The sequence below is a fragment of the Augochlora pura genome, chromosome 2, assembly GCF_028453695.1.
Source record: "Augochlora pura isolate Apur16 chromosome 2, APUR_v2.2.1, whole genome shotgun sequence".
Classification (NCBI taxonomy): Eukaryota; Metazoa; Arthropoda; class Insecta; order Hymenoptera; family Halictidae; genus Augochlora; species Augochlora pura.
In genome coordinates, this window is record NC_135773.1 from 17,524,531 (window position 1) to 17,668,709 (window position 144,179).

The following is a 144,179-nucleotide window of genomic DNA, read 5'->3' on the forward strand; positions in this document are numbered from 1 at the left end:
GCGGTCGGCTCCGCGAGTTTTCATATGGATGACGGAAAATCCGTCGTTTGGCTCCGTGAGATTCCATGCGGATGACGGATATATCCGTCGTTTGGCTCCGTGAGATTCCATGCGGATGACGGATATATCCGTCAAAAGGGTTTAATTTAGAAATTATGATTTTTGTACCGAATACCCATAAGATCGAATTCGTGCGCCGTGGTTTTCCCGAACGGAAGCGTAGGTGTACGCCAAGGATCAGAAGCGGCCAGCTTTCCTCGTAAAGCTGTGGTCGGGAAACGTATTCCGCCGCAAACGGCGTTCTTTTTCGGCGCGAGTGCACGACACGTGCGATACATCGGGCTGCTCACGGATCTCCGCGGGTACAGTTATGCTTAACGCCGGCTGGCAAAACATAGTGCCGCGAGTCACGCAGCATCTCGCCGCTGTCAGCCGCGGGAGACTTACTCCGGTAATTAACCGGTAATGAGCTATGGTCGGGCACGGGCCGTGTCGAGTGGATAAATAAAGTCTTGCCGGACGATATCGGGCCACCGCCGATCCACCGCGGTCTAATGGAATATAAATCTCGGTCTGCGGGGGTGGACTCGTCCCTTTCGTCCATGCGAGATAGAAATGTCCCGCGATCGAGACACTCGTCGACGCAGCTGGCCGGCCTGTTTAACACCGAACCTGCCTCGCTCAAATGGCCAGTTACGCATTTTGCCATTGGAAAAATTGTGGGAACATTTTGACGAGACATGATCAAATAAAACACATTGCTATAGCAACTGTAATAAGAAAACCTGTACAAAATCCAAATAAATTGAATCTTCTTACTTGTAAGGAGTGACGTACACCAGACAATTTACTATTTGGTAGGTTAAACGTTAACACTTTCTCGGGTCAATTTGACAGAAAATTTAATTTTTTAACGCTATCGATTGATCTCACGTTTTACATTTCCTAATTGTGATAATTATGTAGATCCATTCTTAAGGTACGATTGAATCAATTTCTTTACTCGAACATACATTACGATAGAACTGGCGAGAGGTTTAAATAAACAAAGTCTTTTTATCATTACAAAATAACACACGTTACTCCGCTTACAACAAAGTAAAGACCGAGGTCTGTTTCTAGGTCAGAAGGTTGAAAGAAAAATAACCATTAATGTTATCACAAAATTTCGAAATAAAAAGAAGAAAATATTATGGAGCTCAAAGAGTTAACTTTCTTCGATCCAATGTTGAAAATCGATTTCAGCGAAGACTCTTTTCTGAAAATGATCGAACCACAATGCTTCCGGTTGACCTATACTTTTCAATGGTCCAACGAACGCGGCCCGTTAATTGCCGAACGTTACGGTTATCCAGAATGCTTGTAGTTCGTGGCGCAAAGTAGCTAACTAGATCTTCCTCATCGGAACAGCATCCTGGTCTGATAAGGGTTTCGTTAGATAGCGTGTCGATCCGTGTTATCAGGCCCGGGTTGCCGTTTACCGTTGTCAAAGCCGACTACACCGGCCAATACTGTAGTCGTACAAGACGACCGGTGCCATTCCGAGATAATCCACGCGTTGGTGGTCCGGGTTCCGAACGCGGAAACGATTCCTTCGACGTCGCATGAGTGTCGTTCCCCACGGGCACCGATGTCATTCGCGATAACGAGGAAACACCTCGGGAACCGCCATTTCCACGTCGATCGAAAATCGGTGTCAATTACCCAGAAACTGTATATATCGTTCTATGATAAGTCATGCGATATTCGTATACCGATCGACGTGCGTTTTACGATGCATCGGAAATTCATTTATTATCACCTGTGGTTCTTTATGCATTTCTGGCATTTTCATGTTTGTTAACCCCTCCAGTGATACTGTCACGTATGTGTACGCTTAGTTTTCTCATAATTATGATTATTCTAAGTGAAAAGAAAATGAGAATCGGTAAGAATCACTGTTCGCTACAGAATCCCTCAGCAATGCCGAGAAAACGTCATCGAATGAAATGAAATGGATGATAAATAAAAAAAGAAACAATTCAATAGATTGTTCCTTACTATAAAAATTCATTCCTGAAGTAGGTTAAATACGGCAGAATTTTTCCGCTTATCAATCCCTTGCAGTACTTTATCGAATCAGACTCGTGATGTAGATTTCTATTAATATCTTGTTAAGTATGATTATTATCTTGTTGTCACCCCGCGTATCTTGCTGAAGATTTTTCTGCTTCCCTGTCCAAAAAGAAAAAAAAATTATCTTGTTGTTTTAAGTCGGAATAGAAGTCTGTCCCCTTGCAATCAATATTTAATCATTTTAATAAATGTAGACATATAATAAATAGATATTTCCTTGTTCTCCTGACAAATTATTACAATCGAAAAGGTGCTTGTCATTGTAACTATGAAGACAATGACAAAGGGTTATAAAGCTCACTAAAGACAGCCATTCATGCATATCTAATAATTGAGAATAATGCACCAAAGTGCACAACTTTTTAATGAGAACGTCAATATTTATATTATTTTGGAATGCAATGACTTCTAATGTAGCAAAGATTTGTCCTATACATAATGTAATGTAATGTAATGTAATGTAATATATGTTATGCTATAATATTGTTACAGCGATTGTTCATATGGAGTCGCCGTAATGAAGAATTACTTCTCGGTAAATAACCCTTAAGGAAATATAAGAAGTCTGTCGAGCTAGTTAGCCAACTCATCGATCGAACCGTTGCGTACTGATATAGTTAATAATTGTTAAAAATTGTGTTTATTGTATTAAATCAACGTGATGCCGCGGCGTCCGCACAAAACTCGCAACAATATTAACACCTTGCACTATGATTCATTTCACGCTTCGTTGATTAGCATTTACTTATCCTTGACACTCCCATTAAAAGGGCCGGACAATTTTTCTTTCTCTTATTGTCCTTATGTACTTTTGTTTCTAGACTTTGATAACAGAAGAACTTATTTTTATTCAGATATAGAAGATATTAATAATATTCATATTTAGTACATTTTGCATGAAATCTGTATCACGAGTCTGACTCGTTATTATAGTGCAACGGTTTAATCATCTATGTATACGTATTAATTAATAATAATAAGGTCTCTGAGATAACCAATAACAATATTGATAGCGGCTAGCAGCACTATCAACCTAGATATAGCAGAAATATCAAATAGCTTGCAAGTTGTGCGCTGATAGGTATTTAAGACAATAATTCGGCTTGTAGAGTGTTGAGAATAATATGAGCGACGTAATGAACTCAAGTAGTGGTATAAATAATCTAATCTTATTTTGACAAAACATCAATATATATCTGTTTACAAAAAGGATTTGGACAAAAAGAGAAGAACTAAAATTCGACTAAAATAGTATATTAGCAAACGTTGATCACAAGTTATATTCGTTCGTTAATTGTCAATATATTAATAATAAAAAATATAACATATTAATATAAATAAGGCATTCGAAGGGTTAAAAGCGCGATGCGCGCGTGTCGCGCCCATTTTGTCGATGGAAAATAGCAGGCCCGATCGAAAGCAACCGACGGTCGAAGCACAAGCTGCGCGTTAACGTCGAACGGACAGATTCCAGGCTGCTAACGACGAAACGTTCGAGAATGATTAATCCGAATGGACGACGTTTAATAAACGATCCCGGCCGCAAGGCACACAGGCTCGGGTTTTCCTCGAACGTCCAAACTAATTCACTGCCGGCCCGTGCTATATTACGACATTACTTTGTACCGTAATACAAGCCGATGTTGCCCGATTAACATCCGAGATTACAGGCAGGCTCCTTACGCCAATGAATGTACTTAGGCGGTGAGAAACGATCGGGGCTGGCGAAGATAACGGCGACAACGCTTGGCGACGAGCAAGACTACGATTACCAGGCTCCTTTGTCCCCGAGCACGATCCGCACCGGCACCGGCCGTGTTTCCTCGCGACTTTAATAACGTTCGACACTCGAGCCGATCGCTTATCTCCTCGCTCGAACATTTATCCGCCGATTTATAAATTAGAAATGAGTCTGCCGCGCGGAAAGCACTCGCACGGGGTGGAGCTCGTTCCATTCAATCTTAACCGATTAGCTGTTGCAATTGCTCTGAGGAGCGTTCAAGTTATTGCAGTTACAATGTACGTTTCAGTTTCTTCGGATTCTGTTTAAATGAAACACTTTTGTAGATTATATCATTTGGAAAACAATTTCAAGGTATATCTTTCTTCATCGGTTAGATGTTTTTGACGAGTGTTCTTCCCACGAACAAGTGGAGACATTTTGTGTTATGACTCGTCAAATACGCCTAACTGCTTATAATTTGGCACAATTTGGACAACTTCTTTAACATTTTCTTTATGTGCTTCTAAAGATGAAAAAGATTCTGATCGTCCAATCGCTTTATGGAGAATAAAATTACTATGCATAAATTGCTAAGAGGTGGAGAGTAATACAGATTATTGTTTCCTTTCCATAATTTTTAATTACAAGAAAATAACTCGACATTCTTAAAATTACTTACCAATTTGGTTGCTGAGACAGTAGATGATTATTTATAAAAATTGTACACGGAGATTTACAGTTTAATAGTTACGTGTAGTTAGAGCAACATTACTTTCACCGCGGACGTTGCTTTAATTAGCTGTGCTCATTAAGAAATCGATGGACTCGGAATAATATGGGAAGAAATCGGCGGCGAGATGTTGCAAATCCGCTGAAAATTCCAAGGACACTTAATCGAATGTTCAGAAGTGTTCGAAAGCGATTTCCAAGGACTTACGAGCGAGGGATTGAGGAAACAGTCGATTATCCGAAGCTCGATTCGAGTTTGAAGTCTATCTCATTATCCGAGAGAAAATGAGTTCTACGCTAATACCTCCTCGACGGCCGGAAAGAAATTGATCGACGATCAAAAAACGTTCTACATCTCATCGCGGGTTATTACTCGTTATCCCGATAAAAGGATCGCTGTTCTACCCGATACGGCGTTGTTCCTTGATTTTCCGGAGGGTCCGCGGAAGCGGAAGGATCAACTCGATCGAGGCCTATTTCGAAATTACTTTGGAATTCGCCAATTTGTCGAAGGAGACGATCGAAAAACGGGAGAGGTAAAAGGAAGTCTCGAAAACCCGGCAAATTGAAACGTCTGTAAAAGCCTTGGAAAATTATTCTCGCGAATCGGTCTATGATCGACTTAAAGATTAAAGCTTCCTCTTTATAATGAGCCCTCGGACCTTGGTCTACGATTTTTGTTCATGGTTTTATTCGACTTTCAATGATACGTCTAACATCGACTTGCCATGACCAAATTTATCCGCCATTTTTGTTTCACGAAACTGTTAAAAAAATAGTGGATCAGGTTTTGAGGTGTCGTACTAAAGGGGACACTTTAGCCATCAAATCTGTAATTGTTACAATTCTGGAAGAAAGTTTTCATGTTTCCGTAAACGTTCGAATATCGAAATGCAGATTGCTAAATTAATCAGCTAAAAATGACTCGTATTCGAAGGGGCTCGTGTGTATGAACAGTCGCGTTTATGATCGAATATTGTCTTGTTAGTGGTATTTGTGGCATCGTTGTTCTTTTGAGCAAACGAAAGAGGCGTGGTAGCATATATCGTAGATTAGGCGAGCAGCTCTGACTGAGGAGCCGATGGTTCATTGATAAGATTGTCAGTGGAGCCGATTGCCGATCAATTAAGGAAATCGCTGGCCGCGCATGCAGAAACCCACGACGAGTTCTTCTCTCTCCCGGCTTCTCTCTGTCTTTCTCGTTCTCTCCTCTCTCGCAGAATTCGCCTCGCTCGCGGCCCTCCTCGCCTCATATTTATAGTCTCTGTCCGTGGTCCCGACTATAACCGTCAGTTTGTTTGTTATAAAACAAGCCGCTGGCTTTCGCACATTGTCCGCCGTGAGATAATCGGGCCCGGCCCTGGGTCCCCGCCGCCCTGTTATTAATGCGTAATTGAATGTTGCGATTCATTACCCGGACGTTATATTTCAAGTCGACTGACTCCGTGGACGACGCAACGCGACGCGAATCAACGCTTCTCTTCGTTAGCAGCATGGCTTTGCTCTGCTCTTTGATTAATCCTGCATTGTTTTACTCATCCGGATGGTCCGAGTTGTCTATGACACTTTATTAACCTCTTGCTGTACCATTTCCGTCGATTACAATGATCAGTACTTTTATAAATGTAAAAATTACTTAGAAAATAAAACGAAATATTTAGTCCCCGCCTAAATTCACTGTTCATGTTGTTATATATTTATGTTCTTCTGTTTATATTTTTTTATGTTCATGTTCTCATGTTTATGTTGGCGTGTTAACATTTTTATGTTTATGTTTTTATATTAATGTTTCTCTCTTTATGCTTTATGTTATCACGTTTATATTTTTTACGTTTATGTTGCTCTGCTTATTTTTATGTTTACATTGACTTTTTGATATATATATATATATATATATATATATATATATGTTTTCTATATATTTATTTAAACGTTTTGAATACATTGCAAAGGTGACAAGTGAGAAAAGAGAAACGCCGTTGTCGCTGTCACCAATTAGAAAGGACAGCGTACATAATTTATTTCACTGTACAATTTAGTGAATTTTCTATCGTGCTTAAGATAGTGTTAGAAATGTGCTTTCTTTAGGGTAAAATTCGAACGAAATAATTAGGGAGTAGGGCACGCGTAAAGCGCTCGCGTAAATTGAAAGGCGGACGATTGATTCGGGAGCAATCTCTAGCACAGTGCGCGGTGCTTTCCACGCTTTAGGAAGTTCTCCTTCTTTCGAGCTCGCAAGGAAAAAAGCTAGCAGGCCGGCGTGCGTTCAGCGCATTCCTTTCGTTCGTTCGAGATGAGCTACGAAAGGGAAAGCCGGATGGGTCTGACTGCGGAAGAGGATGCGAACAGCAGCTGAAAAAGAACGTCGCTGCGTTTTATGAAAGAGAAAACGAAATGTCTGTTGCAGAGAGTCGTAATATTCGAAAGTCTCCGATTTCGTAATCTTTATTTTATTAAATTCTTTATTCTATTTTTATTATTAATTTTACTCGTAAGCACGACCTATGGCACACTTATGATTAAACTGCGGATCTTTATGCGAATTCAAACTGTACATTGATTGCAATCAGGAGGAAATGCATAGATATTTATTTGTTTTGTATAACATTACTAAGTAATAAAAAATATAATCTAATTGCTGAATTCTTCTAATGAAGTCACCGTTTGGTGTTTCAATTACTCAGTTCTGTTACAGATGCATGAAATCCACGGTCTGTTCATGGCAATAGGATACGAATCTTCTTAATATCTTGCGAACTTTCTAAAATGCAGTCTTTAATGATGATGAAAATTTCGAAATCACTTCGGAATTGGCTGAAAAGGCAATATATTTATAATGCTGTAAAGTAAGAAATACATGGTACTACTTTAAAAAGCCAAGATGACCTGTACTTTCCACCGAATAAAAGAATTTGCTGAGATTTTTATTATTGCACTTTGTTCTCTTCGCAGTACTTTTCAACATTTTTTTTCTCAAATTAATATAAATGCTTCAGAAATTAGGATAAATACCTTATTATACCATGCTGTGTAACTTTTTATATCCTTTAATCCCTTGCAATATATAATAATAATAGTAATAATCTTTATTTCGGCTTCACAGCCATGAAAAAATGTGGACTTGGTTTACAATTTTTACTCTGTTTGAACTCCTTGTGCGCATTCATTCCATTCTCTCGTCCCTCTACTCTATTGCTTAGCTATTTCGTCTTACCTACTCTAAATTATTACTACTAACTTCTTACCTACTCCTTGGCCCTTCTATTGTCTTTCTTTTTCTCTTCTTAAATTTATTAACCTCATTATCTACTATACTGTCTTTTGATCCTCAAAACTATTTATTTTTTACTTTCTTATATAATTACTCTAAGATTAAAATTAACCTAATTTTATTTTGTGCCTTCTTCTTTGGCTTATTCCTTCTTATTGCATCCTGTCCCTTGCCAAATCCCTCTTTTTCTTTATCCCTTTCAGCCATCTCTCCATTTTCTCATCCTTCCTTCCGCTGACTATCTCTTCTATTTTTACCTCTCTACTAGTCTCTCTACAGTCCCTTGCCAGATGATCCAGTGTTCCTGGAGCCTCATTGCACAGGTCGCACTTCCTCTTCTCCTCCTCTTCCCAGGACCTATTCCATTTCTCCATACCCCCGCATCTTGCCTGAGCCATCAGCATCTGGCTGTCTCCCTTTCCCGTTTTGCTCAAGTACTCTGGCAACCCCACCGTTGTGATATACTTGTATCGCTCATTGTATCGTGATCTTTGGATCTTGTTGTGTTGTATTTGGCCTTGTCCTTCTATGTCGCGCCTCCTCAATTCTTCAGCTATAGTCTTAGCATCTTTTCCCTCTCTTCTTTCCTTCTCCAGTCCTAGCATACTCATTCCATTTCTCTTTATGTATTCTTCCTTTTCTTTCCCACTTCTTGTCTTTTGATTTTCTTCCTCCTTCTCCTTCAAACATTCTTTTACTAATACTCCCTTCCTTTACTTTCTCTTCATATATTAAGGTTCTATATCCCGCTACCACCCTTACTTTGATTCTCTTTGCTTCCTCTAAAACAATGTATTCCGGCGTTCTAATACCTAATCCTAATGTCCACTTTATATATATTGTACATTTAGTTTTTCTACCTCTGCTCTCTCTTGGAACCTCCATAATTCTACCCCATACAACAAAACTGACATGACTAGACTTTCCCATAGAAGCATTCGCATCCTGAAATCTACCTTAAATTTTCGTTCTCCTAATCCCCAGACTTGGTTTAAAACGACGCTTCCTCTCTTTACCCTTTCTTCTATGTGTCGAGCCATGTCCCCATTTCTTTGGAATACTATCCGTAAGTAACTATATTCTTTGACCACCTCTAGTTCTTCCTCTTTCCATATCCATCCCTTTCTCGGTTTTTTGCTTCCTTCCCTTTCCGAATATCATTACCTTTGACTTTCTCGCATTCAGTGTCATGTGTTATCTGTCCAGATATCCTTCCAATTTCTCCATTGATCTTCTTAGGTCATCCACGTTAGTGGCTAGAATTACTACGTCATCCGCGTATGCTAAGGAGTAAATTCTATTCTATCAATCAATTCTTCTAAATAGAAATAAAATCTAAACTTTCTGTCGACAAATTTTTCGAATGAAATTGAATGAAGACAAAGAGAAAACAAAAACCCTTTTGTTTTATCAAAGGAATTATGAAGGGCGAAAAATACGAATCAATCCAGTTTTGAAAGAAGTCGTAGGGCATGGGATTAATAAAATCGCTTGTCTCAGAGAGTAGATTAGTGTTTCTTATCGGCGCAGTTCTAGCGAAATCATATCGCCTTATGAAAATTGTCGGACGAAGGGAAACGGTTAAACAAAGACGAAGCGAGGAGTATTGGCCGTAGCCTTGGCGAGATCTCGCAGCAAATCCAGCGTTTAAAGTGTCCGCGAAGCGTGGGTGATCCGCATCGTTCCGATCGTAATATTAGCCAGCGAGCGTTTCCGCGCGGACTTATCGCGGCCGCTTACGCCCGACCGGCTCGTAAACTCGCGGATATTCTTGCCGGTATGGCACCGCGGAGCATTCTTTTAATTACACGCGGTCGATAGGCGGCTCGGAGACAGCTTAGCGACCTCTCCGTACGTCCGGCGACGTCCGCTCGCGTCGCCGCGCGAAAATAGTCGGCAAAGTCCGCGATAGATGCGAGATAAACTTTGCCGAAGTTGTACGCCGAGCCTGTGAAATAGCACCGACCGGCAGGAAGCGCGCGGATCGCGAAATTAAGTGGACTTATGGCCGTACGAACGACCTAATCCTTGGTCCTTCGATCGGTTCGAGGGAAACCGAGGGGACATCGTAAATATGGTAATTATAATAATTCGTCTTCTCGCGGTTCTAAACGGTGAAATTATGAATGGAAAAGGCTTGATCTTTGAACTGTTGCGGCTTACCGAGTAAAAGTCTTGGTGTATTTTGTGCACACGGCGTTATAGTAGACTTGACTTCCTCAAATTAGCTCGGGTGGATTGTTGTGCGATTTTTTCGCACGGAGATACAGAGATTCAAATTATGAGAAGTACAAGTCGCTTCAAAAAGTCCTACGAAGTCGAATCAAGATGGTGAAATTAAAATTGTGGAGTTGAAATCGTAGAAATTATTATCTAAAAATTGATTTTTCAGTTCATTAATTTTTAGTTTATTTTATAAAACAGTTTGTAGTAATAATTAGTACACTGCGAATTTTGATTTGCAACTGAAAGGAATGACTCAAATACGTACCCCTAAGGATATTAGAAGAACTCGAAAGCGTTGTCGCATTCGTTCCGACTAATCAACAATTATTTTCAACCGTATAACAAATTACAGGATGTACATACATTAAAATATTTTATGACATATTTATAAAATATATAAATAAAATATTTCTAATGTGGCAAGAGTGGATTAATCAAATAGAAATAATTATTCCGGAAATATATGACTTATTTATCATCTAAACGCATCGTAAAATATTTATATATCTCGTTTTTTATACGATCGAAAGTAATTATTAATTAGTCAAAAGTAATGGATGTATGTATACATGTTTTTATATATCTAACAACTGCAGAATAAGTATTTCAACTTGTTCAATTAATTCCTCCTACATTACAAACACTTGATTTAAATATTTACGAAATACGTTATAAAGAATGTTATTAAAACAAATAATCAAGAAAGGCGAAGCTATTTTTCTCATCGCTCTAAGCGTGACGACAGAACCTCTCGTCGCGAAATAAATATTATCCAACTTAGAGATTGGTGTTTCGGTAAAAAGCAATCAGCGTCGACGATAATTGCCATAAGCATACCATCGTTATTCTAACAAGTATCCGATGATAGCGCCATTTACGGTTGCTCGAAAAATGGCCGGGTATTCGAGAGACTCTCGGCTCGCGATAGGAAGTTAACGTTGTCGGTAATTGAATCGGCGGGAAGGAAGCGAATCGCGAATTCGCGGTTGCAATTACAAGCCGAGGAGCCGGCCATAGTCGGCAATGGGAGAAAAAATCCGTGACGCCGATTCATTTCATGCAGGAGATAATAACAGCTCGGTCGGGTAATTAAGTGTTAAATAATTGCTTAATTGAATTTATAGGCTCTGACGCGTACGAGCCTCACTTCCGGATCAATTAGGCCATACCCGTTCGCGTGTCCACCGGCTAACGCGTACGCCAGCGAATAAATACGGCAAAAATGTCCATGAAATTGTAGTCATTCATTTCGCAGAACCGTTTGCCGAGAGTTAACATTTATCACTCGACTGTGGATCTCCCTACCGTGGTTCTTCCCTGCTGTCCGTAATTTTACCGTTTGAATTTGATCAGAACCGCGTGGAATCCACAGTCTGTCCATCACAACGTTTACTTCGACGTTCTCCTGGATGCTAATAAGATCATCTTTTATCTCGAACACTTAATTGCGTCGCTCATTTATTAACAATGCGATAGAAGATCGCATTTCCTATGACGCATCGAAGAATTCAAACTGAGTCGACCAAAATGAATTTAAAGGAAAGCGAATCGGTGATTAGGTACTACTTCTGGAAAACTCGTGGAATTGCTCGTGTTCGCTTAATTCTGGCTCGCGGTACTCTAACCCCGATTCTCGCGTCGAGTTTTCGCTCGGTATTTATAATTCTGTTAAGTTTCTTACGTCAATTCTGAACATGAAAAATCGTGTGAACGAAAATTTCTCGTTCAAAAATTCTTTTCTAAAAGAATGTGTACTCGTTTCCTGTGGCTCAGAGGGTGAAAAAAGGATTCCGTGTAAAACAGAAGAATTCGCCGCAACATCTCGCCAACAATGCGAGGTAATCACAGTTTTAATTGGAACGAAAATAATGAAACATCGTTCGCCAATTTTTCTAACGAAGGATTGTTAATCTCCTGAAGCGCCTATCGAATTTCGCGGGTTCAACGTAATGAAAAGAATGAATCCGATGAATGAACAGTTAACGAAACGAGCGAAGATTTGTGAACGTCGGTCTGTAATAAATAATTACCGAAGCAAGACACTGTACGTATCCTCTATTCTTTTCTTTCACGTGATTTTAACTCGGCCTGCGTAGGAGGGGACGGTGGAAGGGAAACAAGTAATCATAGCGCGCGCGTAATGATTCGCGGTTAATTCTTTGACCCAGCTTATTAGATTAATTAAGAGCGGCAGAACGATCGAACGAGTGAGACTGAGACGCGTGACAGGCGCGGAATAATACTATAATCACGTTGATTAGTAACGTTAATAAATTGGCTCGGGACATGGTACACGGCGCACCGCGTTCGCCGATCCGCCATTTTCACGCGCGTCTTTGTTCCGAGCGCGGAAAACGGTGACCATGGAACAGAAACGGGACTTTTATTGGCCTATGTAATCTTCTATAAATCACAGTCGAGCGAGAGAAATTTGCATTTTTATAGAACTTGCGGTTTTATACAAATTTGCATTTTGCGAAACTTCCGTCCTACGAACTCGAAAGCCAGCTGCGAATCAAGCGCCATCCGAAACTAAATCGATACAATTTAAAATGGAATGACATGCGTTTTTAACAAAAATATTTCTGAGTAACCCTGACGATTGTTTAACATTTTATTCAACAATTTTTATCAACATATTTCTTAAGATCCTTCCGATTAGATATTTTTCTGTAGAGCTTATTGATACACGTGAAAATTGAAATTAATTACCGGAAACTGGAAAATCAAATAACAATATTTATTTAACGAACAAACGAATTCGTTTAATCTGGATAATTGAAATTATTGAATTGATAACTAATTAAATATCTTCAAGATCAAAGCGTTATACGATTACACTGAATACAGTGAAATATGAAAAGTTAAAATTGTTTGAATGAAATAACACTTTTGTAAAAGTAAATAATTTGGTAGGTGAAATAAAAAATTGAATGGTAATTGGTAGATTAGGCTTTCCTCTCTAGCCAGACGTAAAAATGATTTCCACCGCTATATTAAAGTGGGAGCCGAACAAAAGGATTGCTCTCGACCGCGAATAATTGAATTAAATTTGACTAAGGTTCAGTCAATTAAAATTCAATTAGAATGAAACAGTAGGTATCCGGCTATTATGGATATTGTTCTGGCAATGAACGTGTTAATGGGCGCGAGAAGTAACGCGGCGTATGTGAATGAAGTTCCGAAGAAGAGGGGAGAGCAAGACACGGGGCTTCCTTCTTTTCTACGGCCGAGGCAGCGAAGAGTGCAAAATGCATCTAGAAGAAGTTTTACAGTGCTGCGTTGTTGACTTAATGCAGTTGCAGCTTGCTCTTTTTGGAGTTCATAAGCAACTCTGTTTATGAGTTTCTTCACCTCCGGTAAAAAAATTCTAGGAGCTACTAAAATCGATTTCTCTGCTCTTTCTTCGAACAATGGAAACTCGGGAATGTGCCGGCGATGAAATGTCTGCGTTGCAAAATGTTACAATAATATTTATAATACAAACCGAACGACCGATCTAAATTAATCTGTTGATTGTTTCGATAAAAATTTGGCAAAAATTTCGAAATTACCCCGAGACTGGCTGAAAAGGCAATTATTAACCATCTGCACTGAAAGACGTTTCAACTCCAAATTTCTAAACGATTCTCCCTACCTATTACTTCTTGATTTTTATCCTCTTATTCCATGTAAAATTTAAAACTGAGTTTCTAACAATTTATCACATTTGTAATGCTGTAAAGTAAAAAATACATGGTACTATTTTAAAAAGTCAAGATGACCCGAACTTTCCACCGAATAAAAGAATTTGCTGAGATTTTTATTATTGCACTTTGTTCTTTTCGTAATGCTTTTCAGCATTTTTTTCTCAAATATGTATAAATACTTCAGAAATTAGGCAGTGCAACTCATATGCAGTGCAACTTTTTATATCCCTTAACACCTTGCACTATAATAACGAATCAAACTCATAATGAACACTTCGTACATAATTTTGCAAATATGGCTACCAATCAATTCTTCTAAATAAAAATAAAATTTAAACTTTCTGTCAACAAAACAGAAATTCTTTTGTTTTATCAAAGAAATTATGATGGGCGAAATATACTACTCAATGCAGTTTTGAAAGAAATCGTAGTGCAAGGGATTTATAAAATCGCTTGTCTCAGAGAGTCGATTAGTGTTCCTTATCGGCGCACTCTTAATTAAATTGACACCATTTCGCGGCACGACTGGCCACCATAAGAAGACATGTCTTAAGAAAATTGTAGAATGACGGAAATCGGTAGTCAGGAATGTGCCGGCAATGAAATTTTTGCATTATAAAATGTTAGAATTATGTTTATAATACAAACTAAACGACGATTTAAATCAATTTGATAAAACAGATGGTTGTATCGATTGTTTCAAGTATTATTAGCAACTCACAGCTAATTTTAGATTCTCCGTCACTTAAAAAATTGAGAACGCGACTGAAAAGAAAGAAAAATATGTAAAAGAGTCCTCAGAAATTGTCTCCAAAGATTGCAATGTCTGACTTATTAATTACCGTAGTCGTTCTAGACGTAAACAATTCGATCTAGAACGATCCATAGCGTCTAATTTAACTGTAGAAATCAGTAAAAATGTCAGGCATTCTCTCAACTAAATACCAGCTGGAAAGAATAAATCATTAGGTCGGTTGACTTCCACGAAATAAATTCCGACAGGAAAGGCGGTCCGCTGTACAGAAAATCAATTGGAACTCTCTATTTGCAGAGAGATCGCGGCAGCTCACATGATCGGGAGTACGTGTGAACGGGGCCTTGTTGGTTGGGTGGCGTTGCTAGCGCGCTCCTAGCGGTCCCACCACCTCCCGAGGCCCCTGTCGGTCCCCCCATGAATATTCATCGCTTTTCCGGCCGTCGTCGTCTGGTACGCGAGCGTGCGTTGCTCCCAATTTGTCACACACCGTGGCATTATCCCATTTCGCTAATAAAGTAATATTAGGGTGGTGAAGAGGTGATGCGGCGGGACGCAGGCGCGGGGCTGATTTATTTTTTCTCTCCTGTTTCTTATCTCCGCTCCCCTCGCCCCGTTCCGCGCACCCTGTTCACTTGTGCGCCTCTTCTTCGGCGTGGTGTCTTCCTTCTCTTCGTCTTTCTTCCTTAGTTCGCGTCCTACTCTGTTACCACGTCGCAATTATGCAACTTGGTAATTGCACGGCGCCTTGCCCGCCAGGTAGCCGTATCATCGTATAACAAGACGCGACTTTATTACCGAGTTCCTTTCGTCCGATCTCTTCCAGGTGTCTGACGTGTGGAAAAAAAGCGAGGTGTAATTCAACAGCAAGCACGACGAACCGGCGGAGACGGGAAAATATGGGGGACGACGACGTCGGGCCCTCCGTTTCAACGTTATTCATTTAAACGTTGTTTTCACCCCGTTGAGAAATTCGCAGACTACGAAATAATAGGGGTTACGTGATTCCCCAACGATTACGTGATAATTACTCCAGAATCAGAACTATCTGAATTAATCAGTGTCTTAAACTTAGTGTCAGTGTGTTACGATTAAAAATTACTGATTTGTACAAGAAGAACCGTCTTAAAAATGAATTATTTATATCTGAAATGTACTCGTTCAAAATAAACGATATAGTTCAGATAGAAGTTGTATTATATTAATTTGTATCACTTCAGTCAAGTCATAGTTAACATACGAACGCCTTTAAATTTTGTAAACTGTATGGTGATTATTTGTAATGCAATGCTTGTTCAATTGCTTTTACAAATCAGACGTTGATTTGTAGAAACGCTAAATCTCGAAAGCAGCTGCAATAGTGGATTTATTAGCGAATACGATGAATATTAAGTACCATAGTAGATAAAATAACTAATAAGTGCAATAAGTACTGGATACATTAAAAAATATAATAATTAATAAGTACTAGAAATACTATAAACGATATTAAATACAATAAATACTAAATATAATGTCTGATACATTAGTAGATACGATAAATAATAGATACAATAATTAATGGACACAATATTTACTAGATACTATAACTAATAGGTACGATAAATACTAGATACAGTAATTAATAACTACAATAAGTATTAGATAAAATAGCTACTGGTGCAATAAATTAAGAGTTCGACTCGGATAAATTCTAATAACCAACGATAAGGATTCCTAGTTTGACCTGCAACGATTTTACTTTATTATCCGATGACTGCTGGCCAATGGAGAACAAATATTGCATTCCTGTTTTTCCCTGTTACAGAGCCAAGGGAACAGGATCATCTCCACTGATGCGATTAGGCGAAGAAAACCAAGAGATCAACGACGCTGAGCAGGTAAGTCGTCGACGAGCAGCTCGATTTCTTTTATTATTTTGCAACCCTCTATGATTAAGTGTTTAAAGCTTTTTGGCTCGAATGTGGAGCGTCCGGATTGAAGTCTGTAATCTGCGTGTGTCTTCGAATCAACGGTGCGTCGATTAAGCTTTTCCCTGTTTGACGAGCGTAATCACATGTCTGATCGGTTCTAACAACTCAATCTTCCGAGGTGTCTAATTTGTGGACAGTGGGAAAGTGGCGAGTTCCGATTACGTTGGTGGCGATAGTCGACGATCCTGTTGAGTCCAATTTGTGTTGTGTGGAGAACTACTCGTTTATTTCAATATATTACGTGATCGGCGTTGGGTGTATAATAGCCACAGTATATGATAGTAATTGCAAGCGTGAAAATTCGTTATCTCTGTAGTGATGCACAACTGCACGGTGCACAGATTCACGGTATTCGCTTTACATTCGGGCATTATTGACAGTAATTAGTGTATTGAACAGGGCCATCTTAAGAGGCTAATTTGCATGTTTGCTTTTCATTTGTATCGATTGTTTCAAGTATTATTACCAGCTTACAGCTACTTTTAGATTTTTCGTGACTCTTTTATTTATAATTTAACTCTTCTGTTATCAAAGTATAGAAACGAAAGTAAATGAAGATAATACAAGAAACAGAAATTGTCTAGTCTTATTTAAAGAAAGTATTAACAGCGAATAAGTGCTGATTAACGCAAAATGTAAGGAATCATAGTGCAAGGGATTATTAAAACCCCTTGAACGACAATTTATTTTCAGTCAGTACTGCCCTGCCAGACGATTTAATTTTCTTAGTTTTAAGAGGAGAGATTGATATAGAAACTTACGGTTTTGTTGCTCAAATAATTTGTTATTATTAAAAATAATACTTGTTTCACACATATATATGAATAAGAATATAATTAGTGTCGGTTAATTCTTCATTAATGTTTAACAAAAATATTACAGTTCTACATAGTTTCCCATAAACCGGGAAAACTAATTTCGACGAAATCGATTTAAATAATTTATACAAATTACATTCTAACGGTAACTGAAAGCATGCACACAAGTATATCAAAGCAATAGACTCGATATGACTTACAGATACTGCTCTCATAAAAAGCATCAATCCTCAATAATTTCTGACGAGTTCAGCTCGTCATTGTCAGTTTGTTCAGGAAAGTTTATGACGAGCTGGTCTCGTCATTTCCGTTCAAGGGGTTAAGAACGAAACTGTTCAGCTGAAACTCTCTATCAAAGATCCAGCGAAATGGACCCAGCGATTGGTAATTACGCGTTTTTCTCGCGGCGGGTCGTGGTTGTCCCGTCAAAGATCGTTTCTCCGATGCTGATAGTCCGCGAGAAACCGCAGCGTGTCCCGAACCGGTATGCAGGAATCGAAAAAAGCCGCAACAACATGGAGTGCGTGTCGCGCCGATTCCGAGGACACCGATTTCACGGCAGATACATTAATGCGGGCCCCGGCCGTGTATGTTATAAGTCCTCGAATAAATTCCCATCGGGACACGCCCCTCTTCGATTATTTAACTCGCCGAGAACGGACCCGTCGGAAAATCGTTAGCAATCGTCCGAACGACCACGCAGATTACGCGCGATCTTCGTCGCACGATTCTACGAGACCGAGGCGTGTTTAGACTAATTCGCAACTTCTAGACCCCGCGTTTAAGCGCTGCTAAAAATTATAGCGCTTTATTTTAAAGAAAATTAAGAACTATTGTGGCTAGTACTTTATTTTAGAGAAAATTAAGTACAGTTTTGTGTAACATATTATTTTGTATAGCAAACCCCACAAATGTGTAATAATGTTGCGCTACATATTCCAGTCTATATCATCGTATTTAAATGATTTTTATTACATCTTTTATTTCTATTATCATTTCTTTTATTGCTTTTCTTTGGATTCATTAGCCATGATATACTGTTTATTATTATTGTACTAATTTGAGCCTACTGAATTTTAATAAGTTATTATTTTTTAAAATATTCTGGTCATATTTACTTATTATTAGCTTACTTCTTCGTATTGTCTCTTTTAATATTTTATTTTAATTTATTATTATGCTTTGTGTTTAATTGAATTTAAGCGTTTGTGAAGAGCGTTGATTCTGTGTCCCCCTCCGGATAACGAATGTAAACTCGGGGAACATGAGCTGTATAATAAATGAACGAGTATCTGTTTTAAGGAAAATTAAGTACCGTTTCTTACAGCGCCTTGTTCTTTTAGAAAATTAAGGACCACTTTATATAGTACTTTATTTCAGAGTAACTAAAGCATTATTTTTATATACCACTTTCCTTTAATGAAAATTAAGTACTATTTTATAGGGTACTGCATTTAAAAAATAAATTAACGATTATTTCATACATCATTGTATTTTTAAATAGTTTAAAAGCTATTTTATTATGTACATGAGAATATACAGTGTGTTAGAAAACACAAGGGTTTATATTGATATGCTGTAAAAGTTATATTTTGCATAAAGATTTTATAAGAACACACAAGTATTAAATAAGGTATTCAACTTCTTTTTAATTATTATAGAAACATATTGAAAACGTATATTTAAAATATAATTATTTCAAATGTGCTGCATCTAGACTGCCGATTTTATACACTTATTACAAAAATGACTAAGTGAAACACCAAACTGCAAAAATATTAGCATTCGCATTTTTGTCAATCAATAAAAATTAATCTGTGCCACGTTTGCCTCTAACGGTACATGCTTGCATGTTAATTTAATGCGCTAAAAAATAGTTTATATTAAATCTAGAATTAAAGAATTAATTTTTACCACAAGAATGGATCGTAATGAGTTCGTTTTATTATTATATATATACGATAATTAATAAATAGGTGCTAGTGAAATAACAAATGACTAGAGTGAAGAGTCGAATATAAATAGCTCGGCACGGAACGTATTAACCGAAGAAATACATTTTTAGGTAACTTCTTCGTTGCTTCGCACAATTGAATCAGAGAATTTTTATTATGCACGAAACGATGGCGAATTACCATTGTCTTTGAAGACAGACGTGGTCGCCGATTGAAAAGAATCGTCAGCTTTTCGTGGCGCAGGCAGTGGTCAAAGTGTCCCGATCGACGATTTCGATTACAGGGTCGGGCTTTCGTAGAGTGGTCGCCAGGTAAAGGATGCTCCTTTGCCCCGGGGCGCACTTAATCTTATCGGGCCGCGGGCTTTTGTCGGACCCGGTTGATGCTTTCTTGAAGCTTTCTTATCGGCCTCGACCCTTTCGCGCCGGCACGCTTCCGCTTCGCTCCTATCGTATCTACTCGTTTCCACTTTTGTCGTGGCACACCGTGAACCACCGTAGAAAATCCTGGCGACGATATCTGCCTGACAATATTCTTCTCGCTATCGCCGCCACCTATTAGCCACGCTACTCCTCGGCTCATCCCTCCCGAGATACCACGACCAGCAAAACTGTTAGCACTTGGAACATTTTTGGAGACGTGTCAATTCGTTGATTCACGATTATTCTGACCGTTGAGATACATTTATTCGATGTATATGTTAGTTACGTTAAATATTACAATAACACTCGCTCAAAATCGGAATAAATGAGTATTATTTTTAAATTGGCTAAGTCCATTTATTTTCAAATCTAGGTGTTTAAAGTATCTGCGATCGAAAAAATATAAAAATATTAGTAACTGATAGCAATTGGTAGTATAATGTTTCTGTGATGAAAAATAAAATAGCTAGCTCGATTAGTTTGAAAAATGAATTCAGGCAACTTGCAAAATAAACGGTACATATTATATTAATATTAACATTAACTTATATACAATATAATTAACATTGTTCTCGAGCATAATTAACTGTATATTTATCAAATAGGGCATGCTACGCCGCTTTACTAAGAAATAAGAGAATGAAAGAATTAAATATGTCTTATATGATAAATAATATGTTATTCATGCTTAAGAATAAAGCGAGGGCACAAAAATTGGTCACCCCATAGTATCCATCGCTATTACCAATTCGCAACAATTGTGTTCACAAAATTCATCCGACGTTCTCCACGTGAGATACAAAATGGTCGTCGTGACAAACTTGCGACACTGGTAGCGAACGTGTTAATTCGTCGGGATCAATCAACTGGCGGGCGTGGGTGGTGGAGGAGAGATTGGGGATGGTTAGTTGCCGGGAGCAGCCCCATAGATCCGTCGGAGGCTGACCCTCGGATCGCGGCGCGTCCGGTTGTGAACTCGATCCCCGGTGTATCGCGCGCAGTCACAGAGAGAGCCTGCATTACGTATGGCGATTGCGTCAGGGTGATATCGTCATCGGACAGGGCGAACACGACTTTAGCCTTCTCGGCTAAGGACACGGTAGAGGAGAGCAGAGGTGCGTGTCCCGACACGGCTTGCCCATTAGGTGGACCCGCCGCGCCATCAGATTAGATTCCGTTTCGTTCTCGGTTGGTCCGCAACAATGCGGCTGAACCGCGATGCATCGCCGGAACGACGACGTCTCCTGGCTAACACGCTTCCTGGATTCGTGAATCTCCGGGTCCACGGAGAAGTCCTCTCTCTCCTTGCCTCGTCCCCTGTCCGCCACACGTGAATTCTTCTCTGCCGACACGCATCTTATAGCCGCATACTTCGCAGAGGTCATAACAGCGAACTTATGCCGGACACTATCAGCTCGCTGCCAGATGGATCGATGATTTCAGCTTGATACGCTCCTGGCCTCTCCGGCGACTCAATTAGATTTTACTTAAAGCGAACGCTGGTAGCGAAGCGTACTAGCTCAACTCTCTGTGGACCCGAATTGTTCAAGTTACTTGAAACTATTGCACATTTTGATAAAAATCGACAAGGGATGCAGAATTTTTAATAGTCGCTGATGAATACATGTGTTCTTTCTTTCTTTCTTTTAATTCGTTGTTTAATTTCGCATCGGCCATTTATAGGTTAGTGGAGACTCATGTAGGTATTTATACGTTTGTTAAGTATACTGCAGAGTTTTGTTCATAATGAGTAATTGTCTGCATTAATTGCGACATATAGGAAGCAAATGGACGTTGATTTCATTGTTTAACTGTTTTATGGAATAATGCACAGCATTCTGATTAAATGTTTTAAAATTTTTACCATGTTTTCAAATATTTTATCGTTTTCAAATGTTTCACCATGTTTTAGAATGTTTTAAAATGCTTTCAGTTATTTTACCATATTTCAAAATTTTTCAGATATTTTACCATGTTTTATAATGTTTTCAAATATTTTCACATAGTTTACCGTGTTCGAAAATGTTTTGCCATGTTTTAAAATATTTTGTCATGTTTTCAGATGTTTTATCATGCTTTAGAATATTTTAAAATGTTTTAAAATGTTGCAATTTGCTCTTCTCGTACACAAAGTGCCATTATATAGAGAATATTCGGTTTCTGTAAAATTCATTCAGCACAACCTCAACACTGTACATTTTTAATCATTTTCGTGTCGCATGAGACGGTAAAAAATCGCAAAAAAATCCTTTCACGTTCTGGACAAGTTACTCTTCCATTAAGTATAGTTTCTAGCATATTCCGAACATCCTGATTTCTTGAAATTCCTTCTGAATCCCGTCTGGCAGGAACTTCGGCGGAAGCTGTAGTGGAAAACGCTTCTGGTAGCGGTGTTCGCAGTAATCGGTCGGCTCGCGAAAATTTCAATCGATCCCAGCCCGTTACGCGAAGCCTTGGACGGCATGGGACACCTTTTTTCTCGTCAGCATCGGTTCCATGTACGTAGTGGATGTCGGCGTCGGCTACGACATGCCTTCGCGAACACGGCACTGGATCGGCTCTCTCTCATCTTCTCTCTTTCTCTTTCTCTCCCCCCCCCCTCTCTTTTTCTGTCTCTGTCTTTTTCTTTGGGCACTCGCGCGCGGTGTCGCCAAGACGCATTGCGCGTCGCGCTATCGGCAAAAAGGCCGGCTTTCCAATTGAATTTATTCGCCTAACGAGTGTAGATTCCCTCGCGCCGAGCCGGCTATGGCCAGGACAAATGGCGCATCTCGCCGCCATGTAGCCGGAACGAGAGAATTCCGTTACCAGAGTGGAAAGCGTCGGGAATTACCGGCGACAGCGTTACAGGATCACGTTCTGCGCCTCGTCGATCCTGCTCTCTTGTCCCGAGTCGTTCATGTTCAATTGAAATTTCCGTTCGCCCATTTTTCTCGCAATCTAATTACCTTGGGCCGTGCCTGCCACGCCAATGTCCGCGGAATCGTTCTCGTAGCCGTGATTCTCGGGAATCGTTCGTTATTCCACTGCTGAGTTTCTGCATTTGCGATAGACGCGAACGGCGGAGACGCTAAACAGTAAACGCGTCGGAAGAATATTCCAGAAAATCGTTCGACCGGTTTCAGCTGACAATAAAATTAGCAGAACAGCGAGCCATATAGACTATTCCAAGCACGCGTAAAGACTCGCTGTAGTTTTAACAATTATTGGTCAAGTTACCATCGGCTGCTCATGTCATGGTCGCAAGTGTTTACGAATCTCTCGTTCTCCTTGCAAACGTTCTGCCGTTGCAGTAAACTGTGTTCGCGCCATTAAATTATAGAAAGAGCGTAATTAAATTTTTTTTATAAATAACTGTGAGCATGGTACTGCAGGGTGTCTTAAGGCGATCTAATTTGTCCTGAAACCTCGTTCGTAGAACGTCCATTCGTTATACAGAAAGCAATGATTCGTATTGGCATACACAGATTATTATATATTCCTTATTACTTATTATAGGTCAGATCATAGTAGTGAATATTTTAATTTCCGTATTATAATATTATCTGTACATAACAAAATGTTGAAGACAAGTGAAATAAGTTAAAAACAGACTGTGGATCCTTATACAAAATGTAACATTCTCCTCGAATTCCTATGATGTCACTCAAGTTGTATCTTCGACTTGTCCTTTCTAGTGAGAAATGTATAAAAATTATAATGTTGCTGAACATTGTCTTAACTCGAAATTATCTTAAGAATTTTGCTCGGTAAACAATAACTTTTCTTGCTTCCCAAAATATCTATTATTCTAACTCACTAAGATACATAGCCAGGAACAGAAATGTATCAACTGACGCAACTATAGTGGCAACACAATATAGCAACGAGCGAGATCTAAGTAATACTCGCGTATGACAGAGATGAACTAGTAAGCTTGGACAAAGAAATCAATAGATATTAAGTTAACTGAGAACCTCGATCGTGTGGTTTACTAAACAAGTGGAACACGAAGCTGGGAAGACGATGGAGGATGGAAAGATGGCATACAGATGGTATCCTCTATCAAAACGAAGCTTCGTTGACGAGGAGAAACCGCTCAAGGAAAGCAACAAGAACGAAGGGGTAATTCGAATCGGCAGGTAAGCAAGGGAAGAAAATAAATCGCAATGATCTCCCGACGTTGTGCGGCGGCGGCGGCGTTGGTATCCTTGTAATTGGCTCCGTGAGAGAGCGCATCCTTGCCGATGAGTGTCGCCAACCGCTCGATATACATCACCCGAAACACGCGGATGCGCGTCGCTCGTAGGAGGATCTTGGGACTAAAAGGACCCAAAGGCGCTCCAACGAACTGCAACGAACTGGAAGGCTGCATGGTGCTGGAATCGTGCACCAAAGATAGCGCTGACAAGCGGCCACCGGTAGTCCTCGCGTGCACAGAACCTACTCCTCTCTCTCTCTCTCTCTCTCTCTCTCTTTCTTTCTTTCTCTTTCTGTTCCCATCTTCGAGAGGACCATCGGAAACCGATACGTTCTATCCGCCGACACGGCCACGAATCGGAGTCGTCACTAATTTGGTGTCGATCCGACTCCTCGATCCTCTCTGCTAAGGAGCGGCGACGCTCTCCAGGTGGCGGAGACTCTCGCGTGAGAGCCTTCGAGACAGCTCGCGCTAGCTTTATGACTGTCACGATGCTCTTCTCCCATTTTTTCCCCGCTCCAGTTTCTTCTCTTCCAGCACTGCCGCCAGAGGACAACGCAATGCGATGGCTGCATCCTTCTCGCTCGCAATAGCTGCATCCTCGCCGTCCGAGTGAGGACCTTGCTCTAGGAACTTGCTTTTATGGCGAGGTACACGGAAGTGTGATTTATGATACGCATCAAGCCGGAGTCGACGCATACGATCCACTTGTCGGACGTTTACCAGCTGGAAAAATCAACGGTTTTACAGTATTTGTGATATCGATGTAAGAGTAAGCATATTCATTGGCCAGGATGATCGATAAGTCGATTAAAGTGGCAGGTGATCCATGTGTTTCATACTTGAAAATTATTACAATTGTCTAGCAATCAACGCTCGGCGAATGTTTTTAATCGCAAGCGGTTACATCGTGCGATCCAGAATGCAAACACAATTTCAACCCTTACAGAATCACCTCTGTTATTCCGTGGTCACGAGTCACTCCAACACCGTACAATTTATATTTAATTTTCTACTAATGCTTCGACTTTTCGTGTCTCTATTATTTGGTACATTAGCTGAGAATAAGATGCATCGAATGATTTATTTAGAATTAAATTAACCCTCTATAGCATATGAATTAGGAACTTAATTTCAAGTGTTCCATGGTTTAACCCATTTGCCTCATTCGGAAGAGTGGAAAATTGGTATGAAACGCTAAAATCCGCAAGCTTATGATGCAAACGGGTTAAAGAGTTAATTTCGATTTTTGAAAAATGATTCATTCGGTCAATGGCGCGTGGTAATATCCCCGCCTCCTCGTTGGAAGTGCCGCGCGCGGCATGACACGAAGAGCAGCGTCGCCGGTTCCGGGTCGGCGTTGCTTCGTCTGAAACGATTTTCCACGGAGGACACGAGGAAATCGTTAAGAGGCGATTCGCGTGCGCCTCGAGAGAAGAGAAGAGGAGACTCTGTGCTCTTCGGCTGGGAGCAGGTGTGCGTTCGTGAGTCACGTATATCAAGGGACACGGTGGCTCTCACGGGCATCCTTGATCGCGTCATACACCGAGAGCCCGGAGAAAAAGCAATTTCCGCGGTGCCGTTAAGCGCGCGATTCCCTAAGCCCCGACGAAACTATCTTACCCTCTCTCCTTTCCTCTCCCTCTTTCTCTCTTTCTCTGTCCTTCGTTTATAGAAGCGGACAAAGGGCGATGGGTAGAAGTCGGAGCAACCGTGGTTCGCGGATGCATATATCGTTCCGCAATTAAGCCGATTCAGAAAGAAATAACGCGCGGTCATTTCCGCGTTTCCAACCAGAGACCTTCCTCTCCCCTCCCCTCTAGTCGTGGGTTCGCCGGTCACCGGAAGTCGGGATCTTGGATCGACCATTGCTGACTCGGGCTACCATATTTTCCGCCTATTTTATTTATTTAGTATAGTCCAACCTCCATTATATGGACAACCGTCGTGCGAACCATCGATTACATCAACAGTCTATTACAATAGAGACTCCCTTCACCGAATTTTCATAATATTCTGGTGACTGAACGTTCTGTTAGTTGATTATTGCATTATTTAGATGCGCTATCGACTAGTAGAGAGCACCAATGAAGTTTTTACACAATAGAATGTTTCTTCTTTTTTTTTAATTTAGTTGAAAGGTTGAACCATCCCGAAGGTCATTAACAATCGTACAGCTACAGTATGTTATTTAGTCTACAGTAATTTGATACTATACTTGTGAAGTATACCAATAGGCTTGAGAAATTCTAACACCCGTTTCTTTTTGTTTTTATGCATTTCCTAGGTAAACGTCTTCGCTTTCTTTATTTCTTAATTACTAGTGCCATTGAATTTATTCAGCCTTGCGAGCCGGTACTTGGTCAGTTTTCGGTTTAAATCGTTCATTTAATTATTCAATCTTTGTCAATTGAAACAAATTGAATTGCTGTTATGACCAACTGAAAAAACTGCAAGAAAAATCTACAAGAAACATCGTAACTTAAACTCTAGTTTTTAACCAGGGGTGAAATCAATTCTAGAAATAGTAAAAAAAATATAAATATTTTTATCTTCTTGTGTAATATATAATTAGACGAATAAACCATGTTTCAAATATACTTCATCAGGTATTATCCACAGGTAACGAGAATTTAAAACGGTAGTTTATTTGCCAAATTCTATATTACGTGAGAAGATAGAAATATTTAGAGTTCACGATTTCAAATATTTATCTTTTCCCAGCTCAGTTTTTAACAAATACACTGATAAAATTCGTTTATTTTTCAGCACATGTTTCCCCAGGTTTACAATAATATCCGGGGTAGCTACAGATATACAGCTATCGTACGCGCTAATTTTTTCAAACTAGAAAAATTAAAGTATGAAAAATACAACAATATTAACTAATAATAATTTATATTCACTTGAAATAACTCAAGACTTCTACTAACCAATGCCTGCTAACAACATCAAAAGTAGAGTCAGAATAATTATAACAAGACTTAGGACAGGACATTGGAGACTTACACACGAATACCTTTTTTTAAAAAAAACGAACCACCGATATGTACTTACTTGATTATTTACTATTCAAATGCAAAAAATAACATATCCACAGACAAAAATATAAAATAACATCACCGGTGATTCTAACATAACAGAAACATGTCCAGAATGTCCTAAATTACCTAAAAGAAACCAACATATTTCACCAAATATAATCATTCGGAACTAAAAACAGCATCAAGATGTGGCTAATGACCTTCTGGTCGATGCGACTTTAAACATCAAAAAAAAATAATTTAAATTATATTAAATAATTTTTCTATCTATCTGCAATTTTAAAATTCAAAAGTCCTGCAATGCCTCCGAATCAAAAATTTTCCCTTGCATAGTTAATACAAGGAATATCGTCCTTAGAAACGGCCGCGTCCCGTTCAGAATGGCGGTGTACAAAACATGCGGCGATAGTTCGCAAAGCAGCAAAATATTTCTCCAGAAACAAACAGCAGGCGAAAGAGCAGTAAACGACCATTTCGAAACGCGGTCGCGGTGTACGAACGGAGAAAACTGCGGCGGCGCGGCGTCTTGTTTCTTGGGCCGATTTCCGTGGACACGGCGCGCGGAACGCTCTTGTTCGCAAATAAATTGTCCGTGGAACGATTAAATGAATAATTCATTCGCGAATTTCATCGGTTACGAGCGGTTCGTCGTAGCTGTTGGCTGGTGCCTCGAGAACCGTCGTGTCCCGCCGTGGCTCTCTCGTTAGAAAACACCAGCGAACAGATGGAAAGCCTCGCGTTATTTCACGTCATTTCGCCATCGTGTATCATTTACCGGCACGGACCCGACACGCTACGAGACGTGCTAATGCGAAATACGACGGGCACACGCGACTTTGTGTCCGTCGCGGTTTTTGCGGTCGCAAGAAAGCGCCCGTTGCGTGGCTAATGCTCCGCTAGTCGCTGTCCGCGAAATATCTAGGATCCTCCATCTTTCTCTCCCTCTCTCCCTCTTTGTTTTATTCCCCCGTTCTCTCCTTTTTACCCGAGACGGAAGAGCTCTCTGGAATTGACCTGAGTAAAAATATTCGTCAAATTATTAGTGGTACTCGTGAAATATTCTTGTTCCGTGCAATTATATATGACGTCATGCAAGCAAGTACATGCACTGAAAATAATTATCCACGCTGTGTTTTATGACGAAATTAGTGAACGAAATAGAACTTTTCTGCAATGTATTAGAGCTAATTATTTGAAATAGCATCCCACTTGTTTGAATTATTATTAGTTACTTAAAGTAATATTTCTTACGACTAATCTTTAACGGTATAGGAAAATAAGCTTTTTCTTATACCGTTCTTAATTAACGAATGTAATGGAAACATTTAACATCTGTCTGGTTTTAATGATGTGTATGTTTCAAAGATAAACACGAATGTCCATCAGGTCGCACCGTAATTGTGTATGATCGGAAAAATTTCATGAAAATGATATTCAATTGTTTCATTACACATGCGATAGGAAGAATATTTACTTCAATGAAGTATTTCAAGTTCATATTATAAAATATATATTTGAAATACTTGTCATAACTAATTAAATTAATACTTAACCAAATTAATCAGGTGAGTAATTAAAATATATATTTTAGTAACATACAAATTTCAACTAGTATTTCATTTGGTACAGATTTCATTTACAAATAAAGCACATGTAACACGGTCGAGAGAAGTTGCATTTGAATATATTTCTATTTCTTAGTTGATATATCTATACTCGAATGCCTGCCTGGAATTCGATGCAGAAAACAATATTCCTTATTTCTCATTCTTGCAATTTATTTCGCAACTCGATCCACCGTTATACGAGTGAATTATTTTTAAACCTTCGGAACCGATTAAGTTGAAAACCGTTCGGAGATCTCTTTCAGCCATTTTCGAAACGTATTTTTACAGACAGTTCCCGCAGACCCATTAATCTCTCCAACCTCTCCCTGCGCGTTGGCTTTTCATTTAATTTAATCAGCTAAGATTGTATAATTCGATGATAAATCAACACGATCGAGAGATAAACAACCGACCGTGTAATTTAAGGATCGCTCGTCCATAATTATTGGATTCGTTTCGACCTTACTCGGAATCGCAATTCAACGGTTAATAGCGAAACAACGCAAGAAGAATGTTAACCAACACGATTTTCCCCTTATTTTTCCTGTTGTCCGATCGGTAACACGGGCAGGTCACGCGACGGGAGAAACGTTTTTCCAGAAACGGGAACGAAATCGTCGTTAGCTTGCCACCGAGGGTTTCGTTCGAATCAGACCGTGGTTCTATTACGTCCGCAGCTTTCCATCCACATTGTTGAGGATTTCGAACTTCACGAGCCCGCGAACATCGAATCGCGCCGCGTGCCGAGGCTGGGAATACCGTGGTACAGCGGCGTGTTCTTTCTTTCATTTTCATTTTAATTGCAGCGACTTCCGCGCCTCCGCCGTCACGGTTTTATTTTTTCGCTCGAGTCTCCTGGCCAATTATATTTAGGCAGCGCCGTTGTTTCATTCGACGATACTATCTGCGCTACGTTTCTTCTTTATGGACGCGGGCATGTGTGTCAGGAGACGTTATGGAAACATTTCATACGCCGTGATTATATCCCGTTCTGGAACGCTATGCTGCGTATTTAGACGTCTCTCTGTGATGAATGGTATAGTGAATTATACAATGAATTATACGATGAATTCCACGATGAATTATACAATGAGTTTTACAAACGAGTCTACAACAAAGCCTACAGTGAATGACACAACGAATGGTATAATGATATATATAACGATGCAGTGAATGGTATAATAACCTTACAATGAATGACACACTCAACCCCTTGTCGTACTATTTTCTACTGTCTACATTTACTTAAATGGTTAAATCCGACCAGAAGAGGACAAAATTTTATTCTGTCTTAAGAAGACAGAGCAACATTTATACTTAATAAGATATTAACACGTTCCGTGCCACGTGTACCATTGGTGGTACACGCTTAAATAGCTATTGAATGCGTTAAGAAAATATTTTACGACAAGTTAGAATGCAAGAAATAATTTTCACCAAAAGAATAGATCCGTAATAAGTCTGCTTTATAGTTATATCGACGATAATTGATAAATAAAAATAATATATTGATTCGTAAAGCTTCGATTGACCAGAATGAAAAATCGACTAGATACAGCTCGGCACGGAACGTGTTAATAGAAATCCCTATGACGAGCCAGACTCGTCAAAATACTGCAAGGGTTTAACGATACAACGCATGATACGTAATATACGGATCAATGAACAGTAGAATGAATAATATTGTGCAATGAATGGCATTTTAGGAAAGAAAGTAGCATCTTATTGTATCTATTGCCAATATAGAACGATCAAACCTAAATGTTAATTGTTTCTCTATCAGCTATAACAAGATCAATGTACATCGAGGGAAGTATTATTTCTTATGTAATAAAAAATATCTGTATCTTTTAACAGAATACATTATGAATGAAGGTGCAACATTAATCTAGACCAGAGGAGATTTTAATACAGTATTGAGACAGAATCAAAGAACTTTTTAACTTTATTAGTTACTAATAAATTTCTATATCACACATAAAATATATAGGATGTTCCAAAAGTCTCTCGCAATTGGAAGATTAGAAGTCCCTAAGATTATTTGCAGCAACTTTTTCCTTAGCGCAAATGCAATCCACGGCTTTGTTTGCAAGTTATTAACGAAAAACACTGACCAATGAGAGGCGAGCTCGATCGGTTTCACTCATTGGCTCGGACGCTTCGCGTTAGCTTATCTCACCTCTTATTGGACAATGGTTTTCGTTAATAACTCATTAACGATGCCTCGGAGAAATCTTTCGTAAAGGAGAAAATAACTTCAAATAACCTCACAAAGCCCTCGTTTCCCAATTGCGGGTCGCTTTCGAGTCACTCAGTATATTTATTATGTGGCAACACTTACTTCAAATAGATGGTTAGAATTTGTTGAAAGGTTTCGAATTAAAACTTTAATACACTTTATTTTTAATTCAATTCAATACTTCAGAACATTCGCGTATCCAGTAGAATAAGTGATGTATGACAGAACTACATATACAGAGAAAAATATATACAGTGGTAGTGGTAATCCGAGGTGGCAACCTCACGGTCCGGTTTCTGCTTTTGAACTGAAAAATCCGTGGGCCTTCGTCGCCAACGGCTCACCCTCATAAAGGGCCATAAAACAGTTCGCTGGGTCTGTTTTCCATTGGTAGTCATCGTTAAAAATCCAACAGAATTTAATTTTAATTTGACAGATGCGAATAACACACATTTTAATAGATCGTGTTCCAAATCTTCGTAACGAGTCTGGAACGATATTATAGGGTAAAGGTTTGAGTATTAGAATTATTATGATCTCCCAGTCACATCCACAATATCTACATAATTAAATCGATTAATAACTTGCCTCCAAACCTTCACGAACTACGCGTTAACCTCGAAATTGATCAGCAAAAATAAAGATTGTCAATTTCGTCGTGGGATGACACCACAGAACGTGTTCGCCAGTACCGTCTCCACACAGGTAAGGCTAATCGCGAGGCAGCCCGGTTAAAATAATCAAGCGTTCCGAAAGCGGGTGTTCGTCGAGTTTTCCGAGTTAATTCCATCCGGAAAGTAGAGGATTCCATTTCCTTTGTGAGGAGCCGGCGGTGTGTACTTAGGGAAGGGGGCGAGTTTCCGGTATCACCAATGTGTCGACTATCGGGCGCACATATCGCGGGGCGGAAGGGTGCAAGAACCGGGACGAAGGGGTGCAGAAAGCTTTTTAATTAAACGCGGCTCGGCCCGGTCCAGCTCTTTCTCCCGTCGCAACCCTCCTCCGGCCACCGCCGGGCCACCGCCGGGCCACCACCCGGCCACCACCCCGCTACCACCCGGCCCCGTTTCCAGCGCCGCGCTGCCACGGTCTGGGAGTTCAAAGTCGAGGCTCGGCAAGTCAATATCAAATACCTCGGAGCTAGACGGAGTGGCTGTGCGCGCAGTAAGCACCCGAGTAAGCACAGTAAGCAGAGACAGCTACCCCGATACGATCTAACTACGTGGATCTGCCGACGAGAGAGAGCTCCCTTTCTATCTATCTCTCTGTGTCTCTCGGCGAACCTGCCGTTGTTTTTCTTCGTCGCACACTGGCGGAGCTTTTTCTTCCTCTTCTTCTTCATCTTTCTCTTCCTCCTCCTCCTCCTCCTCTTCTTCTTCTTCTCCTCCTGCTCGGGAATCGGGAGAGGTGCATCGATGCGAGTAGTACCTATCGACGCTTCAGAGGAGAGCAGATCCCAGCGTTCACCGGCACATAAATCGACACTAGGGGCCCTTTCGTGTCGCTATTTCAGCAACCTCGTGCCGACCCTATCGAAGAAGGGCAACGGTGATAATGGTTACGAGCAGGGAACACGATTCCCCCTTTTGCTTCTTCTTGTTCCTGCGATTCCTCCGCTAAGAACGCTCGTGAGACCGGCCCGAATCGGGGGGCGGTTTACCCTTACACTCCGACGATGATCCATATCGCGCCGATCCGAAGTCCCATCGATTCGGTGCCCTCGGAGCGTGTTAAATGTTTAAGCAAGCGATACTTACGGGATAACGTGAATGAAGATATATGTCATTGTTACAAAAAATGATTAATATACTGGTGTACGATACGTTGATATTATACTGGTGCTAATAATTACTTAATAGTTGGTTGGTTCGCTGAATTATTTCCATAATTTTACAGTTCTTTTTTTTTTAATTTTTAAAGTTCGAGGTGCATTGTAACTTCTATGATGATATTTTCATATTATCTTTATTATTATATCTTTGATAAGGTGTATAGAAATTGTTTTGAAACGTGGTGGAACAATTTTAGTGGTGTCTCAGAGTCGCCGCTCGATTGCAGAGGTGCTAACATTAACCATTGCCGACCAAAGGAATAATTCTTGTATTGAACAAGGAAAGATCAACTGATCAATGATGGTTCAATATAACGAATCGAAGGATTAGATCGCTGCGACCGAAACCGGTTTATCGATAGAAAAATAGATATGGAAGAAGGGACAAAACTCGCGGGCGGTCGCGAAATTGTTCCACGGATTTGAAATTAAACGAGCCATCGGAGATCGTCTCGCAATCCGGGAGCAGCCTGGAGGCTGGTCGCTTTGATTGCGTCCGTCGCACCGAGCTTCCAAAAAGTCAAGCTGGAAAACGCTTCGCAACGAAGCGGGGGTTGGCTGCAGAGGGTGGTTGTATTTCGTTTGCCGTGTCTGCATCGTTTCGCTGTGGAAAACGCAAGGCTGGCAACGTTTTCCAGCGATAACAATTATCCACGAGAGACTTCATTACCCATTCGCCGCGAGCGGCTTCTATTCTTTATTTATGGACAAGCTCATTATTTCTGTGCAAGTAAGCATATGAAAAATTCTCTCCTCCCTCCCCTCGCTCTCTCTCTCTCTCTCTCTCTCTCTCTCTCTCTCTCTCTCTCTATCTCCCTTTCTCTCTTTCTCTTTCCCGGTCTCCCGCTTTTGGTTTCGCCAATCCCATCCCTCTAGTTTCGGTCTCCCGTTCCGAAACCGCTTGCTCGTCCCTCCTCTGTTTCCCGCTGATTCTCGCCGCGCAACCACCGACTCGCATTCTTCCTGTGATCAAAGCGCGGAAGCATACAAAGATGCAGAGGAAAGTCTGTCCCTGTGTCTGTCCATTCGTGTTTTGCCGCTTTAAATAACAAGGACACTATCAAATACATGTCTGGTCATATAGATATTGATATAGACAAACGAATATTCAAATGAAATTTATCTGAACGAAAATTTATTAATAAAATTGTATAACGCTAAGAATTTATTCGTACATTATTCGTTCAGAGAATTTGAATAAAAATGATAGAATATAAACTATCTTCTCATAGCTTATTTATTTATTTCGTCTATATTACTTTTTCGAATTATTTGAACAAATGGGTAAACTAAATAACGAACAGAAAGTGAACACGTTCATGCTATTTCTAATTATAAGTATCCACTTGAGCTATCCATTGAGTCTACGTTATTCTTTTTAGTATTAGATCTTTTAATCTATGCAAAAAGAATTTTCAATGAATAATTAATTTCATCTATTTATATTTGTCAGTAAGAAATATACGTATATATCTTAAACTATATATATAACATTAACTTTACAAATTTAACTCGACATCTTACATTTTTACGTTCCGGTATTTCCAGTTTAACCCCTTAATGCACAATTTAAAAAAAAAACCGACCAAAAAATATCAATTCTTTGTATCTAAGAAAATACATATTTGGACCTTAATTTCAATAAACATTTAAAAAAAATGCAAAAATTACTAAAAATTCAATAAAAATAGTGGATAAATAATTATAGTGAATATTGAATCGCATTGCAGATCGAATTTTGTACCCATCGTACTGTTTTTCAATTACCAGTTACTATTTTGAAGGGGAAGAAGGAGACGAAAAAAAAATTGAAAAATATTTGACGAATATCAATAAATTGAATGTTTTCCTTGGTTTTTATTAAGTTATTTTTAATGCCCGGATATATTCGAATCTGAACATTTTAGCAACATAAGTTGCGACGCCGACCGTATATATACGGGTCTGCACATTTTGGCCGGTTTTACACGCCCGTGTTAATACGTTTCTGCGCGTTAATATAAACTGTCGCGATTAGAAACGGTTGGCATTACCTCCTCCCTATTTTTATATTTGAGGCGAGCTTCGTCACGTTACCTCAGAGTGCATCGCCGACGCGCGTTCTACATGGGATCCCAGTCGCCGGTGACAAACGTCTCTGGGCCGTCCCGAAGAGGGAAACGTTTCGCAGAAGAACCGGGAAGACGTTCCGGAATCAATCGGTTCAATCCTCGAATCGGTACGAGAAATCTGAGAAATTTCCCGGAACGGTCAAAAGTAACGAGACGGCCACGCGCAATAAAGTAAACGCCCGTATATCGTAAACTCGGCCTGAGCTCGAGCAATCAGCAGGCGAGAGAGACGAAACAGACGAAGGAGCAGCAGCCGCAGCAGCAGCAGCAGCAGCAGAGGAAGCAGAAGGAGAAGACTAAAGAGGACGAAGAAGAAGAAGATTCCCTGCGCCACGCTTCCGGTACGCGTTCCCGAAGATCCTCAGGACCGATCGAATAGGATCGCACGCGGCGCGGACGTCGAGGAGACGAGGACGAATCGCGATAAACGCCCCTTACCGGGGACTTATAAATGACCGGTAAATATTCATGTCGAGGCTGCGTCCGCCGGTGTTATGCAGATGAGCCGGCTCGTGTGCATCGCGCGTATTATGGTCCCCGACGCCGCTCCTACGAGCAATGGCTCCCGCTCCGTCCTTCGGCTTCCACGGAAGCCGGGTCTCATCTTTCTATCTACCATCGAACATCGAGCGACACGCGAGTCTGTCCCTGCCCTGGATAGTATGCCGTCGTCTATGCCCAGGATGCTACGCAAGTCCTACGCGTACATTCGTTCCTCGGCGAAATAATTTATTACGCACCGGCTTAATTGAAGAATTAATCAGCGCGCCGCGGTGTTTTTATTGTTTGAGAATTATTGTGACTCGGCAAGCTGGAAGGGTCAATTGTGGGGCGAGGAAAGTTGTTCGGTACTTCTGCGAGTGCTATCTAGAGACTTTGTTCTTCATGGTTGCTGCTGGGGTGTTCTGGTCGTATTTGCAATTTCGGTCGGTCGTCTTCGCTTCTATCGCCATCGTAGCATATTCGGTTATATACGTGTCTGTTGTAATCTTTCAGTTTTTATGATCTGTCATATTTAGTTATGTACGGTCATATTCACTTTCATTGTAATTAATCCCTGATATGATCAATCATACCCAGTTATTTTAGTTTCCATTACGCTGTTCAGGTATTTTTTCAGTCATATTCTGTTATATTCAGTTCCATAGCATCCTTCGAGTCGCATTTTCAGTCTTATTCACTTCTATTACATCACTGTTAGTCATATTTTCAGTCGTATTCTCTTCCATTATAATTTTCAATCATATTTCCAGTTATATTTCTTCCCATTATAACTTTTTAGTTACATTTTTAGGCATATTCACTTGCATTATACCCGTTCATTTATATTTCTAAGCATGTCCACTTCCATTATAACTTTTTAGTCATAGCTTTAGCCATATTAGCTTCCATTACACCCTTTCAGTTATATTTCTAGTCATATTCACTTTCATTACATCCTTCACTTCCATTATATTTCCAGTCATATTCACTTTTATTATACAAGGTGTATCAAAATTATTGTAACTACGAGAAATGAACGGTTCCTAAGGTCTTACGAGGTAACTTTTTTCTAAGCGAAAATGCAATCCGTGGCTTTGGTTACGAGTTGTTAACGAAAAACAGTGACCAATGAGAGACGAGCGAGGAAACGTGCAACGTGCTACCATGTGGTCGAGCCAGCAGGCGGAACCCCGTTTCGCTCTAGGGTGTGACGGAAGAAAGAGACTACGCTCGGTCTCCGCGTTCAAAATTTTTGTTTACTACTCGACAGTGATAGTTTTAAGAAAAATGCAGTTCATCTTTATTTCTGAATGTCCGAAATATAGCCACTAACTTTTCAGACCCGAAGTAGTAAGTAGTTTAACCGTGACAGCTGTTTTAATTTTCTGGTGTGCATACACTTCGTGTATGTCATTTGAAATTTTTATGCGATGTCTGCGATGAAGATTAATAATAAGTAACCCTGTCGAAATACGTAAATGATATCGTAATTTAAATAATTGCGTTTAACCTCTTCAGGGATGAATTTTTATAGTAGGGAACAATCTATTTGATTGTTTCTTTTTTATTTGTCATCCATTTCATTTCATTCGATGAGGTTTTCGGTTTTATTAGGGGATTTTGTAGCGAACAGTTTTTCAACTGATTCTCATTTTCTCTACACTTAGAGTAATCATAATTTTAAGAAAACTAAACGTACATAGACGTGGCAATGTCACTGAAGACGTGAAGTAATTTTGATACACCCTGTATACCATCAATCATACTTCTAGTCATATTCATTTCCATAACTTTTCAGTCATATTTTCAGTGATATCCTATGATATATTCATTTTATTATAGTATATCATATTTCCAGTATATCATATTTATTATTTATATCATATTATATATCATATTTCCAGTCACACGCAAAACTTTGTGTCCAAATCGTAAAACATTCGATAGAAATGTCATAGCGAGATGATTTCTGTTTCAAATCAAACTTAAAATGTTCCAGAATATAGGAAAATTATGAAGAAAATCACACGGACCTTGTTCGACACTAAAAGTTTATGTTAAATTTGATATGTTTCGATAAATTGTTGGTTTATCTATTATTCTCTATAATTATCAAACAGTTCAATTAAAAGATAAATCATCTCTCAGACTAATTCCAGTTTCATTTCGACGATTTTTACACACACTTAGATACGTTTTCACGCATTGAAAACTGAAAATTTTCTTCTAAAGAGCAGGAGCTTGTACGAAAACGGTATTCAGTGGGCTAGCTACGAACAAAGGGACATCAGTATGCGTAAAAAGTAACAACGTTGCTAAGTTACCGTCGTGGTATTTGCAAACGGAGGTTACTATCTGGATGCAACTAGAACGTTTCTTTACTCCATTGGAAGTTTCTGTTGCTTTGAGGCCTGTCCCCGGTCTGGTCGGTCACCTTCCGGGCAATTTGTGGCGACGATGTGTGGGAGGTAAAAGGAAAGAAAAAAAGGGGAGGGTGAAACCAAGAGAAAGAGAAAATAAGTGATATAAAAAGAGAAACAGCAAGAGAGAGAGAGAGAGAGAGGGAGAGGGAGGGAGTGAGAAAGTGAAAGAGGAGGCAGCGAAGAGAGTGGATCGCGGAGATTAGCCCCGGGAGGCTCCTTTGTGCAGCAATGAAAATGGCTTGTCTCAAAGAACCGCGACGGATACATTTTTAATTACCTCAAATATCGCTCGGAGAGCTCGCCCAAGTTTCTTAATTAAATGTCATATTGCGCCCGGAGGGTGAGGCAGCTCCTCTCTCCCGCGGACAGAAGAAAGAAGACGGCCGAGGGAAAGGCGGCACGGGAAGAGCTCTCCTCTATTCGGCATCTCGAGGAGATCTTTCGAGCCGCTCGGCAAATATTAGCTGTATTAATAACGGGCTCGATGAAGCGCGACCAGGGCGAACGAGATCCGAATTGGCCGCGCCAATTTGCATTGTTCTTCGGTCAAGAATAACAAGATGCAACGGGGGAGTGTTCCGATGCTTCTAGATCGCCGATCACAGGTTTATTGTATTTCCCCCGTGGATATTGTTGCCGAGCCGGTTGATTCTTGCGTTTGCCGTTATTGGTCGGACTGGGATCCCGAATGTCGGCGCAGTAATTCGTTGGATTGGCAATTAGGATCCTATTATAACGATTGTGTACACTGTGAACGCTGTAAAAACCCTTGCAGGAAGGTGCATTTCGTTCGTTTCGTCGGCGCTCCGGTGATCTAGAACAGTACGATGTTGACCTGTTACAGCTGGTCTAGAGAAAATTTACCATAATTTCGTATAAAGTAATAAACATTGAAGAAGATAATTAAATTAATTCAATTAAGTACTATTTGGAATTTATATTTTATTAAATACTTACACTAAGTACCATTTGAAAGTATTATTTCATTGAATGCTTACATTAAGTAGCAATTTTATTGAATGTTTAAAATGACAATTTATTACTCGTGTTATGTAATACATTACTGAATTACTCAGTTATCTTCGAATCAAGAAGACATTTGATTATTCGTTTATTATGAAATTAGAAGGAAAATTAAAAGCTAAATTTCTATCTCTATTTTGAAGTTAATTCAACTTCATATCCATAAAATAGAACAAATCATATAAAATGAAAATACAGTAGCTCAGAGAAACTATTTTGGATTTCCAGTTAAAATTGCTTCGAATATAAGGAGTAATAACATTAACGTGTTAATGAAATTAAAATTGCAGAGTTTCATTAATACGTTAATGTGAAAATTTGCCATGATCAATGGTATCATAACTCTTGTGCATTCCGAAGGACCTGGTCTTTAATTTGTTTGTACATCTATTTGTTTCTATGGACGCCACAAAGCCTCGATCTGGACCTGATCGAGCATTCGTGGGAGGAATCCGATCGTTAATCAATTATATCTCAGAGATACACAAAATAAGAATTTATAGAAGCATTGAAGAAAAAACGAAATGAATTAAGCTCCACTACGTTGAAAAAATTAATTAGAAGTAAGTCAAGTCGCCTTTTAAAAGTAATAAGAGCCGTAGGATATGAAACTTCATACTAAAAAATTCAAATGATGTAATTTAATCTTTTTGTAGTGTATTTTATTTGTATTATTTTGTTGTAGTGTTATTTTTATTAGTAAATACCGACGCGAGCGTATATGTAAAACAGGGGACATTTGCCGCGTTAATTACAATTTCAAAGAACAACGAGTCCAAGGGGATGCAGCAAAGACGTCTCGCTCACCTATTCCGAAATAAGGAAACAAAGAGAAACGGTAAAAAGAGAGTGCGCAATGAAATCAAATTGAAGGGGAAAAAACAGGAAAAAGAGGAGGAGGACAGAGTGGATAGAACCTCGTCGAAGAAGCCGAGCAACAGCGCTCGTAAACAGGATATTCAGGAAGCGCGAAAAGTAGGCGATACAGCAGCACCGGCGGGTACAAGCAAAACGTTCGCATAAAATCATATCGCAATAATCCTAAACAATTTGTCGGCGCTGCGGAAGCGGGACGGGCGACGCGGAATAGGAGATCGAGCTATCCGGAGGGTTCTCAGGCCGGTGGCTGCTTATGCCAGTCGTGGAATTCCGCGGTAATAGAATCGCAATATGGCGGGGGTGTATCGGAATATTCGCCGCGACGCACAATCATGGACTAGCCAAGTGACTGAATTTGAATATAACAACGGCCCTCGCACTCATACACACCGGTGGCCGGGCATAAAGCACGACGGATACATATCTACGGACGCGAATATTCGCCGGCGAGGCCGTTTAAAACGCACCGGGGACACGCTCGTGTTGCCGAGGACTTTTTTCTACCTGGTACCTTCGCACGGACGGCGACATCCTCGTGGCTTCTGCCTTTTTAATCCAATTCCCCGGCACCGATGGCCTTCGACCGACCGGCGGACTCGAAAACACCGGTCCTCTGCCGTTTGCTCGGCCTCCTGACCGAGACGTTTCATTAACCCTTTGACGACTAAGGGAAACCCATTTTTCCTCATTTTTAAAAATTGATTGTCGTATCTCATTATAACCTTATCTACAATCTTTACGCAGAATGTCAAAATAATGCGAGCACACAAAGCAAAAAGGCGGGAAAAATTAAAAGATGTGCAAATTGTGTTAAGCATGACGTAGAAAATAAATAATACATGTATTAAGTGCAATGACCATCTTTGCTGCACAACCGTTAACATTATGTTAACGATATAATTTTAGTTAACATTATGTTGTAATAAACCGGTAGATGAAAGACATAATCAGATTAACTATAATTCGTGTTAGCTTTATCGTCCATTATTATTGACACTTTGTATATAAAAGATGTAGAAATAGAGACAATAGTGGCATGTTTATATTAGTACTTTATTCATCAAAATTTTTATCAATTGTCATACATTAATTGCTCATTTCAACAACGATGAAGCCATTTAAGCAGACACTTGTATGTTTCTTAATGTTATATAGTTGACTATTATATATTAATTCTACTTGCGAGAAAAAATACTTTGCAAATCAGTTTTATTCAAACATATATATGTATATACAAACATATATGTATATATATGTGTATGTATACATATATATATATGTATATACAAACTGATTGTTATCAGAATTTTGAAAATTATGATCAATTACTCACGATTAATGAACTTCAGATTTTATGCATTTATGGCAGGAATGAGTAAACGAAATACAAAATGGTAAAAATATTAAAAGAATGTAAAAATCTTATCACGCTGTTTTCAGTATATGTATATGTATAGAAAATATTGTAAGGAGAAATACCTAATTCTTTCATTCTTATTTTGTACAACTGATGCAGGCAATTCTGATTTTGCATACAGATTCGCAGTATAATCAATAAGTTTGTCTATCCACTCTCAGTTTCATTAACCCCTTGACTACGGCAGACTTTGATACGCACCGGCTTTACCATACTGCAGAAATTAAGTTATGATGTGCGCCGAGAACGGAAATTTTTTGGGTAGGGATGCATTTTTATGAAAACATATCTCAATGATAAAGAAACTAAATTTCACTGCATTAAAACAATATTATTTCTTTCTTCGTATTCTGAACCGTATTGCTACCGTAAACATTGAATATATAATATTAATGCAAGGCTTTTTTACAACATATCTAATAATCTAATAAAATATGATGTAATTTGAAACATAGATAAATACAGAATCTTACATCACATTTCTTACATTCGTAAAGTGTCTCACTTCTTTTGTTATATTTTTGTTGCACTACGCATTTGCTCCTTTTGCCTAACTGTGGTAAGATCTATCGAATTAATTATTGATAAAATTGTCAGGACGATCATCGGCGCCCTCAGTGTTACAAATACAAAATTTCTAAGCGCCTATGGGCGGTCACAGTAGCCAAGGGATTAATTGAATTGTTTTGATATCTTAATATTCGGATGTTCGGGGTGAATATTCATTACTTGACGTGCTAATTCACTTTGTAAATGAATTCTGTAAGAATGCAAAGCTCGATTAAGATAAGATAAATTTTGAGAAGAGATTATTCAAGTATTTGTTTCTCCGGCAGCTGTAGTGTGGTATCGATGTGAATACACGATTCCATATTACCGCTTATGAATAGAATTGCAGATGTGCACGTGATCGGTGTCCTCGAGAAAGTTAATCGTTTCTCACGGCATATTGAGTGGCATCGTCGCCAAACGCGTCCGTCCATATCAACGACTTCGTAACGGATTGTTTTCATTATCTCCGTTCCCCTCGTTCCATCGAAACGTTGAATCGCATCGATCAAACACCGTTCGCAGTGCGACTGCGACACGTCGCGCTGACAAAGAATGATTGCGTCTCGTGAGCCACGTGTCCTACGGTATCATTGCTTCTCCTATTCAAGGCATGCATAGGCACTGAGCATTGTTGCGCCGCTTGTTTGTTATATAACACTCTATACAAGATATAATAATTTCGTACAGCAGAGTCGATGCAATCTTTTATTAAAACGTTCCTCTTGGACATTTCGAGTCCCAGGTATCATTTCCTGCCAAGCTAAACACAAAAGGGGTAAACAGACGTAATAGTATGTCAACAAATATTTTAACAATCGTGATTAATTATGGTAATGTAGTGAAAAGGCATGCAATTAATTAATACGTATATTAATTGTATAATGCATGTCCAAGTTATACTAACAACAGATTATCTCCGTAATGAATGTGCAAAGAAAAATATCAAGTATTCATTTATAACTCTTTTAAATCTATAAACAATTAACAAATCTTTTGTCTCGGAACTCTTTCTCTATCTTGTACAGTTTGCGAGTTATGGTAATAAAATGCAAAGAAACCGAACATTTGAAGGTTAATTTCTACCCCTTGCAGTGAATTTGCAAAAAACAGGATTCAAATTCCATAAAGAAATACTAAAATTACTAGCACACATTAAATGCCTGTCATTGTTCGGTAAAAACGATTTTCAAACAACATAAATACATACAATAAATTTTTCCACTCGTACCTGCCAATGAAGTTCCCATTAGTTAGGAAAATCGTTAAATAATTCTGTACTTCATATTCTCTTTTCTTCATTTTCTTTACATATTACTATTTAACCTCTTCAGGGATACTGCTACGTATGTGTACGTTTAGTCTTCTTAAAATTATAATTATTCTAAGTGTAAAGAAAATGCGAATCGGTTGAAAAACTATTCGCTACAATTTCATTCGCTACCTGATCGAATGAAATGAAATGGATGAAAATGAAAAAGAAAAAATCAAATAGAATGTTCCCTACTATAAAAATATATCCCCGAAGAAAATAAGTGTAGCAACAGCTAAATATATTTCATATAACTTCTCATAAAGATTCGTGTACGAAAGGATCAGGATGCGATGCAGATTTCTGCAAGCGACCACCACCATTCCCATCTTTGCGCAAACTAGTCAACGAAGTATCGCGCGTTTGTCGCAAGATTCGCCCCGTGTCCACGGAGGGGTAGTTTCCGTTCCTCCCGGCGTCGAACCCGCCGCGAATTTTGCTCGCGGATTCCTCGAGCGGCGCAAAACGCGGTTTGCGTGCTGTTTGCAGTTCGCGCTGCATTTCTGCCGCGGATAGGGGGGAGAGGGTTCTGGCCTAGCTCTTAGCTTTATATAATTGCGAGCTTTCATATTTGATGTTGCCGAGCCGCGTTCGTAGCTTCAGCCAGTTTGCACGGGCTTTACACACGGTCCATTTCTAGCATTTTCAAGCGGACGGGTTGCGAGCGGGCCAGGTATGCGGCGACCTGCAAACACCGCTAACTGTGCCTTGTTTGAAGCCGGGATTTACCGTGTGCGTTATTCCCCGGATTTGTGGGAACCTCGATGTTAGACTCTCCGCGGTCCTTGGTCTTCAGTCGGGCTTTTTCGGGACCCGGGACGACCGAGCCCGCGCCGCGCCAGGTTCTCTTTGCTTTCCGCCCGAGATCCCTCGGACGAATAGAAGATCGCTTCGCGGATTAGCCAGGTCCAGGCTGACTTTTCTGCTTCCTAGACAGTTCACTGTGCCGACAGTCTCTCTGCTCTGGAGTCGTCCACTTCAGCTCATCGAGAACGCAAATCCTGAATACGCTGCTGCAAGGCTGCAGCCGAATCGAAATAGTGTGGCCAGTCTTTGAAGCCTTGTAACTTAGTCTCAAATAAAGATACAAGATTTTCTCTTAGCTCGTGTTAAAGGGTATAGTCTGCACTTTTAGAATATCTAACTGGGAATTTTCCTCGAGCATTGTTATATTATAGAACGGAGCACAATATTGTAGCTTTCTAACAATTTATGAATTCGAGTATTTCTATGGAGGTTAAAAAATTCCGTATCACTATACATAGCATCGGTGATATCTTACAAAGAATAGTGTCCCCTTTACGGTAACACCTCAAAAAACGCACTGCGATTTTTTCATGCGATTTTACAGTATTTTAAATAAAGCTATACCGCGTTGACGGAAACAAGTAAAAATAAATATAGCAATGGGACCGAGCATTTATATCGTATTTCGTAACGTTGTTATTAATTATAACAATATACTTAGAGAATATTACTTAAAATATTCTGTTTATCTGTAACATTTTCTCCCGTAAAACACGCCATCGATGTAATGACGAAGAATAAGACAAAGCACTCTAATTAGTTTAATAGCAGGAATTGTTAGGTATTTTAGAAAATAAAACATTCGAAGTATTTACTTCATAGGCATTTTAACATTCTGACGACTGACTTTTGAATTCATTCGATTAAGATGTATTAGAATTTTGATCAGTGCAAATAAATTATACGGATCCCTGAACAGCTTTTTCGTAATTCAAGTGTGACGCTTTACAACACTTATGATCCAATGATGACAAGTTCTGTATATATTTTTCTAGACTGTGCAACATTTTTCTAATTGTTAATATTTCTGATACGCTGAAAGCTCTAGAACCGGTACATATAAATAAATTCTCGATTCTAAAGTAAAGTCTGCGGAAGAACTAATATGTCCTAAAGAAGCATCTCAAAATATCGTAAACAATTGCGAAATGAAATTATAGATGAACCTAATCATCGCGGTGAAAGAAGAATGCCTGAGCAGCTGTGACAGGTGCGGGGAATCTCGCTTAACACGTCGACGCCGGTGCCCGAAATTTACAAAAATTAAATACTTATGTTAAGTTTATAATATTGAATTTCTATGTGTTTACTATTGAGTATCTGTTTATAATGTTCAGATAGAATAACGTAAAGCTATTTTGTAGTATCTATTTTGTGAAATGCAAGCGAAATAAACAAATGTACGCAGCCCACGGGTCTGACACGCATGACCCACCGGTGGGTCAAGCCGTCGTCAACGTGTTAAGGGAGCGTCGCGAGACGATGAAAGCGCGATCGCGTCGCCTTGAAATATCGTTCCCACGCTTTTAATAACATATGACAGGACTCGCGGGTTGTCCTTTTCGCGTTGCGCGTTATAGCAACAGCAACAACGGCTCTGGTAAATGTGGACGTGTCGGGCATTAAATCAACGGTGACATCACGAGACACGTGGGAACAGTTTCCGCGGCGACCGCGACAAAGGCAACTCCCGTCGACGCAATCACGAATAATTACTGTTTCCTCATTATTTTCCGTCGCGAAAGGGGAGCACGTCCCGTGAAAACTCGGTGAAACTCTCTTATTGCGCAACTGCATTGTATGTGACGACACGTGCTGCGCCGTGCACCGTGCGAGTCCGAACTATCAATTGGAGCTGGCTTATTAACATTCTGTCTGCTGAAAGCTTCTTAGCAGTCTTCGAAATGATTAAAGTAGAAAAATTTATGTAGCTTCATGCATCTATCTTATTTATGGTTAATAATAATCAATAGTAACAGTAATGGTAATAATATTAATATTAGCAATAATAATAATATTAATAATGATAGCAATAATAATAATATTAATAACGATAACAATATTAAATAATAGCAATAATAATAGTAATCACATTTTTAAATTTTCCAATGATTTTACTTCCTTTTTTCTTTTGGGTGGACTCAAATGATTTTTTATTGTGATTCAATGTCATATTTGCTGTGAATGAACAATTACCATGGCGAGTATAAAATATTTGACCATATTGCACAAAATTACAATAATTACTATTTATCTTTCAACTAAGAATTACTATTATGTACGTAAATAATTATCACTATTTAACTAAGAATAATTATCTATTACTACTAACCTTTGAAAAGATCGTTGCTCGGTAATAACAAATTTGTCAATTTTCCAATTATGACCGATAATGCAGATAACGTTTAATGGTGTTTAGTAATAATTTATTGCTTTTACACCATTTGCTTGATTTAATTAACTCGTCTAAGACATATACATATAATATATACGTATAATATATTAGAGATGTACAAAGTAGAAGGAAAAAAATAATTAAAATAATACAAAAATTTGTCATGTAAAATCGTTGATTTAAATTCGTGTTATGAGATACAATAGCTGATACTGTATAGTAAAAATTGAAAGTGAATCCGATCGTATCTGCGAAAGTTATGGTACATTCATCGCCAAGATAAATAAGATAATCGCAACTGTGCTACATAATTATCATTTTAAGAGTTTAATTAGCAAGCTATGAATACGAACACGTTCGCAACAAGCTGTACACGTATTTTTAACAAGACTCGACACGGAATCCAAGCGAGAATTTGCGGGAGCCCGGGAGAACTTGAACAAGTTTAAAACAAAGTTTTTCAGCGCGATATTGCTTTGTCACCGATGAAATACCACAGCGAGAACCATCCCCTAATCTCGCCCCAACCCTCGCGTTCAACCTGGCAAGCCTGATTACAGAGGAAAGCGTAAAACCACGCGACATACTTTAATCAAAGTACAGCTCTCCGAGGCATAAATAGAGAAAGAGACAGAGAGAGAGAGAGAGAGAGAGAGAAAGAGGAGAGAGAGAGAGAGAGAGAGGGAGAAACGAAGAGAGAGCAAGAACTGTATCCGAGTCGCGACCCCTTAATTTTTCCTTGCGTCGCCGCGAGATATTTGACATATTTGAATCGCGGTCCGTAAGAATGCTCCCTTCGAAATAACTTGGGCTCCCGCGGTTGCTTTGACCCGCCACCAGCCCCGCCAATTTCATTTTGTTTCGTTTCACGCAATTTCGAAAATGCAATGACCCCGCTGCGATGAACCAGAGACGCGCGCGGCACGTCGACAAAAAGGATCGGCAGCCCGCGAAAAACGTGTCGTTTGAACCATCGAAATTCGTGGACTCCTGTCATGAACACTGTTTCATGCGGGTGCCAGTGAACTGTCTATTTCATTAGGTATCCTGTGCGTAACTCTTCGCAGTGCTGATAATTGTGGTACATTCACCCGAGTCCTACCCATATCTAAACAGGACTTGCGAATATTGTTTGTATCGTTGTCAAAATTGGATTTATTTAAACTTTATATAATGTCTATTATGATATACGTTTGAATAAAAACGATTATCTACAGTGAAAATATTTTTATAACATCAGGAATTGTAGAAGAAAAAATTGGAGACCAGTCATGTTGACTAGTTTGGTAGTTCTAATGTTAAAGATCCAAGAGTTTTTATTCGTATAATCTGTAGTTGTACATACATTTATGTATAATATTTATATGATATGTATAACCTTTATGTAATAGATATAAATAATGTATAATCTTGATATAATAAATATAAATAATAAATAATTTTGATATAATATTTGTGAACTTATAGACAAGTTCTCAGGACTAGTACTATTATAGTTATTTATAACTTCATTGCAGTTTATATATTGAATAAGACATGCTTGAAAAGAACTATCAGTAACATCTTTGTAATCTAAAGGAACGAGGGTATATTGTACCTAATTTTTGTCTATATTCTTTTTCAATAATTACCATTCAAATTGTTAGATTTAAGGGTGCAGTCTGGTTTTGAAATGTTACGATATTTTCTTAAAATCTAAATGTTTTCTTTTCTTTTCCAAGAATAACCATTTGAATAGTTGAAACTTAAGGGTGGATTTTGGTTTCGATCCACCAAAAAAATTCAGTTTCTTGCATTTTCTCAAAACACAAGTATTTCTTATTTTTCATTGACAGAAAACTCAAAATCATGTCAATAAATACAAAGACTTTTGTACAGAAACATTTTCAAGTTCGTAATTATTAAAGGCATAAAGCTGCTTTCATACTAAATCGTTGAATATATTTCTGGAATTTTGAAAAAATTAAACAATTTCGTTATTGTAATTCTCACAAGACCTGTATTTAGACCTGTCATTAAAACCCCATAAATTTATGCGAAACGAAATACAGAAAGATTCAAAAATCTCGTAAAAATTGTCTGAAAATCAGAATACCAAGTACAGTCGGTTCAGAAAGGATTGGCGTAGCATTGGCGAAGCCTGTTAATCATGCAGGGTGGTTTTCCGAAGCGGAATGATTTGGAGAACGAAAGCAGTCGTAGCTGGTAACACTGCTGGTAACCAAAGCGGACGAGCCGCGCGAACAGTGCCGCGGCGAACAGCAACGGTTCACCATTGTTTACGTAACCATTATTTAGGTTATTGTATCCGTGATTTTCAGCGTTGTAGCAGCTTATCGCGCGGCCATGTTTCGAGGAACCGGGCATTGTTCGGAACGGTACGCCCGCTGGCATAATTTTCTAGGTGTAATCCGCCGGCCGGTCGAATACTTGATTCGCCGCGGCCACGCCAGCCTAGATTTGCCCGCATTACAACGCCTCTGTGTTTGCCGAATCACGATTAGAACGTTTCGCTGGCTGGCAGTCGCCGCTGGGAAATTCGCGAAAATTCGCCGAGCTCGGCCACGCCCCGCGGACTTCGCTAAAAAATTATTGCGAAAGCTTAAATATCATTTAGCAAGTGTTCCAACGATTCTCCTTGGCATCAATGGACTTTAGAATATCTTTTTCTGGTTATTAAGACGGATGTGATACACGGTGAATGAAATAAATCGACCACTTTGTATATTCGACTTGTTTTTAATAATGTGAGAAAGTGTGGGAGTTTTCCTTTGCATTTGATTTTACGAAAACTAGAAACAAAGAAAATGTATTTCGTTAACTATTACATTTCTTATGAGGATAATCAAATTCAAATATTGGCAATTTTTATTGATATATAGTACATGATTTCTTGCATTTTTTGTAAATTCGCAGTCTAATTGTGATAAATAAATTTTGATCTTTGTCGTAATCAAGGTCTCGTTGTCATACCGATCAATATACAGTGGGGAGCAAAATTGAATGAACACGTAAACTTTCAGATTAAACATTTACTCATGGCACACTTGATTTTTTAGCAGCTCATTAAATATACATTTTGATCATGTAATAATTGTTCGAAATTATAAGTTGAATAATCTGCACTCGATTAATTCTACTCACACGAATTTGAGCCTACTTGCTATAATATTTCTGAATAATTTGTTGAACAAGAAATTATAGTTACTACTAGTGTTATTATCACTTTATTGTTATTGTCGATTACTGCTTCATCGTGTACTTAAGTTACCATAAGTGCCAAACGCTTTTTTTAAATTTTCATTATAGGCTCATATAAAAAAGTGAAAAGAGGACAATTCTTTGCATTTTTTTTTATTCCAAGTAATAGTAAAATTCAAAGAAAAAATGTTTCAGTCATTTTACAGTGCCTCTAACATTTACAGAAAAATTGAAGCCATCTAGACCAGTCTTAAAAAATTATACTACATTATATTTTAAAAATGCTGACACAATTTTGCTGCCCACTGCATGTGCTTCCACTCAGAAAAAGATCAATAAAATTAAAATATCAAAAATTGAAACAATTTTTCCGTTCGATACATGTTTCGTGTTATTAAAATCCAGTAGAATATTCAATGCAATCGAGTTATTTTGTTCGCTCAGTTCATCACAGGATAAATATTAAGGTACTACATTAAAATTGCAAAATTCTTTCAGAAATACATTTCGCAAAGATCGCGAAGGAATGATTCAGGAACGACCGTATACCAACGATTAGACCGCAGATTTTATGCGCTTGCGATCGAAAAGATTAGATCGAACAAAAAAGACTAAAATATCTAAAGACCATAAGTACAATTGCATTATTAATGTAAAAAGCTAATATAATGCAGTTGCATTATTTACAACTCATTAAGATTAGTATCTAGCAATTAATGCGAACTGTTTTCATTCTGCATAAAAATCCGCGGACTGCTTATGACTAATTCTATAAACATCAAAGCTGCACGGACTTCTACCCTCGCTATCTTCCACGATCACCGTGGTGCATTTAATATTTCGTTTCCCCAGTTTCACCAACGACGATGCTCTACCAAGAAGAACAGTGACAAAGGGATCGAGAGCGGGGCAGAAAAGCAACGAAACGGTAAGAATCCGAGCGTGTATATCCCTGGATCGCGGTTTCAGCGGCGGCTACTTGTGGGTCTCGTTGAATTGCCCTAATAAAAATGTTACGTCGCCTCCGCGTTTCTTCAATTTCTTTTTTGTTCCGGTGCGTGGGAGTCGGCCAACTGCCGACCGAAAAGAAGGAGGCCCTCTAGCCAGCCCGAGACGATCGTACTCGCAGATAGCCGCGAACGCGGTAGCCGGGCCACGGGCCGTATCTTTGTCATTTGTATCTCCACGGGTGCACCCTGCCACCGGATGACAATCAAAGAGGACCACGGCCTCTGCCAGTGCCAGCTTTGGGCACGGTGTGTCCCCTTTCCACCGGACACGGATACGTTTCATACCGTTTTCTTAGAAGTCGCGATTCGGCTCTAGTTTGTCGACCCGCTGCGAAAGTCATCGAAGCTTTCCGTCGCGAAGGATATTCCAATTTTCTGCGAAGACTCATCCGAATTTCATCAGGAGATTTATTCGATATTCTTATTGACCTGTTCACAGTAAACGGAATCGTGAGCTTATTATCGTTTTTCCTGCAGTTTTCTGGAGACTTTTGTTCCTTATTTAAATTATTATCTTATTTTAAATTACAACAGAAGATCGAATTTGTGAATGTACTTAACTTGCATTCACTATTATTTCCAATACGGATGGAATATTTGAAAAAGTTTGGCAATGTCTAATGTTACGAATGGAAGCTTGTATTCTCGCAGTGGTGACTCTCGGGCGCCACTAAAAATGATTATATAAATCTTCAAAATAATTTTTATATTATTAAATTTATTTATATTTAAAAAAAGTCGAGCAAGTCGATTAAACAAGTCTTAATATTGTATGTAAAAAACGCAATATGTCATACAAAACAGAAATACTGAAAAAAACGATTTTAAATTCAGAGGTAAAATTGCTTTGAGCGCGAAATGTTAATAAACTTCTGCGAAGTCAAACGAGCAAAGTAATTCATGATCGAGTAAAGTGTCTTCTTAGAGATCGGACGATTGAAAAATAGTGGCACCAGTGGTCATTTACTCCGCAGAAACCTCGCAATACTCTGTCCGCCCTTTCCTAGCAGCTCCGCGATTCCCTGGCATCGCCGGCAACATTAATATTTGTCAATTAGCTGGCAAGGTGGGAGTCTGCGAAGGCGATTCATCGTGGCCACGCGAGAATCCGCTTCCAGCTTGCGACAGAACGGAGAAAGCAATTATAATTCCCTCTCCGTATCGCCGGGCGTTATAATTGGAGCACGGGGCTCCGATAATGGAGCACCAAAGAAGATTAAGAATATGATGTTTGCGTGTGGAGGGAGCCAGACAGGCGAACCATGGAACCTCCGTGGCTTGAGGGACGGCGTGATGCGGAGAGGAGAGTGTTCCTCCGGGGAAAAAGAACGAAGGAAAGGGGAGGAGAAAGAGTGAAAGAGAGTAAGAGAGAAAGAGAGTAACAGAGTAAGATAGTAAACGAGAAAGAGAGAAAGGGTAAAGAGAAAAAGAGTGAGGAGAGAAAGAGAGTAAGAGAGAGAGCGAGAGAGAGAGCGAGAGTAAGAGAAAAAGAGAGGAAGAAAGAGAAACAGAGAAAAAAGAAGAGAGAAGAGAGAGAGAGAAAGAGAGAAAGAGACCCCTAGGTACAGTCTCGATGACTTATGTGGCTTTGACGCTATCAGTGAAGCGTCTCTAGAGTCCGGCCCGAGCCCCGGAACGGCGGTCCTCGTAAATCATTGCGATCCACCCACGCCCGTACCGTCGTCCGGCCTCGCAGCGCCGCGGAGTTCGAGCTTCGGCTTCGAGAGATGCGATATGACAATTAACGAGGTCAAAGGGAGGACGAAAGTTTGCTCACGGAACACGCCAGCCCCTGAGCTTCCCAACGAATCTCTTCTACGCTGCCCTTATCAATCCTTTCCTACCGGCAGCGGAATTTATTAGTGGCCGGAAACGGGCTGGTTCAAGTGGGAACCGGCGATCGCTATCTCCGTGTCGTCGGATACGCCACGATACGCGGATCCCCATGATTTTTAACGCCGCGCCGCACAGTTTAGCGGAATGACAAAGATATGTCATCATCGAAAACCTTTTCATACAATTTCGACAAATAATGTTGTATTTTTTTTTGCTACGTTGAAGGTAAAATGTTGAAGAATAGAAGAGAAAGTATTCAAATAATAGACTAATAAAATAGAAAATTGATGTCAAACTTGACGTGTTGCAACGAAATTGTGATTTATTAAATATCCTATATGGTTGGATTGTTTTATGACTTGTTATATACAGGGTGAACAACTTGTACAACTACTATAACAAAATACGTGTGATACGAAACAATTTTATGTGCAAAATTTGCGTAGTTTAAAGCAGTATATTATGTAGCGTATTTATTTTTTTGATAAATGTAGACGTTACCGAGATTTCAATATCAACCTTCTTTTCTTAAATGGAACACTATATTTTTTATATAAAAGTATGGGAAAATATCAAAGTATAAGTAAAATAGTGTTGACCCACCTTTATTAATCCTAAACCTAATAACTAACGAGTAATTTTACTGTATTTCTTGAAAATTTTCTTCACGTAATATCAAGTTGGAGTTTCAACCTTATTACAGATTTCCGCAGGGCAGCGTTGTTTACGTGATGAAATTTAATATTACGTGAAGAAAATTTTTCAAAAACAAAGCGCTGTTACTTGTTTCCTATTTAGTTTGAGGCTAATAAAGATATTCTTAGTCAGAATTCGCTATTCTTTCATATTTTGATATACAAAATATGGTATGCTGTTTAATAAAAGAAAATCTATTTAAAAATAATAAACGACCTACAAGTTTCCGAAATATCTCCACTGATAAAACAATACATACACTACATAATATACTCCTTTAAATCACAAAATTATTTCGTATAGGAAGTGCAAAAGTTACATGGACTGCCCTATGTAATAGTGACACAATTTTAAACATATAACGTTAACCTAATTTTAAACATTTAAATAAAATATTTTTAAAAACACATCGTTTCCCATATTTTTGACCACGCTGATTTCAAATGCAATCGCAAGATCTGTCTGCCGCTTCAGGATTTTTTGAAAATCTTAAAAGAATTCTCGAAAAAAGAGCTTGGTGGTGTATCAACTTGAAATACTCCTGCTCCGTAATGGGTTAAAATTAAAATCGCCGCGATAACTTCGCGACAGCTGATTTTCCGGAGCGTACGGGGCCAGTGAGCGTCATCAGTTAGATCTGGATCAACGATCTCGATCGCGAAGACACCCCGCGGCGAGCCAAGGATTGCGTTAACGTCCACGGATGGCACAGTATTTGCATATCGAGCGGTGTCTGCCGGAGCACGACATTTTGATGAGGAAAATTGTGAAACAAGTACGGCAACGACGACGACGACGACGATGCCATGATAGGCGCGAAAGCATGCACGACCTTATGTTGTCTCACGACACCTCCTATTAACTGGACCCTGTGTCCCATCCGCCGCTAACCGTTTCGTATCAGGCGAGATTAGTTCCTGGATTTACTCGCGCGACGCGCAGGAATTTTCTGTTTAATCCCGGCGGACCGACCGTCGATCGACTCGCAATTAACCTAAGCGAGCTACCTTGCTGGAACGATTATGGATGCGTGGGAGCGCCGCGACGCGCTTAACGTAGTCCGACCGCGGGAAATTTCGATCCTCTTCCATCGAAACGTCTTTCACTTTGACCACGTTATTGAAGTCACGGAAAATAATCAAAGTGATTGTTCACCGTGTAGGTATTCGATTGTCTATTGATTTAAAGTTAGCTGCATCTTTTATAGTGATCACTATACAACAGTTCTTTACACAAAATAATCATTCTCCAGCTCGATCGTAGTAAACGGATGTCGAATAAAGATACGTTTGCTCTGTTTACAAATTTAGTAGACCGAGAATAATATAACAGTATTCTTAAGATCTAGTTTTATTGTTCTTCATCTATTTATTTTCCTCGTAAGTGCATAAAATCCGCAGTTCAATCATCGCAAGTGTCTCATCAGAGTAATGAGATGTGTAAACGTCGCAATTTACAATACGTATTTTCGAATTAAATTACTGTATATATTTGATTCTTTAATCTAGAGGGTATTTCGCTCGTTCAATAAATAAACAGTAATAATAATACTTGTACAAATTTGATGTAAAGATTTCGATCGTATAAACCGGGGGTTATCTATAAATATTGAAAGTGTAAAAAGTGCATCCACAATATTGAATTTATTTAAAGTTTGTACGATTTGTTATAGATACATTCTTAAAATATCAGGAAATGTAAAAGAAAAATCAGAAATCAGTCATTTTGTATATACAAAATCTGAAATCGATCAAAATGGCCGCCACGGTAGAGTTAGCACTAAAGATTATTTCAAAATAGTTGAGATTTTAAAGACCTTATCACAGAATATGATCAAATAAATTTCTTAGTCGAATCATAGTAATTATAGTAAAAATCTATCATCGTGGAAGATCTAATAAATACAGCCTTTTCATTCTTATAAAACGACACGCATTTAGCGTTAAACTGTGTCTAAGACATAGGACTATAAAAGAATTCCACTGATCTCGCGTCGTCTTCGAGATTTCCGGACAAAGTGTCGAAGAGATTTTTGGCATAGATTGCGAAGGAGCAGAGGGCGTAGTGCTGCAGGCGGCCGTCTATCCGTGGAGAGAGCTCATAGGCGCGTAGGTGCATCGTGGCGTTCGATGCAACTGGACTTAGAGGACGCGTAAGTGCAGCCCGTCGCGGCTCTGGGAAGCGGCGCGCCGCGTTGCGTACACACCGAGATGTCCTCAGGATAAACAGGCAGGCTTTGTTCTCGGCTTATGAATAAAACATTCGATAGTGCATCTCGGAGCCATACCGTACCTGCACGGCCCGCTGCAATCCATTACTCGGCCGCGAGCACTCGCCCTTTTCCATCATCTTGTGACATTCTTCGCCTCCCTCTTGCATCCGTTTTTATTACCCCAATACGCCGCGTTTCCTCGCTTTTCAACCGACCGGACCGGCCAGCGACGCAACGAATACAACGGCCATACGACAGCAGAGCCATTTGCCTCCTCGAGAAATGCATTATGCTCTTGCGGTCTCTGTTGAAAAAGTCCGCGATTGTCGGCCGATCCCGGCTAAGTCGCGTGCCAATTTTCTGCTGGCTCGAAACTGCGCGCCTTTTGAACACATTGAATAATGCTTGGTTCTTAAGGGTTCTTAAGGGTTTTTTTTACTTTGAGAATTTTGTTATCTTTTATGAACATCAGCAGTTTAACGCTGCACTTGCCGAGCTCTAAAAATGACCTTTCGTCATTTTTATTGTAAGATTGGACGAAGGAATTTATGCAATCGCTTCTTAAGGAGGAATCTCTATCATTTTAACAGCTTGAGAGGTGTAAAATGTGAGCAGTACTGCAGAGTTTAGCGTTTAGTGTGTGAACAATTTTTACCGGTAATTTTTTCCCGTAATTGTATAGTGCATCTAATGGAAATTTGAAACGAAATTACCGCTTCGATATTAACCATTAAACCGTGCATTTTATGCATTCATCAGAAAAATAACGATTTGTACACCGCGTGCAGTCTATTAAAATAATTAAAGAAGTAACGAAATATCTAATCTACTCCTACTTTTTGCAACAAGTGGAAGAAAGTTCCTATATTACAAAAAAGATCGCCAGTCTACTTTCGACAGCTTAGAATAATGTTAATAATTAAGGCAACAATACCAAAATGTAATGCTCAAGATAATGGTCAAGACTCATAGAAAGATACAATTTCCACCTTAGTAAAAGTAGGTAATAAAGAAACGAAATCATTTGAGACCTGCTCAAACGTCGAAGCTCAACCCTCCGCAATTACACCGAGTCGATATGGAGTACACTCATCTTCGAAAAAGTGATATTAACGATAAATTTAATACACTTGGAAGTGAGATGTCAAACTCTAATAGAGAAAACGACGTTCCGAAATGTTCATATTACATCAAACTTTTGGATCTCGAAAGTTAGTTTTTAAGTGACAGTTATTTCAAACATTGTATAGCATACGTGCTTTGAGTAAGAAATATAACAGGAAAGGATTACGAAGCATGTCACTGAATTCGTTTTTAACACGTTCCCTGCCAGACCGTTTTCTGAAGACTTCCGGTCCAGGCCGGGTGGGGCGTATACGTCCCACGATTAAATGAGAGCATCAGCAATAGTATTAAGATGCCCATAATTGACTGCAAAATGAATTTTTAAAAAATTCTTCATTTTACAATGATAATAACATATGCCTCTAACGAAAAGTTCAGCGTGGGGCGCATACGCCCCAAGCGGCAAGGAACGTGTTAAGTCAAGTGTAACTCTATAAAGTCAAGAAAACATAGCGCTACTCAACAAGATCAAGATGACCTAAACGTTTCCTCGAATAAAAATTTGTTGACACTATTATGATTGCCGTTCGTTCATCTAAAAGTACTAATTATCTTTTACTCTAGACATTCCTTTATCAGATTAGTGAGAATGCCTAAAATATCGGTGTGAAAGTTACGATGCGCGGACAGTCTATTTACCATTTCGAAAATCTATTTTTCTCGAGCTCTGGATCTTCACCGGTAGCCGAGCAACTCTAGCCGGAAAACGGTCTCGGAAGATTAAGCATCGCCGTGATTCGAGGGTGAGTAGGGTGCAAACGCAGGGGTGGGTTTCCACCGGCATTCCAGCGGATTATAAATTATTTAATCAAGCTCGAAGTAAGCGGAAAGAAAATATTTGACCTATTAGGCGGGAGCGAGAGGAGAAGCAGAAGCTGGGGATGGCTAGGTCAGGGTGGCTCCGGGCGGTAATAAGAACGACGGCATAGTTTTAACTTCTCTTTTATGCTGGCATCCGCGGCGGTTCTCGGGCTTTGTGCGAATGAAGGCACAAATTGCCAGGCCGCGCCTTCTGGGAGACATTGAGACACGCTCGACTCGATCTTGCCGTGCCTCCCGACCCTCCCGATCGCTCTGCCCGTCTCCTTTTTCCCCCGGTCGCACCCCAATCCTCCCTGGAAACAAGCGTGGCTCGTAAAAGCGCCATCGTCGTTGCGAAAGCGAGCAGCTCTCGTTGTAAATTCTTATAGTCGCCGGGTAGCTGCTCTAAGTCGACTGTGCTTCCTACTTTTCCACCGGGAACTGCATGCAACGTCCTCGGGACACGATCGTTCTTCGTATACCTCCGGTATTTGTTAACACCTAAATGATCGCATATATTTTTTCCGTAGGTTTACTCCAAGACCGGCTATTTTCACGTTTGGGAATGGAAAACAAATACATATTAAACCGTTTCCTATGAGACAGTCTTTAGAATTTCAATAATTTTAACATGTAACAACAAATACCAAAATACATATCCGAAATTAAAAATCCACATATTTATTATTCTTATAACTAATATACTATAAAAGTAGTTTTTAAACAAGTTTCCGCATGGAATTATTAAATTACATAATTACTTAGCTCATTCGAATATTCGTAATGTAATATATAGAAAGTACTGTTAGAAGATTATTTACAAGAGAGATACAAACGAGATATGCCGTTGCCAGTCTTTTATGTGTTAGCACTGAAACACGAGAAATCTCATGGGCGGTCGTTTAAGTGTTAAGGAGAGACTCTTGCTATTGCTCGCGATTGTTGGATGTCCTCTTTCGTCCCTGCGATGAAAACTACTGCGAATTCGAATCCAAGTGTGGATTTTATTAATAGATCGCCTTGATGATACGACGGATGACAACATTTAACTACATTTCAGAAGTCGTTTGTACATTTTCTTCAAATTTGGAATGTCACTTTATTTAGATTCACAGTTCTTTTAATAATTTCATGTTGATATAATATCTTTTAAATTGTTCAGCCACGCAGATGTAGAATAGTTTAAAGATATGTATTGCTACGCAATGATCAAAGGAAAATATACATTTTTCTATGACTCCAGTTTACTGTAATCGATCGTAAAGATCTTGATTTGACCGAAAGTCAGAAAATTTTATTGCAATTCGTCTCTTCATTCGACAAAAAGTAGGCCATATTTATGAATTTATTTTAACGATGTACAGCTAAAAGACATTCAGCAATGTATTCAATCATGATTCAGTATTACAGATAAATTTTTCTAGCAGGCTATATTAAACAATGCTAGTTGCGAGTTGCTTTCACTGACTACCAGCTGATAGAACATAGTAAACTCGTTTGCTTTTATTGACTATGATTCGGAACATTCCTCGTCGATCGAATTTAAGCCAATCTTGCAGAAGATTATCTGAAAATTATTGCTTCTAGTTCTAATACAAGGTACAATATATAATAAATTATTTCATGTGTCATAAATCGTCGCTCGATCGAATCACTCCAAAAAGTGAATCGTGTTTTGGACTATATTTCAGAACAATCGAATGAAGTACAGCTAAAAGACGTTTCATAATGTATTCTGACACGATTCAGTACCACAGACAATTTATTCTAGCAACATTGATATTTATAAATATTTATATAAACAATTTATATAAATAGCATTGATCGACGACTAGATGCTAAAATACTGTAAACTCGTGTGTCCTGATTGGCTATGGTTCAGAAGATGGCGCGACGTTCGAATTTGGGTTCTCTGCGAGGTGGATCCAGCGAGCGTGTTCGAGGGATAATTAGAGATTACCTGGTTGATCTAATGACAGGGCTCGAAAACGGCTCACCGGGTCCCGGTCCCGGTCCCGGTGTCAGCGTTGATTTATGTCCGGGAAATAGGTCGTGCCTGGGAGGATAGACGGTCGCCGTCGTCTGCGAGAGCCGTTTCATCAGAAAACGGTCGGGCCCCTATTAAAAGAGAGCCAGAGAGCTAGCCTGGTAGCGGAAAGTGGAGACGGAGCGCCTCGTGGCACGGGCAGACATCATAAACTGTTTATAAATCACCGCTGGTATACCTGTCATAGGCCTCTAACAGATGCGCGTGCGCGCTCCTCTCTGGCAGCAACGGCTACGGCAACGGCAGCAGCAGCACCGCCGTTTTGCTCCTCGGATGCAAAAACCTCGGCCGGCCCTCGGATAGCCGTATCTGGCGAGCCACGAAGATCGTATCGTTTACGCGGATCCCGAGAGCGCCGACTCTAATGCTCTCTTATGCACTCTTATGCACTCCTAGCTGGGTCCCAAGCCTAGATTTACGTCCGCCGGATCTCGGGGAGTTGCCTGCTCCCTGTACGCTGCTGCTTCCTCTTGGATTCGCGAAACTTGGTCCCGATAGTGCGTTCCGCGAAACGGTCCACAGCGTGACACTTCGACAACCTAGAATTTCATTTCAAGGTTGAATGTTTTTTTTTTTAAATAATCGAGTTATCCCTGATTTAAAAGCGATGTCTCAGTCACCCAAAATAAGTAGTGGTCTTAATATTACGTTCTCAGAAATTGAGTGGGCGTCTCGTACTGTTTCATAGTAGGAACGTTTGCAGTTGAACTTTCTTACTTAACCCTTGACGTACCATTTTCCACAAAGTCACTGCGATTAGGAATTTTTCAATTGGCACAATTTCTTAGAAGGGACAGAACATTAATGTTTATTTCTTGCCTGAATTTACTTGTATACTTAAATATTAATAGCAAGGGATTAGAATTTTATTCCATTTTTAAAGAACAGAATAACATCCATACTTAATTATTCATTACTAGTAATTTCCATCACGAGTCGGACTCGTTAAAGTATGGCAAAGGGTTAAAGATTGTCCATATGAACATACATTTCGGAGACTTAAACGAAAAGGAAGAAATTTGTTTCAATCTACAGTACTTCCGTGTGATTACTTTTATTTGATGCATATAAATGAGACCTTAATTTGAATTTATCAAATATAAATTTCAATAGGACAAAACAATTTTTGTTTCTAGTATGTCTTCATTCATTCTGATTCCTCGTCTTTGATAACGGAAGTATCAAATTTTATTTCCTTTAATGTATAATACATAACATACGTTACGGTATAGTATATAAATATTATAGCGTAAAGGATTCATAACGTGCAAATTCTTTCAAAAGATAGAATAGCAATTTTCAATGTCGTCTAATGGTCTCCAATAAAATTCAAATGGTTATTTTTACAGAAAGTGCATGTAATATTCATTTTAGCACGGATAAACTGATTTACGTTTGAGTTTTGTTCGTGGTTACGTCCGAGGATGAACTGAAATGCGTTAATTTCGGACGGAGATAAAGGGCGGTTGTGCATAGAAAAGTTAGTTCGAGGCCGAAATTACTTATGCAAGATCGCCGTCGAAATCTAATGCATCTGTAGCTGCACAGCGTTGAAATCGCCACTGCCTAGCTCGAAATGTTGTTTCGTAAGCTGATTTTGGAATTGCGTTCGGAGCTGACCGCGATTTCGCTCTAATCTCTTCTATTCGCCTCTCGCTTCTTCATTCAACGGCTCTGCCGTTGTTCTCCGACATCGTTGCATTAACTTATGCTACATCATTCACTGTTACGGATTTCCAGAAAGTTCTGATACGATTTTTGAGAGATAGCATACTGCCCGGCTGAATTATCAACGGAATTGCAATGAAACTTTTTCATTTAGCCATGACCACTTTGTCGTCAGATTGGGGATGCACTTTTCGAGCGGTGAAGATTATGGATGTTTCTTTATTCACAGCAGCTTTAAAACTGGTTTTGATTAATAATTTTTAAATTAGTAATGATTAATCGCTGAGGAAATTCAGGATGCATTTTTCGAACGGTGAAAATTATGGATATTACTTTAGTCGCAACAGTTTAAAACCTAGATTTGATTAATAATTTGCAAATTAATAATAACTAATCTTTGGTGATATCCAGAATGCATTTTCGAACAATAAGACAAAGAATTTTTGGTGTAATTGAGAATTAATTTTCCAAGCAGTAAAGTCTGAGAACCTTACCTTTGCAGCGGCTGTTTTAAATCTGCTAGAAAACTTGAAACTTTGCTACGACTAAGTCTTGCAGCAACTTTTGTAACGATCTTAAAATTGACATCGTGTAGACATATTTTCTACTTTCGGCGAATAAAAGAATGGAAGAGAGCTAATATCGAAACGGTGTTGGAATCATCCATTTACAGAAGTGTGAGATAAACCTACAGGCGCGAAGCCGGCAAGATGGATAAATCTCAGGTAATGCAACTTCGACGGTTTTTTCCCGATGTAGTCAGCTGTTGACTACCTGCATATAATTTAGTACGTTCCTACGATTCGAAAGATTCTATCCGAAGCAACACTTCCGGGTACAAGTTGCCGATAGCGTTTTGATGACGGCGTTTACCGCCGCCAATCTATCCAGGGTCAGAAGTGACACTGATAGCGAGCGTGGACTACGGAGCACCTGTTACCATCCGGAAGTCTCAAATCATAGTGTTGCATACGCTTGTAATATCAAGACAAGAGAAGACGTATTTTCCGGCAAACCACTTTGCTCCGCGAAAAAATTCTGCAGTTATCGCTTTAGCGAGGCTGAATTACCGGTTCGGTGATCACTCTTGATAAATAGTCGCAACCGCGAGAGCTGCATAGCTGGCGTAAACGAAATCGCAGCTTTGGTTATTTTGCTCGGTCGGATAAAATGATTTTAAATTTATTGTCGACTCACCGGTGAATATTTGAACCGAATAAATTATTTTCTCGATGTCAATAGGTTACTTAAAATTTGCATTTTATGAGTTTATGCAATAGATGGATAGACGAAAGACAAAACACGTTGTCAGAGTAATTTGAAAATTTCTTTATATTGTTTATTACCCGATGAAATTATTCGAGCCCGGAACATATTTCCATGCAGTTCTCGTCTCTTATCCGCAGACTTTTATATATAAGTAATTCTTGCGTTTATATTTAAGTAATTGTTACTTATAATTAAGTGAGCCAATGTCGTGTATTACAATTGTACTATATCATTTTTTCAAAAAGGTAAAATTAACAATTAATACATGGAATTGAAATTTTTATGTCGCAATGATGTTGCTGGTTTATAAGTAACAATCGTTTGAAAATAATATGACAAACGTGCTTTGCACAGGAAGCGTGACAGGAGACAGAGAATTAAAGAAAGAAACGAATTTCTATCTAACTCCTATCGTTGCAACTCTTGAAGTCAATTTTCATTTCACACAAATATCCGCAGACCAGTTACTATAAAAATAAAAAAAAGTCAAAGTACATATTGTTGTTCCTCTCAAAATCAGTTGCTTTTAACGCTAAAACTACCGAACCCTAAACGTGACTATTATATACTATTTTATAATATTATACAGGGTGGAGTAATAACTATTGCCACCTCAAATATCTTCGAAATTATAAGTTTCACAGAAATATTTGCTGAAACAAAATTGCACAGTGCGAAGGAGGCCATCCGGTGGCGATAATAGTTTTTTTGCTGGTTTGACTGGTTTTTTTTTTACTGGTTTGGAATATCTAGTAATATCAATGTCTACCATTTATCCTTAAGTCCTTGCCGTATCATTTTCTTTACAATTACTATGATTAGAATTTTTCGATTGCACTATTTTCATAAAAAAAGGAATTTTATGTTTTTTGTGCGCTTACATCTATTCGAATTTTTAAAGATCGGTGACAAGAGAATAAAATTTGATTTCTACTTGAAGAAACGGATGAAGGTTCATACCTAACAGCTTATTACTAGAAATCTCTGTCACGAATCTGACTCGTTAAAGTACGGCAGGGGATAATCCAGTCGATCCAATTAACCTATCTGGACTATAATTTCACTGATGGTAGATGGACAGCGACTTCATCACAGTAAATTCAGTTATTCCGTAAGGCCATTCATTTTATTTCAGCTAATCTAAATTTATTTTTATTTTATTTATCTATAATTAGACTGACATTAATGATACGTTAATCAATAATTACATTTTTCTTTTTTATCATGTCTGTGAGACAATTCAGACAATACTTTGCTAATAACATCAGTCGCTAAAGGAAAAGGTCGATCTCGATCAGCAACCCGAAACAACGTGATCTCTGAGATCAAACTAAATTCCAAGTAGAATTAAATTTTACATTATTGGCACTTGCATTGCTTTTATTAACATTGATCAATTTAGTAATTGATAAGCCAATAATTTGACGCCTCCAAGTCGCGATCTGAGTGTAATCAACTGCTTGCCACGAGGAAGGGTTCACAGAACGTTTCGATAGCTCGAGAATCTCAGCAGAAGGCTGGCATTCGTATTTATTTTCAATCGCGAAAATTAATATTCACCGACGAATAATATCAGCGAGGAAGCTGGTCGATGATAACGCAAACTCTAACGCGTACTGGAAAGAATCGCACGGTTTCGTTTCGGCTTGGTCGTTCAGCGGGACGTGACGAATGAAATCGGCGGTCTGGATCCAGGCGGCTCGGCGTGGCACCTCGAATCGCGGTTTTCACCGCGTGAAACGACAAATTAATTCAGTCAGTGCAAGTCACCCAGAGCGGAGGTGTGCACCCGCGGTCGTCGTTCCGCGAAGGAACGGTGGCCATGCGCGTCGTAAATTTTCGTTTCCTCGTCGCATAATGTATTATGCATTTTCTGTCCACCCGTTTCCAGGCCGTATTTAGAGCTCTTGACAATTATCTTTCCGGTGGGTAAGAAGCCATGTAATATTCATGCCGTGGATCGTAAGTGGACGGACGAAGGAGAGCCGAGAGTCGCGCGCCAACCTGCGACGGCTACACAATACCGTAGATTCCGAGATTGCGCGCTCACCGTGACACTAATACCGGAAAGGAAACGGAGAAAATCAGTCTTAATTGGGACACACTGGAAATGACGACGCTTTATTTAGCCGTCGTGCCAGTATCCACCCGACGCCGATCGACGAGCCTACCGTTACCGAGATACCAGATCTTCGACGTTCTCTAGATCCCTGACCATCTCCAGATTGCTTGCTTCCGCTTTCTTGTAGAGAAGAAAACACAAATTTCTGAAAATTAACTGCTGTCGTTTTCCTCGCTCATACTGTGCTGATTGTTCACGTTGGATGCATTCCGAAAACCATTTCTATCGAATTTCTACACAGGGTATGCATCGAAAATCTTGGGAAGACTTGTGCATCATACTCGCGTAATCGAAGCTAGCGACTGCAATCGTATGCACACTGTTTATACTTCCTGAATCGTCTCGTCGGATCGACTAGATATTTTGTAGTTTTTGCACTTGGATCCCCTACACTCGATTTGAACATTTTATGCACACGGTATTCAATTTATTTGTTACGATATTTTTTATCAAGAACTGATAAGACGGTGTCGAATTTGTTAACAGATTGCGTTCTGATCGCTGACAAGTAGCCTCTTGTCTTTTCGATATGAACCTCGCTTACGATCTAAATGCAGCTACGACTATCCTGATCAAGAGCTTAATTATATTATCTGACAACGTCTTCAATTTGATATTGGCAGAAATTAAATGATTTCTAAATTGCGTTTAATTGATTTGTTTTAATTAATTAATATTTTTCTATTCTAGCCACGTAGCCCCTAGTCGATGATTATTTTTAAGTTCCTAAAGCAGCACTGTGTTTTATTTTAAATTTGTGATTTGTCCGTTTTCATCCATATTGTCTATTTATATGTTTTCTATTGATGTAATTTGTTTTACTTATTTTCGTACAGGACGTAATACGTCCTGTTAGCGTAAACGGTTGCAGACAACGTTGCACTGTGTCCGTAGTGGAACACGTGTCGCGATAAAAACGGATTCGCGTTATTACTCGCGGAGTTATTAGACGACCCCTAAATTACAATACGCCTCGGTCGCGCTCGCGATCATGCACCTGCTGATTCGCCAGGGGTTGCTGTTCCTGTGAACAGTCCATCCCTCTTTAAGGAGAACACATCGCGTCGCGTCGCGTCGCGCCGCGCCGGTGCGTCCACCTGCTGCGCTGCCGCGAAATTATCATAGGATTATTATTCAATTCCGAGGGTCACGGTCGTAATCTGATCACCGTGCACGATGACAATGACCTTCTTCGCCGCGACATGAAAGGGCAGTCGTGGAACACGAGGGAGAGCTGTGAAACGAGAAATAATTCAACGATTACTCCACGCTTTCCCTTTAGCTCGAGGGAAGGGTTAGGAGCCTGATGCATCTACATATTAATTTTATAACAGCGCCGAGAATTTTACTTGTATTGCACTTCGAATGACAGACTCTCGCCGCTGCAATTTTTCTGCGCGGTTTGGAAAATTCCTCGTTATTAAAATTTGAATAACCATGAGGTAGCATGTATTTGTATATTGTACGTTGATGAATTGTTCTTCCACAGCTTCGACTATTTTGTAGTCGGAGCTATTTCAACTCGAAATCGGAAGTAGTTTCGTTGACCTATAGCATTTCTAATTTTTATAACCTGACTCATACAATAATTACACTTTTCAGAGTTTTTTTTAAAATGTAAACAATGAAATAATTTTAAAGTATTGCTACGATATTATTAATTGATTAAAATTCTTTTTAAAAAAAATAAATATCTGTATAGCTTCTGTATCTTCATAATCAGTGCACACGACGATTATTTTTCATAAAAATCCGCAATATAATCGTGACCTTTGCATATCAGTCATGTCTGTAATGATCATTGCACCAGTCATGGGTTGATTTATATCAGTTAAAATATCGAAAATGAAATAATACATCGTGACCGTCGAATTTTTTTAAGTTTCTCACTCGACGCGTTATGAATTTATGATCAAATTGAACGTCTCAGTTATGTGAAAATAGAAACACACCAGGAATTTACTATTTTCTTTTTATGGGTGTATTAGTTTGATTATTATATATAATTATAACCAAATTGACCGTATTAATTATGTAAGGATAAAAACATACTAAGAGATCCAAAAACAATCGTAGCACTCCATGAAAATGATCGAATGCACTCGATGCAGTCTATCCGCCAGGCTAAACGCATCCCAACAATTCGCCGGTACATATAATGCAAAATGCAAGTGTAAAGGAATGTCATCCTGTTGTTCCCGCGGCAATCAACCGCATCTAAAAACAAGGAAGGGTTATTAGACCCGCGGTGACGCTAATTACAGGATTAACGTGAGTTTGCACGGGTAAGGTCCTGCGACCGGTCAGCCAATCAGCGAGCCCCGGGCATCATATTGTCGGTTAATCGAGCCGGACGAGCAAAAATCGGCGTCCGGCTTGGAAAATTGTAGGAAAGCGCCGAGCTCGCGGGCGCGAACGCACAGCGTGCAACGTAACAACTCACTCAGCAGCGTCGATTAGTCGGCGACTTTTTTCCGGGAAATTGCATCGCGGCGTCGTCGTTTATTACCTGAAATTTATGCAGCTATTACGCTATGGATCGGTACGGGCGCCAGGTGTGCCGGGTACGCGCGTGGCCCTTCTGAGCCGCCTCTGACCCTCACGTCGTTCCCTCCCGTTTTTATTGGTCCTTTCTCCACGGTCCACCACCGGACTCCTGCTTCCACGCCATTGTCCTAGGACTATCCCGCTTAATAAACCCGCGGACAGTGTTTAACGATTGATCACACTGCTTTTTACAGCTAGGCTTTCGCAAATCAATTACGCTCTTGCTTCTTTTGCTGATTCAGGACGTCGATCCACGTCGTTTACGAAAATTGGAATTTAATGTTTTCGATCACTCGAAAATATTTGAACTCTTGAACTCAGAACATTATTTTGTCACGAAGAAGATTTAGATTTTCTCTTGATTTCTATTCTTTTCGACTTTTAGTCTCTTTCTGCATTTTAGATTGAACACTTACTTATTGCATACTCAAATTTTTAGCAGCCTATTAAATATGCATTTTGGTAATGTAAAATTGTTCGAAATTATTGTTTGAATAATCTGCGCTCGATTTCATCATTTCATGTGCATGAATTTGAACCTGTTTGCTAAAATATTTTCGCACAATTTATCGAACACTAACAAGAAATTATTGTTATTACTATTGTCATAATTACTTTATTATTACGGTAATTATTGCTTCTTTGTGCATATAAGTTACTAAGAAGAACTATATGCATTTATTAAATTTTCATTATAGGCTCAGATAAGAAAATGAAAACACGATAATTTCTTTACATTTCTTTAATTTTAAGTAATAATAAAGTCAAAAAGTATTTCAGTCTTTGTACAGTGAACTAGCCTCTCTACCTGGTCAGTTAGACCAGTTTTAAAAAAGTTGTACCATTTTAAATGTGTTCACTCAATTTCACTCCCCATTGTATATATGAACAAGTATTACTATTAATATAAATAAGGAATAAAAAAAATCGCAACAAAACGAAATTAGACAAAGCTGCGATGAATATCTCTGCGGATGAATGTTGTATTCTTGGACGTCTGACCAAATAATCGCAAAGGCCCCAACCGAATCTTGATCAGAAAATTACGTAAATTTCACCGAAATAAAATTCGCTAAGAGGATAACAAATGCCATCGCAAGGAAATGATGCTCACGACTAAAGAAAGTCAGGTTTAAACTGAACGCAGTTTAGTGTACGATCGAAAGAAGACCATGCAATTGTAAGAAGGATGTTAGCAGTTGTCTGTGCGCAATTCTCGCGCGTTTTCGTGGGCTTGCCAGAGGTTTGCAATTCGATTTGCAAGGCAGGACGCGAAATCAGTTCGCGTAGAGAGGAAGAAAGAAAGAAAGAAAGAAAGGAAGAAAAGAAAGAAAGAAAGGGAGAAAGACAGAGGAGACAGAGACAGAGAGCTGAAGCACGTGAATTCGTCGGGGCTAAACTTTTCAATCCCTTAGACCTCCGGCGAGCTGACGGATTGCGAACGCCCTCGCTGTGACAGATGGATTCGAGGGTTGGCCGGGGCCCGCTTACTTGTCCGCCCCGATCGCGGACCGCTCTTCCTCCTGGAACCGCTAATTTTCTCGGACAACCGCAAAACCGCAAGAATAATAACACCCCCGTGCGAGACCGGCCGCATTAAAATGCATCAATAACAATCGTTAACCGTGGCCCTCGGACCCTGTGATTACTCGCGGATAAATCTCGCCGCGCGGTAGTCCAGCCACGCTTCCGATCTAGGATCTAGCTCTCGGACCGTTTCCTCTGCCACCGCAGCCACGAGACCCATCGCCGCGTCCTCCCCCTTTCATACATTTTTAATGAAGTCCCCTCGTCCCGAGTCCCATTTCGCGGACCGACCGCATCGATCATACTTTGACCCACCCGGGAGGCGAAATTAAAAGATGCTTCTGCTTCTCCTCCGCCGATTTTCGGGGCTCGGGGGATCAGGACTTGATCGTTAGGCCACTTCGTTCCTTGCTGGTTTCGAGGTGGTAACGATCTTAGCGGGGCACCAGCTTCTTCCTAGATTTTGCGGCGATTAGAAGTAGCAAGTACTTTAGCGCGGAGAGTGTTTATGTGGTTCGTGATCCCACGTGTAGAGAAGACAGTTAAAATGTCTTCAAAATTATTGTTTCACAGTTTCAATGTTTCTTGTAAATCAAGTTATTATTTAACTGCCGATTTTACACATTTATTGCAAGTAGGAAAAAGGCAGAAAAATGAAAACGTTGGTAAAATTTAAGAGCAACGTTGCATTAGTTTCATTTTATTGAAACTAGTGAACGAAAAAATACATTGTTGTTGAATTTAGTCTAGTTACCATTATGTATAAGAACTGTATAATATTGTGGTAACAAATGAATGCTCGAAACGAAAGTGACCTGAATGAGTTAGAATTATAGCTGCGGAAGTGACATTTTCATCGCTGTGGGGAACTGGAAACATTATCATTTGCTAATGCGCGTATTGTTTACTGGGCAAATTGATTGCTAAGATAATTTAGAGTTGAGTTAACTTGTAGTAACTAGTATAATTTATATCGCTTGTCTTTTTGATATTACGGCTTGTACGGGTTAGATTTGTGAAATGTTTCAGGCAATTCAAGGCAAATGTTGTTTCAAAATTGAGCGTGAAAATGATCATTCGCAGGGAGCTCCTCAGCCTTACATCGATGCGTTGTGATACTCATTTCCGAGACAATCGCTATCTAACAATCACGTTGGAAAGTAAGGAACGGCGGTATAAATTCAGTAGAAATAATGGAAGTAATATTGACGAGGCTAAATAATACGGCGCGTCCGCAATCTTAGAGTCCGTAACGCGCGTCATTCCTCCAGTTATTATTACGCGATGATTGATTAATAACGCCAACGGTTCTCTCGCTAGACTGTTTTCCCTTTCCCTTTTATTTCGAGCAAGGAAACTGTAAAAAGATTTCACGAACGACGTTGAATTATTGCACAATCTATGAAGTATCTATCTGAAGTATTCTTTCAGATAAATTATATCCCTAACAGAAATAACATTGTTAAAAGTAGGGAATATGCAAATAATAAATAAAAAGAATAATAACACCTTGTGAATGCTAGTAATAAGAATAAATAGGCACTAATCTTCTTCAAATTTAATTTCGACCCCGTAGAACTCCGTAGCGATCAGAGCAAAATTATGTCTGGCCATGAACGACTTTCTCTACTGGAACGTAAAGCTCCACAATAGGGCGATTACATTCAATACTTTAATTCTTATGGCACTTTGAAGCCGATTTTTAAAATCTTGTTCTTCAATAAAAAATATAACTCGATGATAAGTGTATAACATTTATATCACTATTGAGATACCAATATAATGAGATACGACGAGATATTGCATGTAAACTTTTCAATTAGATTAATATATTTATTTATTTATTCAAGTTTTGAAAAAAGGGTGTTTTAGCAATGATCGAAGTATACGTTAATCATAATTGATTAACTATTCATTTAAAGGCAATAATTTTTGGAAGAGTAAGTGTCGTAAATGATCCGGTGATACACGCTCCGTTCTACAATAATTAATTATTATTACCTACACTCATACACGATAGTATTCGAACGCTTACGCTTTTAACTTTCGACCAATGCAATACAATATATGTTAAACTGAAGAATAGTTTCACTTACGTAATCTTAAGATCCAGCCTCTGTTTAAGGCTTGTTTAATGCTATGTTTAATGCTTTGGTTTAATATACAGGGTGGGGCAATAAATATTGTCACCACAAATATCTTCGAAACTATAAGTTTCACAGAAATATTAGCTAAAATAAAATTGCACAGTACGAAGGGGGCCATCCGGTGGCCATAATAGTTTTTTTGCAGGTGGAGGTACTTCGGACATTTGAAGGTCACCTTCATTTTTTTAAATGGATCGGTCTGTATTTGCTTCCGTATCATGATAGAGGATCTTAAAACGAGTTCAACGACCTATTACACAAGGTTATTGAAAAAAAAAAATGAAAAAGAAAAAAAAAGAAAAAATACAATTTAATTTCCTTACCTATGTCCTTTAGCCAGCGTGATGGCAATTTGTAAATAATATTTTTGAAAAATATATGTCTCAAATGAGTATATGCATAGTTATTAAAACTCGACATGATATTATCGGACAGAATTTTCCGGTAGATCTAATATATTTCATTACTTGAATGTAGAAATATAAGCGTTCAAATACATTCGTGTATGAGTATATGTAAGGGCTAAATGAACCTTTTAAATTATACAAATAGACACACATAGTCCAGTAAATAAATGTTACATAAAACAATATTTTCTACGACAGATACAGAAAAATTAGTAAAATGTCTCAGGGGGTCTATAATTTAATGACATTATGGCGACTCTGAATCGATGGTTAACTAGAAAAATCCATTCCAAATATCCAAGATTGAAAAATTAATATAAAAAAATAGCTTCGAAGAAATCGCTTCAGAATTGCCAATCGGCGCAATGTTCTTGTTACCCTAAACTATTTCTACGATCTCCTGGTTTGCACTTGTACCAGAGACGAACCTCGCCCGAGCATCCAGATACTTAACGTAACTTGGCACGACGATTAAATCACAGAGAACGATTTTCCGTTGGTTATTCCATAATCGATGGCATTTCCTGGCGGCTTCCAGGATTCCGTTTTCCCATCGAAGCTACGAGCTGACATTCCCGGGATGATTTCGCGGCCCGTGTCTATCGGAACAGTCCGAGTAGAAAACCCGGGGAACGGCCGCGGTCGTATCATTAAGTGGCAAAAACCACGTGACGGTCTGTTAATGCGTGGCGGAGTGTGGCTCTCGCGCCTATTTTCACCGGGTCTAATAAGACGACCGTGTTCCAGGGCTTCTTTTTGGCGGGCAACGTGAAATTACCGGTCTCCTCCATGGACACGGTTCGTTCTTCCGCGAGCCGCGCAGCTGGACGTCCGTATCTCACGTTTCAATATATCTCAATTATATCGTAAATAAAATATGACCGGCTAGTTGCGTGCGCCCGGTAAATTGGCAGCCGTGGTATCCGTTAGCGAACCTGTTTCCCTGCCGCTTCTCTTTCCCTCCCTCCCTCCCTCCCTCCCACCCTCTCTCTCTCTCCCTCTCCCTCTCTCTCTGCGATTCACTCCTCCTCTCCTCTCGACTACAGAAGCTCGATAACTTTCTGCGTCGAGCGCACTTCTCACCCTTCAATCGCTTTTCCCGTTTGTGCTTCGAGAGTAGTATACTTCGACGACAATGATGGACACGGCGCGATGTCGATTAGCAGCCATCTCGATGCGCTTTCAGCTCGACACAATCCACTCGTTGATGTTCCCTATCTGCGTTGTCGGGGTTTCTTAATTTCTTCCTTGGAGCTCGTAGTTCCTGATTTCCTGCGCCGGTTTTCAACTCCTAATACCTTCCTCCACTCTCCAGTTGCTAATCCGACGCAACGAGGACGTTAACGTTAACCACACAAAAGTATTAGCTGAAGGATTTAAATGGATTCAATACGTGGTTCATTAGTCGAAAACATTAGCTATTTCTATTAACACTAGAAAGACGGGAACTTGAAGACGGGAAAATGACTGCTTTTCGGCAATATAGATATAACACACATATATATACCGGAAATGAAGAAGGGGGGGGGGCAACAACAATGATTAATAAACGCATTTATATGTTGTAGAGAAAGTCACAAAATTATAAGAAGCTGTGTCATTATTTACATAATTATTTTTCTAATTGAAATTGAAAAGCAGTCAAAATGACTTGCTTAGGCAATCTAGTGTTAATACCAACATGGACATCAAGGTTGCAGTCGTAGAACTAACTTACTACTTTGACTGCTAAATCGCACGTGGTGTGATCACAAAATGACATGATCAGATTTGAAAATTTATTTGTAGGTTACTCTTCTCTGTCGTAAGAATTTCGTTAAGGTGAACAAAAAGTAGAAACGATGAAAGAGTAATTGATACCGTACGACTTATCTTTGAAATCTCTAGTTAACTAAATCAAATGCACCAATTTTACGAAATTTTTAGTTATCTACAAAGCAGTTAAAGTATTGGAAAACATCTATAAAAATCAATATCAATATTAAACTTATCGAACCTTAAAAGTAAAGTAAGTTAGCGGAGGGAGGTAGTGGTAAAAAATATAGAGTTAAAAATATAAACTTCGAGAAATGTAAAATAAATTATTTCCGGGAACGTAGACGAAATTATATACTATTATATGTATAATAGAATGTAAAAAAGTTGTATAATAATACTAATACATACAAGGGGGTTTATACATTCAAACGTTTTTACATAAACGTTTTATTTCTTATGATTGCAGTGATTTATTATACTCTTCAATCTTGAAGTGCTGCTTTTTACCACGAACTAGATTTTGTGCTAGCTCGTTAGAACAATTGTCTCTACGCTAGGTTTAAGAAAACAACCCTTTTCTATGAAGTGGTTTACATAGTTCTAGCAACTTTGTCTAAAAAAACGTGGAAACAGTTTGACCCGTCCGTGCTAAGATTAGTATCAAAACAAACTTAATTAAAAGTGACAGAGAAAGAGCTTCTTGGACAATGCAATATCAGACTCGTTAGGTAGATTCCAACGCAATGCGGGCCGCGATGAAGCGTAAATGTCAGAGATACGCAAAGCGTAGGGGGTGGGACGGAGGGGAGGCCGGGGAGCAATTTCCCCCGGCAATCTGTTGTGTTACCGGGCTGAAACGGAAAGAAAGTAAATTCTCGCGGAGATTTCCGGGGCGCGAAGCCGAACAACTCCGCGAAAGTTAAATTTTAAACACGTTTAACGTCCACCGACCCTCTCTCGGCCTCGCCCTGGTGTCTTCCGGCGAGGATATAAAGCCGAGGCGACCGATTCGCTTGCCAGCCCCCAGCATAACCCAGTTCCTCCGGCCGTCAAACTTTAATATCTCCGGCCATCGAATTTCCATCTTGACGCAGCGATTTTTCGGGACGAGACAACGCGCCCCCCCCCCCCCCCCCGGACGTCCCCGATCAACAAATTCGTTGTGCTAATAGCTCGGCAATCGCCTGTTATTGCGACCCACCAATACTTTAATACCAACAGCTGGAATCTCGTGCACTGTCATCCTTATTTTAATCCATCAGATTCTCGGCCACTGTATACGAGCATAAGAGACAAATTGCAGAGATTGCTAATAATCTTTGTTTTAGGGGAACGATTTTTGTTTTACTTCAAACGTCTTTCAATCTTCTTTTAGACTAACAATCGTTGTTTTTAACTGTCATTCTTTATTTCACAATCACTGATTCAGCCTATCAGTCATTTTGTTGCGCTAACAATCCTTGTTTTAAACTATTAAGATTTATTTTAAGCTAGCTATCTCTCTCAGATTATTAATGTTCTTGTCAGGCTGACAATCGTTGTTTCAAATTATTGATCTTTAGTTTAGGTCGACAATCCTTGTTTTAGGTTACCTATTTTTGTTTTAGACATTCATTCTGTATTTTGGGCACAACTTTTTAGACTGCTAATTGTTATATTAGGCAAAAAATCGTTGTTTTATACTATGAATTTATATTTTTTTTGTTAATAATCTTCGTTTCTTCAAGTAAAGAGTAATTAAGATATTTATAGTATTTTGAAAGCGCTCTAAGTGCATTTTTCAAAAACATCGATAAAGGTATTTTAATATTTACATTTCTACGCTATATACAATTTCATTTTCGCAAAGCGTCTAGAACGCAATAATCCTTGGAATTTTACAGAAATTTGATGGAAATTTATTTAAACGCAAATCCTTATATATCTAAGTTTCAAAATAAATGGGCTTTCAAAATGAACGCTTGAATTAGTAAAACAAGCCTCGATTCGATAAAGGTGCTAAGAATGATTTAATGATCAAGTAAAACTTGTTAATATAATTGTTCTACTTGCCACATTTGCACACAATTCTCATTGGTTCTCATTCGTTCCCTGTAGATACTATCGGTCAAATATCGTACTAATTAATGTATAATCGATGTGTTCGTAGCAGAGACGAATTTCAAAATGAATTTTTAGTATTGAACGAGTTGGGATGGATTGAAAATGAAGGATTGAAAACAGGATTTAAAAATAGATTCGATTTGCAGGATGCTGCAGGAGAGACAGCGGGACCGACTTGGCAGGGGTGGTTGGGCGAAAGTAGGTATATTAATAAATCCGTCCCCTCGCGGGGGAGAGCAAAGCGTGTTGATGATAAACATAAATAGATATACGGACTTGTTTAGCGGCGCGGCAGGCACTTCCACGGGCATAAATACGCGTTAGGGTATAAAAACGGTTTACGGCCGCGTATCTTCCGAAGGATCTCATATTTCCAGGGACGAACCGGTGGTTCGTCTTGAGGCAGTGTTGTTCGGAGGCTGGGTACACCGAACTCTTGCCTTCATTTTGTCCTAAAGCGACAAGCTTTAATATCCTGGGCCCGGTCGTTCTCGTTCCTTTGCGCAGCTTCCACCCCTCCTCTATCGCCTCTGCTTCTCTTCGTCTCTCCCTCTCTCTCTCTCTCTCTGTTTCTCTCGTTCTGTCTCCCTGAGCTCTCTTTCTCTCTTTCTTTCAAGCCCGTCCCACGTACTGCGAGGTGAAACTTTAATACAATTTCATTTGGCTCTCGCTGACAAACTCTGCAACCCCCTTGGCTTCTTCGGAGCAACTTCCCTTTCCCCTTCCAGCTCTTCTCTGCTCTTCTCGGCTATTCCCTTCTCTCGCCAGGTTCTTTACTGCCTCCCAAACGCGGACTATTTATAACCTTAACCCTCCGGGCGCCCACCTTACAGCTCACGGAAAATGGTTTGTTCTCGGCTGACGGGACACCAGCCGCCAGAGGAATCTTCTTGCTTCGGCTATGCCAATATTGCTTGCCGACGATTATCCGTTCATCGATTTCGAACCGACCATCGGGCTCATTGCTGGTCTGTGACAACGATTTTATTGCAACAGGTCTGAAAGATCTACCTGGATAACGGTTTTTCTCTAATAGAGCCACTTAACCCTTTCACTACGGAGCGCATTACTGAGTAGTTGGCACTGAGGTACGAAATGCTACGAAGTAGAAGTCGTTTCTTATTCTCTGAATTTTACAATGATATTTATTATATTAATAATATCACTTTACTTTCTAAAATATAAAAGTTTCTAATCTGAACACGATTGTTCAAGGGGAGCGGCATGTTGCAACGGCAACACCGAAGGTCGAACGTGCCTAGCCACCCCTTTAGTAAGTAAATCATAAATGTGAGCATAGACCGGCAATAGGTAAAGAATCCTACGAACGAAATGACTTTGAGACGACCGTACTTAAAGAAACTCGACTCGACGAACGGACGAACGGACGAACGTCAGCGAGTCTGCTCGATGCGTTGCTGATGCTGTACTCCAGTACAGCCAAATCCGTTGGTGATGATGATGCAGAGGTAGTGTTCACGACACTACTGAACCTGCTGCTCTCATGAAGATACTGCACTCCTGATGCAGTCGAATCATCTTCTGGTTCGATATATCGTTGTGGACCCAGTTGCCATAGACTGGATCCGGCTCGAAGGACCAAAATTATGTATACGCGTTTGGTACAATGCCGTAGTGATACAGACGCTTGCTTCCTTCTATTTCCACTTTATTAATACAACACTGTACAGGTATAATGTTTGCGATTTCTGAATGTGTTCTGAATGCGTTATGTTCGACTTAGATTGCGTTCTGAATATGTCCTAGTTGAGTTCGATTTTTGTTCTGTTCTCGTTCGTCGCGTTCTGTCTGCTGTCACCCCTGTTTTCCGTTAATTAGTGGAGGGTAGTTTTTGGTGGAGGAAAAGAAGCGTTTTTGATTGGAGGTGGGTGTGTCGGAAAGAACTTGGAATGAGACGTGGGAAATTTGGTCGAAATTTCTGGTTTGTGTCGTCGTCGTTTGTTAAAGTAATTTATGAGTGGCCCGTGCTACGGTACTGTGAGTCTGTCACACGTGTTGTCCGTTCGTCGAGTCGAGTTTCTTTAACCCTTTGACTACTGTTGGCGCCTATTAGCGTCCGAAACATGTTGGCTTCCCGGTACTGTAGGCGCCAATAGGTGTCAAGATCAAATTTCGCCCCCGTTTATTATTAAATTTGATTAATTATATATTGTGTAATATTTATGCTATATATATTGTAAAAAAGCTTAATATTATTGTTCACTTCAAGTAATATTGGTATAATGTAACAGAATTCAATATTTTGAATATTTTAATATACCTCCTCAGAAATGCATGTCTAACGAAAGACTACGGCTGTGCCAAAGTCTGCCGTAGCCAAAGGGTTAAGTACGGTAGTCATAAAATCGTTTCGTTCGTAAGATTTTTTACCTATTGCCAGTCTATGCTCACATTTATGATTTACTTACTGAAGGGATGGTTAGGCACGTTCGACGTTCGTATACTATACAGGGTGATCCGTAATTATGTTAACATCGGGAAATGGGGGGTTCCTGAGCCCATTTCAAGTAACCTTTTCCTTTACCGCAATGCAATCCGCAGCTTTGTTAACGAGTTATTAACGAATAAAGTTGGCTGCGCACGGACGATTTTTCGTGTTGCTACGCATGCGAGCCAGCCGGCTAAAGCCCGCCTCGCTGACAGCAGAGACTGCCGCGTATCGCCTCTGAGCCGCATTCGATCATCGAACACGAATATCATGAATTTCTTATTAATTTCAAAAATTTCACAAATATTATGAATGGAAAACTTACAAATTCAGTTGTAAATATTGTAATCCAGAAAATGTAATCCACGTATGTAGAACGGCACAGATTACACTAACTTTCACTTTCACTGCACTATTATTCTACACTGATCACGAATTATGTATTCAACGATTGACACATGTCCGAAGTTTCCAGCGTTATTTTGTGTGGCCCTGACAAAGGCCGACTAATTTCAAATACGGAGAAGTTATTAAGTAATTTCAAATACTTTTTAAAGAACGGTGACGTTATAGGGACGAAATCTCGAACGAAACTGACCTTCTCCACGAAGATGTTCACACAAACTGTGTCGATTGTTACGTCAGATACGTTTGCCACCAAGATCTCCGGACCTCACGCTTTTAGATTTTCATTTATGGGGTCATATCAAAGAACAAGTTTATAGCATGAACGATATTTCAAATGTTACATATTTGACACATAAGATTACTCAGGCATTCGAAAAATTAAAAAGCGATGACAACTAACAATCTGTCCAGATGTCATTAATTCATCGAGCAAACTTATGTATGCAGCAGCAAGGAGGTCATTTTCAACAATTATTGTAGCACTGTAATAGTAAGTAGTAAAAAAGAATAAAAAATGAGTAATCAGTAGAAACACTTTGTATGGTTTTTTATGTAGAATCACCCCCTGCTCGGTTGTACTACGATTTCCGGGACACCCTGTATTGTTTATTTCTCTCCCGCGATCCTCTCCTCCGAGTCAAATCTCTACACAGTCTGTAAAGGATTAAAAGGTTGATCTCGATCAGCAACCCTAAACAACGCGATCTGTATGATCAAACGACCAATTAAATTTTTTAATTTTGGCATTTGCATTGCTTTTATTAACACTGATCAATTTGACAATTGATAAGCCAATAATTTGACGCCTCCAAGTCGCGATCCGGATACTTGCACGATGAAGGGTTCACAGAACGTTTCGATCGCACGAGAATCTCGGCAGAGCTTTAGCATTCGTATTTATTTTCCATCGCGAAAGTTAATAATCCCGACGCCCTCACGGCATCCCTCCCACCCCCCGTTGAACTTCGCAATTAACACCGTCCGACTCGCGTTTCTCCGGACTCCGGACTTCGAACTCACCGGAAACGGTTAGCATGCCCCAAGGGAGGCGCGCGGGGGCGCGAGGAAAGAAGCAAAAACCGTCGGAAAGACAATTCCGGTTCCCGGTGAATAATGCACAGCCGGGTACGTGGCTGCAACCGTACCAGCGACATTATTCGCTGCGTATCCCGAAGGAAATTAGGAAACGCGGAGCAAACGCAACAACCCCCTCTCCCGTCTTCCTCCTTGTCCCGCCCCCTCGACACCGCCAGCCAAGTCACAAATGTAATATTCACGAAATAATACTGCCGACCTTCTTGCCGTGTTCTCTCTTTCTCTCTCTCTCTCTCTCTCTCTCTCTCTCTCTCTCTCTCTCTCTCTCTCGTCATTTCTCGCCTTTTTTCCCTTTCATTCCCGTCCCTGGCACTCGACGGTTTAATAGGAAGTCTGGAACCCGGTGCCCGAATGCCTAGAATTAAACTATGGAAATCCATAGTGCGCGGCCTCCCAACGATTTCGCTCTCTCATGCAAATGGAAGCGGTTTTGCACCCGGGATCGTTTTAACGCCACTTTTATTTCGACTGGCTCGCCTAACTGGGTTGCGCTAATGCCGACCAACAACTACAGCGCTCGAATCGCGGCTCCACCGGTTTGTTTAGGTAACAACCTGCACAAGAAAGAGAAACAGAGAGAGAGAGAGAATAATAAAGGAGTTTTCTATGAAATCTGGTGATCATTTTCGGTCATACTTTTGTACATAAAAGACAGAACGATGATCGCGATGGGCACACTTCCAAAATCATTTATTCGAATAAAGTTCTCTATAATATATCGAATAAAATTTTATCCGAAGGATTCATTCGAAATTTTATTCGGATCAAATTTTATCCAAAGAATTTATTCAAATTTTTATTCGAATAAGATTTGAAAAATTTGTTTAAATCTTTATTGTTTATTCAAAAAACGTGTTCGAGATGTTCGTATAATATTTTATTCAAATAACGACCAACTCTGTCTGCACCATTCATTCCATACTCAGTAACATTATTCTACCGTTTCACGTTTATGGGAATAAAGAATAATGATGACAGGAAGATACTCAGCTTGGTACGTTGCTCATTGTCAAACCAAAGTAATAGTGTTCGAAAGAATATCAAAGCGTAACGAATTTCTCTTCTGATTTACGCGTTGCAGTCTTAACACTTTCAGACTGTACGTGTGCATTCAACAATTATGAAACTTGTGTGTTAATCCTTTTTAGTTCTGCGTTCTTTTACAGCAACTCCTCCACTTTGTCTCGAGTTTATACGATTTTATTGCAACAAATTCGATATCCCGCTTCTGAGTATAGTATATTGAATTAATTTTCAGTCTTACTTCTTCGAACAAAGAATGCGGATCATTTCAATCCAGCATGACAACGGAGGGTTGTTTTAGGACTTGAGAAATCGCGTCGAACAAACAAATTTTCGTTTAAATCTTATTTACCGAATAAATGACCAACTCGTTTAATTTAACGTTATTGATACGATCGAATTATATGAGACAGAAGATCGTCCAGGATGAAAAATCCTAGCCAGGTCCCGAAGGACTCGGCCGGCCGATTTGTCGCCGGGCTCCTTGATGCCAATCAGTCGGACGCATGCGAAAGTGCATCTACACACAGGCTTAGCAGAGGCCGTGCACGCACGCGTCGCTCGTTAATATGTGGGGATACGGCTCTGATTACGCATAAGCTCGCCCCGGGTCCCTATCTCCCCCGCATCGGCCGCCAGAAAACCTGATACGGGGCCGCGGCTGTTATGTATATCCGTCCAGAAGTTCACAAAGACGCGAACCGACGTCTCAATTTTTTTCCCCGGAAGATAAGATTGTCCCGGGTCGCCGTGGCGATCCTGCGAGTCGATCCACTGGCTGACATCGTTCATGCTGGCTACGTGACAACCTTGCAAAAACCTGGATCCGGTGACCGGCATGTGTCTAACCGCCGGCGAAAATCCACGATTCGGCCACACAGAAACTGGATCCGAGGATTCTGGCCGCGAAACAATCCCTTTTCATTCAAGATTCCACTTTGCTTGCATGACCGATCGGCGGGGTCGATGAACAGGTTGTTACCACTTTAAAGATTTCAAAGACTTTCAACGCGAATATACTTAAAGTTTTATACAGCATAAGAAATGTACAAGTTCTAATAGATCAGTAAGTAGCATCAGCTTTGATATCTACCTTACAATAAGGTAACAAAATGATCGAAGAATTATGGTACAAAAACCCCTCCTTTTTCACTGGTCATTCGGCCACTTGTTCTGATCATGTTATATTATTTATTACCATACTCTGACACTCAAATTTTCTAGAACAAAGATCAGAGAACGACTCAAAGTTTCGTGGAGAATTATCAAATTTAATAAAAACTTTCACTGGCGAAAATTGTTCTTAAGTCACTCAGAAATGATCATATGTCACGATGTATAAATCAAAACGTTGTCCAGAAATATCTAATTCAATGTAAATTTTCATACCGTAAATCTTCCGCTATTCCACAATATTTTAAATTTAATTTAAAATAAAAAAAAGTCATGCCTGTATCACCCTGTCAAAAGTTCTGCGATTCGGACGCAAACTGTACAACGATTAGGTCAGGTTCACCGCCGATCGATATCCCGGTTCCGTCATCGAAGAATTCAGGGCAATTTATTTTTTGCTCGCAAATCATTCTGGCCATTAGCCCACGCAGAGGAAGGATGTGTATCGCGGACGATGGCGAGAAGGCGTCGAGGAATCGAGGGGGAGCGGCTCGAGGTGGCAGGAGACGTTCGAAGGAAGGGTAATCCTTCCGCTGATGTGTGTTACGAGGTCCACCCGCCCGCGCACTCATCATCACAGAGATAATGGAGTGGGCGGTACACGGAGGAGAGTTGTTCGGGGTCCAGTCCACCGGGGCTAGCAACAAAAACCGCCACTCAACGACCCTGCCCCGGCTCGCACGACCATAAAATCATCCTAGTTCTCTGCCACCCTGCCCCTCCCCCTTTTTCTCTTTTACCTCCGTTACCTCTTCCCTCTGAACTTCCCTCTCGACTGCCCCTCTCTCTCAGCGAACGCGTAACAACGAACCACAAGGTAATCGCTTGCAAAACCTTGCCTATTGAACCCGGTCGATGACAAATTCGAGTATCTCCGTCTTCCTTTATAAGAGAGCTGGGCAACCTGAATCATTACGCGCTCGGGCACAGCTACGGGCTACGGGCGAAGCTACGGAACAACGCTAGAGGAATGGGGACTGAATCCGCCGTGAAGCGCTTTGCTCTTAGCTGCCCTGACATGTGCCCTGCGTGATTCGGGTTGCCCAGCTCTGCTCTAGAACAACCCAAAATTTCGAATTGTCTAAAATTTTCAACATGCGGCCGAAAACCTGGGCTCATTCTGAAGCTTGAAATCTCGTTAATTTTCTCCTAAGCTTACTCTTCATAATGTTAAAAATTGGAGACAGGTTTGTTCACGACTATAGCACAAATTGAAGCGCCCGCAGTGACAGAAGACAATTTTTGTCATGGCTCTATCTATAACAGTTTTTAAGATTGAAGTTTCCTCTTTACAAAGAGCTCTCAAAATTTGGCGTTTGATTTTTTCGAGCGTTTCTATTGAGCTTGGAGTGAATGGTGTGACGGTAATTTAGGCACATCGTGACAGCGTTACAGCGCCTTCATTTCTAATGCACAAAATCGCTAAGAAAGATCGTAGATTATATTTTCGATATCGTTGTAAAAGCAAAGTTTCGGTTTTCGAATCAATGGAAATCTCAAGTCCAGAAAAAAATTTTGTAATCTTTTCCAATCTATTTCAATTTGGCAATTTACTTTCCATAACGTCGTCTGTAAATAAGTGGATTAGAATTATAGTAGCATAAGTTCGAGAATTTCGACTTATGTCTTGGATTGTAATCGATATATGTGAAAATGTTAAGATGACAAGTGACAAAATTTATAAAGTTGCCATAATAGTTTAGTATTAAACTAAACAGGTATCTAGTGTAAGCCCGGGAACATTTTCTGAAATAAATGATTACTATCAAGTTCTTTAGTATTAAGATCAAGCACTTAATTCTAAACCTCCTCGATAATAAGTTCGGTTAATAAACAATACACACATATTAATAAACGATAACATTCCTTGTTCTTTATAGTAAGGAAAATGTTACTTACGCCACTATGATTCTAAACTAGACCACTGTTTTATTCCGTTTATTAAATTAATGCAAGCTAAGAGAATAGAAAAGCAGAAAAGAGGGAAGGAAGATTAAATAAGTCTGAATGGGGCAAACGTTTCCACCCCCGCTCGCCGACAAATCCTGGCAGGGCGCAGCCCCTGTCACACGATCCGCGAATGTTCATTGGCTCGAAAATTTTAATAACCCTGGCAACGATAGGTCGGAAGAGTACGCATGTCCAGTACGGATTGTCACCACCGTGGTGACACACTAGTCCTCTTTCCCTCCCTATACCGGGACATCCTACTCTCTCCGACCCTCGATCCATCGTGTCCTCGAGCAGGGAGGACCTAGCCTGTGTCCTGTCGAGGCGCAGGCGCTTTCGAACTTGCCCGGAGGTACGTTCTTCCGCATTCGAGGTGCACTCTTGGCGAATTAACTTTGGAGTCCTTGGGCCGATGCTTTTCTTGCAAGCGTTCAAAGATGACCAGTTGACCTATCATGTTGACTCTAAACCGACCCTCTAGCGTGTCTCTAAACTGTCTCTACGCTGATTCTAATCTCTTCTTAAACTGTCTCTAAGCTTATTCTAAACTCTCCCTAAATTGTCTCTAGGGCAATTCTAAACTATCCTAAACTGGCGCTAGACTAATTTTAAACTATCCTAAACTGACTGTCTAAACTGAGTCTAAATTATCCCTAATCTAACTCTAAACTGTCTCTAAACTGATTCTAAATTGTCTCCGATCTAAACCAGCAATGATGCGCATTCAAAAAATATTTCTTTGACAAAACAACCACCCTACACTTTCTATTGAAATGTGATACTGATCACGTTAATTATAATAACAACTTCGTCACTAAGATGTTAATGAATAATTCCTACATAATTAGCACAAAAATTTGCTGCATCAGCATGAACATAAGCTAGTCAATACCTCCATGATCTAGTCACTTCTCCCATCGATAATGAAGGTACCCCGTAAGACCCCCCTAATCCTTAATGTGACATCACTAGATGTTGTGGCCAGTAGTAATTACATTACTTAGTAATAGATTGCGGATTTTATTAGTAAAACTAGCATAAAACAATATAAAGATAAAAGAAACATAAGAATGTTAATACGCTGTTCTTAACTTATTACAATTGTTACAGAAAGAAATTTCTAGCTGGCTATTAATTCTCACAGTAGATGCAGACAATTTTTCTCTCCAATAGAAATCCCCAGTCTAATTACTAAATCAAAAAGAAAAAGAAAGGAAAACTTTTCTTTACCGATCATCATCTACATCGAAATAGTGATTACGAACAAAGTTTAAGCTAGAATTAACACAATTTCCAAGACGTCTCCCGAACTGGAGAATCTAGAACAATAGGACCATCTCCATCGTTAATGATCAAGAAGTCGATGCGACGCCGAGCAGACAGGAGATGATAAAAGAATCACGACGACGGTTACAGAATAATAATAAAAAGACGACAGAAGGAATTTTCTTCTAGGAAAAGAAGGAAGAATTCAGCACCTCAAAGAAGACTCTTCGAGCTGATGAAACGAAAGTGCTAACTTTTCGAGTTGGCACTTTCTCTTGGTAGAGAAGTATCACAGAAACAAGCTGTTAAATAACATCGGCGTTTCGGCTCGCGTTTCCATAGTCCCGTGGCCCAGTGCATGGTCGCTCGAAAAACCGTGCACGCGGGTCCAGTCTGCTGTTCACAGAGAGCAGCAGGCTGGTCGGGTCTCGTCGATTCGGTGCCGCATCAATGGACCGCCGCTGATTACGGTTGCCGTAGTCGATACTTTGGACAGTAGTGATAGTGCGGCAACGAGGAGACGTTGCGTGGTGCGCATAAAAGGAGGAAAAAGCAGCGGAAAAGCCGCGGATCGGTGCAGGCGGGGGTGTGCCGGCCGGAGGGACACAGAGAGGGCGGAGGTGTAGTGTGGGGGGGTCGGGTATAGAGGGACAGGGTCGGGTCGAGTCTGCTAGGAGGATGAAGCAGACAAGAGTCCGGGCAGGTGGGAACAGGGGGGCAGCCAGGGTGAACGAGTGTCTGGGTAGCTCGACTATGGCTGTAGATAGAGGTCCATCGGGGTGGTTGGACGGAAGAGGGCGAAGTGGGCGACGAGAACAAGCGGGGTGGAGGAGAAGGAGGAGGAGGAGGAAGAGGAGAAGGGACGGGAGAAGAGGAAAGGAGAAAACCGGGCACGTCTAGGTTTTGCTATGACCAATGGCAGACGGGGACACAGCGCGCGCCGTTCGTATCGATCCAAGAGACTACGGTGGACTCCGTCGAGTACCTCTCTCGCCCGGGTCACCTCATCCGTCCTCCACGAATCTTCATCGTCCACCTTTTTCGCCCCCGGGTCGATGCTACTTTATGCTCTTGTTCCCCCGGAATTTATCCCCGGACGATGCGTCTTTTCTTCCACGCCTGGCCAAACCCTTAGATGCTGAAGCGACGATACTCCTTCTTCGATTTTTATCCCAAATTACAAATAAAAATTTCCCAGAGTTTCTAATGGATCGCTCTGAATATATTAGGAGATTTTCTTGAAATGAATGAGGTTTCATACAGGAAGCCTACGCTTTGAAATTGTGAATGGATTAGGAGACGGAACACAAATATATAATATATTTAATCTGCTCGAATATATGTGTAACGATAGTATTAGAATTAATTAATCTCGCGGCTTTTTTATCGCACTCTTTTCTCTTTTTACTCTTTCTCTCTTTCTCCCTCTCTCTCTCTCTCTCTCTCTCTCTCTCTCTCTCTCTCTTTCCTTCATTCTCTTCCTTTCTAACTATCTATCTATTCAAGCACATGTAATCTTTCTCTCTCTCTCTCTCTACGTTGCGAACAGAGCTGTAATCAACATCGCTTTAAGGGAGTAATTTTCCAGACAAAATTTTGAGAAGTTTGCATTTCGACAGCATATTTTACGCTGATTAGAATTATGAGAAAATTCTTTTGCTAAGTGTATTGTTAATAAAACCATTGGATGTGTATGGAAAAAAGAATCTCTTCGACATCACGTACATAAAACTTCCGTAAAGATATCAGCTCGAAATCTTTCTTATTGTTCTGTTTTTATTGTTACAATACTACTAAACATTACATTTAGGCACCTGCAAGACTAAACTACACAAATTCTATAAAAGAACATTGCATGAAATTCATGTTAAAAATTTTGTAGAAATTTTCCTACCTCGTATCAAGAATCGTAAGCTTAATGGACGACGGCTTTTTAGCAGTTCATCGTTCCTTCAACATTACAGCAATAAATCAAAGAGTGTACAACCGCAAGAAAGATCGCGGTACCTATGGTCCACCTGTATCAGCGATCGATCATAAATCGAATGTTTGTAGGGAGCACTCGAAGGAAGGTGTTACGTTGCCAACGGCCTCGATTCGAATGGCAGAGGTGAACGGGACAGTCCCACGGTGACTGTCAACGGTGCACGGCGTTGCTCGAACAGCAGAAGAGACGACGACGAAGGCGAGTCGGAAACAGCTGCTGAATATGGATGAATCCGCGGGGAGGCGGAGGAAAGAGAAGAGCGGACGCAGTCTCATGCTCGCTACGCGGAGACATAATTGCCTTAATTAACGCTAATATGTTAAGTCGCGGTGGTTTCTTTTGTTCATCGCCGGTCCGGGGACGTTCAAGCATCGCTAGGCAACCAGCGAACGCGACTAGACGTGATTCCTGTCGGTAATCAGGGCTAGCCTTATGAGATATCGACGTTTGCGCCGAGATCCATAGATAGACCGCCTAATCGCCACACAGAAATGGTAATCGCTCTGTCATTGCCGGCCCGCTTCAGCGAAACTCGCAGGAAAACGGCAAATTGCTGCGAGGTTACATAAAGTGGAGAACACCGTGTTATGTAAAGCGACGAGGGAACGCGAAGTTCCCGCGAGCTACACTTCCGTTAAACGCGTCGTCGAACTTTGGAGACGTTCGTCGCGCGCTTTTCACGATTTTATGGCAGTTTTGAATCCATTCGAATCATTAAGCGCTCATTCTTTCCGCGCAGGCTTGGGCATGGCTGTCGCCTTTTACGATTTCATGGCAGCCATGGCTCTGAGTTTTTTCAAGTTCTTATGCATGTATTATTTACATGTTCAGCATCGGTATTATTCAGATCAATGTTGATGTTCTTGTTAGGCCTGATGCAAAAAGTAATACTATTTCACTAATACGAATTCTTAATTGTGCTAATATATTTCGAAAAAATCTTTCACTATTTATTTTGTTACACTGAGAGAAGCTTCTGTGACAAAATTAAGTAGATGGCGATTCTTCGTGTAAAGTAAAAATTGTCTACCTCTACCCCCTATTAAATTCATCGACACTAGATTCACACGATCCGACAAAATGGCGAATCATTAACGTTTTATTTTGCGATTATTCAGATTGTAAAGATACATTTATTGATTATTTATTCAGTATACGTTTTACTTATAACAAATATTACAGTGACGCTCGTTGGAAATCATGTAAAACATACACTTTTAGTAAATTTAGTGTTAAGTTGAAAATTATATAAAACCCGCTGTCTAGTAATAAGTATTACTTAAATTTAAAAAAAAATAGAGATAATTACTATAAAATTGAATAAAATTTATCGTGGAATTGTATCAGTACAGAATCTATCAAACAACAATGACCAGTTCTAAAAGTACCATGGTTATCGGTAAAAATATTTGCATAAGTAAAACCTATTTGAAAATAATATTTTATTTCCTCGTTTAAGCATTAAATGGAATAATACTTTCAAGTAGTATATGCTTATGCAAATATTTCAATATATTCTATTTTGTATCACAGTATTTCAAATCTTCACCTAATGCCAAGCCAGTCGCAGCAACCATTTAAATAAAATTATTTTCTATAATTAACCAGAAAGTTTAGTCTTTTTATTAAAGTAAAAAACTTTAAGAAATACTAAACGATTCTTTTAAATAGCCATTTAAAGATGACGCCAATAAATGGCTTATAGAAAACTCTTGGCACCTTTTCGATGCAATAAGAGAGGTTAACTAATAGCAGCGCTTCATTGGCTCGTGGAAGAGTCCCCGATCTTTTCGTACGAGTAACAACCCAGGCATCCGCGAACGTAAAGATGTCTCGGCAGTCGGCTCGGTTATATCTTCATTATAAGGCCCGGCAGAGTTACGTACTGGGCATATCGTTGCCAGGGCTCTGGCGGTGCTCAAAATTATGCGCCGCCCGAAGTTATCATTGCCTTCAGGGTCAGCCGCACGAATAATTGGCTTCCACCCATATAATACCGGTCCACGGCACATACGGACGCGTGTAGGCCTCGTCCCGCGTCGTCCCACGATATATCCCATCCTCTCATCGTTTCTAAGCGAGAGGCCCATCGGCTGGCCAGTCCCCGTTATCGAATTAAAAACCTCGGGACGCTGGTTAACGGGACGCCGATTCGTCGGATTAAATTGGAATCCGCGTTATTTCCGCTCGCGATATCGCTCCACCGAAGATCGAGCCCAGGCAATACCTCCGACTCGCTTCTGTTCGCTTCTATTCGCTTCGACTCGCTTGCACGCGCGCCGATTCCTCTCTTGGATGACCGATCACTCGCTACTAGATCGAAAATTGAATTCGTGACGATTTATTCTGCTGCGAGACAGATTAGAGGTGGATCAGTTATCTTTCTGCGCTGATTAACCCTGGTTTGATCCTAATGTAATATAGTGCAAACGAAGATGAAAGAGAATGAACAATTAATTACGTAATCATTTTCGCGCCTTTTTGCATGTTTGAACTAAGAGTACAAATTTTTCTAAAGCACTTTGTTCAATATTGTGGAAGTTCTTAACAAAATCTACAAACCATTTCATTAGGGGGCTACCTAGACTTATAGAATAAAAGCAATTAATCTTGAACGTATTGCATAACTTATCCAGCTAAAATTTTACATACACTATTTTACGTGTTTGAGTTAACAGGCATTAATTTTTCTAAGACATTTTATTGAAAATTGTGAAAATTATTAACGAATCTGCAGACGAGAGGGGCTGTCCAAGTGAATCGTCCTCTGGTATGAACTAACAAAAAATCAGGAATTAATCCTGAAACTATTTCATAACATATCAAGATATAACTTTACATACACCTTTTTACATGTTTGAACTAACTACATAAATATTACCAAGTTTTTAAATTAAGAATCGTAGAAGTTATTAACGATACTGAAAATGTTACTGTCCACCGCCCCAGTAATTCGAATTGAACGTATGACGTCGTTTTGTCCGTCTCGTACCTGGTTATAACTCCACGTATAACTATATGACCATGTTTGCAACTGCTATGCGAGAAGAGGAAAACGATATTCTAGGAGAACTTTAGAGAACCCTAGCTGCGTTGAAATTAGAAATTGATCGGACATGTACATCTTCGATAGTTAGCTTAATGTGGTGATCGGCGAGTTTATCGAACCTGGGCGCTTAGGCGAGTCTCGGCCCATCCGGAACGCTCGCGTTTTCTTACGAAACGAACGGAATGCATAAGTATTTCCGGTGGTGTTCCATGCCGCGGAGGGAGGATTCTCTCGTGGCGACTTCCGGCTGCGAGGCGAGCTAGTGTCCCTAATTACCGTGTCGGTTCATGAATACGATTGCCGCCGCGCGACTCTGTCCCCTTCTCTTTCTCTCTCCTTTTCTCTTTCCATCTCTCTTTCTTTCTTTCTTTCTTTCTCTCTTGGTTTCTGTTCGCTCGGTTGTTCCGCGGCACGGAAGCTAGCGTGGCGTCACCGGTTGTTACTCCGCTCATGAATTTATGTATCTGCATTCTCCAACGCAGTTCGAGGCACCCCGATGAAGAAGAAGAAGAAGAACAGGAGAAGGAGGAATCGTCCTCGTCTCTGGCGTGTGTTCTGGCCGCTTCCTTACCCTTTGGCACGCCTCGGTACCCTCGAACGATGTCGCGGATTCGAGGCGGCCGGATGAGCCTGACGGTTCCCCGCTGCTTTATTCACTGCCGTGGTCCACGCAAGTGGAACCGTTTGCTTTTTTTCACCGCAACTTTTTCCTCGCTATTATCAACCAACGCCGAACGGCCGCGTTCCTCCTCGGAAACAATCGTCGACGGTCGTCCGGCCGATTTTTCTACTACTGTCGTTATCACTGCGACACGAAACTTTTGCCGAGCACTCAAAATTATTCAAGTGAAGTTTATTTTAACGTACACCTGATATTCAGATGTTTGTTCAACTATTTATATTTTTTATAACCGATCATTGTAGCCCGTCATGGTGGTAATAATATTCCTGGACAAACTGACCTTGTATCATTTCTTTTTATATCATATTTTTGAACGTATTTTGATCGTGTACATCCACAGAAAGTAATAAAACATTATGTTACGTAAAAGAGAGCATTGTGTAATACTCTGTGTAAATTAAAATCATATAACTATTAACACTGGAACTCCAGATTAAGAAATGTTATGTGGCGCTTTATTAAGTTTGATGATTTTTTGGCAAGGAATGGGGAAAAGGAGAGGGAGCTGTTTCGTCCCGAACCGGCTAGTGGACTCGACAGTAAAGCTTTTTAGCGGACCCTGCCTTAGATAGGGATAAGGGTGAGGACGGTTTCGGCGTATATATTACACAAATATTATTAATGAAAAACTCACACATTCAGTAAATGCTGTAATCCAGAAGCTGTAATCTACGTATGTAAAACGGCATAGATTAGGCTAACGTTCACTTTCGTTGCACTATTATTCCACACTGATCTCGAATTGTGCCTGCATGGAAGCATTGCACAAACACCCAAAATATCTTGCACTGTTGTTGTGGCGTATACATTTTAAAAAACGGCGAGTTGCAGGGATGAAATCTGGAGGTATTAAAAGAAATAAATTCGCGGAGCACTTTAAAACAATGCATTCTATTCAACCAGGTAGAAACAGCTAAGAATACTGTCGCAAAAATCCTTAACCCCTTGCACTATTGCTCTTTTTATGCTGTGACGATTAGCTCTTAGTCGTACTTAATAATTTTCCTAATAGGATTAGACAATTTTTGTTTCCTGTATTGTCTTTATTTAGCTTCGTTTCTATACTTTAATGACAGAAGAATTTATTTTTACTTCGATGTAGGAGAAATTAATAATATTCATATTTAGTAGAGCTTGCATAAAATCTTCACCATGAGTCTGACTCGTTTTTATAGTGCAAGGGGTTAACTTGTCTTTTAACCCTTTGGGGACGAGTGTCGGCAAATAGTCGCCCAAGCGTTTTTACCGTTGCGGACGCGTGTCGGCATATAGCCGCCCAATTCTCGCGCTGCTGCTGTACGTCTCGCGTATTAATTATCGCGTACGTTTGCCATCCTAACCGATAAGATACGCATGGGAATACTAGCCTAAGAAGTCTAGTCGTCCCTCAATGAAATTAGAGACTTTTAGCAATGAAGTCGTATCTTCCGCATAATGTAAATTTTCGATGCGAGACCATGGTAGGGTCAGAACGAATTTCAGTTTGTCAAATCAGTCTTTCATTGTCACTGCGAGAGAAATCAGCAAAGTTTTACACGTTTTTCATATCTTATAACATCCTACACGCGACTAAATTTATTTGTTTACGACTTTGTTGGATTTTATGAAAAAGTTATTTCAATAAAGCTTTAGTTTTTATAACGCAAACGTGCGACGTGAATATTTTCCTTACTGTGCGCTCCAATACCTGTCATCCACAGCGACGCTCGCCCGTCGAGCGGCTCCGTCCCCAAAGGGTTAAGCTTTCTGCTAGAATTCCACGAGGATAATATTTGAAACCGATCGGTCGAAAGCCATGACAATCGCGAAGAAGCTCCGAAACAATAAGAAGTACATATCCCGAGGCCATCGCCATTATCCACCGGCCTTACTCGTTCGCTCGGACGAAGCGTCGTTGTTAATCAAACCAGACGAGCAATAAAAGATGCTGGCCATTAGCAGAACGGTTTTAATGGCTGCCGACGACTGTTCTCGAAATTACCGATCGACGCGACCTTTGGCTCCGCGCGCACTGTTAAATTTGCGTTGAGGAAAAAAACGGGAGATTTATGTTGATCTCCAACTATCCACGCGCCGGATGGGACAATTGTTGGAGATGGTAGCGGCGCGAGGGAGCGGCGATGTGCAATTGATATCGAAGAGGCCGCAAGCGTTTCTCCTAGGAGCGTTGATTTATAACCTTTCGATCGGTGCGCAAGAAATCATGTGCGAGAGCTGACGTTCAGCTGTCGCTGGAGCTTTCAATCCGGCTTTTAAATTGACTATGGCAAACTGTTTAGATTCACTGGCTATTACACAGTATTTTCCTAGTAAATTATCGTATGGTTAAGCAGTGGAGACACACTTATGCTGTAATTTGTGCGGAAGACTGGAGAAAAATCGTTTTTCAGATAGTAAACCCAGATCAAGAACGTCTTTAAGTGTTTAGTCTACGACAATCGGAACGTCTTTAAGGCATCTTGAATGTCCTACGAACGTCCTAGAATGGCCCTGTGTTATAAATCAAGACGAGTTTTAGCCTTCTTTAAGATGTCCTTTAGATGTCTAACAGACTTCTTATGGACGTTTCACGGATGTTTTACAGACGTTTGTAAGACGATTTTTAGGCTGTTCATAGATTGTTTGCAAGTCGTTTGCCGATCATTTGTAAGAAATGTAGGTACACAGATTAAATTTTTGGAGAGGTTTTAAGAAATTAACAATAATATACATGTGGCTCGTTTTTATAGTTGTTAATTATGATAACGAGTCACAAGAACCGAATAGTCGTATCCCCACTTGCTAAATTGTCCACTTTTGTTTACAAGCTAAAGAGCAACTGTTGAGAATTTACTGTATTGTAATTATTGAGCTTCTGGAAAAGCCACTTTTATAGAAAATAAATTGATAATCGGTGCGCTCTTGGCCAATTTGTATACAATGCATACAAACAAAATTCACATCGTCATTTCTATATTCTAGTTCCATCGTCCAATTATAGTTGTACTTAAAAGCACTTTTTCTGACTGAATTTCAAAATACCGAGAACACAAGAAAACGTCTTAAAGCCATTTTTCAAGTGTCGTAAAGACATCTTCTTTCAGACGTTAAAACGATGTCCAATTCGGGACGTGTTTAATCCGTCTTTAAGATTTCTGTTACTGTATGTCTGTTTTGAGACGTCTTCAAGACGCTTTAACAACGTCCCACATTGGACGTTCTTTTAACGTTTAAAATAAAACGCTTTAAAGACGTCCATTTTAGAGCATAAGACGTTCAATCTAAAATGGACGTAAAATGGACGTCTTTAGGACGTCCAACACTTATTGGGAATAGACTATAAATATTTTGATCTTCTCTTGCGATGCAGAACTTAGCAAATAATCTTTGAAATAGTAAGTACATATAATTTTAAATATATTTGACCACGTATTACCCATATATATATAACTACTGGTTCAAATGCTGTATTACATGGTAAGGTATAAACACTTGTAGCCTATTTACTATTTCAAAAATTGATTTTCCCCAACCCTGTTTATGTGAAAAGAGTTGGAACGATACCAGGTATGTTATTGTTTAAAGCCGTAGAACATGGAATATTTAAATTTTCGTTATAAATTAAATTAAATAACTTTATTATATATCATTTTTTAGTTTCTCTATCACCCTAACCAATTGCAATTTTTGAAAAGAATGTTTTAATTATTTCGGTCTTAAACAAGATTTAGATCGCTTAATTGCAGAATAGTTATTCCATTTAAACGCTGGATTAATATAATACGATTAGTATAGATAATATAATTATCATACTAAATGTAACAATAAGTCATTTATTCTAATTTTGAACTAGCATCATTGCAATATCTTTCGCAGGTAACACATATACTGAATAAACAACTCGTAATCCTAAATCAACTCGTCGACCTTAACAATGTGAATAAATGTAAATTACACTGTTAATGGCCCGTCATTTTAATAAGTTCCGTAAATCGAATGTTAAACAGTTTACGAAATGTTCTTGGACCCACTATAACTGCTGGACAATGATTACGCACGAAAAGATTGTGTTTAAAACCGGACGAATTTATTGATCGAGTAAATAGTTCCTAAATGAAGCCGCACGATTTTCAACAACGATCGAGCAGAAGTAAAGGAAACTATAACACAGACTTGAACCGATCGCATCCGAGAATCCAGGGAACAAGAGAATTCGCCGCGGCAAAAAGCCAGGGGAACGTATCCCGCTCCCGTCTCGCCGGACGTCTCTTCGACAAATAAATGTTATCCGATATAGCGGTGGTTGCTGTTCCCCGACCTCGCCGACAGATTTTCATTTACGGATCGCGTCGAGGGCTGAGCGCCGGGGCGGGGATTTAAAACCGACACGGTACCGCTGTATCAGCGAGCGCGGGGTCGGCACGGTGGCGGCACAAAGGGTGGGGGCGGTCGTTGAACCATTCAGGGTGTTCATTTCAATTCGCCTCTAATTGAACGCTGTTCAATATTGACGAGTTAAATAATTGTCTTTGGAAAACTGAGCCCGGTAACCGTTAATCATCACTACTCGGTTTCCCGTCGTTGCACGCGGAATAATTCGCGTCCCGCCGGCGTAAACACGTCGGAAAAATTTACGCCCGCCTCCCTGTCCGCGGCCCGGTCTGCCAATGCGGTGGTGCGGCGCGACGCGTCGCGACGCTGTAAAACGAAAAATATTAAATATTCGCCTGTCATTCGCTGCCGACGGCGCGGAAGAGAGAGTGTGTGTGTGTGTGAGAGAGAGAGAGGAGAGGAGAGCGCGTCAACCAGCGAATAATGCGCGTCACGTATTATCGCCGCGTGTGCAGTCATCGTCGTCCGGTAATTTGTTGTGATGGTAATTTGTAAAAACCCCATGGTTGACGCTGTCTCATTTCAGACGGCGGACGTACAGGCGGTGGAAATACCTGGAAAATATCCGGCTGACGTGTTCGTTGTCCGAACAAACGCAAAAATCGCATTGTGCCGCAGCGTTGTTTAATTAACAATTAGACTGCCGATCAATGCATGGTATTTAAAAATGACAACGTCAAAATAATTTGTGGAAGTTGCAAGGTGGAATAGCTGCATATACATAACTTTCTTTTCTCAATAGTAATAGTTAGTTGAGAAGAATAGTGAATTTAAATTCTTTAAATAGTTTCACTATTGTGCATTTGATTTACATTTAGCTTTACTACGTATGTATAAAATCTGCATTCCATTGATTATTACACGGTGTACCATGGTTAAGTTAACAAACTGCGAATCTTTGTGGAGAAGAACTGTCCATATTTGTCAATCGTATATTTTCAATAATTATGATAAATTAACAATAATATATGTACAACAATATTTCTGAATGTATTCTAGATGTAACAAAAATTTGGATAAAATTCTGGATAAAATTAATTTGGACAAAATTATGAATGAAATTAAATTGACTACAATTATGGCAGAAGTCTTTCAAATTATGAATCAGATTACGAAGCAAATTATGAATGAATTATAAATTAAATCATGGATAAAGTTATGGATGCAGTTATCATTAAAATTATGGACATAATGCGTTGTATATATTTCACGAGTGCATTGAAGTTGATTCGTATAAAAACTCACGTAATGGTTGAAGACATCATCCAATCAAATGGGAACCTCTTCCATTCGCAATCTTCCGTCGAAAAACTGCCGGACACGTTCCCTGAAACTTTCATCGAGCCGATTAATCATCCATCTCGGAGGGGTGGGAGCGTATCTCGTCGCGGAGCACGGAATCCAGCGTTAATTCCGGTCCGAAATCTGGCGTCAGCGGTTTTTGCTTGACGTGGACCTCTCGCCGCCAATAACACGATCATCAGAAGCGTCGTTCGAAGCCCGCGCCATGGGGAGAGAGGAAAACGCCGAGTGCATATATCGGTTCCCTCGTTTCATCGGGCTCTCCAACGAGAGTACACCTATAATTTGTAACGTGGCTCGGGTACCGGCCTAATGGAAAAATACGTTCCGGCCAATTTTACGCACAGCCGTCAGGCGGGTTATTGGCCGGTGCGAGAGGAACAGGTAGGCAGAGACCAGAAAGAGGATCCGAGCAGAGAGAGAAGAGGACTGCGAAATCTGGCCCGGAGAGATCCTGTCAGGATCCAACCCCTTTTAGAGGATTTTCAATATATTAAATTAGTGCACGAGTACTAGAACCTGTTACAGTGTCAGGCGAAATGATCGGTCAAAAATGATGATATAATCGAGGGAAGAATTTTTTAGATCGTATACATCGAATGCATCCTCTGATGTGAACGTATTAAATCTCAAGTTCGTAAAACGTTTAAAGGATAAATAGCAGAAACGGATCTGACAATATACTTCTCATCGTCGAACAAAGACGGTAATACACCGGAAACAGGAAAATCATAAATTTATTATAAATTAGTTATAGCAACTACATTGCGGAGTTTATATATTTATGATATAATTGGGCAGATCAAAGTTAAGACGGAAAAATGTCAAAAGAATTTAAGAACGTCCATGTATTAGGTCTACCAAAAAATTATGTCGGCTAATGTCATTTCACTTGCGACATATATTTTTTAAAAATGATACTCATAAATTGCCACCACGCTGGCAACGGAGCATAAGTTACAATTATATTAAATTATTATAGTAATTACAACAGGTAGAATTTTCCGATAGACCTAATATTATATTAAACTCACTGAAATAATTAAAAAAGATGCTCCTCATCTTTGCTGTAATTAATGATGATAATTTATATTTTTCACAAAGATTCGCATTCTAAAACTATCTAACGGGTTATAGTCGCTAATCAGAATACTTTTTGCGTATAGGTATCCGCTGCACTTACATGTGTGCAGATGAGCGCAGCGTCCCGACAAAATCACGAATCGTACCGAGAAACGAATCCTCTATGGCGAATCGCGCCACGAATTACAGAAGCTCACGCGAGTCGTCTAGAAACACGGAATCGCGCGCGATCGTCGGGAATAGCGACGGAATCACTTATCGTTAGGAGTCTGCAATGTCGTTCCTTAGATTACAATTTAATGTTGCTCGTGCATCCGCGAGAGTAATCGATGGATTAAAGCCGTTCATGGATTCTGCGGAAAAGCGGCAAATGCGATCTTAATGTCAAGCGACCTCTGGTCCGGCCCCGTATTTTCCTCGGGCGTGTCTTTTAACAAGCATCGTCCCTCTCTCTCTCTCTCTCTCTCTCTCTCTCTCTCTCTCTCAATCTTTCTTTCTGGATTCCCTTTCTCTTCCGCCCTCTTCCTCTCTCTAGATTCTATCTTTCTCTCTCGCTCTTTTTCTCTCTGTGGATTCTCTCCTTCTCCCTCTTTGATTCCTTCTTTCTTTCACCTTCTCTCTCTCTCTCTCTCTCTCTCTCTCTCTCATTCTTTCTCCCTAGTGTGATCCTCGCGACTACTTTTGCCATTTCGTAACGTTATACTGATACCAGAGCCGCAGTATCCACCGCGGCAAATCTATTATAAATATGAGGTGACCGAGGCCGGCGGCGGACGAATCGCAAGTGCGGAACGAACGTCCACCTGCGAAACGGAATTTCTAGCGCTGGATTTGCTTGGTTGAAAGCCGCTACTGTAATCGGGATTTCTGCTTCAACGTTTCCACGCGAAATCCGCCGGCGACCCTCAAATAACACGGTTAATTGGTTTTGAGCATAACCCGGAATTCGGCCGTGTTACTCGGCAAAATTTTCAGCGAGTTCGAAATACAATCCTTCTTAGCAACGTTAAAGAGGAAAAATTGAAAGCTGTTCATGGAATTAATGTTAAGAACAAAGAAATCGCATTGGTGATTCGGTCAAAATGTAAAACGATTCAGAGTCAGTTTGGTACGTGTGCATTTAATTGTTTGAACCCTCTGTGGGCCGAATTTTTTCGGTTGCTTTCCATCTGCAGACAATATGCAAGGCATAATACTCTGATATTTCATATTGATGGTGTTGTAAATCGTCATCAATATTGTTAGTGATTATATCAGAAGTCTTATATAATTAGGACATCATCTTGCGAACAAATTAAAATTATTTGACAAAATATCCATGTATAAGCATGTGACCTGAAGTCACACGAGTCCATAGAGGACATACTGATGAATGGTATTATACATTATTCATATCGTTTACTGTAACTTCGCTGTGCTCTTACACAGAATATTATCCATGTTGTTCATGGTAACATTTTATCGAAAATGAAAAGGAAGATTTTGTTTGTATATTAACAGTATACCAACCGAGTCAAAAAACTAGGATAATTTGGTTCATAACCTAATCGGATTCTGGTACATCAAATGTGAACTTAGTTCTACACACAAGAATACCGAATTGATTTCAAGAAAATATTGGGTTGTTCGGAAAGTAATTTCGTTTTTCCCAAGAAAAGACTTAATTTTTTCACAGCCAACTTCACGCTTAAGCTGCATAATTATTATATAATTGGACAACTGATGTAGTAAGTCTTGTTTGCTAAAAATTTTGTTTGATTCTTTACAATAGATTTTGTTTAGTAATCTATTGTGTTTCATTTCCATCAAGAAAAAAACGAAACGACTTTCCAAACGACCTAATATATTGTATAAGAATTTAACAATGGAGATAATAAACGACATTCGAAGATCTTAGAAATTGCTAAACAGCGGAGACTGTCGTTAAATAATAAACCGCGGATAACAAGAGCGCAATAAAGAAGATGGAATAAGTGGAGAACGATGTCCTCTCGTTTAACGAAGCGAAATATCGCGTGTTCTTTACGGTTAGCGAGGCGCTAAAGAGACCGTACATCTTAATGCGATATCCTGCTTTGGGCGTTAGGTTCGTTAACGCGACGAAATGAAAATATGAATTCGGTCTAAGAAAAAGAGCGAACCCGTGTACGACGGAGTGGCACCGATTCGAGGGGGAGACCGCGCATTAAAACTGTAACGATCCCGGCGAATTCTTAAGTGAACGAAATACGAGCCGCGTCGTTATGGGGAGCGGCGGTCTTCGTCCCGGTCGCGTTAATGACGGAATCTCTCTCCCCCTCTCTGTTTTTCCTTCGCCGGCTTTTCCGATGGAACTTCTTACGAGCAATCCCCGGCTAAAAGGATTCGACAATAAACAACGGTGAGCCTCGAAATTAGGCGTCGGCGGTTGCCAATCAAAAAAGAACATACTTCGCTGCTCCGAGCCACCCCTCTATCCTTGGTGGTCAATGGATTAACGATGTTGGGACGAGAAGATGGTTTTCAATTTTTCTGTTGTATATAATAATAAAATTATTTTTTTAACTTCGTTTTAAACATTTTTTAAAATTATTTTCGCAACTGCTTCGATTAATGAATAATATGAATATTAGTCGCTGACTCGTGCAAGGGGTAATAATTTTCTGTGATAATTTTAAATGATAAAGGACATACTTTAAAATGTTTCAAATTATGTTCGGAAGTATTTGAAATTTGTATTTGGATTTTTATAAATTTCAATAGCAATAATTTGCTCTTACAATGATCGCTTTATTAAAATCAAGATTAAGCAAAACCTTTGCTTGCTCACTAGACATTTTCTTTTCTAAGACGGATGAAACAGAAGCATGATTAATTATATAATTTTAACGAGGCGCATATTTGATACATTTGTAGGAAAAATGAATGGATCAAATACAGATCAATACAGACGGAAAAATTTGAGTGGGTGTATTGTTACAGAAATCATTCAGATGAAAATTAACTGCCAGCAATTTTGCAGATAATATCTATTTTTATAGCATTTTTTACGCTGAGTCGAATTACGTATTTTCATATATATAATTAAACGAAAACATATTTCTTGTCAAAAAATAGAAAGTAGAGAAAAAAGTGTTTGTATTATAAAAAAAAGGAATAGTTGGCAAAATAATTTGCGCATAATACGAATTGACGATAAAGCTGTAAAAATGGATATTTACAAACCTTTATCTGTAAAATTACCGAGTGGTAGTCGAGAGTATGTTAAATGCTTAAGGATAGAAACGATTTCCACGTCCGGTGGGCCACGCGAGGATGCAACCAAAAGGTAAAAAGAAATGAAAGAAGGACGGTATTGTTACAGGAGACCAAGGGGGCCCCGAAGGATCCAGAGAATCGAAAGGGGACGACCGTGAACGTCATGGGAGCGCGGCTTATCGCGGGTAAGTGTATCTAATTACCCTTGCCGTTTACGTCAACGATTTGCAGTGATTTACGGCGAAATTGTACCGGCGACCTTCGGCCAGCGAAACCACGGTTCCGGGACGCTGAGGGGGACTCTCGAGGGGCCGGGGAGAGGGGGCAGGAGTGGGAACGGGGAACGAATCAGCTAAGCGGTCCGCGGGTAAAAAACGCTAAAGGATTCGGTCATTTATCACGGCGGTGGTGCCTCCGGGGCACCACGGGAATGAAAAGGGGAGGAATATAATCCGTTGGACAGACTAATCGCGCACTAACTATCCACATATTATCTACAATAATTCCATAGTAACTGAGTGGGGGTCCCATTCGACCGGGCGTCGCGAATCGATTTCAGAGTCTTTATAGGATATCTCTGGTGTCTACGGGGTTCGGATAATCGAGACGAAAACTGCGTGCAAAAGTGTGGCCAACAGTGCGCAAATTGTCGTCAATCTATCCAAGTTTGACCACTCGCCTCCGAATTTTGTAAATTCATAAAGTTGTACTTTAGAAAAATTTGGATAATTACAAGCGTTGTTACCAGATTGCATTGCACAGTATTTTTATTTTATTTTATTTCCACGATGAGTAATCTTATTACACGACGAAGGAAATTTTTCGTTAATTTTGATTCTCGTCAAGTGACATACGAAAAGGAGAAGTTGAATAAAAATCTACAATATAATTTTACAATTGTAAAATAATGGAAACTATAATAAATAGAAAGTTCCTATTTAACAGTTCTACTATTTTCAATTGCAAGATTCGATTTTCTCAGTAAAGCATAACATCTATTTATTCGCAGCTCGTTTTAGTAATTGTGTACGCTTTTTACTTTGATCCGGCTCGAAAAACCATAAAATTATGTGTACGCGGTTGGTACAATGCCGTAGTGATGAAAACGCTTGTTTGCTTTTATTTACACTTTATTAATACAACACTGTACCGATATGATGTTCGCGATTTCTGAATGTGTTTTGAATGCGTTATGTTAGAGTTTGAATTTTGTTCTGAATGCGTTCTAGTTGAGTTTTACTTTCGTTCTGTATGCGTTCGTCGTGTTCTGTCTGTTGTCACTTCGGTTTTCTGTTGATTGGTGGAGGATAGTTTTTGGTGGCGGAAAAGAAGCGTTTCTGATTGGAGGTGGGTGTGTCGGAAAGAACTTGAAATGAGGTGTGGGAAATTTGGTCGAAAATTCTGGTTTGTGTCGTCTTCGTTTGTTAAAGTAAAATTTGTGAATGGTCCGTGCAACGGTACTGTGAGTCTGTCGCACGTGTTGTCCGTTCGTTGAGTCGAGTTTCTTTAAGTATGGCAGTCGTTTCGTTCGTAGGATTTTTTACCTATTGCCAGTCTATTCGCACGTTTATGATTTAATGGCGAAAGGGATGGCTAGGCACGTTCGACCTTTGGTGTTGCCGTCGCAACAGTAATTGTCTACCGTCTTGTAGCAATTTTCCCATTAAATCAGTTATCATTGAACTAAAAATTAATTGCCGTCATTCTTTAAAATTTTCATCGAATAAATATAAGTTAACTGTGTCACAGTTTATTAATAAAAATTTATTAGTGATGACTCCAAACTACAATGATCATGTTTTAAAATATTATCAATTCATTGCAGTATGACAACGAGGTAAACTCGTGACGAACATTTTCTTCCTAACCTATTAAATATGAATACTATTAATTTCTTGTAAATCGAAATTTGATTCATCTGTTATCACAGTTTCGGAATGACAATAAATGAAAGCCCAGATGATATTAAAATTGTATTGTCCTATCAGAGAAATTACGAAAACAGGGAAATGTGAATTGAATGGCGTCGTGAAAGGAATCGTACTACTAACGATTAAAATATCATCAACTTTTATTATATTTTAAAAATACTGTTAAAAGTGTTGCAGGAGTAACACAATTCAATCCTATAACACTTTGAACAAAAAGTAAGGTGAATTTGTTTATAAAATGTAAATTCTTTATTTATTCTTTTTTTATTTTTTTTTCTAGGTTGGTAGGACTGTCTATAACATTTGCCAAGCGTCTGTTTGTCAAAAGGTTTAATTATCTCCGAGTTGCACGTGTTTTTGTAAACAACCAAAAGTCATCACGATAATGCACCATGTCATACTGCATTGGTTCTTCGCGACTTTTTTGCCAAAAACTCGGCTCATATCGTTCCGCAACCACCGTATTCGCCTGATTTGGCTCCGTGCGACGTCCGGATATTCAGCAAACTCAAAAGGCCAATGCGGGGACTCCATTTTGACACGATTGGGGAGATAAAAACCGAATCGAAGAAGGTCTTGACTATACCGGAAAAAGACTATTCCGACTGTTTCGAGGACTGGAAAAAGCATTGGCAAAAGTGCGTTTTATCGGACGGGGATTACTTTGAAGGGGATGAAATTGATTTGTAAGAATAAATAAAGAATTTACATTTTATAAACAAATTCACCTTGCTTTTTGTTCACAGTAGTATGTATAAAATGTATCAGATCATGTAAAATGCTATAGGTCAGAAGTATATTGAATTTCGAGCTAAAACAGTTACAACTGTAAATAGTTAATCAACATAATTGCAAAAGCAAATGAAACGCACGAGGTTAACGAAGAAATGTGTGCGTGTCGCAAACGACGTGTAGAACACGTTCCATGGAAACAGGGGGAAAGAGCAGCGTCGCTTCCGCGCGATTAAAGAAAAAACCTAAACGTTTGCGCAATGCCTCCCATCGGATGCCTCTAACTACGGTTGCAAGCTATTTTTGCGGGTCCGAGGTTACCTGGCCGCGGTAAATACGCCGACGCTCTCCGGCAGTTATTTCTAGTCCTGTCGCGCGTAAATAAAGTGAACCGGAGCGTGGAAATTAATTAGTGTACCGACGGGCAAAGTATAGGGAAAACTCAGCTCGGCAACGCCATTTAATTGACAAACAAATTTCATTTGCCGTTCGATCCGCAGTGCCTGACTCCATATAATCGGCGATACTTTATTGAACGTGATCGTTTTATTGGCAGACCAGAACCGCGTGCTCGATGTTGTGTATACGCGCACGACGCCGAACTCGCGTTCGTTAACCTAACCCGCGCGATTCCCTGCGAACACAACCGCGGACTTCGTTTAATTCTCCGTCGCTCATTATTTTTCGAAATTCGCGCTCTACTAATTCTCTAATAATTGGCCGCCGCGTCATTCCGGCTTCAATTTATCAGCTATGATCTCACTTTTAACGATCGGCTGCTCCGGTGTACAGTTCTCAATCCGTACTTAAACAAATTCGCTGCAAACTGTGATTAGACCGGGAATATTTATGCGAACTTTTATTAAGCTTGTTCATTGGAAACGGAATTTGAAGAAAACTCTGGTTTACGTCATCGACGATTTTATTACAGTTTGCGAAGAAATTGACGAGCGATTAAACGTGTACGAATGTTTTTCTACGCTGACTATGTAAATGTTGTGCCTGCATTAAATTCGCCGTCCACCGATTGGTTTAATTTGGCATTCTATCGAATTAGGACTAATCAACTCTGTCGATGTTTAAATTGCAAATGGTGCAAATGCATCGTGATACGTTTGCGAGAATAATGAAATTAGAATGTAAAACGTCAAGAGTTCTCGCGGGCTATTATATATTTAAGATTTATTAATATTTATATATTTAACAAATTCAGTAAATGTAGAATAATCAGATGGTAGACAGGCGACACACAGCGAATCGATGGACTTCGTTCTTGCTGCTTTGAACTGTTTTAATGAACATAATGAAAAGGACTTACGAGGGGAAACGAGCAATCTACAGCATTGCTTTTAGAAGCTGCATTTATTAACTGCAACTTGTCATAACAGACTACTTTTCAAACACGTGCAAATGAGAGATTCATATTAGACCTCAGATTTTAATGTACTTCCGTAAATGCTGAATTTATAAACCGTAAGAAACAGCATGTTCACTAGAATCAATCTTCTGGAGAAATTTGATCGAAAGATGAACCTAATCGTTTGATTGGCACAATAAGTTCAATATAAAACAATCCTCATATAATAAGATTTATTTCACGAATCGACAAGGAATTAACGAAACACTGCAAAAATTTGTTCAAAACAGAAAACTAATCACTTTGATGGTCACGAAAAGTTTGATCTACCATAGTCAACCAAAATCAGAGTGTTTTACACAAATCAGCAAAGAATTATTCTAGTACTCCAAGCAAGGAACTGTTTCATTAAAAAAAAACAAATAATCATGCTCTCTCGATCATTTTCTATTGTTCTCATAGGATCAACGATGTAAAAAATAATGAGAACGTTCATTTCTACCAACTCGTTCAAGATTTATTGATCAAATTGACATGGATCCAATGGGCATTGGAAAAATTTGATCAGAATAGGAAGCTAATCATTTCGATCGATGCAGCAGGTTTGTTCCAAGACAATCTATCTACAATAACATTCATTACATATAATATATTACAAATAGACAAGAAATGGTCTAGCATTGCAAAAATTTGTTAAAAGTGGAAAACTAATTATTTTGATTGGCAAAGCTGGCTATACCTAAGGACTACTACAGGAATCAACAAGCAATTAATGCTTAATAAATTTATTAGCATTCTAATAAAAGAAAAGCTATCCTATTATCCGACCAATTATGCTCCCTCGATGTATTCGCCTAAGCGAGGTTCCCAGTGTCCAAAATCCGCTTTCGACGGGCTTGCTACCAAGAACTCGTTTGCATCCGCTCGGAGCCAAGCTTCTGTTTACTCCGCGGCGCGAGTAATTGAAAATTAAAGCGGATACGTATCCGCGGAAGAGATCCGTGCACGCGATACCCTCGAACGGAATTGCTTAAGCAGGAGGTGGACGGGGGTGGCTGGCCCGAAAATTACTGTTATCGGAACCGCGGTCCCTAGGTGAAGAAGCGAAACCGGCGACGCAAAAAGATACAGTCTTCAGCGAAATTTCTACAAAAGAGAGGGTTCGAAAGGAGGCATAATCCCGTCGATGGTCCCCGTGGACGTGAGGGAGAGGAGAGCGAGATCGTTTCTCCAATCTACCGGCGCGGCCGTATTATCGGATATTATCGAGCCATATGGAATTTGGGCCCGAAAATAGTCCCGTGCAGGAAATTGCTAACGACTTAAACGTTGGGGCGGGCGCGCAGGGACCGTGAGTCCCATGGGGCTCAGGTTGTGATGGATTGAGGTTGGCCAGTCTGTAATTTGAAAGGCGTTACATGTGTACCCTAACGGGTAGTTCTGTAACGATCCTCCATATGTCCTCGATTGTCGTTCTCTTTCACCTCGAGGATCCCACCGGTCGAACATGTGAATTTCATTATTACGGGGACCGGACGTTTCTAACGAACGTTTTCTTACTTTCTACGCCCCAGCCATCGTGGACGTCGTTTTATGGCTGATCGTCCCATTGTGTCGCGAAACTTGCGCTAATTTTCCACACTAGACACTCTTCGCGGTTTTGCGGATCACGTTTCCTACCGATTGACATTTATAGACGTATACAACCCCGAGTCCATTAGCATGTGGTCACTTCCTTAATTAAGATAGTTACATAAAAGCAGGTGTGAAATCATTAATAAATTGTGTTTATTTTATATCACAATATAGGATATATTTCGCCAATTACGTATTTAATATTTTATCAATAATAGCCAATAATACATCTTAACTAGTTTTGGCATTCTGGCTATTAATTTATTCTTTATATTCGAAGAAATATTCTACCATTCAGCTTCTCGTAATTCTAATAAATGACTGAATACATATCCAGAGTAGAATTCACCGACATATGTTTTATAGCATCGTTTCATGTTGCGTATTACCGGGCAGCAGATCTTTATGCAAAATAAAAATTGTTTGCATTAATTGTAAGAAATATAAGATAGTAACAAGTCGAAATTAATGTAAAACTACGATTACATTCATATAATATTTCTCCAGTTCTGTATTTGACCTATGCATTTCTGTCACTAATCCATAATATCCGCAGTTTATACGTCATTTATTTGTTAAAAGTTATTTTAATTATCATTATTTTGTTCACTTGCGATGTCGAACTAGGAGATCACTTGCTTATCAACTTAGCAAACGATTACAACGCAACAGATGGAAATGGCTGCACCAGGTAGCAGCAGTGCTCAGGAGAACCACGTTACTCGATCGGTAACATTGACTTTATGACAAACGAAATACAACAATAGATATAATGTTTAATACATTTCTGTACACAGAAAATAAAATACTGTTTGCAATTATATTTATATAATAGAATATTATTATAACAATTATAATAACTCTTCAAATTGAACTCATACAAAAACAGATTTAATTTGATAATAAAATACTTTTTGCAATTATATATAAAATGTTATTACAACAATTATACTCTTCAAATAGAATTTATACAGAAACGACCGTTCATTTGAACCCTGTAAAATGAACAACTTCTTCTCTAGGACAGAAAACCGGCACCGAAATAAAAACAACGTCTACGCAAACCTCCGCGACGGTGATCAATCCGAAAGCTATACAAATCGCCGAAGAAACATTGAATATAAATCGATTATCACCACGATGCATTTATTTGATGCAGAAGAAATCATCAACGGTTTGGAACATTGACGATGATCCTGCGCCTCAATGGCTGATAGCGGAAGCTCTATCTGCCATAAACAGTAGCGCCAAGGTATGCAAATTACATATTTTATGTTCGTCAACCTCCACAATTTTGTTTTCCTTTTTTTTTTTAATTTGCTTTCACCAAACTGGTACGAGATCATTAGCGACAGAAATGGTTCGTTTATTAGCGTTCTTGTTAGATTTTATTGTACAGTTGAGTTTCAGCTTTCGATTCTATAAACTCCGCAACTAAAAACAAAATGGATTTCCTCCTAGTAAACATAAAATAAATTGTTCTCTAATTTGTGTTCTGTCATTTTATATTCTGCAAATAATTTCTCTTTATCCCTCTCTCTCTCTTTCTCTCTCTGAGAATTCATAATCTCTACGTGTACGGACAGCAAATAATTAAAAGTAATATTCCGGAGGAAGGTAATTATACAAAACATAATACTTCGAAGATACTAATTTTTTTCTATTTTCTTTTCATTTCAAACCGAATCTTATTTATGCCCATAATTATGAAAGTGGTCTAAGTCATATATTTCATGTTTCGAGATATTTAACGAATTGCATTTGCATAAATTAAAATATATTTTCACATTATGCGATCTTTTTATTTAGAATTTTATTAGTCTTGATTCATGGAAATTTATTATGAATATGAAATTTTGTGTGAATTTCGTACGAAAATGTTGTTTTCAAAGTTTGAATTGACTTAGAACATTTTCAAAATTAACTGAATGTCCTATAAATGACTTAAAGCAATAAAGAACTATGAGTTTTATTTGAAACAATAACTTTAATGAAATTATTCATGCACATTTATTAATGATTCTAAAAAAGTAATGCATTTTTATCATTTCGAGTTTTTAAGATTTTTCAAATGTTCCTGTAAAATTGGAGGAATGTATGGTAGCAAACACATAATATCTTTATGTTTTTCTTCCGATACTGGTCTTGTGGTGGTGTATAAAGGAAGTAGCTTAATATTTCCGTATATTTTGGGTCTTCCTCTTTTAGGTGAAAGATCCAAAACGTGGAATTCAGGAGCATCTAAAGAAGTTATATAGAACATTTTATATGGTTCATTTTTCACGAATCTCATCCATTGTATTTGCAGCCAAGAGACAGATTCGCCCGCGGTATTTTTTCCTCTTCTTGTTGTTGACTCTTCTAGTGATTTCTTTGAAATCAAATCCGGCTGCGACATTCGTTTTAGCGAAAATGTATTTTTTCTTCTATACTTTTATATCGGTTCATAATAGTGCTCAGGATTGTATAAGTAATTTGCTTTTTTTATTTTAATTTCTATCAACCCAAAATCACGGTCATTCGGTAGAAAGGAATGACCCGATACGAAAAATTTGTGGTCTATTGTTTCAATATTATTATTTGATGACTGAGCAATTTTCATCCATGTCAATGCTACTTTAATGTTACGATTTTGTTTTCAAGTTATGTTTATATAAATTCTTTAAATTTTTGACTAAGACCACTTTCATAATTAAGAATAAATGAAGTCCATATAATGTTGAAATTACAACCACCATCTAATGGTTCATTTTTGACGATATCGTAAAAATTACGTCGAATAAATTTAGTTTAAAATAATGTGGTGAAAAATAACTGATAAACTCATTTTTTTTAAATTTTGACTTAGACCACTTTCATAATTATGGGCACATTTATCGTACTGCCTGTCTGAAAAAGTGCGGGTATAATTTACCATGTAAAAAAGAGAGACTCTCGTAAATCGGAAGAACGGGCGTAACGCATCGAGTAATCGTAATCCGCTGGCCCAGCGTCTTTAATCAAAGGGCCGCTACGGTTTCCAAAAATACCGTTCAGCAGAATAAAGCACAGTTAACGTAAATATTTTTCCCGTTGTTTTCCGGCACGCAATATCGACCTCGAATCGAATCAGCACAGCGAGAGACCGACAAAGGGGGAAACATCGTCGAGCAAGGAGACCGAGTGAGTTGTTCGCGCGGCCGATGGAAACATCCGATGCGCTTTTTATTTTCCGCTCCTCTTTTTATTTCTCGTTTTAATCGAAAAAGCCTGCCGATTTTTCTGCCTGTCCGGTGAAAATTCGTGGCAGCCCGTGCCGAAATTATTATAGCCGGATTCGTGGAATTTCTCCGCGGACGCGGACGCGTGCACATTGCACGCCGTTCCCAACCTGGCCTCGATGATAAAATGGTATTCATAAAATTGTATCCGATCAAATTCCAACAACGTAATTCGTAATACGATGATCGTAGACGTTTATCGTGTGCCAAACACCGTGGAGAAATTCCCCGATCGTTTTTAGAATCTCAGAATTTCACGAAGGTGTACGCGACCAAGACTGTCAGTAGCATCCTCGGTCAGTAGTTACAAAATTCCACCCTTTATGCACGAATCTATTCCGACTCGATTGCCAAGTTATTTTCATTTACATAAGATATCTGCATTTTACCTCATTCTTACATTTTATGTATAAGCTTCTCTACGATTTTTGAAATACAATAAAATTGCGTACAGTCGTTATTTTAGAAAATGATAGCGTAAAGGATTAGTAAATTGTATGTAAGCGTAATTGAAAGATAGTAGATGAGAAAAGTATGGTACACTATAAAGACGTAGCAGTTTTTGGATCATTTATATCTGTCCTTTAACATTCCTCTGTGATTATAGTGACAATAAAATCAAACATTGAATCGATTGCATGGACCAGCTTGTTGATAACTAAATTGCGTTTCTCCATACAGCATGTAAAAATATTTGCAGTAATTCTAAAAAATGGAAACTTTGTGAATTAAGAATAAGAGATCGGCATTTTTAAATTCTTTGAATTGCCATATTAAATCGCAACTGTTTTATTTTTCCCTAAATCCATAAAATTTGCAGTCTATCGATAACTATATTTGTGGCTATAAGGAAAAACGCCCCAAATATACAACTTGCAGCCCTACTAATACCAATTGATACTGTTCAGAACTTTAAGCTACAATATCTCGGAAATGAAAATATGTATCGTGCGGCATTCTTCCTTAAAACCACACAAATGGGAAAATAATGTCAGAGGAGAATGATAGGTTTAAAGAGACATTATAAATAAGGTATCTAAGATGCTCAAGTGAAAATTAAAATACACCATGTATATCGGCAATTGTAATCAACAGGTACGAGTTGATTATTTCGCAACTCGAGCAGAAACTCAGTCGTACGAAGATGGATCTCGAAGAGGCGCTGCAGAAGAAGTCTATGGCCAAAGAAAAATACAAAAAGTGATTGTTTCCGGTGAATTTGTGGCTTAGTCAACGGCTTGTAGTCGAAACAGGAAACACATTTCCATCGATTCGTATTAAGAATCGTTAATTTAAGACGAGTTTATGAATTTACGATAAATTCGATACGTCGACAATTTACTGACAAGTATGCCTAAAACATATTGCAGAAACCTGGAGCATGCGAAAGCAGAAGCTCGAAAAGAAAACGAAATACTGCAAGAAAGGATCGTTCGAATTTGCACGTCCGTCCTTGAGAATTTCGGCCCTCACGGCATGGCTGATAAAAGAGGGAACAGTTACCAATTGAAGTGCAGCAAACGTCTGAGGTGTCTCTCCAGCAAACTGCATAAGAAAGTAAGTGCACAAATCGAATCGTTCGAGTTAATTACAGCCTCTATCGCAATGCTTTCGTTCACATTTTTCCTAACGATTATTCGAGTCTTTATGCATTCGAATGCATAATTTGAATTAATTTGAATTTGAATGCAACTTTGCCGAATAATCTCGCGTATCGAACAGCAGACATGAAGAGCAATTTCTTTTTTATAATTATTAGATATGTATATATTTTTTCCCGATTTCCAACAATAATCAAAAGACTTCCTGCAGTAAAAGTCAAAGTAATTTTGTCAGTTGCGCATGGCAGTGATGAGATCGAACAAACTGAGACAAGAATTGGCGAAGACTAGGGCAACGCTGAAGACAAAAGCGGAGAAATGCGATTCGATGCATAAATGCTTCGAGAAGCTACAGCAGGAGATGGACGCTAGCGAGATCAACTTGAACAAACTGATCGCGGAGAACCTGGAGCTTCGTAAGAGGATAGAGGACACTCGTGAATGGGTGCAGCATAATGTCGGCAAAGAGAGTCACGAAAGAGTCAACGCTAATCATTATCGGTCCATGCAGTGGAGCAGGGAACTGGTCAACTTGAAGAAGAAGGCTGACGAGGACTTCATGACGATCACACAATTGAGGAACAAGTGAGGATGTATTGTTATTTATTATTAGTTTTATTACTTTTTATTTGTTATTCAATCTTTACTTATTATTATTGATTTATTTGAAAAGAAATACGGTGGGCAGCGAAATTGAGTTAACACTTTTAATGCGGTATAATTTTTTTAAAGCGGGTCTAAATGACGTGAATTTTTCTATAAAAGTTAGAGGAGCCAGTTCACTGTACAATGATTGAATACTTTTTATTCAAATTTTACTATTACTTGAAGTGAAAAGAAATATTAAGAAACTGTTGTTTCTTCACTTTTTCATCTGAGTCTATTATGAAAATTTAAAAAATGATTTTGGTAGTTCTCGGTAACTCATATGCTTGTTGAAAATTACATTGAAATTATTCCGTGAAAAGCATCTGTATTCGCGATCTTTGATTGCTTTGTTACGTACGGAGATTTTCTCCCGACGTTTTTCTTTCCTTCTTGAGAGCATACGCTAGATAACGTCGGCGGTGAACACGGTCCTTTCGTTCAATAATAGAATATTTAATTCGCCGTATAGGCGCGAGTTCAAGAAGGGTCACGCGTTTCCGATTCTCGGTACCCGCATGTCCCAAGAAGAGAAAATTTTTCTGTAGGATAAAGTTACCTGAGATGATGTCAGATCTACCTCATTTCCGGATTATTAGACATTTTTAGTACACCCTAATTTTTTTATCTCTGATCTAGATTGTTGCGATCGGAATCGGCGAATGCCAATAAAGGATTTTTGCTGAACAGCTACAAAAGTCAGTTGGCAGATTTGAACAAGGAAAAAGATCAACTACTGTCGAAAATCAGCAACTTGGAGAACGAGATTATAGCCGTGAAATCGAACAATTCGCAATTAAAAGCCAAGGTATTTAATAAATGAAATTGAATAAATAATTCACGGATCTTTTCTTTTACTGATCTGAATCGTTCTACAGATTTCCGTGTTGATTACCGAGAAGGAGAAGTTGCTTTCTCGCAACGAAAAATCGAAGATTGATTCAGAAAAGGTACAAATAGAACACAATAAAGATTTAGTGAAGTCTTTTAAAAAATTATTGTAACATATACTTATAACATATTGTAAATACCGACGAGAGCGTCGATACGAAGCACGCGGTATAGCGAGGCGCACGGAGGGCCTCAGATCAAAGGAGTCATAAAGTCGCTTCCCGGAAACTCGAAATACGCTCATTGATTCTGGTTTAGGATGGTTTTGGGTATAAATACCGGACGTTTTTTAAGAAACGACGAAGTCTTGTTAAAGCTTGCGAGCAGATGTTACACGCCCCTGATCAAGGAAACCGAGAGGTTTACCGATCGGTACCTGAGTCGCTGTACGCGTAGAGACAGATGAGAACGCGAATCCACACCAGACCTTTGGGCAGCAGTCGAGACCCTCACGGTCGCGGCTCTGGCCATCCCTCCGGTCGACCGCGTGCGAAAACTCGTGTGCCACCGTGCTATACCGAAGTCTTCGTGTCGAACCTCACACCGAAATAATGAAGACAGCCTGAGCGTAACCACCCTCGGTCGAATCAAGTGTTACACATTATAAATTTTCTCAAAAATCAAAACTAATCTACAAACGGTGTAATAAAAGACAGAGTACAGAATGAATGATCTACTCTCGTTTCCAGTCAGAAACACAAAATAGTAAAAAATTTGAAGATGTAGTCCAGCAGGAAGTTGCAAACGTAAAGGCTCATTACGAGGAGACTATTAAATCGATGACACTGAAATTATCAGCTATGAAGAGCCAGAATATGGAGTACTTGAAGAGTATGAAAGTATAAACGAATATAATATAATATGTGTTTCTAGAAATTCGGAGATGAATTCAAATTTGTGAAGAGGTGAATTTTATTTTGTATTATTCCTGTCTGATCCAGGACTTCTTGCAGAGGATTTACGACTTTAGAGGCAACTATGATAAGTATAGAAATCCAAAAGACGATGAATCTAGCGAAAAAGAGGCTCAGGAAACTGCATGCAATATTCTTAACATGACACCGGAAGAACTGTCTGGATTCATCAATGGGAAGGCACCTAACTCTGTAAGTTCTTCCTGGAAATTAATTGATTTGTCACCGAATACAATTTTTCTAATTATTTCCAAAGTGAAAAGTTCTCCATACGCGGATCAATAACATCAGATGACGTTGATTCTTAATATTTTGTAATCTTTCCATAAATATTTTAAGAAATTAATTTGAAAAATTGATTTTCTATAACTAATTGATTTATTTTGGTAAATTTTAAACTATGAATTTTAAATTGTTGGATGTAGAAAAAATTGATTTCGATCCTAGATTAACACCTGGATATTCGAACTGAACCGAATATTGGCGAAGAGTAATTTTTCCGAAAATCTGTCGAAGTTTTTGTTGAGAAAAGCAACGAGGAAACTGAAAATGTGAAAAGGAGGATTTATGAACGACACTTCATCTAATGTTTGTGATTTGAATGAAAATATTTTTCTAAATTGTTCACTTGCATAGCAAGTGTAATATTTTAATTAATGTAATATTTTGATGTAATATTTTGATTAATGGTTCAGTATTGAACGTATTTATGTTATAATTTGTATCACTTTTCTCGTGTGAAGAAAATGATTTGAAATTCTAACGCATGGTTAGTTGTTTGATCGAGAGAATGGTAGACAAACATTTTCAAATGGTGTATTTGGTATTAAAAATGTGATTAGGATCCTATGAAGTAGTAAGTATAATTCGAAGAACGATCGTCGATAAATAGGACTAAAGTACCACAAGTAAGTCGCATGAGTTATAAATAGCGATACATGTGTAGGAAAGTTGACGGAAAATCCGTAGATCACAATAAACGTTGCACATCAACTTTTATCAAACGTCTTATAATAATTCAACCGCGGTCCATTATGAAAATATCCACTGTTATACGTACGTCTGTGTTCTAAATTTACTTAAATTTTACATACTCAACATTTTTCAGAATATTTTTTAAATTGTCGGAAATCCTTTTCGCAGACTATGGAAAGAAAATCAAGATCAATCAAAATCAAGAATTTCAAGACAGGTAAGTAGAATACTATAAATGCATAAGATTCGCAATCTATTATTAATAAAGAAAAGACAGCGTATCAAAGTGAACAATGATCAGAAAAAGGCTTCCTTGGAATTGACTACTTTTGGTTGGATCGAAGAGTGAATTGACTTGGAAATCCTTGCTGAACTTGAATTTTAATTATCTGATATGAGTTCTCTAAATTTATATTGTTTATTTATTATTTATTTAATTTACATTGATTTTCGCTGAGCTCGTAGATACGATCTACCATCGCCGGACTAACCTACTTACTTTAAAATTCATAATTATCATTTTCTTAGATTCTACAAATATCATTTCTTCATCTCTATTGTTGAATAAAAAAGAATCTTAACAGAAAAATTTATTCAACTTACCCTTTTAATTAACATTCAAGGTTAAGATGTTTGGAAGAAGTGAAATAATCGTCAAGGCTTTAAGCGAATCTAATCGTCGCTAATTCAACAACTACAAGGGACGTCAATTTTCTAAAACAACAAAACTGTAAAAACTTCTCATGAGACCCGGTATATCAACTACCCAAGTCCTGCAACCCTCCAGAGTGTCATAAATCTCGATCTGAATCGATTCACAATCCAATCCAACCACAACTAAACGACTATTCAATTTTTAATTATCGCTCTGCAATTCGCTGGAGCCAGTAGCGTCAGGTGCCTTCTGCAACTGAGCACTCTGGAATCTCTCATAACCGTTGCTATCTCCATAAATCTTCCTACCAGGAACCCTATCATCATCCTTAACGCTGACTTCAGTTCCAATCTGCACCGGCCAGGGCAGTTTACCATCATTCCTAATGGACACCTGATTAGCCAGCTTCCTGTCAGTATTCTGGTCAATTGGTTCATTGTTCCTCAGACTCTCGAGTGCCATTTTTCGTCTAGCTTCCTCATCGAGATAGGAGTAGGGTCTGTCGAAGCTGGATCTTTTTAGATAAGAGTCGTAAGCGTCGTAGAGTCGTCTGAAACGGTATCCACTTGGATCAACGTTTCCTGGTATACGTTTGTAGGATCTGTCCCTGGATACCACCGGCGCCCTTGTTCCCTCATATACTCTAGGATAGTTCCTGAGATCCACTGGTTTCCGGACAACCTCCGGCAAGGTCGCATAATAGATGATCCTTTTTGGTTTTGGAGTTGGTCTGGGACCACGGTAGAGGTCCAGGTCCTCATCCCTGTACCTAATGAAGTATGATGGCTGTTTTAGTGTGGCACGTCAAATCTATTTCTCCATTCATTCTTCTACACTGCAGCCACACTAGTTTAGTACAGTCTCTTTCAGTCGCTATTAGCGTCTGCTTTATTGTTCTTTTTAATATTCCTATATTTTATTCCTGCGTTCTAACTGTATTCCTGCTTGCTATATTTCATTCTTCCTCAAATACCTCATTCATGATCCCTATACTTCGTTCCTGATTCCTATACTCGGTTTCTATACTGTGTTTGAGCATATGTACAATCCTCAATTAGATATTCTTCTACTTTCTCCGACATCCTCACCTTAAAAGTATCTATCAATAGTTACCATCATATGATTATTTCCTTGAGAAGTCTTGTATAAGGGATTATTATGGTTTTGTGGATATGATCAACGTCATTTACTACGCTTGCAATTAGACTGCTTCAATTTAAAAAAATGCTACTGTTCTTCTAATTTAATTTGGAGCTTCAATCCTATACTAAATTTGTAATTATATCGTAGACTTGTATTATACGTTTAGTATAGTGTGTTTTAAATAATAAATAAAAATCTCCGAAATAAATGACTAGATTATAACACGAAGGAAGAAAATCTTTTGGCGTTGTGAAAATTACGGAAACTTCAGCTGCGAATTAATAAATAAGAGATATAAAATAGATGAATGATTCTTACCTGTCGTAGTAGTAAGAGTTCTCCTGTGGGACATGCATATAGTAATTCCTTTCCATTCGGTAGCGATCAGGATAATAGTAACTGTACCTCCTTCGATAAACCAAAGGATCATATTCCCTATCTCTAGGCAAGTTCCTATAGTAATCATAGTCATCGTACCCTCTGTGCGTAGGCATATCTCTATGATCGTAACTACGTCTATGATGACTGGTAACGAAGTCAGCCCGGCGGTTCTGGTAGCCCCTTCCATTAGGCGACTCTTCGTCCTCCTCTGTCTGTTGGATCATCTGATCCATGCTTCCTCGATGAGGAAAATCCACCGACAATGACTGAGAGGACCAAGTCTCTGGAGAACTCATGCGTCCTTCTCGGACGTTATTCGTGGTAGTGATCTGCTCCATCTTCGTCTCATTGTCAGCATCTCGTCGGACCCTCGACACATCGTTCCCTGTATTGGCAGTAACCCCTCCGAGGCCGTCATCGGGCCGGAACACCGTCATCATCACCCCCGTATGGAAAATCTTTTCGTTGATTTCTGAATCGTCTGGTTCGTCTCGGTTTCTGGACAAGAATGGTGAAGTATTAATTTCAAAAACTACTTTGATTTAATGTGATTTAAACTGGCACGAGTTCGTTCTGACCAAAAACTTCGAATACATCATCTCAGCTTTATTTAATAATCAATTTTAAACTGTATAATACAGTATCTGAAACATTTTTCGAGACTTCAACTATTTTATAATCAAAGCAAAAATATTTTATACATACAATAAGGCTACATGCTTTATCGAGTTTGTTTCGATAAGTTTGTGCCACATATTTTGTTTTATCGAACTTGTTTGTAGTTTCTCCACATCGACTTGCTGATTTATTTGCTATACTTCATTTGATCGATCTTGCTTGATCCAATTTGTTTGATAGACTTTGTATGATAAAGTTCGATTGATATACTTCGTATGAGGAGGTTTGTTTAATTGACTTTGTAAGATCAAGTTTGTTCGATAGATTTTATTTGAAAGACTGTCTTTAATCGATCACATTTGTCGTGCTTTAATCATTTTTGTTTCAAATCTTACCCATCTCTGTTCCTCTGTCCATCGTCGGCAGCCAGCAGAAGCCGTTCAAGTCTCTCCTGGGGCTTGCTACCGAGAAAAGAGGATGTAGGAGAATTATTCGGCTCTAAAGATGCAGATTTATCGCGTCTGAGATCCGTTTGAGCATTTTCCAATTGCTCTAGACGTCCAACGCCGCTCACGGTACGAATTTCGAATGGTGAGGAGGCTGATCGTGGCCAGGATGGGTGAGCCCAGTCATAAGTAGCGTATGGCAGGACCTGCCACGCTTTGCCGATCCCTGATGCGACGATCCCCGCCAGGAAAAACAGTAGTGGGCACAATTTGGGGAGGAGCAGCCGCATTGTTTACCTGTAAGCCGTACAAAATGTACCTAGACAATTTCTAAAATTTGTTCATGCTTTATTATTAGTGATTTTTAGAAATTTTCTCTAGGAAACTCAACAAGTTTCTTTTTTAAACGAGCACTTTATTAGGGAAAGTATATTTAGCGTACTGCTGACAATAATTTTCTTAATGCAGAATCTTTGGAAATTCCTTTGTAACATCTCTTTTAGAAGTTTCTTCCCATTACATTCAGAATCGATGAACATTCTATTAATGTATAATTTTGTTTAATAGATGAACAATGTAGTCTCGAAGAAATGAGTTTTTCACGAAATAGCAATTGTTTAGTGCAAAATGACAATTTTTCTATGAATAATATCCAGATCAATCATTGAAGAAAAGCTTTTCATTCATCAGTTAGACAAACCCGCGTATCAACAGTCTCTGTACAGCTGTTTAACTTCATATTGCTACTCACTCATTTCTCAACATTTTGCATCCAAAAAATTCGTATAAGTTCTACAATGCACGTACTTTTAAATTGCATACTTGTTTCAAAGAAAACGTAATTCATCTTTCTAAACCAAACGAAAAGCTAGAAGCGGCAGAAATTGTTATCAAACTATGTCGACGAATGCTAGAAGCTTTCGCCCGAACTAGGAAGGCAGAGATTATTATGGAAAAAGAGAAAAAGAACGAGGGGCGACAGACGTTTAATGACCGTTCCGTCCGGTAGCCACGCGCGGTCAGATGAGATCATCCTATGGTTGCCGCGTGCAGTCCGATTCCCCATAACAAATATAATTTGCCAGCCGTTTCCGCGGTATTATACTGAGTTCCGGACAACATGTAGATCCGGTCGCTGGCGATTGTTCACTCGACTACATTTACGGTGGCATCCTCCGCTGGGAGAGATCGAACTAGAAACCAACTTGTTGATACGCGTGTAAGTTCAATGCACTGCTCGGCTGTCGATACTGATTCCGGTTGCGAAATTTTGAATAACAATGGCATCTCGAAATGTCGAACCCTGGCTCGCTGCAAGCTGCTTCCTATTAATAGAAACAGTGCAGCATCTATTCTTCTCTATGCTAATTCGCAGGAAAGTCTGTTTTTGTGCAACAAACGTAACAGTGATTTTTATCGTAAGTTTCCAACACACACTTTTAAGATGTGTAACATTTACGTGTTTTACTTTTCCATTCTTGACTTCCTTAGTTAATTTATGAGCACACTTAAACAAACTACACAGTGCAAATACAAAATACTCTGTATCTTAAGATTCTTTGAAGATTGGATGCTACATTTTAATATTCTATAGACATTTTGATCAGCCATGAGACAAACTAAAAAGATAAACGTTAAACAAAATGATGCTGTACTAGCACAGTTTAAGGAATCGAGTTTTTCAAATGATAAAATTGTAGAATGATTAAGTGGCAAAATGTTAAAATGATTGAATGACAAAATAGTAAAATGGTAATCATGAAACAGTTAAATGGTAGGACAGTTAAATGATTTCGATTTTCGATCGTCGATCATTCTGCAAGCCAATGGACCGTATCGAATGAGATCCGTTCAAGGCGGCTTCGCGCGAGTTGTTATCCTTGTGGAACAATTGCGAGGGCGACAGATCTCCGGACATTGTACACGTCGGAAGAAACACGGAAGGAGAGGATAGGACGTGTTAGCGGAACAAATCGGCAACAGGATCTTCTCCGTTATAGCATCAGGATCGCGCGATTATGGTCACCATTTTACAGTTAACCGGCGAACCGTTTTAATTCGTAATTATATTTCGGTAAACGCTGTTCAAGGATTAGAATTTCGGTGACATAATTGGACAATATAAGAGAGAGAGAGAGAGAGAGAGAGAGAGAGAGAGAGAGCGAGAGAGAGAGAGAAGTAAACTTTCGTAAGAACCGACGGAATCGGTGCTGATGACTCAATGATTCGTTGCTGAGTTGAAACCAGTTTCTTTGATTTTAAAAATAGAGGACTATCTTATTTTCTTGAGCAAAAAAGGTAATTGTTCAACTTTGATCCTGGCAAGTGATTCAGAAATTGTTCGAGTGCCTGTGCACATGTAGATTTTTATGGCCTAATTTATCGGAACCGGATTTAAATAAAGACTAGTTCAATCGATAAAATATTTAAACAGGTTTTAAAGAAGACGAAAATTGTATTGAAAATTGATTGAATTTAACTATATATGTTATAAATTATCTACGATTGAATAATAAATTGGCTCGGAGATGATCATTAGAAGTAGCCGAAATAAATTTCTTTTATTGGCAAATATTTTAATTACGCCGCCGTTTTGATGTACTTAGGACGCTTGTAAGAGAAACATGATGCTGCAAAGATATTATAATAATTCTTAAGTATTACTTAATATTTGTAAATCTATTAGAAATCTATTAGAAAAGAATTTCTCCTCATAAGAATCATTGACAGTATTAAACAGAATGTCTCAATTGTTTATAAGTATTACTCAGCGTCTATACTTCTTCGGTCAGAAAAATGGCGTCTGTGCTATAACTTCATCTTAATTACAATTATGATGATTATCAGGTGGACACACTATAGAGATTAACATATGGATTGCTATATTACTTAGCAAACTACCACCATAGAACATCTCACAAAATCCAACATTTTAAGAAACAAAGCCAAAAATGAATCATTACAACTGAGAAATACACTCCTAGAACGATGACTAAACTACTCATGTTTATACAAAATAAAAATTGTGTTAAAAACAAGCGCAAATTTCTTTCTTTATTAATTTTAACAAATCGAAATATATAGATCAAGATCCTTAATTTCTTTGAATCTTTTCGCTGTTCAAAATTATATCGTAAATGCATAAAATCCGCGGTCTAACAATCACAATTCCAACCCTCGCGCGTTTCGTAAGTTGCGATAAAACTTGCTCTGACCGAATAAATTGGCGCAACAACGAATTTCTGAACCCCGACGAGGAACCGAGTGACTCGCACGTGATCGATGACCGATCCGAAGTTCCAAGTGAAGGAAGAGTTCAACGAATGTCTTATCCGGTCGGAGAGAAAGAGTTTACCTGAATTCCTGAGTGTCCGCGGCTTCCGAATGTCGTCGACTGTTCGGAGTTGCTACGATTACTACGGTCCGCGGACTACGGCTTCCCGGTTTACCCCGGCTTCGTATCTGCATACCGTACTGTTGTCGCCTCTAAAATACGCTAACCCCTCTACCTGGAGGCCGGTGACTATGTACCAGTGGTGGGACCAATTCAACGACACGCTCAGTAACACTAGAACCACTGAACAACGAGAAATCAATATTAACAGGTCTCTTGGCAGGATTTGGCCTTTCGATGATTTTTTCCCGAAAATACCTACGAACTTAATATCGGAAAATCACTATGACGATTTAAAATCCATACATTGTACAACTTGTACGAATTTTTTATACCGTAGAATTTTATAATGTGGCTGAGTGACAACCTATCTTCCGGAAACTGTTTCGCTGAAATCGAGTTCAACGATAAACTCAGTCACGTTTCTGCTTCGAACGACAACCATTTTGTCAAAAATAAATGTTTCGGAAAATTCTTCGTTGTTCGAGCACGACAGATTCTAAGTTAAAGGGTTCTTCGTAAATTTTGTATTACAATTGGTCCACTTTGGAGAAATTATGCTCATCATGAAATCGGTTATGCATATGCATGTTGGCAAAACAGCTAGCGAAAGAGAAGTTGTTGCTTACGCATTTTTCAAGATTCCGCAACAAAATAATTACTAAAGGCTGTGCGATATGTGTAGATTCAACTGAAATGCTCGTTTCGATGAAAGGTGCATTGATTTTCTGAAGAAGAATTCGTAAAGATCTCGCTTCTTTTCGAGTAGTTAACTAGACATGACTACTTTTAAGGCTTCACCTGTTGATGATTAATTGACATAGGCAATTAAATGTGATCGTAGGCAGTGTAGATTGTGAATCTCTTGAAATACCTCTGGTTTTAAAGGATATTTTCAGTCCCATCGCTAGTTATCGTCTCTAAAACATGCTTACACCTCTACTCAGGGTCCGTGACCACCGTCCTCAACTGGTTAACGATTTTAACTGTAGTTCTTGCACCGAAAGATAAGACACTAACTTCCTCCTTCGGCTCCGTCAGAGAATCGAACAACGCGTACCACAACTACGTTCATAAATATTCCAGACACCAGGCTTTCTTTTATCCTTGATTAAGTTACTAATAAAAAAATTTGTTGAATTCGATTAATAATCATTTACTATTCCAGTAAGCAAAATATCACAATACAAGAACACATTATCCGATCTGAATGCGATTATAGCGATATATCGCAATTAACGAAAGGGAACAATTATCCCAGCACGTGTATATCTATATGTATTCGATGTTGCAACTATTGTTGGCTTACCCATTGTCTGCATAATCGATTGTATAAACATCCAGTTTGCAGGAGCATGCAGATTTGTAGATTCCGTGGACAGGGCGATCTTGACATACAGGTAATTAAACATTCGTATCGTTATCCCTAATCTATGAAGTAGTTGGGATAATGAACTCAATCTAAAAATAGAATGATCCTAATTAAATAGTGAATGATACAGCTCATAATAGTGGAGTCACGCGCTGTGGTGCATAAATTAGGGTCGAATAGAATGAATGTTATTAAGGGACCAATTACATAAAGTCCTTGACCTTTTCTAATAAAAAACTACTTAGAAAACTGTGTATGAATTAGTCAAAATGAATTATTAGAAATTACACCCCTTCTTATTTAATATTAAATCAATTTCTATTATTCGTTTTATTTTTAAGGATCAATACAACCGCTGTTAAAATGCTCATTAATTTCTTTTTATTGAAAAAAATGTTCTTTAAAAAAACTTGTTTCTTGCTGTTGTAGACAAAATCGTTTTCAAAATGACTAATTCCTTTCTTAAAAATGTTTCTAAAATTTTATATTTCTTTCTCAAGAAATTCTTTCTAATATCCCTCTCCACTTTCTTAAACATTTTTAGGTAACTTATTTTGCATTATAATATTTAATTACAGTAATAAGTTCTATTTCTGCACTCCTCTAGGTCACAGCTCGATCCGTTAGCGAAGGTCAATATAGAAATATTCTTTGCTATGATTGGTTGGCAATTTATTTGTGAGAGGGAGAAAGAGAGAGATATTGCTGCACTCACGTCTAAGAAAAAGAGAGGAAATAGCGAGTGAGCAAGAGAGCATGAAATGAGCACGACTACATGTACAAGTCGCACCAACGATCATTGTAGCTTGTCTCATTCTACCGTGCTTATGGTCATACTTTTTTTTCGCGCAACCATTCGGCTGGCGCGACATCAGAATCACACGGTGCGAAATTCGATGTTCAAAGAAGCTTCAAATAAGAAAATCTGTTATTTCACAGGATTTTCGAAAACGTATTTTCGAAGTCTATTTTTGCGTCTATATAAATCACGGCATGCAGTAAGACATAACTAAAAAAACAGATTACCACTCAAAGGATTGCCGGATAATCTTTCAGTCACTGTACTCGTGAAAAAATAGATAAATCTCTTTATTTTAAGGAATTTTTCTCCGGGATTACATCGTTTTCCAGGGGGTATATACAACATAAACGCCTGTCGGCAAAGGCTAAAAGTACATAATAAATAGATAAAATCTATTATAAGTCTATTATAAACTACAATTTCTGCATAATAGGAGAAACTATTTCTTTAAGTATTGGCCCACTATTTAACCCTTTCGCTACGGCAGTGCGTACCGCCGGACTGACCCCACTGAACGTATTGCACATATTGCACGTTGGTAGTCTTCGGTGAATGCCCAAACGTCAGTCAACGCTACCTTGAAATTCCTTTATATGAACACTTTTTTAAGAGCTACTTAACAACTTTTTCGTCGTATTATATGGGAAACTTGAAAATGAGTATATTTTAAAACATATTTAGTTATTTACATATTTACAGATTTCGCTATTATTACAAATAAAAATACAATTTATGGTAATTACAACACCAAGTTATAATTCTTAGAAATTTTATTCGGTATGGCACGATAGTTCGGTATGGCCGTACGGCACCCGTATGCCCAGGTCGTCGCGCGGATGCCGGATATATACGGCACCCGTACACACAGGTCGTCATGTGGATGCCGGATATATACGGCACCCGTAGCGAAAGGGTTAATGACAGAATGGTGTTTCTTTAGTCCTGGAACAAGAAGAAATCTTGACGTCGAAGCCCGGAATACATATTGTCTCTCCATATGTGCAGCATGCACGTGCGAGAACTTGCGAACACACGCGGACACTCACGGACATTCCGTTATCCAAGAACCATGATAAAATTCAAATGATCGATTAAATAAATAACCGAATAGACAAATCATCGATTAGCTAAATAACGCAGAATAGCCGAAAAATCGATTAATCGATGGTTTAAATAAATAACTGATTAGCAAAATGGCCGAATGACCGAAAGATCCAATGATCGAAAGCCCGAATAACTAAATGTACCGATTAAATATTATAACGGTATAGAATCGTGAATTAGAGTGACGACGGAGAATATCGGATACACAACCGTTGCGTCCGAACGCAACCGATTAAAGAAGTTCAAGAAAGTCAAATTAACGCTTGCGAATTATCCCCGCGCGGAGTTAATTAAGGTAACGGTTGAACGCCGATCAACAACAAATTCTACAATACGCAAATTCGTTAGAGCAGATATGAAATTGAAATTCTTTTAGTAATAAATTGTTCATTTCTGGATTTTTAATATTTGAAACTATACTTATGTTATACGGACCTCTTGAACTAATATATTTAAATAAATGGAAAGCATATACAGGGTGTTTCTAAATTATACATTCTCCAGGAAATGTGGGGTTCCTGAGGCCATTTCAAGTAACCTTTTCCTTTGCCGAAATGCAATCCGCGGCTTTGTTAACGAGTTATTAATGAAAAAAGATAGATGCGCGCGCACGATTCAACCTGCTACTACGCGCGCGAGCCAGAGGACTGAAGCCAATCACACTCCCGGGGCGCGACGGAAGCAGAGGGCTGCGCTCCTTTGAGCCGCGTTCGAAGTAACGAACAAGGATTTCATGAATTTGCTATTAATTTCAAAAATTTCACAAATATTATTAATGAAAAACTTACCCATTCAGTTGTAAATGTTGTAATCCAGAAGTTGTAATCCACGTATGAAAAACGGCACAGATTACACTAACGTTCACATTCACTGCACTATTATTCCACACTGATCATGAATTATTCAACAATTGACACATGTCCGAAATTTCCAGCATTATTTTGTATGGCCTGAAGAGGGTCGATTAAATTTAAATTCGGTGCTCGAAATGTCTACCGTCCACATCAAGACACCATGTCGCCCGGGTGGGTGCTTGTCTTTGGACGGTCGCAAGCGTCTCCGCACGTACATTTGCGACGGTGCCATGATTCCGAGCTATCAAATCACTGGCATCGGTGCCTGGTACGATATTTTGTACTGGTCTTGCGGCGCGTACATTTTCAAAACCAGAGAACCGGACGAAATCTCGAACGAAACTGTCGACTCGTAGGGAAGGAACTGCGGGATACTGAACGATGGCCAACAATGCTTCTTTTTTTTGTTCCTGTTAATATTTTTTAAAATATTATGTTCCTGTTAATATTTTTTAATGCCATAAATCTTAAATTAAACCTGAAGACACCTACTTTACAACCGCACATGTCCGATACATCAAGCTTCATAGGGAATCCCCCATTACATCTCTTTACATCTTCTATCTACCTTATATCCTTGGATATCATGCTCCATCTCACTTATATCAACTTATATTCCCTCGTATCCTCTTCTATCTCTCTTATATCCTTGGATATTATGTTGTATCTCACTTATATTCACTTATATTCCCTCGTAACCTGACATAACCTGAGCTATATTTTATTGAAAAATATTACCGAGAAAATACTAACTTACCAGTGGCGCCACTCATCCGGGTGGTAATGTTGGTGTTCTTTATATTGGCAAATCCTTCCCCATAAAGCTTGATGTGTCTAATATATGCGGTTGTTAAGTAGATGCTTTCAGCTTTAATTTGAGGTATATTCCATTCAAAACAATTCACGGGAACATAATTTTTGATGATGTCCAATTTTAAGTTATGAAATCTAACTAATCAGTGGCGAAACTCAGCCTGAGGGTAATGTTGGTGTTCTTCAAATCGGCAAATTCTTCTCTATAAAGGTTGATGTATCTAATATATGCGATTGTAAAATAGATGCTTTCCTCTTTAATTTAAGCTATATTTTATTGAAAAAGATTGCCGGGAATATAATTTTTGATACTGTCGAATTCTAACTTACCAGTGGCGCCACTCATTTCGGGGGGTAATGTTGGTGTTCTTCATATCGGCAAACTCTTCTTTATAAAGGTTGATGTATCTAATATTTGTGGTTGTAAAGTAGACGCTTTGAGCTTTAATTTAAGCTATATTTTATTGAAAAATGTTACCGGGAACATAATTTTTGATAATATCGAAATCTAACTTACCAGTGGCGCCACTCATCCTGGTGGTAATGTTGGTGAACGTCATATCGACAAATTCTTCAAAATAAAGCTTGAATATTTGCGGTTGTAAAGTACATAAACAGTTTCATATTAATACTTACACTTAACGCAACACTATAAATTAGCCACCTTAGATACAGACTTCTCTCGGTTGTAGTCAGATATAGTTAGCTAGCTTACCGTCAAAAGGTAGAGTCTACAGAGTCGGTAAGACTCTGAGATAAAAAGGAAACATTGCATGAAATATCTGTATGAACCCTGAGTTGTGTAAATATACACAATTAATAAGTAGAGATCTATATTATCAACATCCGCCATGCTAATTTTTAATGATATCGGTATTTCAGACCATGCGAGGCGAAAGCGTATATAATCTGAGTCTAACGACAAGTAACGACTTCTGATTTTATTTCCAATGTTTATATCTTACTTATAATTATATCTTTATTCCACGCGCTATTATAGAACTTATTGATTTAAAATTATGTACCATGATGACAAATTATTTTACCACCTGATGGTTATATTTCAATTTTATTGAGTAAATGCTTGGGGAACGCACTGTATGCGATCAGTTTTTTTTTAAATTGTATATTTAGATAACAAAATTCTGCTGTTATTCTACTGCATTTTATGAGATATAATAATTTATAAAAATTCACGTTCTAGCTTCATCGACATCAAAGTGTTTCTTCCTTTCCTTAAAACATTTCACACATGCCATTTATAGCTGTGACGTTTCCCGCGATGCGGCGCACCTATGATGATATTTTTAAAATGATAAGATTGTATATACACTTTTGTTTATATTCAACAGACAAAATAGTATAGTCTAGACAAATCTCTGCATACACACGCAGGCCAATGAAATTTTCACCTCTAATTCAGTAAACAATGCCACAATAAAAACTGTTCTAAAGAAGAACGAAGTTTCTACCTAATCCAATAAAATTATGTGTGCATCTTCAAGATATCCCAAAGATGTTTAACCATACGAAAATAAGGGGTTCCTGAGGTTATTTGAGTCAATTTTTTCATTTTGAAAAATTTTTCGTGATTTTCGATTTTTTTGAAAAGTTTTTCGTTAACAACTCGTAAACAAAGCCGCGCATTGCATTCTTGCTAAGGGAGAAGTTGCTGAAAATCACCGCAGGAATTCCTCAGTTCCCGATTGTGAGTGATTTTTGGGACACCCTGTACATATCTTCAGTCTCTTCACAATTATATTTGAGTTTCAAATGACATTAAGAAACCGTGACGAACTGAAGTGAATATGAATTGAAACTTTGGTAGCATAATAAAGTGATTCCCACTGTCGAACCACTCGAGGGGGTTGGCCGTATATAATTCGCGACAGGAATAGAGTTCGTGTAATACACGCGTGTACAAAAAGAGACCGTCGTATATTCATGCGACGCGACAGCAAAACGGGAGAGTTGATTCCCCCTTCCCTGAAAATAAGGAGCTAGAAAATAAGCTAGAAGGCGAGAGGAGTCGCGCCACTACAGCTGCCCGTGGCGAATCCGTTTTGAACCCCGCGTAGGGGTTGCGAGCACCCCCTCAATCCAACGCAGTCCATCATCCTCGTCGGTGACTTGTCAACCCCATTAAGTTATGAGTAGACATGTGCGAATATTTCGGGAGTTTTCAGCTCCTCGACCCTCGAATTTGATTCGCTTTATGCACTCGAATGCTTCGTCGTCTTGAGCACCTGACGCGGGACTACGCAGAATTCTCTGTATATTTATCATATCATGTAAAGAAAATACTTAAATAAGAAAAAACTCAAAATTTCTTACTGAAGCACATACTACACATTCATTTATGAAAATTTATTTCCTCTCCTTCAAAGTGAGACCCGTCCGAGATAATAAGTATACACCAACGCCATAATCGTAGCAAGTTTTCTTTTTTGAAGGGAGAGGATGGGACAATTGCCTTCCTCTAGCTGGTCGACAACTAAGTAACATAATATATGGGCATAAATTTATATATTACTTATAAAAAGTTGTTGTAAGATTCGATATCCATAAAAAGAACCAAAAACTAAAATTCAGATTCACTGGGAATTTTAAGAAGTTGATATTACTAAATTTGTCAAATATGATGTACGAGAAATTAATAATATAGTTCAAACGTTTTGTTCAGATAGCATGCAAACTTTAATTGTATATGTTCCTAAAATTCCCAGCGAATCTAAATCTTAGTTTTTTTATGGATATCGAATCTTATTATAACTTTTTTGCATTCCCTGAACGAAATCCTGGGTACGTCCTTCTCCCGATACTTAAACAGTTATTCAAAATTCGAAGAAAGTACAGCTTCCGACTTCTGCGCATTCTCTTTTATGACTTCAATCGACTCAAAACAAGCCTTAATTTCAGTTTACAAAATAACAAAAATCCACGTAGTGCCTTGTATAGTGAACACAGTATCTGATTAATAGCGCTTGTTGAGTTTTTGGCCGAATATTCGTGCAGCATGGTCAACGTATACGACGGAGCATTTTCATGGTTCTGGGCACATACAATGCATATTTTTTTCGCTAATGCCTCATGGAGCGAAAATGACTACAATTTTTAGCGAAATTGACGTCATTTCTGGTTTTAATTAGAAGTATTTCATAGTTAACTCGTTTGCATGTCGTGTTCATAAACTCATGTTTAATCAACAATTATGACACGTTTCATGAACTCAGAATCACTAGAAATTATCACAAGGTTAGAGATGGAAAAATTAAGATAAACTCATTGCTCGACAACTATTTCTGTTGTAAAAATCGCAGAACACGTATTAAGATGAACTGACGCGGTGTTCTAAACACAGATAATATATATTGTTTTAGAACAACAAATAAGTTCATCTAAGTATTTGTCGCAAAGATATTTTTCTAATATAATAAACGGCAAAAGAACGAAATCAGGAACCAATCATTTTGATTGGCTTGGTAGTTCCAGTGTTAAAGCTATACATATCTTTTTGTTTTCTATGATTTTAATTTTAATTTCTATGGAGTGAAGTACAGTTTTTTATCCCAATATGTCGCCTCTAAACCTCAATAATTCATCTTCTCCTTCATCGCACTGTAATATACTAAACAAGCATGTCGTGTGCGTATGTATTTAAAAAATGTTATTAAAAATAGCTTGTCTATATGTTTATTTCGCTTTTCAGGTAGCGCAACGAATTGGTATGGGTCCTTCATTTTGTGACAGTATAATACACCGCTACAACCCCCACAGAATTATTCAGATGTACATTTCTGGAATGACACGTATAAATGAAAATTATTGAGCGTTAAAAAATTAATTCTTTGACTATCAACTCAGATATCATAAAGATCTCATGAAATCAAAATAATTTATTTAATAAAACAAGAATTACAAGCTACTCTTTAAACTTTTTGCATGGTTAAGGACATCATTGCTTTCATTCGTGCAGTTCATAATTTTGATTAGCAGGGACATTTAATTTTTAATCTAGGCAAATAATTCCGTCTCTCATTTTCGGATGACGTGATACGCAAAGTATTAAACGCTTACGGTCGATTTTAAGGATATGATAAAAGAGGACTTGTAAAATGCAAATACCAAATGCATGACTCTCAAAGTTACACAACGTTCTAAAGAGCTAAGTACCAAAGATTTTGTATTATTGAAGAAAATTTGGTGGCTATACTATTTATATATTTATATCAAAAAAATGCTGCAAGGTCTTTAAGATTGGTGAAGCGACCACGATTTCGAATAGTTATCGGACCTTTCTAGTATGCACGACGACGGTCCATTATTTTGCCCAATTTAACCTTCTATAGCCTAAATTTTTCATATCATTATAGAAAAATGAATAAACGACCAAACGATAAATGTCAATCCTTGAATATAAATTAACGACAAATTCACAATTTAAAAAGAAAATTTAATTTACATTCTTTGACGTTTAAAGAGAGAATTGACTATTGCTACGTATAACGTATTTGAGAAGTTACGGAACGAAGCACTCACTTCAAATTGTGCATTAAAATGAAATTAGATTTAAAAATACGATAAACAAGTATGAGATTTCAAAGCTACTCCGATTCTTAGATATCTTGCGTCAGCATGCTCCACGCAATTTTCCTAGATTCCGAAACGAGTACTCGTAAAAGATCGTACCGTTTGCTGTCATATTTCGATATTGCTTGCGACTTGCTTGGTCCCATCGCTAGCATTAACGTGGTTGGCCTCCGTGCTCCTATGAAACTGATTGATTACGTTGGCTCTCTACGCTCCGTCGCTGGTCCGATACCGCGGGCCCCCGTCTCGTTTTGTACCGCGCTGGTGAAAGGGAAGCCGCTGCCTTTTCAACCGCGCGATGTTGCTCACTTTTACTTCGCTCCTCCTATTCGTAGACCCACCGCTCACTGTTGTCTTTGATGTTACTGCGAGATCGCCGACTCTTTTGCCACTGTGCGCTCCCGATCTCTCGTCGTATGGATCTTGCGTCCCTCCGTGGAGCAATGTCCGCTCTGTGGATAATGGAACGGGTCTAATGCAGACGCTCTTCGCGTCCAAACGCGAGCCGCGCATACTGTTCATTTCTTTTTTCTTCACGCCAGCGTGTTTTTAGAGTTGCGCTCTGATTGATTTTCACTACCTTAACTTCTGCCACGATCGATTCTTCTACGTTCAATAATTCCGCGTGAAACGCTTGCTTGCATACTTACACCGGCTGTCATCAATTTTAATGCCAGTACCCGCATATTGTATAATCATAACTTATTTGTTTGGTTTTATCTATAATCGGCAGACGATACAACAACCTGTCTAGCCATGAACACTTTACACATTTTTAACTTTTAATTGTGTTTTGAAGTTTACGTATTAATTATAATATATTGAATGAACTCACTAGTGTATATATATATATATACTTTGGATACAAAAGAATTGAAGTAATAATTTCTACGGTAAATTCTATTTGTCCAATTTCTGTTTTATAAATTAAATCACTTCGATATTATATGATTTTGAAGTTGAAATTCAGCATCAACGTGTTAATCTGACACCGGTTATTTAGCAAATTGATCAGTCGGTCTCAACAAAATACATCTTAGATATCAAGTGGTTAGTACGGTTTGAACCATCGCTCGTTAATATGCGCCAGGTTTGTCACTGTGTACAAAAGTGTGAACGCGAACGGATACGAACCAGGATTTGGCCGAGTACGGCGCAAGATGGATACACATGTACGTGTGCGTGTACCAACGTGACGTGGAGATACAAACGTTAGTTGTGTCGCTGGAACGTTACGCCACTGACGAACGCATTGTGCCACCGTGGCGTGTAAACGAGTCACGCTGCGTCACGTTTCGGCCCGCCACCGCCGCAGCCCTTCTCCTTTTGTCCGTACACCCCGCCGCTTTTCAACCCCGACCCGAATTACGTTACGCTAGTTTACTATCGGCCAGTTTATATTCGAGGTTTATGGCGAACCTCGGCGAGACACACGTGAATAGCGTTTTAATCGAATCGCCGTGGAGCCGCGTAATGATATTTGCTCCCAACCTTTGGCGAACTGGATCGGACTCTGGAAGATTCTTTTTTCGACAGTCCCGCTCCTGCTCCAACGGTATTGATGCTGTTATGGTTTGTTAGGTCTATACACTACTCTATGGGGATCTACGAGTTTTTATATTCTGCCAATGTTTCACCGGACCAGAAATGTTATCGACTGTCGGTCTAACACTTCGTTTACTTTGAAGTTTCTTAAACAAAGTTTTCTATGGCAGAGCTGATTGTAAAAAATCTTCGGTTATTTTTCTTCTTAAACATAATTTCTGAAGAAATTGTCGCATTGATGTGAATCATATAATATATCAAATTTTTGATGCAAATGTTATCGCTTTAAGAGAGTTTGTTTAAGAAGTTCTCAGTGTCGATCTTCGGCTTTGAGTGAATCAGAAGAAGACTAGCGATAAATAAAGTATTGCGTATATGATACTTATATACAACAATATTGCGTATATAATAAATATAATATGATTAGGTCGGCAAGTGAAATCGAGATAATTCTGGAATTTAAATTAATTTATAATAATAAAAATATTTTTTATATTTATAGTTTTTATATTTTCTCTTATTTTACAACGATCTGTTGCTGTTTGGCAAAGTGTGTCATATTTATTTGATAGAGCTGTCTCTGCTCTACAAAACTGTGCTAATCGTGTTTGTTTAGTCATTTAATTTTTTATTATTTTTGAGGCTGCAGCGGTACATGTTCGGCGACTGTAATAACAATTCGAGCTGTCCGCTTACAGATGCCAAGGTTTTGGCGAAAAAAACATTCCTTGACGTTTGCTAGTACGGAAATTGCCTTACTCCTTTATTTATTTTTCATCAAGAGAAAATATAAAAACGCTACGAACTTATTCCCCAACCTAATACATGTGGTGAAAAGATTTTAAAAAGTCATGCGAATCCATTCATACTATAAAAATATGCAATTTAACTGTTTATAAAGTATTATAGTATATTATACAATATTCATATAATACTAATAAACTATAAAGTATATTATATAGTACCTATATAATATTGACAAAATATTATAATGTACTATATAATATTATTAATGCATAAACAGTATTAAAGTTGTTTTCAACGTAAACGAACTTGCAAGCAAACATAATCCTCTTTTTAATAAAAATTGTACATGGCATCCAAAAAATAGGCAGCGAGCATGTCCGCAACAGATCATTCACTTTCCAGGATCGTGCGGGCAGTAAATAAATAAACCCACAGAACAGACGTCTCTTGCGGTACATATTTTATAAGGATAGGGACGGGCGGTCCTGAATTTCTGATTATATTAACGAAACCAGAATCAATTCTTTGGGATGCCCGTCGTCGCCCCTTCGACCCACAGGCCCGTTACACGATTACAATTAGTAGCACCCCCCAGCGTATTCTCTGATTACATCAGAAACGAACCTCTGGAGGCTGTACAATTGGGTAGTTATCGATATTGGGGTGTACGACCATGTTTTCATCGCGGAAGTTAAACGTTGTGACTTTCATCGATGCAGTATGTCATATTGTCTACCAGTCAGGGAAACATAAAAGTACCAATAAAAAATGTTGAGGATTTTTCTAACGACGGACTAATTAACTTCTTAGGCACGACGAGGCACTGTTAATTATTAGCGTTTTATTAATTTTTAAAGTGAACGATTAAAATAAAAGTGTGTATGTACAATACACTGAGAAAAGAATACATGTAATTAATACTATATGTATATAGTCGTACGGAAAAAATATATATTAAGAAAAATGGTAATTTAGTTATGAACAACTTTATTTGCGCAAAATTCACCCATGCCTAAGACGTTAAACCCTTGCCATATTTTTTTCCTTACAATTATTATAATTAGAATCTTTTCCATCGTACTAATTTCTTCGTCGCTATTTGAACATTGGGAATTACCTAGATCCTAAAAACACATTTACGATTTGTAAGAATTTATTAACAACAAAGAAATGTTAATCGACGTGGCTGTGGAAAAAAATCATGAGACAAGAAATTAAAATTGTTGAAAAATTAATAACATAAAAGTTGTTACATTTCTACGAATTTAAATCATAAAAAGACTCGTTTCATTCACTACGTTAAATGTTTTGAAACTAAAATCTCTTAAAAAAATAAAATTTCAATTTTATGAAATACCATAAAATACTCTTTAACTGATCACTTTTAATACGTAGTTTTACTAGTTTTAATATCAATTGCGGTGTTAAAAAATTTCGCTGACTGGACAGTGGATCTTCATGTACTCATGACATTTACAAATTTTCAGAACACTACAAAACATTTTTATATAGATGTTTTCCTCATTCTGGTTCTCCTAAAGTAATTTATAAAAATGTAAACTTTCAAGCTTAATAATCCTTGATTTAATAGCCGCTTTTGCGGATAAGATCGAACTATCAAATATTAATAAAATGACCACTTTCATTATTTCACTTATTATTATTTCAATGATTTTTGTTTGGCTTCCAATTTTTTTAGTTACTTTCAATTTAAAGTTACTCCTATAAGGCTTTGATATATTTATATATTTATATAAATATATTTATAATTTATAGCAAATGCGTAAACCTATCAATCATTAAAATTGATAGATGTATTTTGCTTCATAAAATTGTTGTTTCATCAAGACTGAATTTATTGACTTATAATCAAGTATAATGTATGCTTGAATGAAGTAGATTCAAATTAAATGAAATATGAAATTGGTAATTTTTACTGTCACAGTAGATTTAACGTGTTATGGTGTTCCTTTGAGATACAGTAGACATTAATTGTTAGAAACTATATAGTCAAATTACTATGTTAGTTGTTTAAAAAGACGCGATCTCTGTCGACCGAGATATAAAGTATTTGTAATAGTTTCTTCAGTATAGTAATACTTTCTTTCTCTTATATAAATAAATTTTACATGTAAATACCTTGTCTCGTGTACCTGTAAAATATTGATAAAACAGGAACTGATTACATACGTAACGCGACATCTCTGTAGTATTGTAATGTAAGGCAGGATTTAGATGTAAGGAAACTGTAGTTTTAAGACATTGTATCTAAGGACTGTATCTGAAGGCGCGACATCAAAGGGAGCGAGCGGAGCCCGCCGTTGCGATAGCAACGCTTTTGTCAACGGCGGTGTAACGGAAATCGGGTAACGTTTTTCGTCTTTTTTGGAAAAACAGTCAGCGTTGTTTTGAGACACCAAAGAGTGGAAAATGTAAAGAGCTGTCGCATAGTCGTAACTTTAGTTTCACTCTCAAATTATTTCTTGTTAATAATTCCCTAGTCTATAGTTTTCTAATTTAAATAAACTTATTATTTAAACTTCATTATTACTTATTTCTACATTTTTGTGCTTATAGAAGATATAACGTTAACGGCCCATCGCTTTGTTCTTTGCGTTAGAAATATCGTGATCATTGTACTGTGAAGACCTAATATTGGATTGGCAGCTAAGTGATTGCGGATTTTATATAAAAAGGAAGATTCAGAAGTTTTGCTTAAAAATATTACTTTATACAATTAGGCAAACCAATTTTGACACTGCCTTTTTTCAAGGCTTCATTCCCATATGCGGCAGATAATTTCTTGCGTACTTGGAATGCGTTTTTGCCTTTTCGCAAATAATACAATAAAATGTGTCTGAAATGCGTGTCTTGTTCCTCTATCTTCAAACTAGGAAAAAAACGAAACTAAATAATTAATCGATACAATGTTATTACTAAATTAAATGTGGAAGTCCAAACAACAAGGAAACAATTTTAAGTCAAGTGCTTTGAACACGTTGATAAAACAAAAGAATGTGCTGCGACCTATTGACAAAGTCCACAATCACTTAGTTGCCAACTCAATATATTCTTTATTGGCAGAGAAATTCACTGCCTAATAATTATCCGTAACATTTCCATTTCTTCCTGAATTCATCGTAACATCGTTCTATTCGTTTAATTAGAAAGAACGGTGAACGGAAGTACTTTGTCAATTCGTTCCGAGATACCGTACGAACATTTAGTATTAAAATCGTACAGTGGCCCGGATTGGGGCGCAAACATTTTCTCCCGTTCATCTCAGAGATTCTGGTGCTGGAGGAAGAGATCCAGCTGGCCGGTGTGTAAACACCGGCGACGGGCTGCTCGAGACGAAATAGTGGGCCGTCGAGAGCGAGGCGTAATTTATGGACAGCCGTAAGATCGCCGAACAACATTATTTCCCTGGACAGGAGCAACGCCGGCGTCTTCATTCATTCATATCCACCGGTGGAAGCTAGGCAGCGATTTATCGTGGCTGCACAATTCGTCTCGTTCTATTCAGCCGTACGAAAAACGGAGTCAATGGGCCGTCGTCCTTGTTCGTTCCGGGTCGGAGCTTATTATTACGGCTGGAATTACTTCGCCGGGGTATAGGTTCTGCACGCTACAGGTGCACCCGTTCATGGATACCCGCTCGAGGATACACATTGAATCCCGTCATTGAGTAAAAAGTTTTCTCCGCCGGTGACGAATCGTAGGTAGGCGAATCCTCCGGGGAGCAACCGGAATCGTCGGGGGACCGCCGCCATTCACCGACTCTGCTTCGACGAAACGATCGTGTCCCGCAACGACCCAGTGAAAAGTGTCCCGGGCTCGTTTCATTTTCCGCCAACAAACGAACGGTGATAATTGTAAAGGTGGGGCCACGCTGTCCGGGCACAATCGCGACATTTGTCAGGAGAGTATCAACGCAGCATTAACACATATTCGTCCGCATGACGAAAATTCGTCATTTATATATTACAGAAAATAATTAATTCTTGTTCTTTTAATCCTAAATAAACTAAATTCTAATTTTTACCAAACAAATATCATTTTAACCAAAGATATATTTATAATCATCACGGTAAGATATATGATTTTTAATAAGTTACGTTGTTCTTATATAGACCATATCATTTTTTCAGATAGTGTCAAAAAATGGCGGTGCAACAAATTGCCGGACGAATATGCGTTAAAAGAGTTAAATGCGCTTTTGTTCAGCTTCCTCCAAGATAGCAATTACCATGCAAGAATTAGTAGAGTTTTATGATTAACTCGTAATAAAATTCTTTGTTTATGCGAAATTCAAATTGTTTCAATCCACACATCATGATTTAATAAAAAAATGTTTCAAATTAGTTGACGATGTTTGAGAATTTGTCACTAAAATTTATTCAAAGCCGTCGATGTTTTATCGCAACGACATACGTAATTTATCACAAAGAAGGTGTAAAGTCACTAATAATATTGTTGAATATTTCAGCGATTGATCTCTTGTAATTATTATTCGATCTTTCTATTTTATACCAAAACCGGAAAGAATTAATTTCTTGACTTAATAATATATAAAGTATTCGTTTCTTTGTAAATTAATACACCATCATAAAAATTGATAAAGCCGTAAGAAACATTTGAATTAGAAATTATTCCCAAAGTTTTTATAATGCTAATGTAAACTATCACAGTACTCCATTTAATTTCAAAAAATCGAATGCACAGTATAGCATAAGTGAAAGTACAATACTTTGGACTTCATTTGATTTTCCGCAATTTCATTCGGTTACGAACGTGCAATTGAGAACGTTGATTTAACACGACTGAGAACTACATCAAGCTTCGACTTATGGCGGGCAATTTGGACACAGACAGGCTCCATCCACTATGCGAAGAAAATATAAAACGATACAATATTCAAAAAGTATTTACCTTGAAAGCACTGAATGTAAAATAGGAAGATGTAAGCATTTGGTTTCTATTAGATTGAACTATCCTTCGTTCGGCAAAGACTAGGCTTGTAAAATTTTTGGATGGCGAGTTGTGTATCTGTGCTATTCCAGAATGCTTTTCTTCTATACCATGATTTGTGTGACCAGTGGTCCTGACATCGTCATCCTTCCAAGATCTGCACGTTCACTGGCCGGTCATCCGTTATGGTTACCGGTCGAGTCAGTGAAATCTTTGTCCAGGACGATCCGAATGCCGATGAGACGAACATTAATGAGTATTGATGTCCTCCTCGCGATCGATCGGCCATCGCGATATGCCTTAGCGGAACTTGCATCACGCGGAAATCACGTTTGGCCGCTCCGGTGATCCGACCACTGGTACAGTTATCACGTCGCGATATGTCGGGATGCTTTGAACTCGAGGATCCAGAGATTAATGCGTTTTCGAGGCGTATCGAACGTAGAACGCGAAGAAGTCCATTATTTTTAACAGAATTAATTCAACACGTTTCAATGCTTTATTTAAAACAAACTGCAGACACCGTTGAGTGATACAACACCAGATAAAATTATGACAGATGGAAGTTGTCTTCAGTTTTTTCTGTGAAACCTGAAACAGCTGAATGTATCGGGTACTGTTGGTAATTATTAATATATAATTAATAATATATTGTGGTTTGGCGAAATAAACATTTTATACATCGGATAAAACGTTAGTTTGCTACTATCTTTGTCCACTCTTTTTTTATCTATTGACTCTTTGAGTGAATTTTTTTAAATACGTTAAATAACTTTTTATCATTATATTGATACTTTATATTGTGTTAGTTCAGAAATTATGATATTTTATGAGAAAACTGTCATTTAACTACTTTTTTCGATATGAAACAAACTTAAAAAAAAGAACAAATTTTGGTAGTAACCAATAAAAAAAATAAAGAAAATCCGCCTATACAAAGATTATAGTATTTTTTAGATCTTTTTTTAAATCTATTAACTAAACCATCCCGTTGATAGTAAAATAGAATTTAGCCAATTGTCTTTATACCAACAACTGCGCCAAATTATGAGACAGCCGCATATAAATAAAAGATTCTACGGTACACAAAAGAGCAAATGCGGATATCACGGTCGCAAACATTGGTGAATTCCGCGTCAAAAGAACAAGAAGGGCACAGACTGGCAATTAGCGAGTGGAAAAAATAAGGCGTCGCATTTTCTGTCCCGTCGCATCCGATGGCAGAATTGAAATTTACAGATCTCCCTTAATTATTTGGATCCTCGTGGTTTCTTCTCGCATGATCCTCGGCCGAACGACACGGGCCCGTCCTGCAACGGTTTCACACCCTCAAGCCGGTAATTCTCGCTCTTGAAGCCGCGTCGCTGGCTACCGCTTAGCGACTCGTGCACAACGCGCCGCGCCGGCGGGGTAATAATCGAGTGGCATTTTTGTGCTGTTTGCAAACTATATCGGGCGGCGGGAGGTCTAAGACCGTCTGAGCGGGGCGATGCGCCGATAAAAAGAGCGACGGGGTAGAAATGGGGAGCGGACTCGATCGAGGGGAACGCACCGTTCGGGAACGAACAGTCGAAAGTTACGTGGTAGCGAGCGGCGTTTGCGCACGATTCCACCCTCTTGCTCGTGATTCTACCCTACGGAGCCACGATCCTTCGGCGAACGACGAGCCACGCACACAGAGAATGCGTTGCTATTCGCCAGTTTCGGTGGTCGAGGAGCCACGGCGAGGTAACGCGCGAGATAACGTGTGGTGAACATCAAAGCGTCCGGCATCTTTTAAAGACCCGCAACCGCCTTAAAACTCGCTTCGGCGAGCTGGATCGCTTCTTCTCGATCCACCCCGTCCCTCCGGCTCGTGAATCCCCCTACTCGATCATCGAGCCGACTGTGCCCGCCGCGCCGGTCATGGATTTTCCCTCTGTGCCTCCTCCCGCGAACGACTTTTCATTTTTTTGCTCGTCTCTATCGTTCTCCTCCATTTCGGTCCTTTTTTCCCCGCCGATTCCTTCTTCTATCTCGCGTCTACCTGCGAACAGGACGACTCGATGCATCTTGCGTGCGTGCCGGCGAGGACGTCGAAACATTGCCAGTAATCGAAGAAAAGAGAATATAATGAGGTACCATGCCAAACAAAAAGTTAAAAGGTAAAAAGTAATTTTATAAAAATATACTTATGATAATGGAAATTTTTATTACTAGTTAATGAAATACATGGGTGATAATGTATTATATTTTCTTTTACCATTTGTCGGTTTTGAACTGGTCTATATGGCTTTGAAGCAGCCAATCTCAAAATCATACTTTTTCCTTTAAAATTAAATGATAAGCGATAGAAATAAGTTTACCTAGCATGTATTTAAATTGTTCCAAATGACATTTTTATGTCTTTGTTACCCTTTTTTATGTATATTTAATTAAATATATTAAATTTTCGTTTCACGTTTCATTTATGAACACGGCAAGATGCGTTGTGAATTTTGCTCACATTTTAATGATTCTGATCATAGTTTTTGGTTAACAAAAATTGAACATTACTAGTTCTTTTAATATATAGAATCAAATGTTATTTATCTAATATCACTTACTAATATCACTTAATATTGCATACTAATGCTGCCTCGATGTTATCTGACTAAAACTCTAATTACAAACTCTTTTTACTTATGGCGAATCCTATAATATCAAATGAAATGTTTTTTTCAACTTTGGTTTTATATTTCGTTAATAATTGGCAAATATAAAAATGATCCGCGAGGATCAAATTGTCTATTCTTGTTCTCAATTTGAGGAACAATGTGATGATCTTCCATATTTAAAAAATGTGTAAGAGCTTAGTGGATTACAAGTATCTACGAAATAACATAAAATTTGATATTTAGAAATAATAATTGCATATTTGGTATAGCATCAGAAAACATTAAAAAAGAAACCAAATTTGCCTTTGATCTGTATAAAATAAAGAAATAAATTAAATACACATAATTTCGGACATTTTTAATTTTTAAAGTTGTTGCTATTTTGTTCCGTAATATAAAAATTATTTGCATCTTGTTCCTTCAATAAACTCAGTAAGCCGAAAATTATATGTCGGCATTCATCAATTCCCGTACTCTTTTTTTCGAAAATAATCGCAATATTTAAAACGTATTATTCGATAAATATAAAACTAATTATGCCAGAAAACAAAGCAAAGGCACAGCAATTGGACACCTCGCAGTAACCGACTCCGCTCCACAACATTATGTCTTCACGTAAAGTGAATAGAAAGCCTGGAATGGACACTGCAAGGAGCTCACGAAGTTTCTAATTGTACCGCGATCGGTGTACACCTGAGAAACAAACACATAACCGTCATCACCTGGGTATAATTTTTGCACAACTGACAAAGAAGTTTCCGTGGCACAAATATCCAGGCAAATTGTGTGCATCCTTTGTGCGGTGTTTCGAGGCATCTTTTTGTTGCGCACCGTTACAAGGCCAGCGTCCTAGCTGGCCTTCCGTCTTCCCTTCATCTTCTCGTAGATTTGTACGAGAAAAGTACCCATGGACTTACCTCTCTCGGTGGCGATTTCGGTGGAAACTCTGGGCAACGATTAGGTCGAGCCTGGACCTCTTTGTCAGCGGAGGATCATCTTTCGCAGTGCGTCCTTCAAGATCAGATAGCCGGTCTGGAAACGAAGCGGACGCTGACAGTCCTCTGCGCCGCGGCCGGCCACTTAATATTATTTGTCACACCTTGATCAGGTAGATTGGACTTGGAATCGTAGAAAAGGGATTAAGGGTATCCAAATATCCAAGTCCCGGCTAATAACAAAGCTAAGCAAGAGAGCGCACCGGTTGTCGGCAAAGCTCTGGCCCATTTTCCGGGGCCCGGGTCCTCATCCCATTGTCCCACTGGTAGCGTTTACCAGCCCAACCCAACCGCACAATGGGTCCACGAAACCGAGGGACTTTCTTCTGATGGATTCATTACATTTAACGAGGGACTTATTATTTAAAAGGGATTTACGTTAATTCGTCGGATACTCGTCGTTCGCCAAGAAACAGGGGAAGATTCGACGCCCTTAAGGAGGTAGAAAACTAGCGATTATCCGTTTGGGTTGAGCGGAAACCGAAAACGGAAGGATAGCTCTCCTACGTGCCATTTAATCGGTGCTTCGAGCACCCGTTCTGATCGATTCCCTGGCTCGTTTTCACGGCGCTTTTCGTTTTCTCTTATCTCTTTATTCGCCTTATCGCCGATACAATTATAACCCCATCCTCTTCTTTCTTTTCCAATTGTATTTTTCTGTCATTTCACGTTTACGATTCTCGTCAGAGAAAACGAAGAAGGGACTCTCTCTTTCTCTGTCTTTCGCTCTCTTTCGATTTATCTATCTATCTATCCATCTCTTTCTCTCTTTTATCTGTGTCGGGCCGAAAAATGTTTCGACCGACGCAGATACGGGGAATGTTCGAAATTCCACGTCTAGTATAACGCTCCGTTGACAAGATGATGGATCGTCTACCTTGACCGAACAGGTAGATGTACACGTTCACACTAACGCGCTGAAGGTGTATAATCGTGCCGGCACACAGGTACCCCTACAAGGGTCAACAACTCCATCAAAACGTGAAAATCATCTGATATTTCGACGACCGGCTGCTCGTTCGGTGGCGTGTGCGACCTTGAGGATAACAACAGGGTGGTCAATAACGATCTTAATGTACGTAAATATTTGAGCTTCCTGGTTACCAAGTTCTATTCCATTGTTGTCGCTCCTTTTCTGTTGATCGACGATTTTATTATATTGGATAGAACAGCACAGCTTTTGTAAATCAATTTCTAAGTCATAAATTCAGTGAGTTCAACGAATTAATTTTATATTAATCGAAAATCTCATTGCAAGTTTTACCGTCATACTTATCACAAAAATAGTACGGTTTTTAAAATGCTATTTTAACAAATTATGCCAACAAATTAATTTATTATTACAAAAATTTACAACTTTTATGTTACAAAATTTTTACTCCTCTTGCAATTTATAGTAGTTTCTCGTAAACCATTCGGTACATTGTTGATTACGATACAAATTTTTTATTTCATATACGATTTCATAATTCAATTTAGATTACGGCTTAGCAATTCTTTAGCCACTGTCCAGTAAACTAATATGTCTAACATCTCAACAAAATTTAGGTCGCCTGACTCAAGTACAAAAAAGTTATTCCCTTTTAAAAGGTATTCGAATACTTTCTACGCTCACTGTATATATACGTTCACCTAAAATAATTATGTATTCGTATATCAGAAAAATATCTACTCGTATGTAAAAGAAGTATATGAATCAAACGTAAGATATACATCATCTTACTATTTTCATCTTATTAACTCTTTAGATTCGAGTGGCGCCTCTGAGCCACCACTCAAGATTATCATATAATGTTCTAATAAAATTTTTACACTGTCAAATCTGATTATTTTTAAAGAACTGTTAAAACTGTTATATAAACGTAATTTCGAATGCCCAAATTGCAGCAATAAGTTGTTCAAAATATATAGATACTGTAGGTCATTCAAAATAGTTTTGGATTAGAAGTTAAAATACCGTCAAATGGGAATTATAAAAGCAGAATGGCAAATCCGTAGTCTGACAATGATATTTCAAATATTTTCCATCAAAGAATAATACAAAGATGTAAATGTTATGAATTACTGATGCCATATTTACTTGTATCGATATTTCGAGACAGGGATTGATACTGCGGTACATTACGAAGCGTAATTTTCGTTCTCCATTTGACAGAGTTAATCAGGTTGGTATTCGAAAGAATTTGAACTAGCAGCCACCTTGATTTCGACAGAAAATTTCGGGAGCAGGTCGTTGAATACAGGGATGCGTCAGCATTCCATCATAATACGTATTAATTCGGTAGCCGCCGGCGTGTTATAGGATTCCCGCAAACTAGATTCCCCGGAGGAAGAAAGGACGTAGGGCGAACGATTACAATAAAGGTCTTTGCATGAGTATCTAGGTGTTAAGTCGTGGGTAATAATTACAGATCCCTCGTTAGCGCTGCCAATAGAGCGCCTCACCCACCTGCCTACGTTATAATAATATAAGCCGCCTCTTTTACGGTCGGTAGCACTCGCACGTGCCGTAGCCTGAAACTCCTTTATTCATTCCCCGCTCTTCGTTTCTCACCCGTTGTGCCTTCGACCGCTGCTGAATCGGTGCACGAACCTCGATATTTCTCCATTCCGCATGCCCTGCATTCTGTACTCGATTTCGAGTCCCACGATCCGAGGATATTGTTGCCGAATTAAATATTATAATGCGAAGCTCGTTTCTGATACTATATTCTGAATCCAGACAAGTTTTAGCTTTTAAATTGGAACTTAAACATTTTTAAAAATTTTGGATCGCTATTTTCTGCGGTGTTATTTAAAGATAAAAATAATATCAGTCCAGTTTGAACGATAGCAGTTCTAACTAATAAATTGTTTCGTTATATTCTCATCTCAAGTATGAGAAAAAATAATCTTCAAAATAATATGCAACAATAATCTAATTATCGCGAACAATTATTTGCAGTAATTATAAAATATAACAATATATTAATCAAATCTCTATTCTATGTTACTTAATTTATCGTTTTTATTTTTCAAATAATGTAGCAAGATTGGGTTTGCTTGGTGAGAAATTTAAATGAATAATTTTTTAACCATATTCCATTCTAGTTAATTAAATCATTTGAATAAAGTAATGATTTTATGTTATTTCGTTTGTTGTTTTGAGTTACGTAGTTTTTGGAAGATTAAGGAATTGTGTAGAGGGTTATATTCGTAGATTAATCATTTGTCGGATTGTCTGTGTTAGCACGAAATATTTCTCGTCGTAGCGCATGGAGATTTCTGCTATTCTTTTACGATTTTCCTGCGGTTTTCCCGTATAATTAACAGAGGAATATTCTCGTCCGATTAATTGCGTTATTCAGACACGATCAATCAGCAATTAGGAATGTACTGCCCATCCCGAGGGATGAAAGCAGACTGGAGGGCCTCTGGGGTGGTACAATTACAAATCGCGGCGGTGAATTATTCTTCTTGGACAAAATGTGTCATTAAATCGTTAGTCGTCATACCTGGGTGACCACCACGATTCTATACATATACAACGCCTTTCAGTTGCTCGAAATTGTCTTACACAATGTTTGAACAAACGAAAACAAAATGTTGATGAGAACAAATACTATTCGAGGAAATCCGCATGCTTGCGATCAATTATGCAAATTTT

The 144,179-nt window shown here is 38.9% G+C and overlaps 2 protein-coding genes across 2 annotated transcripts; one reads left to right on the forward strand and one right to left on the reverse strand.

The window, feature by feature from the left end:
- Nucleotides 1-16,273: 16,273 nt before the first annotated feature.
- On the forward strand, nucleotides 16,274-113,047 carry LOC144478264 (uncharacterized). Its single transcript, XM_078196030.1, has 12 exons — nucleotides 16,274-16,387; nucleotides 34,908-35,028; nucleotides 106,204-106,433; nucleotides 107,390-107,511; nucleotides 109,537-109,641; nucleotides 109,812-109,998; nucleotides 110,278-110,627; nucleotides 111,327-111,495; nucleotides 111,566-111,637; nucleotides 112,268-112,417; nucleotides 112,520-112,684; nucleotides 112,940-113,047. The coding sequence occupies exons 1-12, from the start codon at nucleotides 16,274-16,276 to the stop codon at nucleotides 113,045-113,047; spliced, it is 1,893 nt and encodes a 630-aa protein (XP_078052156.1).
- Nucleotides 113,048-114,323: 1,276 nt separating this feature from the next.
- Nucleotides 114,324-117,000, reverse strand: LOC144478305 (uncharacterized). Its single transcript, XM_078196073.1, has 3 exons — nucleotides 116,660-117,000; nucleotides 115,584-116,144; nucleotides 114,324-114,891 (listed from the first exon to the last, which is right to left on the reverse strand). Exons 1-3 carry the CDS (start codon nucleotides 116,998-117,000, stop codon nucleotides 114,324-114,326), a joined length of 1,470 nt encoding a protein of 489 aa, XP_078052199.1.
- Between the last annotated feature and the right edge of the window lie 27,179 nt (nucleotides 117,001-144,179).

Excerpts from the sequence above, each read along its gene's own strand:
- LOC144478264 (XM_078196030.1), top strand. The coding sequence starts at position 16,274 with ATGGAGAACAAATATTGCATTCCTGTTTTTCCCTGTTACAGAGCCAAG. Across the intron at positions 110,628-111,326 it reads ATCACACAATTGAGGAACAA|ATTGTTGCGATCGGAATCGG; the intron begins GTGAGGATGTAT and ends TCTCTGATCTAG. Across the intron at positions 111,496-111,565 it reads ATTCGCAATTAAAAGCCAAG|ATTTCCGTGTTGATTACCGA; the intron begins GTATTTAATAAA and ends ATCGTTCTACAG.
- LOC144478305 (XM_078196073.1), bottom strand. The coding sequence starts at position 117,000 with ATGCGGCTGCTCCTCCCCAAATTGTGCCCACTACTGTTTTTCCTGGCG. Across the intron at positions 116,145-116,659 it reads GGACAGAGGAACAGAGATGG|AAACCGAGACGAACCAGACG; the intron begins GTAAGATTTGAA and ends ATTCTTGTCCAG. Across the intron at positions 114,892-115,583 it reads AACTCTTACTACTACGACAG|GTACAGGGATGAGGACCTGG; the intron begins GTAAGAATCATT and ends ATACTTCATTAG.